Source organism: Bufo gargarizans, chromosome 2 (assembly GCF_014858855.1).
Source record: "Bufo gargarizans isolate SCDJY-AF-19 chromosome 2, ASM1485885v1, whole genome shotgun sequence".
In the NCBI taxonomy this organism is placed as follows: domain Eukaryota; kingdom Metazoa; phylum Chordata; class Amphibia; order Anura; family Bufonidae; genus Bufo; species Bufo gargarizans.
Genome location: NC_058081.1, coordinates 159,491,156 through 159,635,334, shown reverse-complemented (window position 1 = coordinate 159,635,334; position 144,179 = coordinate 159,491,156).

Here is a 144,179-nt window from a genome sequence, read left to right as displayed (position 1 = left end):
AACTGCTATTCAATCTATGACAGTCAAATTTTTATTTTTATTTTTTATGTACACTACTGTTACAACAGATATGAGTGGCACTGGTGTGACACTGTGCCCTGACAGGCCCTGAAACGCACACTTGTGAAGGGCAGGCAACGGACTGCTATTATTTCACAGTCCAATTTCTATATTTTTTTTAATGAACACTACTGTTACACCAGATATGAGTGGCACTGTGCACTGGTAGAAGTTGGCAGAGTAGATGCTGTAGGCCTGACACACACACCTGCAGACAACTAACTGCTATTCAATCTATTACAGTCAAATTTTTATTTTTATTTTTTATGTACACTACTGTTACACCAGATATGAGTGGCACTGGTGTGACACTGTGCCCTGACAGGCCCTGAAACGCACACGTGTGAAGGGCAGGCAACGGACTGCTATTATTTCACAGTCAAATTTCCTTTTTTTTTATGAACACTATTGTTACACCAGATATGAGTGGCACTGGTGTGACACTGTTCCCTGGCAGGCCCTGAAACGCACACGTGTGAAGCGCAGGCAACTGACTGCTATTATTTCACAGTCAAATTTCTAGTTTTTTTAAATGAGCACTACTGTTACACCAGATATGAATGGCACTGGTGTGACACTGTGCCCTGGCAGGCCCTGAAACGCACACGTGTGAAGGGCAGGCAACTGACTGTTATTATTATTTCACAGTTAAATTTCAGTTTTTGTTAAATGAACACTACTGTTACACCAGATATGAGTGGCACTGGTGTGACACTGTGCCCTGGCAGGCCCTGAAACGCACACGTGTGAAGGGCAGCAACTGACTGTAGTCAATAACAGCATGTTGCTTCTGGACTAGCCTATCAACCTAATAGAAGGTGTAATTCCAGCGCGTCGGGCTGTCACAAATCAGATGTCTGCCGGGCAAGCAGTGTCACCGCTGAACATCAGCAAGGCTAGCCTTGGCCTTGTAAGATCTTCTGGCAGGCCAGAGATTTTCCTGGCCTGCCGCAAGACGTCCTAGACCCCGTGGTATTTGGCAACGAAACGATGCAGGACTAAGTTTAGGACGTGTGCCATGCATGGCACATTTGTCATTTTGCCCTGTTTCAGCGTGATCAGCAGACTGGCACCGTTGTCGCACACCACTTTACCAACTGTCAAATTGAGCAAAGCTGAAAGGCTTGTAGGACCGGTGTGGCTCTTGGGATTCCAGGCACAACAGTTGCAGGACAGCATGACAACATCTCACCTAGCACGTCGAATAGGTTCTGGGAAGCTTGGGGGGCGCAGTTGAAGAGGCGGTAGCAGTGGAAAAGGAGGAGTCAGCTGAGGAGGAGACAGAGGATGGAGTAGGAGAAGGAGGAGAAGAAGAGGCAGGACTGCATGCAATCCTTGGCGGTAACACCAAATCCACATGGGTGCCACGGGTTGCATGCTTGATGGCCGTCTGAAGGATTACCCAGTGGGCAGGAAAAGTTATCTACCTTCCCTACCCGTGTTTGCTAGACCACGTGTCTGTGGTCAGATGTAACTTGGCACCGACACTATGTGCCAGAGATACATTCTCTTGCCGCTGAACATGGCCATATAGCTCCGGGATGCCCTTCTGGGAGAAATATTTCCTTCCAGGGACCATCCATTGCGGTGTGCCAATGGGCACAAATTTTCTAAAGGCCTCCGAGTCCACCAGTTTATATGGCAGTAGTTGGCGGGCTAGCAGTTCCGACAAGCCAGCGGTCAGCCGTTGGGCAAGAGGCTTATCTGGCATCATCATCATTTTTCACTCAAACATTTGGGCCACAGAAGCCTGCCTTTTGCCAGATGAATGCGACGACGGCACAGTGGAAGGTGGAGTGGAGGACAAATGGGAGGAGAGAGGAGAAGGAGAATGAAAAGAGGCAGGACGTGGAGCACCAGGACTTTGGCTATGTTGGTTCTGATGGTGTTGCTCCCACTGGGCTCTGTGATGGGAGGCCAGGTGCCTTTTTAAGGAGGTTGTCCCTAGGTTAGTGTGGGGCTTACTGCGACTTATGTGTTGACAGCACAGGCTGCAGATGGCAACACTATTGACAAGTTAAAAAAAGGCCACACTGCTTAGTCATGTGCCGGTGTCCTGGGAGCGCCAGATGTGACCGTGCATGGTGGATGGCTCGTTCGAGATACATCAGCAATCTGTTTTTTGCCTCCTGTGCACTGTAAGTTCTGCCTGCTTTTCCTCCTTCTCCTCCCTAACTGCTGCTCCGTCTATTCCTCTGAACTCCACTCCTCTTCCTCTCTTGTGGGCACCCACGTGATGTCCATCGACACGTCATCATCGTCACCTTCACCACCACTGACATTAGAGATCTCATGGTTGGCAGCAACAGCGGGGACCACCCTGCTTGGGCTGATCTGGGTACTGTCGTCAGACCGCTGTGTGGAGACCGTTGACACTTCCTCTTCCTGATCCGATGCCAAGAATGGATGTGCATCGGTAGGGTCTTGTAATGGATGGGAAAATAATTCTTCTGACTTGAGCGGAGGGGATATGCTGGTGGTGTCTTTGGAGGGGCACACAGCAGAGAGTGAAGAGGGTGCAAATAGAGAGGATGAGGAGGGTCCAGAAGCAGAAGGGTGAGTGAGCCACTCAACCAAGTCTGGTGCGTCCTTTGACGTAATCGCACGCACCTTCTGCAACTTCCCACTTAAGCTCCGGCCTGATGCACCTGCCTGACCCCTACCACCCTTGTGGAATGGCCTGCCTTTCCTCTGCCTGTCATTTTCCAAATGACCCTGTGACAAAAGTCCCTATAGAAGAGCAGTATTTGTGGAAGAAGGTATATCACACCCATGCTTCAATCAGTTTTTTTGGGGGGCAACTGGTATATCACAACAGTAGAAATTATTTGTTCCAATAGCGTTTGGCACTCTGTGTAGCTGCGGTAATGCAGCAAAACCGCAAACAAATGCTGCACTACCCAAATGCCCTTTATAGAAAGTATAATAATGGTATATCACACCCCTGCTTCAATAAGTTTTTTGGAGGGGCAACTGGTATATCACAGCAGTAGAAATTATTTGTTCCAATGGCGTTTGTCACTATCTTTAGCTGAGGTAACGCAGCAAAACCGCAAACAAATGCTGCACTACCCAAATGCACTATATAGAAAGTATAATAATGGTATATCACACCCCTGCTTCAATCAGTTTTTTTGGGGGGCAACTGGTATATCACAGCAGTAGAAATTATTTGTTCCAATAGCATTTGGCACTCTGTGTAGCTGTGGTAACGCAGCAAAACCGCAAACAAATGCTGCACTATCCAAATGCACTATAAAATAAGTATATCATTGGTATATAACACCCCTGCTTCAATGTGTTTTTTTGGGGGGCAACTAGTATATCACACCAGTAGAAATTATTTGTTCCAATAGCGTTTGTCACTCTGTGTAGTTGCGGTAACGCAGCAAAACAGCAAACAAATGCTGCACTACCCAAATGCACTATATATAAAGTATAATAATGGTATATCACACCCCTGCTTCAATCAGTTTTTTGGAGGGGCAACTGGTATATCACAGCAGTAGAAATTATTTGTTCCAATGGCGTTTGTCACTATCTGTAGCTGAGGTAACGCAGCAAAACCGCAAACAAATGCTGCACTACCAAATTGCACTATATAAAAAGTTATTTTTGGTATATAACACCACTGCTTCAATCAGTTTTTTGGGGGGGCAACTGGTATATCACACCAGTCGAAATTATTTGTTCCAATAGCGTTTGGCACTCTGTGTAGCTGTGGTAACACTGCAAAACAGCAAACAAATGCTGCACTAGCCAAATGCACTATATAGAAAGTTTATTATTGGTATATAACACCCATGCTACTCTGTTGCCTTCTCATGCTGCCGCCACCTCCACAATCTCTTGTCATTGTGCTACTCTGTGGCCTCCTCATGCTGCTGCCGCCTCCACAATCTCTCGTCGTCGTGCTACTCTGTGGCCTCCTTATGCTGCTGACACCTCCACAATCTCTCGTCGCTATGCTACTCTGTGCCTCCTCATACTGCTGCCACCTCCACAATCTTTTGTCGTGAGGAGGCCACAGAGTGGCATGTCAATGAGAGATGGCATGTCAATGTGGAGGTGGCAGCAGCATGAGGAGCCAACAGAGTAGCCGATGAGAAATTGTGGCGGTGGCAGCAGCATGAGGAGGCCACAGAGTAGCACGATGACGAGTGATTGTGGAGTTGGCAGCAGCATGAGGAGGCTACAGAGTACACAACGATGAAAGATTGTGGAGGTGGCAGCAGCATGAGGAGGCCAGAGAGGCACGATGACGAGAGATTGTGGAGGTGTTAGCAGCATGAGGAGGCCACAGAGTAGCATGACAACAAGAGATTGTGGAGGTGGCAGCAGCATGAAGAGACCACAGAGTAGCAGGACAACAAGAGATTGTGGAGTTGGCAGGAGCATGCGGAGGCCACATAATAACACAACGATAAGAGATTGTGGAGGTGTCAGCAGCAGGAGGAGGCCACAGAGTGGCAAGACAATGAGAGATTGTGGAGGTAACAGCAGCATGCGGAGGCCACAGAGTAGCAAAACGATGAGAAATTGTGGAGGTGGCAACAGCATTTGGAGGACACCTCCGCAATCTCTCGTCATCGTGTTACTCTGTTGCCTCCCCATGCTGCTGCCACCTCCACAATCTCTCATCGTCATGCTACTCTGTGGACTCCTCATGCTGCTGCCACCTCCACAATCTCTCGTCGTCATGCTACTCTGTTGCCTCCTCATGCTGCTGCCACCTCCACAATCTATCATTGCCGTGCCACTTTGTGGCCTATTCATGATGCTGCCACCCCCACAATCTTTCATCATTTTGCTACTTTGTTTCCTCCTCATGCTGCTGCCACCTCCACAATCTCTTGTCATTGTGCTACTCTGTAGCCTCCTCATGATGCTATGACACCCACAATCTCTCATCGTCTGCGTCCTTGTGGCCTCCTCATGCTGCTGACACCTCCACAATCTCTCATCGCTGCTACTCTTGGTCCTAGCGGCATCCCATGTGCTGCCCCCTCACATCCACGTTGTTACATGCCACTCTTTGTGGCCTCCTCATGCTGCTTTTACCTCAAACTTCACTTTTATCAGGCCCACTTTTCATGCTGTGCCACCCACAACTTCATCATGTACTATTTGGCTCTCATGCTGCATCAACTATTTCATGGCCCTTTTTTGTTCCCACTTCCAACTATTTTGGCTTTCGGCCAGGCTGACATCATCGTTATTTCACCTTCTTTCTGTAAAAAGAGCGACGCACAACGGTATCCTGTTGTGTAGCAGCTAGTAAGGACCTCTATGGCCCTATTGCCGAACTCGGCTTATGATTTGGTAGCCAGAAGTGGGTACAAAACACAGAAAACATGCAAAAATTCCATTCACCTGTCATCTTTTTTTTTGGCCATTATCAATACTGATTGATTATTGAGCAAATGCTGACTGAGTGAAGGCATATGCTCCACAAACAGGATCCGTTTTTGGTGAGTTATTGTTCTGATGGATCAGAGAAAAGGGCAAATTAACCAGTGACATCAACACAAACTTACTGCTGACACCCTCTCCACTCTGTCAGGGGGGCTCTACTTGTACAAGAGTTTAATAGAACAGGTTCTGTATACATCTATGTGAAATCAGCTGACAACGGTGTAAAAGAATTGCGCTTCTTCTTGCCGCTAACAGCGACCTGTAAGGCTGAGTTCATACGCAAGTTATTTGGTCAGTTTTGGCCCCATGACTGCCCAATTAAGTGAAGCGTGCAGTGATTCTAAGAGCGACGCCTGTCATCTGCATGTCATACAGACTTACACTATTATTTCACTACCAAAGCAGACTCCCTATGCATGTGGCTGCAAGGCACAGTGTTCTACACCACTATAAAGGCTCTCTACAGCCAGGAAATAACAGTTTTTTAACTTATTACGCTACAAATTTATTCGGATCGAACACAATTTTTCCCCAAAAATGTGGCAAACCGGCGAATCAAATTTTTGAAAAATTGCTCATCTCTAATCATGAGGCATATGCAACTTTGCCATTAGACATGGCAATGCAATGCGAGGCTGTGACTTTCCTGTATTGTTACACAGTAAGATACTGACTCATTTACTTTATATACCATATGACTTTACATTGCTGTATATACTGTAACCCTTTTACAATATTATGTGTCTAAAAACTTTAAAAACAATCTTCAAACTGAATTTTTAGCTTTCGCCGAAGCTTTGTCACACTGACCTTTTCATAAAACACTATGATATTAGGCGTCTTGTTAGCAAACAGCCAGATCTAGTTCAGCTACAATCGGATGTACAATTAAAAGATGTCAAGAAATCAAAAATGTTGTAGGAATGCCTTTTCTAATATCACTAATCATATCCATTTTAACAACTTGATTAATTTACAGGCTTTTTACCTATTTCAATTACATCCTATAGATATGTCTCACCAAATTAACAGCAGGGAGTATTGTTTCACAAGCTGACATGGCAAATTAGATATAATTCTCCCATTAAAGCTAATGATAGAAACACGATTGATTTTTCATACATTGCGTTCTGACTGCTTCTCAGACTCACACCCTATTTTAGGAAAACTGTTAATTTTAAATGTGTGCCATTTGTATGCTGCTAATTTTTAAGGTCACGCTTAAAGTTCCATGTTGTCTAAGCAACTCTTTTCAGAAGAAAGCAAATCAAAATAATGAAGTTAGAATGTGTTGTAGAATTGTTTTTTGATCTACAATTGAAGCCAATTTAAATGCAGTTTGTTTTACCTTTTGAAAGTATTGGCTTCCCTAGAAAATAATCAAAATGTAATGATGTCGCTGGAACAGCAAGCTTTAAAGGACAAAAGTGATAAAAATACCTTGATAATAAAGTATTTATCATCCTATTTTCTCCTACATGTATTGTTTTCTATCCATGTGCAATGTTGAAAAAAAGAAGTAAATAAATATACATATATATATATATATATATATATATATATATATATATATATTATATATATATAAACTAGTTCGGCCCAAACTTTGTTATTTTTCGGACAGCAGCCGACCCCACCATCCACAAACCTCATGTCCCTGTCCCCCCAATGGCAGCACTCATTTGCAGGGCAGTTTTCAGCAGAAACAACTTACTGCAGGGAGGGACTCCTCGGTGCTGTGGAGCCAAGTCCGCACTGTGAGTGAAGGAGTGAAGGACAACGGGGACGGGAACGTCAGGAAGGGACCGACTAGTGTGTACATGCGGGGTGGGGTGGAGCGGTAGTGCCGCCGCCAGTACACATTATATATGGAGGATATGTTTTACAAGCATGTTTACTCAGACAGAGATACTACAGCTGCTTACTGTATAAGCACAGCTATAAGCTGTGAATGGATTTCGATCACACACAGCACAGCTATACTGATACAGTAAGCACTTTGGACTGGAGGAGAGCAGACTCAGAGTGGGTGGCAAGTCAGTAACTAGCCTGCAGAGTACATATCACTACTGGAGGCACAGAGCAGAGGAGGAGGCACTCATGCATGTGCGCACCACATACATGGATGCACTCATATACACGCTCACCAAGAAATAAGGTATCGTATTGTACATGGCAGTAGTAACACCTTAATATGCTCAAACAAGGTGTCAGATTCCATTTAAGTAAAAATTGACAAATTGTGGCAACAGTGTCAATATTTTGTGTGCCCACCATTATTTCGAGCACTGCCTTAACTCTCTTGAAGATGGAGTTCACTAGCGCTTCACAGATTGCCACTGGAATCCTCTTGTACTCCTCCATAACAACATTTATAGAGCTAGTGGATGTTGGAGACCTTGTGCTCCTCCACCATCTGTTTGAGGATGCTCCACAGATGCTCAATAGGGAGACATGCTTGGCCAGTCAAGCACCTTTACCCTCAGTTTCTTTAGCAAGGCTGTGATTGTCTTGGAGGTGTGTTTGAGGATGCTATCATGTTGTAATACTGCCCTACGGCCCAGTTTCCAAAGGGAGGAGATCATGCTCTTCTTCAGTATGTCACACTACATGTTGGCATTCATGGTTCCCTTAATGAACTGTAGCTCCCCACAGCTGGCAGCACTCATGCAACCCAAAATCATGACAATCCCACCACCATGCTTGACTGGGGGCAAGGCACACTCATCTTGTACAGGCTGCTGCCACACACGCTTGACACAGTCTGAACCAAAGAAGTTTATCTTGGTCTCATTAGACCACAGGACATGGTTCCAGTAATCCATGTCCTTAGTCTGCTTGTCTTTAGCAAACTGTTTGTAGGCTATCTTGTGCATTATCTTTAGAAAAGGCTTCCTTCTAGGATAACAGACATGCAGATCAAATTGATGCAGTGTGTGGTGTACGGTCTGAGCATTGCCAGGATTACCCCCCCCCCCCTTCCCCCACACCCATTTAACCTCTGCAGCAATGCTGGCAGCATTCATACATCAATTTTGAAAAAACAACCTCTGCATATGACGCTGAACACATGCACTCAACTTATTTGGTCGACCATGGCAAGGTTGACCATAATGTGAAACCTGTCATAGTCTTGGACACTGTGCTGCAGTTCAGTTTCAGGGTGTTATGATTCTTCTTATAGCCTAGGCCGTCTTTATGTAGAGAAACAATAATTTTTTTCAGTTCCCCAGAGAGTTCTTTGCCATGAGGTGCAATGTTAAACATCCAGTGACCAGTATGAGATAGTATGAAAGCGATATCACCAAATTTAACACACCTGGTGCCCTTTCACATCTGAGACCTTGTAACACTAAAGAGTCACATAACACTAAAGAGTCACATCGGGGAGGGAAAATGGCTAATTGGGCACAATATGGGCATTTTCACTTAGGGGTGTACTTACTTTGTTGCCAAACGTTTACACATTAATGGCTGTGTGTTGAGTTCTTTTGAGGGCAAACCAAATTTACACTGTTATACAAGCTGTACACTGACTACTTTACATTGTATCAAAGTGTCAGATCTTCAGTGTTGTCCCATAAAAAGATATAATAATATATTTACAAAAATGTGAGTGGTGTACTCACTTTTGTGTGATACTGTACATGGACGCACTTATACATGCATTCACTAAATATATAAATATACAGGTCCTTCTCAAAAAATTAGCATATTGTGATAAAATTAATTATTTTCTGTAATGTACTGATAAACATTAGACTTTCATATATTTTAGATTCATTACACACCAACTGAAGTAGTTCAAGCCTTTTATTGTTTTAATATTGATGATTTTGGCATACAGCTCATGAAAACCCAAATTTCCCATTTCAAAAAATTAGCATATCACGAAAAGGTTCTCTAAACGAGCTATAAACCTAATCATCTGAATCAACTAATTAACTCTAAACACCTGCAAAAGATTCCTGAGGCTTTTAAAAACTCCCAGCCTGGTTCATTACTCAAAACTGCAATCATGGGTAAGACTGCCGACCTGACTGCTGTCCAGAAGGCCATCATTGACACCCTCAAGCAAGAGGGTAAGACACAGAAAGAAATTTCTGAACGAATAGGCTGTTCCCAGAGTGCTGTATCAAGGCACCTCAGTGGGAAGTCTGTGGGAAGGAAAAAGTGTAGCAGAAAACGCTGCACAACGAGAAGAGGTGACCGGACCCTGAGGAAGATTGTGGAGAAGGACCGATTCCAGACCTTGGGGGACCTGCGGAAGCAGTGGACTGAGTCTGGAGTAGAAACATCCAGAGCCACCGTGTACAGGCGTGTGCAGGAAATGGGCTACAGGTGCCGCATTCCCCAGAAACAGCGGCAGAAGCGCCTGACCTGGGCTACAGAGAAGCAGCACTGGACTGTTGCATGTCATTCGGAAATCAAGGTGCCAGAGTCTGGAGGAAGACTGGGCAGAGGGAAATGCCAAAATGCCTGAAGTCCAGTGTCAAGTACCCACAGTCAGTGATGGTCTGGGTGCCATGTCAGCTGCTGGTGTTGGTCCACTGTGTTTTATCAAGGGCAGGGTCAATGCAGCTAGCTATCAGGAGATTTTGGAGCACTTCATGCTTCCATCTGCTGAAAAGCTTTATGGAGATGAAGATGTCATTTTTCAGCACGACCTGGCACCTGCTCACAGTGCCAAAACCACTGGTAAATGGTTTACTGACCATGGTATTACTGTGCTCAATTGGCCTGCCAACTCTCCTGACCTGAACCCCATAGAGAATCTGTGGGATATTGGGAAGAGAAAGTTGAGAGACGCAAGACCCAACACTCTGGATGAGCTTAAGGCCGCTATCGAAGCATCCTGGGCCTCCATAACACCTCAGCAGTGCCACAGGCTGATTGCCTCCATGCCACGCCGCATTGAAGCCTCCTGGGCCTCCATAACACCTCAGCAGTGCCACAGGCTGATTGCCTCCATGCCACGCCGCATTGAAGCAGTCATTTCTGCAAAAGGATTCCCGACCAAGTATTGAGTGCATAACTGAACATAATTATTTGAAGGTTGACTTTTTTTGTATTAAAAACACTTTTCTTTTATTGGTCGGATGAAATATGCTAATTTTTTGAGATAGGAAATTTGGGTTTTCATGAGCTGTATGCCAAAATCATCAATATTAAAACAATAAAAGGCTTGAACTACTTCAGTTGGTGTGTAATGAATCTAAAATATATGAAAGTCTAATGTTTATCAGTACATTACAGAAAATAATGAACTTTATCACAATATGCTAATTTTTTTAGAAGGACCTGTATGTGTGTGTGTGCATATATATATATATATATATATATATATATATATATACAGTACAGACCAAAAGTTTGGACACACCTTCTTATTCAAAGAGTTTTCTTTATTTGCATGACTATGAAAATTGTAGATTCACACTAAAGGTATCAAAACTATGAATTAACACCTGTGATATTATATACATAACAAAAAAGTGTGAAGTAACTGAAAATATGTCATATTCTAGGTTCTTCAAAGTAGCCACCTTTTGCTTTGATTACTGCTTTGCACACTCTTGGCATTATCTTGATGAGCTTCTAGAGGTAGTCACCTGAAATGGTCTTGCAACAGTCTTGAAGGAGTTCCCAGAGATGCTTAGCACTTGTTGGCCCTTTTGCCTTCACTCTGCGGTCCAGCTCACCCCAAACCATCTCGGTTGGGTTCAGGTCCGGTGACTGTGGAGGCCAGGTCATCTGGCGCAGCACCCCATCACTTTCCTTCATGGTCAAATAGCCCTTACACAGCCTGGAGGTGTGTTTGGGGTCATTGTCCTGTTGAAAGATAAATGATGGTCCAACTAAACGTAAACCGGATGGAATAGCATTCCACTGCAAGATTCTGTGGTAGCCATGCTAGTTCAGTATGCCTTAAATTTTGACTAAATCCCCAACAGTGTCACCAGCAAAGCACCCCCACACCATCACACCTCCTCCTCCATGCTTCATGGTGGGAACCAGGCATGTAGAGTCCATCCGTTCACCTTTTCTGCGTCGCACAAAGACAAGGTGGTTGGAACCAAAGATCTCAAATTTGGACTCATCAGACCAAAGCACAGATTTCCACTGGTCTAATGTCCATTCCTTGTGTTCTTTAGCCCAAACAAGTCTCTTCTGCTTGTTGCCTGTCCTTAGCAGTGGTTTCCTAGCAGATATTCTACCATGAAGACCTGATTCACACAGTCTCCTCTTAACAGTTGTTCTAGAGATGTGTCTGCTGCTAGAACTCTGTGTGGCATTAACCTGGTCTCTAATCTGAGCTGCTGTTAACCTGCGATTTCTGAGGCTGGTGACTCGGATGAACTTATCCTCCGCAGCAGAAGTGACTCTTGGTCTTCCTTTTCTGGGGCGGTCTGCATGTGAGCCAGTTTCTTTATAGCGCTTGATGGTTTTCGTGACTGCACTTGGGGACACTTTCAAAGTTTTCCCAATTTTTCGGATTGACTGACCTTCGTTTCTTAAAGTAATGATGGCCACTCGTTTTTCTTTACTTAGCTGCTTTTTTCTTGCCATAATACAAATTCTAACAGTCTATTCAGTAGGACTATCAGCTGTGTATCCACCTGACTTCTCCACAACGCAACTGATGGTCCCAACCCCATTTATAAGGTAAGAAATCCCACTTATTAAACCTGACAGGGCACACCTGTGAAGTGAAAACCATTTCAGGTGACTACGTCTTGAAGCTCATCAAGAGAATGCCAAGAGTGTGCAAAGCAGTAATCAAAGCAAAAGGTGGCTACTTTAAAGAACCTAGAATATGACATATTTTCAGTTGTTTTACACTTTTTTGTTATGTATATAATTCCACATGTGTTAATTCATAGTTTTGATGCCTTCAGTGTGAATCTACAATTTTCATAGTCATGAAAATAAAGAAAACTCTTCGAATGAGAAGGTGTGTCCAAACTTTTGGTCTCTACTGTATATATATATATATATTCACGCATTCGACACAAACTAATATACAGGGTGGGCCATTTATATGGATACACCTTAATACAATGGGAATGGTTGGTGATATTAACTTCCTGTTTGTGGCACATTAGTATATGTGAGGGGGGAAACTTTTCAAGATGGGTGGTGACCATGGCGGACATTTTGAAGTCGTCCATTTTGAATCCAACTTTAGTTTTTTCAATAGGAAGAGGGTCATGTGACACATCAAACGTATTGGGAATTTCACAAGAAAAACAATGGTGTGCTTGGTTTTAACGTAACTTTATTCTTTCATGAGTGATTTTCAAGTTCCTGACCACTTATAAAATGTGTTCAATGTGCTGCCCATTGTGTTGGATTGTTAATGCAACCCTCTTCTCCCTCTTCTCCCACTCTTCACACACTGATAGCAACACCACAGGAGAAATGCTAGCACAGGCTTCCAGTATCCGTAGTTTCAGGTGCTGCACATCTTGTATCTTCACAGCATATGCATTGACAATCCAACACAATGGGCAGCACATTGAACACATTTTATAAGTGGTCAGAAACTTGTAAATAACTCATGAAAGAATAAAGTTATGTTAAAACCAAGCACACCATTGTTTTTCTTGTGAAATTCCCAATAAGTTTGATGTTCACATGACACTCCTCCTATTGAAAAAACAAAAGTTGGATTCAAAATGGCTGACTTCAAAATGGCCACCATGGTCACCACCCATCTTGAAAAGTTCCCCCCCTCACATACACTATTGTGCCACAAACAGGAAGTTAATATCACCAACCATTCCCATTTTATTAAGATGTATCTATATAAATGGCCCACCCTGTATAAGGAGTTATACTCTACAGAGTCTACAGAGTACATATAATCATTTTTTTAACAGTAATAAGTAGGGATGAGCGAACCCGAACTGTATAGTTCGGGTTCGTACCAAATTTTGGGGTGTCAGTGACACGGACCCGAACATTTTCGTAAAAGTCATGGTTCGGGTTCGGTGTTCGTCGCTTTCTTGGCACTTTTTGAAAGGCTGCAAAGCAGCCATTCAACAAGCGTCATACTACTTGCCCCAAGAGGCCATCACAGCCATGCCTACTATTGGCATGGCTGTGATTGGCCAGTGCAGCATGTGACCCAGCCTCTATTTAAGCTGGAGTCACGTAGCGCCGCACGTCACTCTGCTCTGATCAGTGTAGGGAGAGGTTGCAGCTGCGACTGTTAGGGCGAGATTAGGCAGTGATTAACTCCTCAAAAACACTTAATTCAGTGATCGATCTACAGCTGTGGATCATTGAACTGCTGCTATTCAATTGCTCACTGTTTTTAGGCTGCCCAGAGCGTTTTTCAGTCACTTTTTTCTGATGGTTAAGTCCATTTAACCATCAATAGTGTGGTTATTTTTTGGCTATATCCTAAATCAGGGGCAAGCTGCCACCAAGTCCATTTAACCATCAATAGTGTGGCTATTTTTTTTTTGCTATATCCTACATCAGGGGCTTGGCTGTGCTTGCTATTTTATTGAGGGGTTAAATACAATTGCCAAAATAGCAGTACCCTAAATCTGGTGTTTCAGCTGTGGCCAGCCAATTGTAATACTGTCTGCTGTCTGGCAAAGGATATATTTTTGTTCTGGGTTGAAATAAAATTCCAACTTAGCAATTCCCTAAATCAGTGGTTTCTGCTGTATCAGGCCAACTTTAAATCTATCTATAAAAGGGTATATTAGATTGAAGGTGCGGATAGTGTCATCCTCAATAACGTCACACGCTACCGTGCATTTCCAAGTTTAATTCTGTTCCTAAACGTATACCTGTCACCCAGCAACTAAATAATAGTCCTAAAATTTATATTCAGCTAAATCTGTGTTTATTGCTGAGGCTGGTCAATTCATTTAGTGTCCGCCAAAGCACAGTTTTTGTTCTGGGCTGAAATACAATTCCCAACTTAGCAATTCCCTAAATCAGTTGTTTCTGCTGTATCAGGCCTACTTTAAATCTATCCATAAAACGGGTATACTAGATTGAAGGTGCAGATAGGGTCATTCTCAATAACTTCACACACAAGCTACCGTGCATTTCCAAGTCTAATTCTGTCTGTAAACGTATACCTGTCACCCAGCGCCTAAATAATAGGCCTCAAATTTATATTCAGCTAAATATGTGCTTATTGCTGAGGCTGGTCAATTCATTTAGTGTCTGCCAAAGCACAGTTTTTGTTCTGGGTTGAAATACAATTCCCAACTTAGCAATTCCCTTAATCAGTTGTTTCTGCTGTATCAGGCCTACTTTAAATCTATCCATAAAAGGGTATATTAGATTGAAGGTGCAGATAGGGTCATTCTCAATAACTTCACACACACGCTACCGTGCATTTCCGAGTCCAATTCTGTCCGTAAACGTATACCTGTCACCCAGCGCCTAAATAATAGGCCTTAAATTTATAGTCAGCTAAATCTGTCGTTACTGCTGTGCATGTATTAGTGTAATACGGTACCTAAATAGATAGCCAGATAGTGTAAGGTGTCTGTAAAATAAGGCCTGAATTTGAATTCAATACATTGGGCCAAATAATATTTTTCTTATTGTGGTGAACGGTAACAATGAGGAAAACATCTAGTAAAGGACGCGGACATGGTCGTGGTGGTGTTAGTGGACCCTCTGGTGCTGGGAGAGGACGTGGCCAATCTGCCACATCCACACGTCCTAGTGTACCAACTACCTCAGGTCCCAGTAGCCGCCAGAATGTACAGCGATATTTGGTGGGGCCCAATGCCGTTCTAAGGATAGTAAGGCCTGAGCAGGTACAGGCATTAGTCAATTGGGTGGCTGACAGTGGATCCAGCACGTTCACATTATCTCCCACCCAGTCTTCTGCAGAAAGCGCACAGATGGCGCCTGAAAACTAAGCCCATTAGTCTGTCACATCACCCTCATGCATATCAGGGAAACTGTCTGAGCCTCAAGTTATGCAGCAGTCTCTTATGCTGTTTGAAGACTCTGCTGGCAGTGTTTCCCAAGGGCATCCACCTAGCCCTTCCCCAGCGGTGGAAGACATAGAATGCACTGACGCACAACCACTTATGTTTTCTGATGATGAGGACATGGGAATACCACCTCAGCACGTCTCTGATGATGAGGAAACACAGGTGCCAACTGCTGCGTCTTTCTGCAGTGTGCAGACTGAACAGGAGGTCAGGGATGAAGACGATGCAGGGGACGATGAGGTCCTAGACCCCACATGGAATGAAGGTCGTGCCACTGACTTTCACAGTTCGGAGGAAGAGGCAGTGGTGAGACCGAGCCAACAGCGTAGCAAAAGAGGGAGCAGTGGGCAAAAGCAGAACACCCGCCGCCAAGAGACTCCGCCTGCTACTGACCGCCGCCATCTGGGACCGAGCACCCCAAAGTCAGCTTCAAGGAGTTCCCTGGCATGGCACTTCTTCAAACAATGTGCTGACGACAAGATCCGAGTGGTTTGCACGCTGTGCCATCAGAGCCTGAAGCGAGGCATTAACGTTCTGAACCTTAGCACAACCTGCATGACCAGGCACCTGCATGCAAAGCATGAACTGCAGTGGTGTAAACACCTTAAAAACAAGGAAGTCACTCAGGCTCCCCCTGCTACCTCTTCTGCTGCTGCCGCCTCGGCCTCTTCCTCCGCCTCTGGAGGAACGTTGGCACCTGCCGCCCAGCAAACAGGGGATGTACCACCAACACCACCACCTCTGTCACCAAGCATCTCAACCATGTCACACGGCAGCGTTCAGCTCTCCATCTCACAAACATTTGAGAGAAAGTGTAAATTCCCACCTAGCCACCCTCGATCCCTGGCCCTGAATGCCAGCATTTCTAAACTACTGGCCTATGAAATGCTGTAATTTAGGCTGGTGGACACAGACAGCTTCAAAAAGCTCATGTCGCTTGCTGTCCCACAGCCGCCACTACTTCTCCAAGAGAGCCGTGCCTTCCCTGCACAACCAAGTATCCGATAAAATCAAGTGTGCACTGCGCAACGCCATCTGTAGCAAGGTCCACCTAACCACAGATACGTGGACCAGTAAGCACGGCCAGGGACTCTATATCTCCCTAACTGCACACTGGGTAAATGTAGTGGCGGCTGGGCCCCAGGCGGAGAGCTGTTTGGCGCACGTCCTTCCGCCGCCAATGATCGCAGGGCAACATTCTTTGCCTCCTGTTGCCTCCTCCTCCTACTCGGCTTCCTCCTCCTCTTCTTCCACCTGCTCATCCAGTCAGCCACACACCTTCACCACCAACTTCAGCACAGCCCGGGGTAAACGTCAGCAGGCCATTCTGAAACTCATATGTTTGGGGGACAGGCCCCACACCGCACAGGAGTTGTGGCGGGGTATAGAACAACAGACCGATGAGTGGTTACTGCCGGTGAGCCTCAAGCCCGGCATGGTGGTGTGTGATAATGGGTGAAATCTCGTTGTAGCTCTGGGACTAGCCGGTTTGACGCACATCCCTTGCCTGGCGCATGTGCTGAATTTGGTGGTGCAGAAGTTCATTCACAACTACCCTGACATGTCAGAGCTGCTACATAAAGTGCGGGCTGTCTGTTCGCGCTTCCGGCGTTCACATCCTGCCGCTGCTCGCCTGTCTGCGCTACAGAGTAACTTCGGACTTCCCGCTCACCGCCTCATATGCGACGTACCCACCAGGTGGAACTCCACCTTGCACATGCTAGACAGACTGTGTGAGCAGCAGCAGGTCATAGTGGAGTTTCAGCTGCAGCACGCACGGGTCAGTCGCACTGCGGAACAGCACCACTTCACCACCAATGACTGGGCCTCCATGCGAGACCTGTGTGCCCTGTTGCGCTGTTTCAGGTACTCCACCAACATGGCCAGTGGCGATGACGCCGTTATCAGCGTTACAATACCACTTCTATGTCTCCTTGAGAAAACACTTAGGGCGATGATGGAAGAGGAGGTGGCCCAGGAGGAGGAGGAAGAGGGGTCATTTTTAGCACTTTCAGGCCAGTCTCTACGAAGTGACTCAGAGGGAGGTTTTTTGCAACAGCAGAGGCCAGGTACAAATGTGGCCAGCCAGGGCCCACTACTGGAGGACGAGGATGAGGAGGAGGTGGAGGAGGATGAGGATGAAGCATGGTCACAGCGGGGTGGCACCCAACGCAGCTCGGGCCCATCACTGGTGCGTGGCTGGGGGAAACGCAGGACGATGACGATACGCCTCCCACAGAAGACAGCTTGTCCTTACCTCTGGGCAGCCTGGCACACATGAGCGACTACATACTGCAGTGCCTGCGCAACGACAGCAGAGTTGCCCACATTTTAACGTGTGCAGACTACTGGGTTGCCACCCTGCTGGATCCACGGTACAAAGACAATGTGCCCACCTTACTTCCTGCACTGGAGCGTGATAGGAAGATGCGCGAGTACAAGCGCACGTTGGTAGACGCGCTACTGAGAGCATTCCCAAATGTCACAGGGGAACAAGTGGAAGCCCAAGGCCAAGGTAAAGGAGGAGCAAGAGGTCGCCAAGGCAGCTGTGTCACGGCCAGCTCCTCTGAGGGAAGGGTTAGCATGGCAGAGATGTGGAAAAGTTTTGTCAACACGCCACAGCTAGCTGCACCACCACCTGATACGCAACGTGTTAGCAGGAGGCAACTTTTCACTAACATGGTGGAACAGTTCGTGTGCACACCCCTCCACGTACTGACTGATGGTTCGCCCCCATTCAACTTCTGGGTCTCTAAATTGTCCACGTGGCCAGAGCTAGGCTTTTATGCCTTGGAGGTGCTGGCCTGCCCGGTGGCCAGCGTTTTGTCTGAACGTGTATTCAGCACGGCAGGGGGATTCATTACAGACAAACGCAGCTGCCTGTCTACAGCCAATGTGGACAAGCTGACGTTCATAAAAATGAACCAGGCATGGATCCCACAGGACCTGTCCATCCCTTGTGCAGATTAGACATTAACTACCTCCCCTTAACCATATATTATTGTACTCCAGGGCACTTCCTCATTCAATCAATATTTTTATTTTCATTTTACCATTATATTGCGGGGCAACCCAAAGTTGAATGAACCTCTCCTCTGTCTGGGTGCCGGGGCCTAAATACATGACAATGGACTGTTCCAATGTTGGGTGACGTGAAGCATGATTCTCTGCTATGACATGAAAACTGATTCTCTGCTGACATGAAGCCATATTCTCTGTTACGGGACCTCTCTCCTCTGCCTGGATGCCGGGGCCTAAATATCTGACAATGGACTGTTCCAGTGTTGGGTGACGTAAAGCATGATTCTCTGTTATGACATGAAGACTGATTCTCTGCTGACATGAAGCCAGATACTCTGTTACGGGACCTCTCTCCTCTGCCTGGGTGCCGGGGCCTAAATATCTGACAATGGACTGTTCCACTGTTGGGTGACGTGAAGCATGATTCTCTGCTATGACATGAAGACTGATTCTCTGCTGACATGAAGCCAGATTCTCTGTTACGGGACCTCTCTCCTCTGCCTGGGTGCCTGGGCCTAAATATCTGACAATGGACTGTTCCAGTGTTGGGTGACGTGAAGCCTGATCCTCTGCTATGACATGAAGACTGATTCTCTGCTGACATGAAGCCAGATTCTCTGTTACGGGACCTCTCTTCTCTGCCTAGGTGCCTGGGCCTAAATATCTGACAGTGGACTGTTCCAGTGTTGGGTGACGTGAAGCATGAGTCTCTGCTATGACATGAAGACTGATTCTCTGCTGATATGAAGCCAGATTCTCTGTTATGGGACCTCTCTCCTCTGCCTGGGTGCCGGGGCCTAAATATATGACAATGGACTGTTACAGTGGTGGGTGACGTGAAGCCAGATTCTCTGCTATGGGACCTCTCTCCAATTGATATTGGTTAATTTTTATTTATTTTATTTTTATTCATTTCCCTATCCACATTTGTTTGCATTGGATTTACCTACATGTTGCTGCCTTTTGCAGCCCTCTAGCCCTTTCCTGGGCTGTTTTACAGCCTTTTTAGTGCCGAAAAGTTCGGGTCCCTATTGACTTCAATGGGGTTCGGGTTCGGGACAAAGTTCGGGTCGGGTTCGGATCCCGAACCCGAACATTTCCAGGGAGTTCGGCCGAACTTCTCGAACCCGAACATCCAGGTGTTCGCTCAACTCTAGTCAGGGGGTCATACTCCTCATACTGGACGAATGGAGTCACACCTAGGAGGAACTGCTTTGTGTCATCATCCAAGAAATTGAATCCTGTCTGTCTCCTTGCCAATTGAAGATTGGAACTATGATCACCCATAATGCGAATAAAATTGTGTCAGTGCTGCGTCGAGGAGGGCTGACTCATGGGCCGTGCATGGCAAACATCTTTCATCTGGTTGTGAACCAGTTCCTGAAGTCTTCCACTCAACTGAAAATGGCCAGGAAACTGTGCATGCACTTCAGACACTGTTCCCCTGCAAAACACACCCTCCTTGAGCTGCAAAGGCAGAATGCCTTCATATGCGACATTTCCACACATTGGAACTCCACCGTACACATGTTGGACCACCTATACGAGCAGAAGAAGGGCATAAACGATTTCTTGATTATGCAGGCGGCCAGGGTAACTGCATAACTTCGGCCAGTGGCAGCTTATGCGTGACACCTGCTGTTTGTTCAGGCCCTTTGAGAAGACTACTTTATTTGTCAGTTACCAGGACTACAGAATGAATGATGTCATTCCACTCCTTCACGTCCTTGAGCAGATGCTAATAAATCTGGCTGGCCAGGGGACAGGAGACATGGCGCCTACATTCCACAGCCACCTAGGCCCTGTAGAGGCTGAACTGGCAGAGAAGGAGGAGGAGGACATTAACACCCAGGAATTGTATGCAGAAATAGGTTTATCTCCCCAATAGTGTTGAGCGCAAATATTCTAATTGCAAATTTTATCGTAAATATCAACACTTTGAGAATTCGCAAAGATCTAGAATATAATGCTATATCTTTGTAATAGCGAATATTCTAGATTTTTTCCAGCACTAAATAAACCTATAATATTTTCTCACTTATTATATATAGTTTCTCTTAATCCTACTTATGCTATCTATCATCCATACCTTCTTATTCTTTATAGTTATTATTTTACCTATCAGTATTAAACTTTGTAGAGGAAGCCAAGGTTGGGTCCTCAGTGACAGATATACTGTATATCGCCACTATTTGGCATTGCCAGGGATCTAGTACCCACAGGGTTAACTCACACTCCTGAAAAGAGGAAAACAAAGTGAGTGAGACGATGTGTGGAGTGGTGGACACACTGCTGTGTGTAGCTGTGAGCAGAGCTGGAATCTGAGGACACGTGGAAAGTTTGGCAGGAAAGCTGGAAAGCTGACTAAAAAACCCTGGTTAAAAATACCTTTATTTTGAATGGGCTGTTCTACTGTTTATGTTATGCTGAACTAAGCAGACTTTAGGTTGTTGTTTTTTTTACCTTGGCTGCTGGAAGCTGTAACTATTTTTGTTTTTTGGAAAATAAACACCTGCTTTCTTTAACCCTGGGCTGGCTTATGCACCGGGTTTATTGGAGCGATCTTCCCCCCTATATTACAATTGGTGGAGGATGCGCGCATGGAGCATGAAAGCCGCAAAAGCTGTTTAAATCATAAAAAGGGACATTTAAAGAGACAATACCCTGTTTGGCATGTCTTGGGTGAAATCTCTGCAAGCTGCAAGAAAAGACATGGAGGAGGTTATGAAACCACTGCTGCAAGCCACTGCAACTCAGCAGTAAGCTTCGGTGGCCCAGCAGCAGGCTACAGTAGAGGCAACCTGCCGCCATGAGGAAGCAATGGCGGCGCAGAAAGAGACAAACCGTGTGCTGATTGCTCATCTTACGGCACATCAGGAAGCTACACAAGCCCAGGTAACTGCGTTAAAAAAGGCTGTACAACAGTTGGCTCAAGGACAAGTGCAAGCGAACACCGCCCCTGGGCCTCAAGTTGCTGTAAGAGCAAGCCACCTATTACAAAATGACATCCGGTGATGATGTTGAGGCCTTCCTATTGACTTTCGAGAGAGTAGCAGAGAGAGAGGGGTGGCCTCAGGACCAATGGGCCAGCATAATTGCACCCTTCCTTACGGGTGACCTTCAACAGGCCTATTTCGACCTGCTAGTCGACCTCGTTAAAACCTATGAGCAGCTAAAAGAGGAGATCCTGGCTCGACTAGGGGTAACTACGGCCGTTTGGGCCCAAAGAGTGCACCGCTGGGGTTATCAGGCTGATCATCCACCAAAAGCCCAAATGCATGACCTGGTGCAACTAGTAAAAAAGTGTCTGCAGCCTGAGAAATTGACCGGCCCGCAAATTGTGGAACGGGTGGCCATGGACCGGTACCTGTGATCGCTGACGCATGACCTGCAGCAATGGTTAATCTATGGGAACCCTGCGATGGCGAATCAGTGGGTGTAACTAGTAGAGCGGTAATAGAATTGCTTATGTATGAAACAAGGTGGACACCCCCAATAACATTTATATTACACAGATAATTCACCCCAATTTGAGAATCAAGGCATAATATAATTCCTTATCTATTAAACAAGGTGGGCACACCAATAAATGTTAAAATACACTGCTTATTCACCTCCATTTGAGAATCAAGGCCTGATGGAATTGCTTAGTTATTAAACAAGGTGGACACTGTTCAGTTAGATATCTCTATACAGGAATTGATGCAAAGTGGGCAGTCTCCTATGGATCCCTTCAGCTTCAGATCACAGAGCCTGCACTGTCCCTGCAGTCTCCCTATAGTGTGTAAAAACTCTCGCTATGATCTCCCTACACTGTCCCTGCATTATTCCTGCCCAATTTTCCACAATCAAAGGCTTCTTGAACCATGTGTCTAGCTCTTGTCACGCCCCTACCTATGCTCGGATCACAGTGAAATGGCAGAGACCGCGCGGGCTGTGGCATCTGTCATGGTCTTACCTTCTTACTGTTCTCCTTCGTTTGACATGTGCTGGCGGCCATCTTGGTTTCTGGGTTTCTTGTAGCCTCCCACCCTGCGGCTTCTCCTTCCCACTGGGAGGAGCTGGATGCCTAGCTCATATATATAGGAGGTCTGTGGCTTCAGTTCCTTGCTTGGTCCTCCTGTGTTCACATGCTTCTAAGACTGCTGCTGCTTCTGGTTCCTGATCCTGGCCTCGTCTGACTACCCCGTTGGTTCCTGATCCTGGCTTCGTCTGACTACCCTGCTGGTTCCTGATCCAGGCTTCGTCTGACTACCCTTCTGGTTCCTGACCTCTGTCTACGCAAGACCCTGCTTCGGTTTAGCCATCCGTTTGGACTTTTGCTTACAGCTTGATTTTCAATAAAGCCTTCTTATTTCCACTATCTCTTGTTGTACGTCTGGTTCATGGTTCCATGACATTAGGACCAAGCCATGAATTTTGACGGTACAGGGCCATCCTCGCTACCTACGCTGGTTGCCAGACTTGATCAGCAGGATCACCTGTTGGGTCGGTTCGCTGTGGCGTTGCAAACCCTGCTTGAACTGCACGGCTCATTTCGCTTCCGTTGCCGATGGGTCGGTTGTCGCTCCTGGGCCCGCTCCTACTGCCGCTCCGGTTGTTGCGCCAGAGTCTACCCCGACACCTGTTGCTGCGCCTGCGGTGTTTCGGGGTATGACCGGTTCTGCCCCCCTTCCACAGCGCTTTGGGGGAGAGCCAACTCAGTGCCGAGGTTTCCTTAACCAGGTGGGCATTTATTTCGAGTTGCTGCCACATGCCTTTCCTACTGAGAGATCAAAGGTGGGCTTCTTGATCTCGCTGCTCTCGGACAAGGCCTTGGCCTGGGCCAGCCCTTTATGGGAGAACAACAATCCGGTGGTTGCCGAGTTTTCCGGTTTTGTTGCTTCTCTTCGGAAGGTATTCGATGTGCCGGCTCGTGCTGCCTCTGCTGCGAAGCTCCTTATGTCCATCAGACAGGGTTCACGATCCGTAGCTGAATACGCCATTGAGTTTCGTACCCTGGCAGCAGAGGTGGGCTGGAATAATGAGGCTCTGGTCGCTGCTTTCTCTCATGGTCTCTCGGATGCCTTGAAGGATGAGGTTGCAGCTAAGGACCTACCAGTGGAGCTCGAGTCTCTTATTTCTTTCCTGATTTTGATTGACACCAGACTCAGGGAGAGACCTTCCTTTAAGGAGAGCCTGCGGAGGTCTTCTAACAGATTGGCGCCTACGTTTGCTGTCCCACCCGTGCCTCCCTCTCCTCCCACGCCTCCTGGGGATGACTTGTCTGGGGGTAAACCCATGCAGCTGGGGTTTGCTCGCCTGTCCGAGGGGGAGAGGGTACTCCGGAGACGCGAGGGCTGATGCATGTACTGTGGTCTCGGTGGGCATTTTCGGTTGGCATGTCCGAACCGTCCGGGAAACGCTCGCACCTGAGATCCTGTCGGGGGCAGATCTTGGGTGGAGTCTCCTCGTCCCCGGTTTCCCGTGTTGACAAACCACTTATCACTGTTGTCCTCTCCTAGGTCGGGGGCTCGGTGACGACTCAGGCGTTGGTGGACTCTGGTGCTGGTGGTTTGTTCATTGATAGTGTGTTCGCTGCCGCCAATTCCATTCCTCTGCAGCCTCGAGGTTCCCCACTGGCTCTTGAGGCGATAGACGGCAGACCCCTTCTGCCGCCACACGTGACTCATGAGACCCTTCCAGTGGGGATAGCCATTGGTGCCGTTCACAGAGAGTCGGTCTGTCTCCAGGTGATTTCGTCTCCACACTACTCGGTGGTCTTGGGGTACCCCTGGCTCCAGAAGCATAATCCGACTTTCGATTGGAGATCGGCCGAGATCCTCTCGTGGTCACCGCAGTGTGGGGATAGTTGCATCCATGGGCCTGTCAAGTTGCTGTGTACTTCCTCGGACTCTCTGTTGCCTCCTGAATACGAAGAGTACCGGGATGTATTCGATAAGGTGCGCGCGGTTGCCCTACCTCCGCACCGCCCATACGATTGTGCCATAGAGTTACAATCTGGTGCCGTTCCTCCTTGTGGCAAAGTCTATCCACTGTCGGTAGCGGAGAATGAGGCCATGGAGGAGTACGTGAGGGAGGCGCTTTCACGCGGACACATTCGCAAATCCTCGTCCCCGGCAGGGGCTGGATTTTTCTTTGTGAAAAAGAAGGGCGGTGAGTTGAGGCCTTGCATCGATTACAGGGGTCTCAATCGCATCACGATCAAGAACGCTTACCCGATACCCTTGATTTCCGAGCTGTTCGATCGCCTCAAAGGGGCCACGGTCTTTACCAAACTCGACCTGAGGGCGGCATATAACCTGGTAAGGATCAAGGCGGGCGATGAGTGGAAGACCGCGTTTAACACCAGGACAGGTCATTATGAATCCTTGGTTATGCCCTTTGGGTTGTGCAATGCGCCCGCAGTCTTCCAGGAATTCATCAACGATGTTTTCCGTGACCTGTTGCAGCAGTGTGTGGTGGTCTATTTGGATGACATCTTGGTATATTCTGAATCCATGGAGGCCCACATTATGGATGTCAGACGAGTGTTGCAACGGTTACGAGAGAACAGGCTGTTCGGTAAGCTTGAGAAATGCGAATTTCACCGATCCCAGGTAACCTTCTTAGGTTACATCATTTCCGCTGAGGGGTTCTCCATGGATCCTGAGAAGGTTTCGGCTGTCTTACAGTGGCCCCAGCCCAGTGGTCTCCGTGCCCTGCAGCGCTTTTTGGGCTTCGCCAATTATTATCGGAAGTTCATCAGGGACTTTTCTATGCTAGCCAAGCCTCTCACGGATCTGACCAGGAAGGGCAGTAATTTCCAGGTCTGGCCGCTCGAGGCCATCCGAGCTTTTGAGGCTCTAAAGTCCGCCTTTGTGTCGGCTCCGATTCTGTCGCATCCCAACCCTGGGTTGCCCTTTGTCCTCGAGGTGGACGCGTCTGAGACGGGAGTAGGCGCCCTTCTGTCTCAGCGTAGAACACCAGAGGGTCCTCTGCTTCCTTGTGGGTTTTACTCCCGGAAACTGTCTTCCGCGGAGTGCAACTATCAGATTGGTGACAGGGAGTTATTGGCCATCGTGCAGGCCCTTAAAGAATGGAGGCACTTGCTCGAGGGTTCGGTGGTTCCGGTTCTCATCCTGACGGACCACAAGAATCTGACCTACCTTTCTGAGGCCAAGAGATTGACACCACGTCAGGCCAGATGGGCTCTGTTCTTGTCACATTTTAATTACGTGGTCTCCTACCTACCCGGTTCCAAGAACATCAGAGCGGATGCCTTATCACGGCAGTACTCCGAGCTGTCCGGGGAGGAGTCGATTCCGACTTCGGTCATACCTCCGAATCAGATCCTGGCCGCCATTCGCACCAGCCTGACCTCTCCCCTGGGTGAGCAGATTTTGGCGGCTCAATCTGGTGCTCCCTCTGGGAGACCCAACGGCAGGTGTTTTGTGCCTGAGGAGTTGCGCACTCGGTTGTTGCGAACCTACCATAACTCCAAGGCCGCGGGGCATCCTGGAAAGAATCAGCTGTCCTGGGCTGTTTCACGTCTGTTCTGGTGGCCTTCTCTACGTTCCGACATCGCCGCATATGTAGCGGCATGCTCCGTTTGTGCCCAGAGTAAGTCCCCTCGGCACCTTCCGTTGGGCCTTTTGCAACCCATAGCCACCGGGGAGCGCCCATGGTCACACCTGGGGATGGATTTCATTGTGGACCTCCCTGCATCCCGAGGCCATACGGTCATTCTCATGATTGTGGATCGGTTTTCCAAAATGTGCCACTGTGTTCCTCTCAAGAAGTTACCCTCTGCACAAGAGTTGGCCACGATTTTCGCCAGGGAGGTCTTCCGGTTGCACGGTTTGCCCAAGGAGATTGTGTCGGATCGGGGGAGTCAGTTTGTGTCCAGGTTCTGGCGCGCCTTTTGCTCCCAGTTGGGGATTCATCTCTCTTTCTCCTCGGCCTACCACCCTCAGTCCAATGGGGCCACAGAACGATCCAATCAGGCCTTGGAGCAATTCCTTCGTTGCTATGTCTCCGATCACCAAGACAATTGGATTGACCTCCTGCCTTGGGCTGAGTTTGCCAGGAACACGGCGGTGAACTCTTCCTCTGGGACGTCTCCCTTCATGGCCAATTATGGGTTCCAACCTGCCGTGTTACCGGAGGTATTCTCTCCCCAGGATATTCCGGCTGTGGAGGATCACCTTTCCTACGTACTTCTTGGGTACAGATCCAGAGGTCCCTTGAGGTCTCTGCGCAGCGCCAGAGACTCCAGGCTGATCGCAGACGAGCGCCCGCTCCTTCCTACCAGGTCGGAGACCGTGTATGGTTGTCCACCCGCAACCTCAACCTTCGAGTGCCCACTCCCAAGCTGGCGCCTCGCTTTGTTGGTCCCTTCCGAGTTCTTCGCAGGGTAAACCCGGTAGCCTATGCCCTTGCGCTTCCTCCTGGCATGCGGATCTCCAACGTGTTTCATGTCTCCCTGTTGAAGCCATTGGTGTGTAATCGTTTCACTTCCTCGGTTCCTCGGCCCCGTCCGGTCCAAGTGAGGAATATGAGGTGAGCAATATCCTGGACTCACGCCTGGTCCGCGGTCGGTTGCAGTTTTTGGTCCATTGGCGTGGTTATGGTCCAGAGGAGCGTTCCTGGGATCCCTCCGCAGATGTCCATGCTCCTGCTTTGCTCCGAGCCTTCCACGCACGCTTCCCTCAGAAACCGTTCCTTACTCCGCGGAGGAGGGGCCCTTGAGGGGGAGGTACTGTCATGGTCTTACCTTCTTACTGTTCTCCTTCGTTTGACATGTGCTGGCGGCCATCTTGGTTTCTGGGTTTCTTGTAGCCTCCCACCCTGCGGCTTCTCCTTCCCACTGGGAGGAGCTGGATGCCTAGCTCATATATATAGGAGGTCTGTGGCTTCAGTTCCTTGCTTGGTCCTCCTGTGTTCACATGCTTCTAAGACTGCTGCTGCTTCTGGTTCCTGATCCTGGCCTCGTCTGACTACCCCGTTGGTTCCTGATCCTGGCTTCGTCTGACTACCCTGCTGGTTCCTGATCCAGGCTTCGTCTGACTACCCTTCTGGTTCCTGACCTCTGTCTACGCAAGACCCTGCTTCGGTTTAGCCATCCGTTTGGACTTTTGCTTACAGCTTGATTTTCAATAAAGCCTTCTTATTTCCACTATCTCTTGTTGTACGTCTGGTTCATGGTTCCATGACAGCATCACAGGGGATGGGCATCTGCTGATTGGCTGCATAGCATTATAGGTCATATAGCCATTCATATTACATTAAGAAAAAAGGATTTGTTACCAAGAAGCCCCGGAAATTTGGATTTGTTGTAAGTCGAATTTTTCCTAAACTTCGGATCAAATTCAACTTTGAAAGCTTCGATTCGCTCAACACTAATGGCTTTCATTAAATAACATAATTCAAAAGGAGGTAAAATCAGTAATGTGCTATTCAAGATTGGTCTCACAGGTCTAAAATGCTATATTTATGCTAATTAGAAGAATTCCTCGGAAATTCTTAGAGAGTGTTATAATCATTAGACAAGCAAAGTATAAATTACAGGTGACATTTATGCCATTATAGCCCCCCTGTTCTGCTTTATTTTTCATAAGAGGTATCTGCATTTTTTCATTTATCATACAAGGAAGAAAAAACATCATAGTGATAGTGTCATAATTCCTTGGAGTCCACTAGTTAATTAAAAGTAATAGTAAAGTTTTGAAGCATCAACACGGATCAGCCAAAGGAAATGAACAAGGATATAAATTTTATGCAAACTGAATCATTAACATTTTTGCCTGTATCTTGGAAACATCACAAATTATCTGTATCCTCTAATATCATGTCAAAACCTCATTGCTAATTAGGATTAATTGTAAACCATCATGATGCATCCAATGTAATGTAAAACACCTTAGTTACTGTTGTGACATCTTGATCATAATGTAATAGAAGTGAAGAAAATATGCCTCATGCAGCTATCAACTCTGTTGGTAACTTTTGGCTACCTGTTTTATTTATTTTTTTCAGTATGTTTTTTGTGAAAAATATATAACTGATACTGTTTATTTCTTACTTTAAGGCCTCATGCACACGACCGTTGTGTGCATCCGTGTCCGTTGTTCCATTTTCCGTGATTTTCTGCAGACCCATTGACTTTCAATGGGTCCGTTGAAAACTCGGAAAGTGCACCGTTTGTCATCTGTGCCTGTGATCCGTGTTTCCTGGTTGTCAAAAAAATACGACCTGTCCTATTTTTTTGACGGACAACAGTTCATGGACCCATTCAAGTCAATGGGTCCATGAAAAAACACAGAGGCACACAAGATTGCCATCCGCATCCGTGATCCATGTCCGTAGGCTACTTTAGCACAGACGGATCGGCCCCCTGCTTCCTGGCAGCATCCTATCTCTTACAGGGGGCTGTGAGCCGCACAATTAACCCCTCAGGTGCCGCACCTGAGGGGTTAATTGTGCGTATCATAGCCCCCTGTAAGAGATCAGGTGCTGCCAGGCAGCAGGGGCAGACCCCTCTCCCTCCCGAGTTTTTAATTCATTGGTGGCCAGTGCGAAACCCCCCTCCCTCCTCTGTATTAAATTCATTGGCAGCCAGTGTGCCCCCCCTCCCCTGTATTAAATTCATTGGTGCCCAGTGCGGCCCCCCGGCCCCCCCTCCCCTGTATTAAATTAATTGGGGGCCAGTGCGGACCCCACCCGGCCCCCCCCCTCCCCTGTATTAAATTTATTGGTGGCCAGTGTGCCCCCCCTCCCCTGTATTAAATTCATTGGTGGCCAGTGCGGCCTCCCCCGGCCCCCCCCGGCCCCCCCCTCCTCTGTATTAAATTAATTGGTGGCCAGTGCGGCCTCCCCTCCCCCCCCCATCATTGGTGGCAGCGGAGATTTCCAATCGGAGTCCCAGTTTAATCACTGGGGCTACGATCGGTAACCATGGCAACCAGGACGCTACTGCAGTTCTGGCTGCCATGGCTACTTAGCAATTTTAGAAGCATTATACTTACCTGCGATGTCTGTGACCGGCCGGGCGCTCCTCCTACTGGTAAGTGAAAGGTCCATGCGGCGCATTGCTTATAGCATAGACCTTTCACTTACCAGTAGGAGGAGCACCCGGCCGGTCACAGACAGCGCAGGTAAGTATAATGCTTCTAAAATTGCTAAGTAACCATGGCAGCCAGAACTTCAGTAGTGTCCTGGTTGCCATGGTTACCGATCGGAGCCCAAGCGATTAAACTGGGACTCCGATCAGAACTCTCTGCTGCCACCAATGATGGGGGGAGAGGGGGGCCGCACTGGCCACCAATGAATTTAATACAGGGAAGGGAGGGAGGGGGGGCCGCACTGGCCACCAATGAATTTAAAACTGGGGAGGGAGGGGGGTCTGCCCCTGCTGCCTGGCAGCACCTGATATCTTACAGGGGGCTATGATATGCACAATTAACCCCTCAGGTGCGGCACCTGAGGGGTTTATTGTGCGGATCACAGCCTCCTGTAAGTGATAGGATGCTGCCAGGCAGCAGGGACAGTCATGTCCACAGTTTTTAGTATATTTTAACTTGAAGCGTCCCCATCACCATAGGAACGCCTCTGTGTTAGAATATACTGTCGGATCTGAGTTTTCACAATGTAACTCAAATCCGATGGTATATTCTAACATAGAGGCATTCCCAAGGTGATGGGGATGCTTCAAGTTAAAATATACCATCAGATTGGAGAAAACTCTTATAGGGACTCCTGACTTTACATTGAAAGTCAATGGGGACGAATCCGTTTGCAATTGCACCATATTGTGTCAACGTCAAACGGATCCGTCCCCATTGACTTGCATTGTAAGTCAGGAACGGATCCGTTTTTGGTGATCCTCCAAAAATCACGGAAGACACACGGAAGAAAAAACAGACACGGATCATGGAACAATGGAACCCTGTTTTGCAGACCGTGAAAAAATACTGTTGTGTGCATGAGACCTAATACTTATTCTGATGCCAAAGTGAATGATTTTGAAGCAAATTTCATTACTTCCATTATGGCCAGATTTCTCAATTTGTTTTCAATATCCCAGATGGTAGTAGATGTTAAGTGGTCAATGTAGCTTGTCCTGGTTTCCAGGCTTGCGTAATTAGTGACATCAGTTACAGAAATGCTATTTTCCCTGCCTATGCCCCATCTGTCTTATTAAGTATGCCCTAAATAAAGCTTTTAGGGTTCATGCACACTGGCTTGAAGCCTGTACAGTCCTTTTAAGAAAGGTTGTTAGAGTTAAATAAAAACTTGAGCAGCCTCTACAAATGGTTGCCTCAAGTAAATCTTAGGATAAAGACAGCAGAGTGAAGTGCTATATTCAGCTTCTACAAACCCTGCTGTGAAGTGAGGGAATACGACTCAAGACACCCTAATCACCAAACAATCACTAGCCCAGTATCACCTAAGTGCTGAATTGGTACCAACATGCCTCAATATCCTTGATGGCATGGGAGCACCCAGAAGTTTTGCTTAGGGGTGTTCCGAGGAGAAGAAAGGCAGCACACGTAAAATTTGAACAGATCCGGTTGTATTATGTCTTCTATAGCTATGACAGATCTGTCTTAAACACCATTGAAAGTCAATGGGGGACTGGATCAGTTTTCTATTGTGTCAGAGAAAACGGATCCATTGACTTACATTGTGTGTCAGGATGGATCCGTCTTGCTTCGCACCACTTTGCGGACAGAAAAACAATGCTTGCAGCATTTTTCTGTCCATGATGGGGACGCAACCAAATGGAACTGAATGCATTTTGGTGCATTCCGTTTCATTCAGTTAAGTTTTGTCCCCATTGACAATGAATGCGGACAAAACTAAAGTGTTTTCTTCCGCTATTGAGATCCTATGACTGGCTGGCTGGCTTCTGATTGGCTGCATGCATTGCATTGTGGGTGATTCCTCATTCCCAGAGTTCTTTGCACCATGTCCTAACATGTGCAGCAGCCATATTAGGAAAAAATGTGATTCATTTCCACGAAGCGTGAGGAAATTTGGATTCGGTGCAAATCGAATTTTTCCAGAAATTTGGATCGAATTCCACTTTGTCAACTTCGATTCGCTCATCACTAATGTTAACGACTCAAATTTCTCTGACAAGGCATAGAAAAACATACTCATCTTATACGTTGTGGCATGCAGAGTCCCCGCGGTCATCTTGATTGAAAATCCCATGCAAAATCTTGTGAGTTGTGATGTATGATGTCACCAGACCGGCCAGCATAATGACATCATCACGCGCATCGCTCGAATGGATAAGGCGAGTATTTTTTTTACACCAATTAACCCCTGAATGCCCTAATGTTTTTATCTTGGATGCCGTGATCAGTGATGAATGCGGCATTTGAGGGGTTTAATGATGGGGGCAGCGAAATCACAATTCCGTGTAATTGCGCCCGCTACTCACAAATAAATGCGATTTGTGAAAAAGTAATTTGAAGCAGCCGATTTGAAGTTTTCTAAACTTTGCTCATCTCTAGCATCTAGGCTTGGCAGGAATCTTCACAATAAGGAAGAAGTTGAATATCTGTGGAAAGATCAACACAACATGTGAAAGGCTGCCCTACTATTCAACTAGAAAAGGAGGAAAAAAAAAGAATTGCAAAAGCATACCTAATATGTCTAAGGGACAGATATCCCTTGGGGGAGACAGTTGCAGCCTCAACAGTGGCCATCAAGGATTGGTACCATTTAATATCTGTGGAAAGATATACAGCTCAACACAATATATGAAAGGCTGCCCTACTACCCAACTAGAAAAGGAGGAAAAAAAAAAAAAAAAAACATGACAGAGAACCTCCAAAGCGTACCTGATATATCAAAGTGATCGAGGGCGCTGTCTGTGATCTAACTTGATCACGGCATCTAAAGGCTTTAATGACAGCGATTGGCATTATTGAAACAGCGGACACCCACCAGCCATGTAGTTGAAAAATTGTTTGTGAATGAGACTCCTGATGGTCCTTTGTGAAGGACAACACATCAAAGTAGCACAAACCCATGACACACTTTCCCTTCACACAGCTGATCAGATACACAGCTGATCAGCCGATCTGATATTGATGACCTATCCAAGGATAAGTCATCAATATTAAAAGCCCGGAGAACCCCTTTAAATAAAGTTGAGGCTTCCAAGAAATGTGTTGCTGCAGCTGAAGACATTTATGTCCTGGGTTTGTGGTACTTTGATGTGCTGTGTGGGTATTTTTCCCTAAGTCACTAGGAGACCTTAGTGTGACGGTATTCAGGATGTGTGGGCAGAAGATGAAGTGCAGTCAGGGTGCTATTGTTGGCATGACATCCCTGCATCAACACATGGAACGTCAATATAACATGGCATGAAAAAACTGTGCCACTTGTTTAGTGTTATAGCCTGATGCAGCAACTGCTGCATCACCCCTCGGCCCGCACCTCATCTAAAGCAGTCAGGGCTCGACGTCAGCAAAATGAAGGTGTTGTTCCTTCACATTAAATGTTTTCTATTGCTCCCGATGCTCCTACTACTTTTAGTCACTTGTTTGATGACCAAGATGATTGCAAAAAGACAACAGTATGTGTGCATTCATCCAACTGAATGTGCACCTGGCCAAGTTGCTGGTATCACAGTCCCTCCCTTTCCATGCAGTTGACTCTGCACATTTCAGAGAACTGATGGCTTGTTTCCACCCATGATGGAGAGTCCCAAGCTGACTTTACTTTTCCAAAAAAGCTGTACCAGACACCCTGCACACGTATGTTGAGAAGAAGGTGGGCCAGGCCTTGGGCCTTTCGGTATCTGGTAGAGTTCTCGCCAGCACTGACGTATGGAGTTGTAACTATGGTCAAGGACAATATATGTCATTCACAACGCACAAGGTAAATGTGGTTCTGGAACAGGCACACCAGCATCTTAGCCAGGAGAATGCAATGCTGCCTCCACATTACAATGCTGGTATTTCTGCACCAATGTTCTTCTCTGCCTCCTCATCCTTCACCTTATCTTTACCCTCCCCTCTAGGCACAGTTCATAGTGGTCATCCAAATGAACATAAGAAAAGGAGACTGCACTCACTGAATTCTTTGTGAAACTTAACTTCTTTATTGCAACAACTCAACCAAACAGGCAAGAAAGCGGCAAAGGCCGTTTCGAGCTTCCGCGCTTCCTCAGGCCACTACGTCAGGCCACAGTGGTCCTCCAGCAATTCACTTATGCAAAGCTAGGCATTGTCATGCAGTTCTGCACCTCTTCAGCCTTGGTGAACAGAGCCACAACGGGGAGGAACTGTTCCACGTGATCAACCAAGAAATCAAATCCTATCTGTCTCCTCACCAACTGAAGATAGGAAGCATGGTTACTGATAATGGGAAAACATTATGTCTGTGCTGCATCAGGGAGGGCTGACTCATGAACCCTGCATGGCACATGTCTTAAATCTAGTTGTCTTCTGGTTCCTCTAGTCTTCCTCAGAACTGCAAGAGCTGTTAAAAAGGTCCAGGAAACTGTGCATGCACTTCAGCCACTCTTACCCTGCAAAACATAACCACATTGAGCTGCAAAGGCAAAATGCTCTTCCTCAACCTCGCCTGATATACGATATTTCCACCCATTGGAACACATGCTCCATATGTTAAACAGCCTGTATGAGCAGAGGAATGCCCAGGAATTTTATACACAACGAGTTGGTTTATCTGCCCAAGTGACAGAAGAGGAGCGGGAGGAGCAGGAGGGCGATGACGAAGATGACACAAATAACCCTGACAGACCATGGCAGTATACATTGGAGATGGAGACATAGAGGCCCTTCAGGTCTCTTACGCAAATGGCCAGATGCATGCTGTTATGTTTGTGTAGTGACAGACGAATTGTCAGATGGCTGACTACTGGCTATCCACATTATTAGACCCTTGCTACCGGTCAAAAATGGGGGCATTTTTAGATCTTCTGAGAGGGATGCAAAAATGGACCACTATAGAGACATGCTGTGTAGGCATTTTGTCACTGCAAATGAGCGCCATCGCCTGTCCTCAGGAAAGTCTGACCGGGGGAACACTCTGTGTTCACTCTCCACTGCTATCACTAGTGCGGGGGAGGGCAGGAGCAGCAACTTCAGTCCAGAGTCTATGACTAGTATCAACTAGCGTGGGCTGGGCTAAGCTCCATTCAAGTGAACAGAGATTAGCCCCGCCCACGCTAGTTGATACTAGTCGTGACATCACTGGGCCAGCGGTAAACAGCGAGAAGGCTGCGCCGCTGCTTGAGCGCCGCTGCCTTCTCAAACAGCTGATCGGCAGGGGTCCCGGCGTGTCGGACCCCGCCGATCAGATGTTGATGATCTATCCAGAGGATAGATCATCAGTTAAAGCAAAGTGCAGAACCCCTTTAATCAAAAAGCATAGATGTGATAGGCAATAACAAGTGCTCGGCGGCACTAAATCAGGTGCTCGGCGGCACCAAATCAAAACCATATGTCCTACCACAATCCGGGGGGTTCCAGTGCACATCTATGAATCACGGAGGGAAAGCAAAAAACATCTATCCCTGGGCTAGATGATGATGTGGTATTGAAGCTGGGGGTTGGCAAAGAACTGTCCCTGATATTGCCCTACAGGGGGGCTATTCTGGCCCTGATAGACTAACCACAGACCACCCGCCCTGATAAGAGCGACCCCGCCCGGAACCTTACCCTATATAAAAATGGCCCTAGTAAGCCCCTAGGCCCCTGACTTCCAGGTGATCACTATATAGATCTATGTGTTTTTGACTCATTATAAAAGTATATTATAAGTGTATCACACATATAGATAGCACACCTATACTAGTCCTTAAAATGACTTTTGTGGCCCTATTAGCTAGCTAGTTTGGTGTCCCTAACAGCCTGTCCCTGCTCCACACAGCAACCTCTCCCTACACTGGCAAAGCACTGAACGTATAATGGCTGCCAGATCAGATTTATTTATAAGGTAGGGGGTATGTCCATCTGCTGAAATGTCTCAATTGGCTGTCCTGTACCACCTAATGGATGTGTCATGGGTCAAAATTCTTCATAATGTAAAAGAATATGGCGGGCGCAAATTTCTTCATCTGTTCGCATGTTCGTCGAATCACGAACACGCAAAGTTCGCCGCGAAACGACTGCCGGGCGAACCGCAAGGCCATCTCTATTGATCAGTACTTGGAAGCCAAAAGTAGGAGTGGGTGCAATTAATTAAACAAAATATAATTTATTATAAATACAAGCAGTAAAAATGGCATACAAATGAATACAAAGATGATATCAAAATTGACCATAAGATGGTGCTCCACCGTTTACAGGCTCACTTAATTTACTACGCCAAGTACAATACAATACTACTTTTTCCTTTTATCAAATTATTACCGATTAATATACTGGTTATCAAAATATTATAATGCAACAACAAAAAAAAAACAATAGAAATGAATCTGTGGAAAATCCCTTATGCTCAATCAGAGAATATGGCAGTAAGAGACACCTTATAAATACGCCCGTTGACCTAACTACGGATAATAAAATCCGATCAGAGATTCCACTCTGATAGCAATATTACAGGAATTCTAATGATGTGCACGTTCAATCAAAATTTCCCATAAAATTATTGTTTTAACACTATTGACCCACTAATAATGGGGTCTCAACTATATGCCAATTGGAGCGATTTATAATTACTGCAAATAAAATAGATTATACATTACTCCTTGCTTTGGGATAAAGAGCTTTTAGAAGGGACCCAGCTTTCCAAGATTTAGATCTATCCCGTCCTGTGGTATGTTCCTGATGTGTGAAGTGATGCTGAATCTGAAGAACTCCCAAGTGCCTTGAATCTCTCTGAAGAAGTCCCAAGTGATGTTTGTCTCAAGTGATCCTTCTTTCCCCCAAAACTGGATCATATATTTTAATCCTTATCTATGCCCATCCCCTCTTGCATTAGGGTTTTCCAATTAGATAAGGTGGGTGTGACGTATGGTAATCATGGGGATGATGTCATTTTATTGGCATTCCTGAGAAACTTCCGCCCATCTACCACTTGATGGCACTGTTGTATCATATAGCAATTTTAAGAATTAACATATATATATGGCTTTATTATACCTCTTAAACTTTGACCTTGTCCACCCTAAATCAATTAGGAGGGACTCTTTCTGACACTTTGCTCAGACTGACTGGCGGTATTAGACGTTTCCCTAATCCTTGAATTTATGGGGTAGATAAGAGTATAATGGTTTTTAGAAAGTTTTCTCCTGGCTTGTGTATCTTAGCCATCCAAACGACTGATTAATTGTCATCTAAGATAACGAAGTTCTTCTCTAAAACAAAATCCTCTTAGTAGAAAATCAGCTTATATGCTTCTATAGAATATATTTTCATTGATACATATACATTAATAATACTTGGTTATGATACATCAATATTGCATAGTATATATGAATCATTAAGTTCAAACGCTAAATAGATGCACACAGGAATATATATATATATATATATATATATATATATATATATATATGAATATATGAATAGATATCTATTCCACACCAGATGTGTTTTATGGACGTCTCTTATCAGATCATGGTTTAGCCATGAAACACCCATTGTTCCTCAGACAGACATGTTTAGAGAAACCAGTGTTTTAAGGAATAACCTCTTTTGACCCCGGTAGTTGAGACAGTTTATGTGAGACCCATTACATTCTCTAAGATACCACATCTGTTGGCAATAACTTTTAAAACTTCTCTGGCTTATTCCAACAGAGAGTTTGGCCTCTTAAAGGTAATGTGAATCTCCATTTTGGTTCTAATATTGTCAGACCTTAATGTACAGATAGAAATATGCCCGTCAAAGTGAGGGACATGAACATGTGGAGTCACTGTGGGTAGAGATACATGGAGCTAAAAACAATAATAAATTACTAATAGGAGTTTACTATAAACCACCTAATATACCAGAGTCCACAGAAAATCTACTACTAAACGAGATAGACGAGGCGGCAAATCATAATGAGGTGCTTATTATGGGGGACTTCAACTACCCAGATATAGACTGGGAAACTGAAACTTGTATATCTCATAAAGGAAACAGGTTCTTGGCAATAACCAAAGACAATTACCTCTCCCAACTGGTTCAGGACCCGACTAGAGGGACGGCCATACTGGACTTAGTATTAACCAATAGGCCTGACAGAACAACAGACGTGCAGGTTGGGGGACACCTGGGAAATAGTGACCACAAAGTAGTAACCTTCCAATTATCATTCAAAAGAGCGTTTCTACAGGGAGGAACAAAAATACCAAACTTCAAAAAAGCTAAATTTAGCCAACTAAGAGAGGCCATAGGCCTAACTAAATGGGATAAAGTCCTCACAAATAAAAATACAGCCACAAAATGGGATATCTTTAAAAGCATCCTAAAATCTCATTGTGAGAGGTACATACCGTATGGGAATAAAAGGTTAAGGAACAAAAAGAAACCAATGTGGATAAACAGAACTGTAAAGAAAGCAATAAATGACAAAAAGAAAGCATATAAAACACTAAAACAGGAAGGTAGCACGGAAGCACTGAAAAACTATAAGGAAAAAAATAGAACATGTAAAAAACAAATAAAAGCGGCCAAACTAGAGACCGAGAGATTAATTGCCAAAGAGAGTAAAACTAACCCTAAAATGTTCTTCAATTATATAAATGTTAAAAAGTATAAATCTGAAGGTGTCGGCCCGTTAAAGAGTAATGAGGGGGGAGTCGCAGAGAGCGACGAGGAGAAAGCAAAGCTGTTAAATATTTTTTTCTCCAATGTATTCACTGAGGAAAATAAACAGATGACATGCCGAATGTTGAAATAAATTCCCCATTAAAAGTGTCCTGTCTGACCCAGGAAGAAGTGCAACAGCGACTTCAAAAGATTAAAATAGACAAATCGCCAGGACCGGATGGCATACACCCTCATATCCTTAGGGAATTAAGTAATGTCATAGCCAGACCCTAATTTCTGATATTTGCAGATTCTATATTGACAGGGAATGTCCCACAGGATTGGCGCATGGCAAATGTGGTGCCAATATTCAAAAAGGGTCCAAAAACAGAGCCTGGAAACTATAGGCCGGTAAGTTTAACATCTGTTGTGGGTAAACTGTTTGAAGGTTTTCTGAGAGATGCTATGTTAGAGCATCTTAACGGAAATAAGCAAATAACGCCATATCAGCATGGCTTCGTGAGGGATCGATCATGTCAAACAAATTTAATCAGTTTCTATGAGGAGGTAAGTTCTAGACTTGACAGCGGCGAATCAATGGATGTCGTGTATCTGGACTTCTCCAAAGCATTTGACACTGTACCACATAAAAGGCTAGTATATAAAATGAGAATGCTCGGACTGGGAGAAAACGTCTGTAAGTGGGTAAGTAACTGGCTCAATGATAGAAAACAGAGGGTGGTTATTAATGGTAAATACTCAGATTGGGTCACTGTCACTAGTGGGGTACCTCAGGGGTCAGTATTGGGCCCTATTCTCTTCAATATATTTATTAATGATCTTGTAGAAGGCTTGCATAGTAAAATATCAATTTTTGCAGATGACACTAAACTGTGTAAAATAATTAACACTGAAGAGGACAGTATACTACTACAGAGCGATCTAGATAGATTGGAGGCTTGGGCAGATAAGTGGCAGATGAGGTTTAACACTGACAAATGTAAGGTTATGCACATGGGAAGGAATAATGCAAGTCACCCGTACTTATTAAATGGTAAAACACTCGGTAACACTGACATGGAAAAAGATCTAGGAATTTTAATAAACAGCAAACTAAGCTGCAAAAAACAGTGTCAGGCAGCTGCTGCCAAGGCCAATAAGATAATGGGTTGCATCAAAAGGGGCATAGATGCCCGTGATGAGAACATAGTCCTACCACTTTACAAATCATTAGTCAGACCACACATGGAGTACTGTGTACAGTTCTGGGCTCCAGTGAACAAAGCAGACATAGCAGAGCTGGAGAGGGTCCAGAGGAGGGCAACTAAAGTAATAACTGGAATGGGGCAACTACAGTACCCTGAAAGATTATCAAAATTAGGGTTATTCACTTTAGAAAAAAGACGACTGAGAGGAGATCTAATTAATATGTATAAATATATCAGGGGTCAGTACAGAGATCTATCCCATCATCTATTCATTCCCAGGACGGTGACTGTGACGAGGGGACATCTTCTGCGTCTGGAGGAAAGAAGGTTTGTACACAAACATAGAAGAGGATTCTTTACGGTAAGAGCAGTGAGACTATGGAACTCTCTGCCTGAGGAGGTGGTGATGGTGAGTACAATAAAGGAATTCAAGAGGGGCCTGGATGTATTTCTGGAGCGTAATAATATTACAGGCTATAGCTACTAGAGAGAGATGGTTGATCCAGGGATTTATTCTGATTGCCTGATTGGAGTCGGGAAGGAATTTTTATTCCCCTAAAGTGAAGAAAATTGGCTTCTACCTCACAGGGTTTTTTTGCCTTCCCCTGGATCAACTTGCAGGATGACAGGCCGAACTGGATGGACAAATGTCTTTTTTCGGCCTTATGTACTATGTTACTAAGTGTGAAAGTAGCCTGAACGGATCCATCCAGACTTTTACATTGAAAGTCAATGGGGGACGGATCCATTTGAAGATTGAGCCATAGTGTGTCATCTTCAAACGGATCCGTCCCCATTGACTTACATTATAAGTCTGGACGAATCCGCACGCCTCCGCACGGCCAGGCGGACACCCGAACGCTGCAAGCAGCGTTCAGGTGTCCGCCTGCTGAGCGGAGCGGAGGCTGAACGCTGCCAGACTGATGCATTCTGAGCGGATCCACGTCCACTCAGAATGCATTAGTGCTGGACTGATGCGTTTGGGGCCGCTTGTGAGCCCCTTCAAACGGAGCTCACAAGCGGACACCCGAACGCTAGTGTGAAAGTAGCCTTAATCAGGGGCCATTTTTATGCGTCTTAAAGGGAAACTCTCAAAAATGTGCCTTGCTGGAGCCTAGAAAATTTTTATTTTCTATTGGTTTGATGTATACAAATGTGCAGCACTCCACGTTTTTGTATCCTGCAGGTTACATTAAATAAATGCATACGTTAATGTAATTTTTTTTTCTACCATGGAAATGTATGGTGAACGGAAGCCAATGTACGGCATCAGTCTGAGGCATCTGTTAACGCATACATTTTTGGTATGCATCAAATGGATGGCAAAAATAGGATGTGAACCCAGCCCTAGTGTCAGAATAAGCACCAGTACACAGTGGAGCAGAGTGGCGGAGAGGGGAGGCCGCCATGTACTGACAGAGCGCTACCTGGTCCTGGTGGTCAGGGATGAGGACTGTGTTTCCCAAAGATCATTTTCTACTGGGAAATACAGGGCACAGTATAATACACTAGAATCTACATAATATAAAGATATTAGCCCTATCTCCAAATAATATTACAATTAAGTGATCATTTATTACATAGAAATACGTCTATGTTAGGCGTATTTCTGACACAGATTGTGGCGCAAAGGTCATTAGCACCGCAATCTGCATATTTTTCCCGCTCATGCCAGGTCTACAATAGGATGGTGTGGACAGGGAAAGGGATACAGTTATGGCCATTCAGTTATTGGATACCACCGCCATACATTGACCAGATAACACCTCTGTACAGTGACCGGATAACACTGCCATACCGTGACCGGATAAAAGGGTATAAGAGGGCACTATACAGGAAATGAATGGAGGCACTGCACAGGGTGTGGTAAGAGGGCACAATGCAGGGTATAAGGGGGTACAGTCACATGACCCTGTGACATTAGAAGGTCCTTATGGTAAATGCGGTTCATACGCCACCATAATGAGAGGCAGAGGAGTAAGACAGGGGTGTGTTTATGTGGCTAGAGATGAAAAATGTAACTGTCAGCCAGTACAGGCCCCAAAATTAGGCAATAGGCATTCACCTGACAGCAAAGAACTTTGGATTATGTGGCTGGAGGTAAATTAGGCGGTCATAGGATAAAAATTTAATTTTCAGCCAGTATAGGCCCCAAAAATTAGGTAATAGCCATTCACCTGACAGCAAAGAAATTTGGAATATGTTGCTGGGGGTACATTATGCAGTCACAGAAAAAATATGTAACAGTCGGCGAGTATAGGCCCCAAAAATTTGCCAATAGACATTCACCTGACAGCAAAGAACTTTGGATTCTGTGGCTGGAGGTACATTAGGTGGTCACAGGATAAATATGTAACTGTCAGCCAGTACAGGCCCCCAAAATTAGCCAATAGGCATTCACCTGACAGCAAAGGACTTTGGATTCTGTAGGTGGAGGTACATTAGGCGATCACAGGATAAATATGTAAATGTACAGGCCCCAAAAATTAGGCATTCATCTGACATAAAGGGCCTTTTATGCAGCTGTATATACATAAGGCAAGGACCATTCTTTGTTCTGGGTGGTGGCGGATACGTGTGGGTTGGTATGATGAAATTCAATTACACGTGGTCATCACAGGTGTTGAATTCCTCCGAGAGCCATGCCTCATTCATTTTTTTAAATATGAGGTAATCCACACTGTCGTGAGATAGGCGAGTGCACTTATAGGTCACGATCCCCCCTGCTGCGCTGAATGTCCTTTTGGACTGGACACTCGACGAGGGGCAAGCCAAGAGTTCCATGGCAAATTGTTCCAGCTCTGGCCACAGGTCAAGCCTGCACACCCAGTAGTCAAGGGGTTCCTCGCTTCTCAGAGCCTCCACATCGGCCGTTAACCTGATGTAGTTGGACACTTGTTGGTCTAGGTGTTCCCTGAGACTGGATCCGGAGGGCGGCTGTCGATGGGTTGGATGCAAGAATGATCTCATATCCGAAGTGACCAACACATCTTCTCAAACAGGCAATTACACCTAATGTTTTAGAGAGTCAGCTCAGCAGCAGACCCTCACCCCAAATGTTTTAGAGAGTCAGCTCAGCAGCAGACCCTCAACCATAATTTTTTCCATGGTCAGATCAAAAGCAGACCCTTCTCCATAATTTATTTTATGGTCAGATCAAAAGCAGGCCCTTACTCCCAATGTTTTAGAGAGTCAGCTCACCAGCAGACCCATAGGCATAATTTTTGGGATGGTCAGCTCAGCAGCAGGCCCTCACCCCTAATGTTTTAGATGGTCAGCTCAGCAGCAGAGCTTCACCTCTAATTTTTTAGATGGTCAGATCAGCAGCAGGCCCTTGCCCCTAATGTTTTAGAGGGTCACCAGCAGGCCCTTGCTACTAATGTTTTTGAGGGTCACCAGCAGGTCAGCAATTATTATTTTTCAAGGGTGTGTATGATGCCCTCCTTTATGTGTAATAAAGGGTTAATTGGAGTGCCGATTACTTGTAATTTTTGGCAGCCCTTTCACTTAGTGCATAGGCTTTATGAGTGTAGGAGTCCCACTACCTGAACAATTGTAGCACATTGTGAATTAGGCCCTCATTTATGCGATATATAGGTTGTATCGGAGTGCCTCTTTCTTGTAATTTTTGGCAGCACTTGCACTTTACATACAAGTAAATATATAGGAAAGAATGTTTCCTAGCAAATTTTCCTCTAAAATCGATTTTATCTTCGGTTTTGTGCATATTATTGTCAGTCTGTAAAATTAGCGTACTACTCGGACAACATTGTTCCCAGCAGCGACCTGTGAGTCCAAAATGCATCCAGACATCCTCCCCATGCTCTTCCTGAACCATTTCAGTGGTGTTTCCATCAATTTCTGACCTTTTCATGTGAACCAGACACCCTCCCCTCTTCAGAGCAGGGGATGCCTGGTTTAAAGCTCTGGTTCTCCCATTGACTTCCATTGTGCTCCCAAGCACCCAAGCATCCTGAGGTGTTCTACTCGAGCAACTGAGCACCCGAGCACTTTGGTGCTCGATCAACACTAATAATTTGATAATAAAGATGAACTAAAAAGTGTTGCCCATTGTTCAAAGGAAAAGGCACCACTTTTGGTTCATTATGGTGAGGGGTTCTCCAGGTTACAGGTATTGATGACCTATTTTAAATAGTTTTGTGTCTTTTTTCTATTGCACTGTATGTAGTTGTCTCATGGCATATGTTTGGTTAATCTGGATGAGATGATCCTACTCTCACTTATCTAGCTGGAAGTTATAATGCTTTATCTGTGGTTTTAACATGGCAAATCTATGAGGAAGTGCATGCATGAGGAAATGCACCTGATCTCAAACACCTAAGTGTCCTGTACATTGTTCCTATGTCAATGGATATAATGGTTTTAAACTTGATAAATTAGAGCACATGGGTTTATAAGGGTACCTTCACACGAATGTAAGCCGTCTGTTCCCATGCTGCAGACAGCAAATTGTGGTCCATAATGCATGGGCAGTAACTGTGTGAATCTAATATTGTGGCGAGGACCTATTCAAATGAATGGGTCCGTGATCTGCATTATAAGGAAAAAGATAGGACGTGTCCTATCTTTTGTGGTGCGGAGGCATGGACCAAAAAGCCCACAAAAGCGCTACCAAGTGCTTATGATCTGTGCCTCCACTCCATATCTTGAGGATTGCACACCCAATCAAGTTAATGGGTCCACATCCGGGATACGGGATTCACACAGCTGCTGCCCGTATACCGCGGAAGCACCATTTGTAGTCTGCAATACGGGCACAGACGGCCTGCGGGTGTGTGAATGGACCCTAATAAGGATACAAGTGCCAGATATAATGCTCCAGTCTAACATTTTTTTGTGTAACCCTGAGCAGAGCTATCAAGGTAGCATGCATAGTAGCTGCTATTTCCACATAGATTTAAGGTTCAGTGAGTAATGACTATAGAAGATGTGTGGTAAATGAAAGAAATCTCACTTCTGCAGCAGTCGTTTATTTGCATTATCACTGTGATCTGATTGCATTATATTTTTGTGTGCATTATTCCTGAGTTATGACATCATGGTGTACATTATCCCTGTACTGTGACATCACTGTGCACATTAACCAAGGTCCTGTAACTTCACTTTGCACATCTTCCTAATATTGTGACATCACTGCATTATTCCTGTGATATGACTGTGTGCACTACTCCTGTACGGGGACGACACTGTGTACGTTATTCATGTAATCAAAAGCACCTCATGTTTGGAACTTACTGGTAAAGGATCTGCATCGGTATCTCACAGTTTCTTGTTACTCCCTTGTGAGAAATCCTAGTTTCCATTCCACATTCAATAAAAATATGAAACAGTAAAATGACCAAAACTGAGAACAGAACCAGTGGTAGATTTACTGCAGTTTGTATTGTCTTAAAGGGGACCTGTCCAGAAAATGCAATGCAATCTGACTGCACCATGTTTTAGAGCAGGAGAAGCGGAACATATTGGTATATAGTTTTGTGGTTAAAGATTCAGTAAAACTTGTAATTTATACATTTATATCTTTGCTTTTTGTACCTCCTGTGAACAGCTATCGGTACAGGAGGGAGGTGTCATCAGTGATTGATAGTATTGTGTATATAAGTGTGTATACAGAGGCAGCTGTCAGTCACTGATAACACCTCCTGCCTGCACTGAAGGAGGAGGTGTTGAAAAATTGAAAAAAAGCAAAGATATAAATGTATAAATTACAGGTTTTACTGAATCTTTTCCCACATAAATATATATCAATCTGCTCTGCTTCTCCTGCTCTATAACATATTGTTTTCAGATTGCATTGCATTGTGTGGTGACAGGTCCTCTTTAGGTCCCTTTAAACAGCCTCAAAGAAAGCAAAGGGCATTTGTGAGAGATTTCATTATAGAAGGAACATCCTACAAGCTGATTCCCCGTTGTAATGTTTGCTCTTGTAGAAAACAAAGCAATATGCGCATATCAAGCTGTGAATTCTAATGAGTGATATCAGTAATGTGTCCAAGCCCGTTCACTTCTACAGCTATACTTTTAAAAAGAAGTGTCACCAGAGAGTTGGCCATCCTGCAGATTACCTGTGCGTTCAACCTCATTAGCAGAGGTCTTCTTATCTGCTATGCAGTGATTATTCCTAATGAAAAATTTCATGGCAATGCTATTTCATCATAGCCCGTAGACATACCGCTCCAGTTCAATGAAACAAAATTTATAGATAAGTGAAAACTACTTTTGCAGAAGTGATGCGTTATTGAGTTGCAAATAAAACTGAGAGTATAACGTAAACATATTTAACAGCTAGAAAGTCTCAAAAATGTTTTAACTTGTAAAAATTAGATTTTTTAAAGATTTTTTAAAAGTAGCACATTTGGACATTGCTAAAATAGATGGATAGATAGACAGATAGATAGATAGGTAGTAGACAAAGATAGATATGAGATAGATGGATAGATAGACAGAAAGAGATTATAAAGATGGATGGTTAGATAGATAGATAGATAGATAGATAGATAGATAGATAGTAGACAAAGAGAGATATTAGATAGATAGATAGACAGAGAGAGATTATAAAGATGATAGATAGATAGATAGATAGATAGATAGATAGATAGATATGTGGAGTGGACATACATGGGTGCATAAATGAAAAATAGGAAGTAATAAAGAACATATAATTTACACTAATTTTTATGTGCATATGGTGCAAGTAATTTAAATGGAGAACAAAGTAACAAAATTAATAAAAATTGGTTAAATCAGTTTTCAGGCTCATGCCTAAGGGAATCCATGTTTATTATCCAGAAAGCCTCCTGGCAAAGTAGCCCTCATCAATCTCCTCTGTGTTTGGGTTGATCAACCCTTTCGATTGTCCTCACTTGTAATGAAGCAGTATTTCCTTTGTGCATATTCACAAAGTGTCATAAGGTCCTGCTGCTTTCAGTGCAGAGCAAGTGTTCCCAGTTGTGCCAAAGATAAGTTGTTGTTTTTTTAACTCCCTGCCTTCCTGACCGCTCATGCGCCCATTTTTAAAGGCCATTTGGCCAGTGCACTGTGTCTAAATGGCTGTTAGGAATGGGCTCAATGGGGTATGTCTGGTCATCAAAATGGCCAAAAACGTTGACGGTTGCTATTTACTGGCCATAAAATGGCCATGTGATTGTGAATCGCCCCATAGACTGCAATGGTTCTGAAAATAACAAAGTGACGGCTGTTAAAATTACATTTCACTTTTGTGTGAATATTTCCTTATGCTGTCGACTGACAGTTTTTCCTGACAAAGAAATTTGAACATTTTCTTTATTATTGCTGCAACCATGATTCCTTTGAACGTTTTGTGTGTTGGGACATTGTAAATGTTTAAATATGCTTGTGGGACAACGCCTTAAGGACCATACTGAAAGCTTTATAAGAATTGAGATCTGCACCCCCAAAATTAAATTGTAAATTAAATTATATTGTCAAGTTCTTGGCAGACTTTTAACCATTAAGCTTATAATTGAAAACAATAGAAAAATCTATTGATAAACTGGTACTGTGTTACAGGGAAAATGCCAGGTATGTGCAGGTTGGAAATTCATTGCTGTTACTTTGACCAATGACATGTTGAGAGAGGCACATTTAAAACGTTTGCTATGCTACAACAGCAATATCACAAAGAGGCAGGCTTCAAGCTACTGCTTGGGGCATTATCTAAGCAGCTTCCTAGGTGTTCACCCTTTAACCCCTATATAGGTATTTACACTTTCGGTTTAAGTGACTGATGACCCACGTGGTTAAGGAAAAAAACATACTCGGGGAGTGGCAAAGGTCAAAGTAGGCAGAGTAACCACAATCTGAAAAACAGGCTTAGGTCAGGGTGGGCAGGTCAGGGTAAGAACAGAGAAGAAGTGGAGGTCAGGTACAGTCACGGTCAGTGTGGGGGGAAAACTCCACACTGAAAAAAGGAGGGAAGAGGAACAGTAACTGGGCCTGGAAACTAGGGAAGGAACAGGTCACCTCCTAAACAACCCCAATCCGGGCCCTAACTACTTATCAATATGAATAGACCTTAAAGGTAGGAATATTCATATGCAGTATACCTAGGCCCGTATATCCCTATAAGGCCCTGAAATAAGGTTAGGACCAGAGACAACCCATTACTCCCCAGATGGACAAATGGAAGTCTATGTCTCAGGCCCAGATACAAATAACAGGGAAAATAACAAATACAATACAATAATAAAAGACAAGCCTTAGCTTAAAGTAGAAAACTGGCAACTCCAGAAGCACCACAGAGTACAACCGACCAGCCAGTAAGAAGACAGGAAGAAAATCTATAAACCGCACCTCCAAGAGTGAGAAGCGGCTACTTATGGGGAAGGTAATTTACCAACAAGCAACACCTGAAGCAAGGGGTGTGGCATTCACCAAAACACAGACACAATAAGATCCACAAGGAACTTGTCAATTTAACCCATGTGTTGCCAGTCTTTCTGATCTCCTGGTACCTGCCATTGGAACGAGCGTGACAGTACCCCCCCTTCTACGGGTGACCTCCGAGCATTCAGGACCGACCTTATCCGGGTGAGATCTATAAAAGGCATTCACTAAACAAACGGTATTAACGTCGGATGCTGGCACCCACATTCTCTCCTCCGGTCCATGACCTCTCCAGTGGACAAGATATTGAAGGGATCCACGGAGAACTTCAGAGTCAACTATTTTAGCGATCTTGAATTCCAAATTACCGTCCACTATTACCGGAGCGGGTGGCAAGGAAGATGGCTGTAAAGGTTCCACATATTTTTTCAACAAACATCAACAAACATTCTCTTCTGTGGCCTTCCATCTAGCACGCTCGCACCCCTCCAATCTATCCTCAACTCTGCTGCCCGACTAATCCACCTCTCACCCTATTACTCCTCTGCCTCTCCCCTTTGCCAATCCCTTCACTGGCTCCCTATTGCCCAGCAAATTCACTTCAAAGTACTATCAAATACATACAAGGCCGTCCATAACCTGTCCCCTCCCTACATCTCTGAGCTACTTTCCCGATACACCCCCACACGCACTGTCCGATCCTCACAAGACCTCCTTCTCTCCTCTCCTCTTATTGCCTCTTCCCACAATCGACTCCAAGATTTCTCCCGTGCATCCCCCATACTCTGGAACTCGCTACCCCAACATATCAGACTCTCACCTACAGTGGAATCCTTCAAAAGAAACCTGAAAACCCACCTCTTCAGACAGCCTACAACCAGTGACCATGCTTCCTCTATACCGCCATGACCAACTTAACCCGCTCCTACTGTGTCCTTCTCCCATACCATGTAGATTGTAAGCCCTCTCTCTTTCTGTACCAGTTTGTAACTCATCTTGTTTATGATTAGTGCAATTGTCTGTATTATGTATGTGCACCCCTTATTATATGTACAGCGCTATGGAATGAATGGCGCTTTAATAATAAATAATAATAATAACAAAGACCTATGAAAGACATTATGAATTTTCAGGGCCTGAGGAAGCTCAAGATGAAAAGCTACAGGACTATTAATGGCCGTGATCTTATATGGGCTGATAAACCTTGGACCCAACTTCCAGGAAGGTACTTTCAACTTAATAGTCGGTAAGTAGAAAGAATATGCAGCGGCACTCACCGGTAGCGTTCATACAGCTTTATTCAGCCACGATCAGGCAGGGGGTGGACAAGTCAAACACGCAGTGACAGCGGCGGCCGTTTCGCGCTAATAGCGCTTCATCAGGCTGTGCTTCAATGTGCATATGTGTCCGCACTTCCTTTAACCTCTAGTGCAGGCCGACGTCATACACATGGACGAATCAGGCCGCACATAGGTGAAAGGAGTTGCGCTTAACAACTAAAAACATGGACAAGTGCAACAAGTTTGCAACATATCAGCAAAGCACCAGACACAAACATACAAGTAAGTAGGACACATATGGATGTAAAATCAAGAATTTTTGATTACAGGAAAGGGCTGAGGTCGTTTCTATCATTCAATCCAAGCTCTCCCAAAGCTTGTGTGCGCAGGATCCACCGGGCTTCCCTCTGCAGGAGGAGGCGGTGTCTATCTCCTCCCTGCGGAGGAATGGATACTGTTTCTAAACCGGAGAATGAAATGCAACTGGTATCCCCATTATGGGCCTCTTTGACATGTTGGATGAATCTAGGGCACCCCTTTCCTGTTCTTATTGAGTTCAGGTGTTCCCTAAACCTTTCAAACAGGCACCTGATAGTTTTGCCGATATAAAATCGACCGCAGGGGCACAATAGCAGATACACTACGTATGTGCTCCTGCAATTAATAAAGGTGTTCACTTTATGTTGGATACCTGCAAATCCAATGGATTTCTTCAGGGAGTTATAATTGCAAAACGAGCAGTTGCCACACTTGAAATTCCCTCTAGGTAAATTGCTGTTAAGCCAATTCTCGTTCCTATTGGGCTTAAACCTGCTTCTGACTAGTCTGTCTTTTATGGTGTGCGCCCTTCTAAAGGAAATCAGTGGTTTCTGTTCAGTGAGTTCACACAGGCTTGCATCTCTCCTCAATACGTCCCAATTTTTAAAAATAACGGAGCGAATGCGCTCTGCCATGGGACTATATTTAAATGAAAATGCAAACCTCCTGAAATCTGCGTCCCTTTGTTTATTTTCATAGTTGACCCTCCTAAGTAAACTGTCTTGGGAGAAATCCTTCTCAACCTTCCTCATGTCCTCCTCCAATGGTTCTTCAAGATACCCTCTCTCCATGAGGCGTTTTTTAGTTCTTCTGCCTGCCTGCAATAACTGCTATTTTTACTGTTAATGCGCCTTAGTCTGACAAATTGTCCGTAAGGTACAGCTCTCTTCACGCAGGGAGGATGGAAGCTGTCATGGCGGAGCAAGGAATTGGTCGCCGTGGGCTTACGAAAGCCCTCCGTGACCAACTCGTCGCCTTCCACCACGACAGCCACATCCAAGAACTCCAATCTGGAACCTCCGAAATTGAGGGTAAACGTCATACCCATGTCATTTCCATTTAGGAAACCTACGAAATCCCTACACTCGCTTTCAGTACCCTCCCACACTATGAATACATCATCTACGAACCGTAAATAAGTTTTCAGTTTGGATACATACGGGTTCGTGATGGAGTAAATGTACCTATCCTCAAATCTAGCAAGGTACATATTAGCGAATGTACAGGAGACGGGGGTCCCCATGGCCGTACCAACCTTTTGTTTGTACCAATCCGCCCCAAACTGAAACACATTGTTGGTTAATATAAACTCTAATGCCTCACCAATGAAACTGCAATACATCTGACTCTTGCCTAAATTGGCCACGATGTCAAGGATCGCCTCTACACCCGCATCGTGTGGGATGCGGGTGTAGAGGCTCTCCACATCGAGGGATACCAATTGGTACCCACCCTGCCAATGTAGCTCTTTGATAGGCTGTCAAAAACTCATTAGTATCTTTGAGGTATGCAGGAGCACTGGTGAGCACAGGTCTCAGGAGCCAGTCCACGTACTTGGACAAAGGCTCCGTCACTGAGCCAATCCCCGCGACGATAGGACGTCCCGGGGGCTGGCTCAGTGATTTATGGACCTTCGGAAGAAAGTACCAGGATGGTTTAGCTGGGGAGGAAGGAACAAGTTTATCCATCATATTAGCTGGGGAGGAAACCAGCCTCCACATATTTGGAGATGAGGGATTTTAGTAACTGTTGGATATTGGCCACGGGGTCCCCCCGTATCCTCTCATAAACGCCGGTGTCTCCCAGCTGTCTAAGGGCCTCCTTCAAATAATATTCCCTGGACATGAGGACTATATTCCCCCCCTTGTCAGCCGGTTTAACAACGATATCTTCCTTAGAACTAAGCCAGGACAGGGCTTTCTGTTCATCATGGGTAATATTGGGTTGGGCAGTAGAATATATAATAGCCCTAATATCTTTCATCACCTGGTGTTGGAAGGCATCGATGCTACTACCGGCGGACATGGGGGGGTTAAAGGTAGACTGGACTCCACCTCTGAATGGGTCTACAGTGATACTAGGTGGAGACTGATCAGTGACGTCCACACCAGTGAGTATGTTGATGCATTTTATTTCCTCGTCACTGAGTTGTGTAGATATCTGGAATGCTCCCGGGTCTGGGTGGAGTGGGGACTCTCCCTGTGTAGTTGTTAATTTCTTAGGGATATCTTTAAACATTTTATGAAGATATAATTTGCGGGTAGCTTTAAATAAATCTATTTCAAAGGTCACAGGATCGAACTGTTCTGTGAGGACTATAACCAAGTCCTTTACTCAAAAGACTGATACAGCCAGCTGTTAAAGTATAGTCCGTGAGGTTGATCACTGAATTAGCATCAGGTAGTAAGGGAGGAGTTGTCATTTTCTCCAAGACACCTGTTTCCTCTCCCTTTCCGACCTCCTGACACCTGCTTTTCTTTGCTTTCCTCCGTCCCCTTCTGGTCTTTTTCCTAAAGGGTCCTGTGGTTCCCCTAGATTCTCCACTGATGTTAGATTGGGGTCATCCGAAGCACTGGAATCGGAATCCGTAGTCCAGTAATCGTTATTTTGGCGACGCTTAGGCTTCCTTCTTTGTTGTTTTTTTTTTTTAATTTTCGGCCCGTATTCCAGTCAAAAATGTGGCCAGATTCATAATCCTGCTTGTCTCTTACGAACTTGTCCTTTTTTCTGTCTATCACCTCAGCCTGTACAACTGTAAGTTTCCTATTTAATTTTTTGTCAAATGCCTCCAAAAGGTTATCAGGCAGTCTTGATTCCAATTCTGCCTTTGCTCTGGCAAGTTCTTCCTTTACCATATCATACTCCTTTATGTCTCTTTTTAGAACCATATCTAAAATCTGCAAAGAAAAATTTGCATGCATTTGTTGCCATTCCTTCAGGAACACTTCATCATGTTCATACTGTGCCGGATACTTGTACACCCTTAGACCCCTGGGCACTCTACCACTTTCTCCATACGACTTAAGTGATTTTACCGTGAATTAAGTAAGAAACTCACAGTTGTACAGGCTGAGGTGAAAGACAGAAAAAAAGGGTGTGGACACGATGCGGGTGTGGAGGCGATCCTTGACATCGTGGCCAATTTGGGCAAGAGTCAGATGTATTGCAGTTTCATTGGCGAGGCATTAGAGTTTATATTAACCAACAATGTGTTTCAGTTTGGGGCGGATTGGTACAAACAAAAGGTTGGTACGGCCATGGGGACCCCCGTCTCCTGTACATTCGCTAATATGTACCTTGCTAGATTTGAGGATAGGTACATTTACTCCCTAACGAACCCGTATGTATCCAAACTGAAAACTTATCTACGGTTCGTGGATGACGTATTCATAGTGTGGGAGGGTACTGAAAGCGAGTGTAGGGAGTTCGTAGGTTTCCTAAATGGTAATGACATGGGTATGACGTTCACCCTCAATTTTGGAGGTTCCAGATTGGAGTTCTTGGATGTGGCTGTCGTGGTGGAAGGCGACGAGTTGGTCACGGAGGGCTTTCGCAAGCCCACGGCGACCAACTCCTTGCTCCGCCATGACAGCTTCCACCCGCCCAGCGTCAAGAGAGCCGTACCATACGGACAATTTGTCAGATTGAGGCGCATTAACAGTAAAAATAGCAGTTATTGTAGCCAGGCAGAAGATCTAAAAAAGCGTCTAATGGAGAGGGGGTACCCAGAAGGACCATTGGAGGAGGACATGAGGAAGGTTGAAGAGGATTTCTCCCAGGATAGTTTACTTAGGAGGGTAAACTATAGAAATAAACAAGGGAACACAGAATCCATGAGGTTTGCATTCTCATTTAAATACAGCCCCATGGCAGAGCGCATTCGCTCCGTTATTTTTAAGAATTGGGACGTATTGAGGAGAGATGCAAGCCTGCATGAGCTCACTGAACAGAAACCACTGATTTCCTTTAGAAGGGCACACACCGTAAAAGACAGATTAGTCAGAAGTAGGTTTAAGCCCAGTAGGAGTGAAAATTGGCTAAATAGCAATTTACCTAAAGGGAATTTCAAGTGTGGCAACTGCTCGTTTTGCAATTATAACTCCCTGAAGAAATGTATTGGATTTGCAGGTATCCATCATAAAGTGAACACCTTTATTAATTGCAGGAGCACATATGTAGTGTATCTGCTATTGTGCCCCTGCGGACGATTTTATATCGGCAAAACCATCAGGTGCCTGTTTGAAAGGTTCAGGGAACACCTGAATTCAGTAAGAACAGGAAAGGGGTGCCCTAGATTCATTCAACATGTTAAAGAAGCCCATAATGGGGACGCTAGCTGCATTTCATTTTCTGGATTAGAAACAGTACCTACCCCTCTGCAGGGGGGGGGGGGGGGGGGGTAGACATCGCCTCCTCCTGCAGAGGGAAGCTAGGTGGATCCTGCGCACACAAGCATTAGGAGAACTTGGATTGAACGATAGGAATGACCTCAGCCCATTCCTGTAATTAAGCTCCCTTGATTTTGTCTATTTATATGTGTTTCATATATTTGTATGTTTGTGTCTGGTGCTTTGCTGATATGTTGCAAACTTGTTGCACTTGTCCATGTTTTTAGTTGTTAAGCGCAACTCCCTTTCACCTATGTGCGGCCTGATTCGTCCATGTGTATGACGTCGGCCTGCACTAGAGGTTAAAGGAAGTGCGGACACATATGCACATTGAAGCACAGCCTGATGAAGCGCTATTAGCGCGAAACGGCCGCCGCTGTCACTGCGTGTTTGACTTGTCCACCCCCTGCCTGATCGTGGCTGAATAAAGCTGTATGAACGCTACCGGTGAGTGCCGCTGCATATTCTTTCTACTTACCGACTATTATTATATTCTACTCACTGTTTGCAGCAGTGCACCGCCGAGCGCTCCTCTCCTCGCTGGCCTTGGAACGGTTGTGATTGCCTTACACTGCCTGTGTGCTTGTTTGACTGTGCCGCCCCCCGCTCTTCTTCGTGTGGATACTTTCAACTTAATGTTTCTTGTGGACAGCCACAAAGAATCACCCACACTTAGGTCCGGACAATTCATACGTTTCCTGTCAGCCACACGTTTATATTTGTTGCCCATATTTTTCAAGTTTTTTGGAATTTTTCGCCATATCGATGACAATGATGATGAAAAATGCTCTTCCCCAGGGATACCAAAAGTATTAGAACCAGAAAATGTGTCAAACTGCAGGTGAAACCAATAGGCCCCAAAAACGTCGACTCTCCAGTGGACTCCTGACTACAATTGTTTATGGCAAACTCTGCCAAAGACAAAAAGTTAGACCACTCCTCCTGATTCTCAGATACAAAACATCTCAAGTAAGCCTCCAGACTCTGATTAGTGTGCTCTGTCTGTCCATTCGACTGAGGATAAAAAGCCAAAGAACAGGACAGTTGAATTCCCAGACGAGTACAGAACACCTTCCAGAACCTGGAAACAAACTGAGTGCCGTGATCCGAAACCACGTCAGTTTCACAATGTTGTCAACAAATACTGTACCTGTGCAAGGGTTGTAACATTAGGTAGGCCTGGTAATGCAATAAAATGTACCATTTTACTAAAGCGATCAACTACCACCAGAATACCTGTCTTTCCTAAAGAATTAGGTAGATCAGTGATAAAGTACATGGATACATGAGTCCATGGTCTGGACCGAATGGGTAACGGAAGTAAAGATCCAGAAGGTCGAGTATGTGTCACCTTGGCACGTGCACAGGTAGTACAGGCTGACACATAATCCTTCACACACTTACGCCACCCCGGCCACCAGAATATACGAGATATGAGGTTGGCAGTGGACCTACTCCCAGGATGTCCTGTAAGAACTGTACAATGATGTTCCTCCAACACCTTGTGACGCAATTCCGGTGGCACAAATAGTCTCCCAGAGGGACACGAGTCCGGTGCGTCTCCCTGAGCCTCTAACACCTTCACCTCAAGGTCAGGGTAAAGGGTGGATATCACCACCCCTTTAGACAGTATGGGACTCTCAATTTCAAAATCACAACCTCCAGGGAAACAACATAACAAGGTGTCCGCCTTGACATTTTTAATCCCAGGACGATAGGTGACAGTGAAATTGAATCTGGTGAAAAACAGGGCCCATCTGGTTTATCTTGGGTTCAGTCGTTTTGCCGACTCCAGATAAAACCGATTTTTGTGATCGATGAATACCGTGATCGGATGAATTGCCCCTTCCAACCAATGATGCCATTCCTCAAAAGCCAATTTAATGGCCAGCAACTCTCTGTTACCCACATCATAATTTTTCTCAGTGGGGGATAGTTTTTTCGAAAAAAAATTCACGTGGTTGCCATTTACTAGGTGATGGGCCCTGTCACAAAACTGCTCCTAACACATCTGGCCGCACCAACATGGGAGCAAAAGAGAAGCATTCCTTAATCGCAGAAAAGGCTTGCAATGCTGAATCAGACCATACAGAGACATCCGTCCCTTTCTTAGTCATGTCCGTTAAGGGTTTTACTATTGTCGAATAATTCTTAATACATTTTCGGTAATAGATGGTGAATCCTAAAAAACGCATAAGAACCTTTAGATTTTTGGGTCGATCCCAGTTTAATACAGCATGGACTTTCTCAGGATCCATTCGAAAACCCGAAGATGATACCAGGTAGCTAAAAAACTGCACCTCGTGCACCGCAAAAACACACTTCTCTAATTTTGCAAACAATTTATTATCCCTTAGAATCTGTAACACCTGTCTCACATGATTCTGATGTGTTTCCATGTCTGGAGAATAAATAATAATGTCATCCAAATACACAACCACAAACCTCCCCATCATGTGATGAAAGATGTCATTCACAAAATGTTGGGAACGAGAAGAAAGGACGCTTGACTGTTTCGGTCAAACGTATGGACAATAGGAGGCACATTTTTTTCCATCTAAAGTCATAATTCCTCCCTGCTTCTTGCTTGTGGGCCAATGAATAATTGGCCCACAAGCAGCTTAAGCAGGGAGGAATTATGACTTCAGGTGGAAAAAAATGACGAATATTCTAAAAAACAAATATATAGCACTAAATTGAATATAGTGTTATATATTAGTTTTTTTTAGAATATTCGTAATTTTTCCCATCTGAAGTGACCACTGAACACTGTTCACTTCAGATGGGAAAAAAAGATGAATTTTCTAAAAAAACTAATATATAGCACTATATTGAATATAGTGACATGTATTGAAGGCTGCTTGCAGCCTGTATTTGTGGGAGGGGCGCGCTTACCTCATTTAAACCCCCTCCCACAAGCAGTAAGGGCGCCCGGCTTCTTGCCCTCCCTCCCTTCCCTTTCTTAAATACCTTCCTCTTGGGTGGCCCACTTATTCAGGCCTTACCTCGTCACTGGCATCGGGCACACTCCAGCCAGTCGGGTAGGGACGGGGACGGTCCATAGGCATGCCTATCCTGGCCCAGGCAGCCCCTCCCACAAATGTTAGTTTTTTTTAGAATATTCGTAATTTTTTTCCATCTGAAGTCATGATTCCTCCCTGCTTAAATTGCTTTTGGTCCAATCATGTGTTCAGATGGAAAAAATTTTGAATATTCTAAAAACGAATATATAGCACTATATTCTATAGTGCTATATATTCGTTTTTGACCCACGCATATTACGCGACCATTATCTTGCCGATTTTCAAGTAAAAAAAAGAATGTAGAATATAATGAATATTCTAATTCACAAATATTCAACAAAAATTCTACAAAATATTCACAAAATATCGCAAATTTGAATATTGCCCCTGCCGCTCATCACTACACTGGGGGGCTGATGGGGTGACAGAGGGAGCATTTGTAGGACACAGCTGTTTCTAGTATATTCCCTAGTGCTGACATAGTGTGATGGTCCTTTGAATTAATCCGGAAATGTTTACCTTTTGCTTGGATTCTCCTGAACATCTACTGTATTAATAGAAAGAACGGTGACTGGAGAGTGCAATATGATTTTACTGCACGTGAATCTGGATTGGGAACTCCTCACATATGACCAAGTGTTGTTTTCGTCTATGCACCACGAATCATCACACTGCCATACAAGTGATTACAGTACTGATCCCACAAACTTAAAGGAATAACAATAAACATTTTAAATTCTGTGGCTTGCTCTTCTTCTATTTCAGCTCCATCCGGCCCAGACTACCATGATGTCTTCTAGCTTTGACTTCACCTTTTTGCTATTGCAGCACATCTTTGCATACTGTCCCCAAATAAAGTAGCTATGTAATTCATACCTTCTGCATGACCACACAGTGTCCCTTAAATAGAATAATGGGCACTCTATGACTGAATACAATGTCTACACTGTGCCCACTATATCAGAAAGGTCTTTATTAGGGATGAGCGAACTCGAACTGTATAGTTCGGGTTCGTACCGAATTTTGGGGTGTCCGTGACACGGACCCGAACCCGGACATTTTCGTAAAAGTCCGGGTTCGGGTTCGGTGTTCGTCGCTTTCTTGGCGCTTTTGTGACGCTTTCTTGGCGCTTTTTGAAAGGCTGCAAAGCAGCCAATCAACAAGCGTCATACTACTTGCCCCAAGAGGCCATCACAGCCATGCCTACTATTGGCATGGCTGTGATTGGCCAGAGCACCATGTGACCCAGCCTCTATTTAAGCTGGAGTCACATAGCGCCGCCCGTCACTCTGCTCTGATTAGCGTAGGGAGAGGTTGCGGCTGCGACAGTAGGGCGAGATTAGGCAGATTAACTCCTCCAAAGGACTTGATTAACTGATCGATCTGCAGCTGTGGATCATTGAGCTGCTGATCCTCAATTGCTCACTGTTTTTAGGCTGCACAGACCGTTTGTCAGTCTCATTTTTCTGGGGTGATCGGCGGCCATTTTGTGTCTTGTGGTGCGCCAGCACAAGCTGCGACCAAGTGCATTTAACCCTCAATGGTGTGGTTGTTTTTTGGCTAAAGCCTACATCAGGGTGAAGCTGTCACACCAAGTGCATTTAACCAGCAATAGTCTGTTCATTTTTTGGCCATATACAAAATCAGGGGCAAGCTGCGCCTGTCACCAAGTGCATTTAACCCTCAATGGTGTGGTTGTTTTTTGGCTAAAGCCTACATCAGGGTGAAGCTGTGACACCAAGTGCATTTAACCAGCAATAGTCTGTTCATTTTTTGGCCATATACAAAATCAGGGGCAAGCTGCGCCTGTCACCAAGTGCATTTAACCCTCAATGGTGTGGTTGTTTTTTGGCTAAAGCCTACATCAGGGTGAAGCTGTCACACCAAGTGCATTTAACCAGCAATAGTCTGTTCATTTTTTGGCCATATACAAAATCAGGGGCAAGCTGCGCCTGTCACCAAGTGCATTTAACCCTCAATGGTGTGGTTGTTTTTTGGCTAAAGCCTACATCAGGGTGAAGCTGTCACACCAAGTGCATTTAACCAGCAATAGTCTGTTTATTTTTTGGCCATATCCCAGTCTAATTCTGTCACTAAATCCATACCGGTCACCCAGCGCCTAAATACTAGGCCTCAAATTTATATCCAGCTAAATCTGTCCCTAGTGCTGTAGCTGGGCGAGTTATTTAGTGTCCGTTCAAGCACATTTCTTGTTCTGGGTTGAAATACAATTCCCAATTTAGCAATTTCATAATTTAGTGGTTCCTGCTATATCAGAGCTATTTGAAATCTATCCCAAAAAGGGTATATAATATTGAAGGTGCACATTGGGTCATTCAGAATAACTTCACACACACCCGCTACTGTGTATTTCCAAGTCTAATTCTGTCACTAAACCCATACCTGTCACCCAGCGCCTAAATACTAGGCCTCAAATTTAAATCCCTCTAAATCTCTCGTTACCGCTGTACTGTTGTTGCTGGGCAAGATATTTAGTGTCCGTCAAAGCACATTTTTTGTTCTGGGTTGAAGTACAATTCCCAATTTAGCAATTTCATAATTTAGTGGTTCCTGCTATATCAGAGCTATTTGGAATCTATCCCTAAAAGGGTATATAATATTGAAGGTGCACATTGGGTCATTCAGAATAACTTCACACACACCCGCTACTGTGTATTTCCAAGTCTAATTCTGTCACTAAACCCATACCTGTCACCCAGCGCCTAAATACTAGGCCTCAAATTTAAATCCCTCTAAATCTCTCGTTACCGCTGTACTGTTGTTGCTGGGCAAGATATTTAGTGTCCGTCAAAGCACATTTTTTGTTCTGGGTTGAAGTACAATTCCCAATTTAGCAATTTCATAATTTAGTGGTTTCTGCTATATCAGAGCTATTTGAAATCTATCCCTAAAAGGGTATATAATATTGAAGGTGCACATAGGGTCATTCAGAATAACTTCACACACACGCTTCTGTGCATTTCCAAGTCTAATTCTGTCACTAAATCCATACCGGTGACCCAGCGCCTAAATACTAGGCCTCAAATTTAAATCCCTCTAAATCTCTCGTTACCCACCGCTGTACTGTTGTTGCTGGGCAAGATATTTAGTGTCCGTCAAAGCACATTTTTTGTTCTGGGTTGAAGTACAATTCCCAATTTAGCAATTTCATAATTTAGTGGTTTCTGCTATATCAGAGCTATTTGAAATCTATCCCTAAAAGGGTATATAATATTGAAGGTGCACATAGGGTCATTCAGAATAACTTCACACACACGCTTCTGTGCATTTCCAAGTCTAATTCTGTCACTAAATCCATACCGGTGACCCAGCGCCTAAATACTAGGCCTCAAATTTAAATCCCTCTAAATCTCTCGTTACCCACCGCTGTACTGTTGTTGCTGGGCAAGATATTTAGTGTCCGTCAAAGCACATTTTTTGTTCTGGGTTGAAGTACAATTCCCAATTTAGCAATTTCATAATTTAGTGGTTTCTGCTATATCAGAGCTATTTGAAATCTATCCCTAAAAGGGTATATAATATTGAAGGTGCACATAGGGTCATTCAGAATAACTTCACACACACGCTTCTGTGCATTTCCAAGTCTAATTCTGTCACTAAATCCATACCGGTGACCCAGCGCCTAAATACTAGGCCTCAAATTTATATCCCGCTAAATCTCTCGTTACCGCTGTACTGTTGTTGCTGGGCAAGATATTTAGTGTCCGTCAAAGCACATTTTTTGTTCTGGGTTGAAGTACAATTCCCAATTTAGCAATTTCATAATTTAGTGGTTCCTGCTATATCAGAGCTATTTGAAATCTATCCCAAAAAGGGTATATAATATTGAAGGTGCACATTGGGTCATTCAGAATAACTTCACACACACCCGCTACTGTGTATTTCCAAGTCTAATTCTGTCACTAAACCCATACCTGTCACCCAGCGCCTAAATACTAGGCCTCAAATTTAAATCCCTCTAAATCTCTCGTTACCGCTGTCCTGTTGTAGCTGGGAAAGTTATTTAGTGCCCGTCAAAGCACATTTTTTGTTCTGGGTTGAAGTACAATTCCCAATTTAGCAATTTCATAATTTAGTGGTTCCTGCTATATCAGAGCTATTTGAAATCTATCCCAAAAAGGGTATATAATATTCAAGGTGCACATTGGGTCATTCAGAATAACTTCACACACACGCTTCTGTGCATTTCCAAGTCTAATTCTGTCACTAAATCCATACCGGTCACCCAGCGCCTAAATACTAGGCCTCAAATTTATATCCCGCTGAATTTGAATACAATACATTGGGCCAAATAATATATTTGTTGTTGTGGTGAACCATAACAATGAGAAAAACATCTAGTAAGGGACGCGGACGTGGACATGGTCGTGGTGGTGTTAGTGGACCCTCTGGTGCTGGGAGAGGACGTGGCCGTTCTGCCACATCCACACGTCCTAGTGTACCAACTACCTCAGGTCCCAGTAGCCGCCAGAATTTACAGCGATATATGGTGGGGCCCAATGCCGTTCTAAGGATGGTAAGGCCTGAGCAGGTACAGGCATTAGTCAATTGGGTGGCCGACAGTGGATCCAGCACGTTCACATTATCTCCCACCCAGTCTTCTGCAGAAAGCGCACAGATGGCGCCTGAAAACCAACCCCATCAGTCTGTCACATCACCCCCATGCATACCAGGGAAACTGTCTCAGCCTCAAGTTATGCAGCAGTCTCTTATGCTGTTTGAAGACTCCGCTGGCAGGGTTTCCCAAGGGCATCCACCTAGCCCTTCCCCAGCGGTGAAAGACATAGAATGCACTGACGCACAACCACTTATGTTTCCTGATGATGAGGACATGGGAATACCACCTCAGCATGTCTCTGATGATGACGAAACACAGGTGCCAACTGCTGCGTCTTTCTGCAGTGTGCAGACTGAACAGGAGGTCAGGGATCAAGACTGGGTGGAAGACGATGCAGGGGACGATGAGGTCCTAGACCCCACATGGAATGAAGGTCGTGCCACTGACTTTCACAGTTCGGAGGAAGAGGCAGTGGTGAGACCGAGCCAACAGCGTAGCAAAAGAGGGAGCAGTGGGCAAAAGCAGAACACCCGCCGCCAAGAGACTCCGCCTGCTACTGACCGCCGCCATCTGGGACCGAGCACCCCAAAGGCAGCTTCAAGGAGTTCCCTGGCATGGCACTTCTTCAAACAATGTGCTGACGACAAGACCCGAGTGGTTTGCACGCTGTGCCATCAGAGCCTGAAGCGAGGCATTAACGTTCTGAACCTGAGCACAACCTGCATGACCAGGCACCTGCATGCAAAGCATGAACTGCAGTGGAGTAAACACCTTAAAACCAAGGAAGTCACTCAGGCTCCCCCTGCTACCTCTTCTGCTGCTGCCGCCTCGGCCTATTCTGCTGCTGCCGCCTCGGCCTCTTCCTCCGCCTCTGGAGGAACGTTGGCACCTGCCGCCCAGCAAACAGGGGATGTACCACCAACACCACCACCACCACCTCCGTCACCAAGCGTCTCAACCATGTCACACGCCAGCGTTCAGCTCTCCATCTCACAAACATTTGATAGAAAGCGTAAATTCCCACCTAGCCACCCTCGATCCCTGGCCCTGAATGCCAGCATTTCTAAACTACTGGCCTATGAAATGCTGTCATTTAGGCTGGTGGACACAGACAGCTTCAAACAGCTCATGTCGCTTGCTGTCCCACAGTATGTTGTTCCCAGCCGGCACTACTTCTCCAAGAGAGCCGTGCCTTCCCTGCACAACCAAGTATCCGATAAAATCAAGTGTGCACTGCGCAACGCCATCTGTAGCAAGGTCCACCTAACCACAGATACGTGGACCAGTAAGCACGGCCAGGGACGCTATATCTCCCTAACTGCACACTGGGTAAATGTAGTGGCAGCTGGGCCCCAGGCGGAGAGCTGTTTGGCGCACGTCCTGCCGCCGCCAAGGATCGCAGGGCAACATTCTTTGCCTCCTGTTGCCACCTCCTCCTTCTCGGCTTCCTCCTCCTCTTCTTCCACCTGCTCATCCAGTCAGCCACACACCTTCACCACCAACTTCAGCACAGCCCGGGGTAAACGTCAGCAGGCCATTCTGAAACTCATATGTTTGGGGGACAGGCCCCACACCGCACAGGAGTTGTGGCGGGGTATTGAACAACAGACCGACGAGTGGTTGCTGCCGGTGAGCCTCAAGCCCGGCCTGGTGGTGTGTGATAATGGGCGAAATCTCGTTGCAGCTCTGGGACTAGCCAATTTGACGCACATCCCTTGCTTGGCGCATGTGCTGAATTTGGTGGTGCAGAAGTTCATTCACAACTACCCCGACATGTCAGAGCTGCTGCATAAAGTGCGGGCCGTCTGTTCGCGCTTCCGGCGTTCACATCCTGCCGCTGCTCGCCTGTCTGCGCTACAGCGTAACTTCGGCCTTCCCGCTCACCGCCTCATATGCGACGTGCCCACCAGGTGGAACTCCACCTTGCACATGCTGGACAGACTGTGCGAGCAGCAGCAGGCCATAGTGGAGTTTCAGCTGCAGCACGCACGGGTCAGTCGCACTACAGAACAGCACCACTTCACCACCAATGACTGGGCCTCCATGCGAGACCTGTGTGCCCTGTTGCGCTGTTTCGAGTACTCCACCAACATGGCCAGTGGCGATGACACCGTTATCAGCGTTACAATACCACTTCTATGTCTCCTTGAGAAAACACTTAGGGCGATGATGGAACAGGAGGTGGCCCAGGAGGAGGAGGAGGAGGATGAGGAAGAGGGGTCATTTTTAGCACTTTCAGGCCAGTCTCTTCGAAGTGACTCAGAGGGAGGTTTTTTGCAACAGCAGAGGCCAGGTACAAATGTGGCCAGCCAGGGCCCACTACTGGAGGACGAGGAGGACGAGGATGAGGAGGAGGTGGAGGAGGATGAGGATGAAGCATGGTCACAGCGGGGTGGCACCCAACGCAGCTCGGGTCCATCACTGGTGCGTGGCTGGGGGGAAAGGCAGGACGATGACGATACGCCTCCCACAGAGGACAGCTTGTCCTTACCCCTGGGCAGCCTGGCACACATGAGCGACTACATGCTGCAGTGCCTGTGCAACGACAGCAGAGTTGCCCACATTTTAACCTGTGCGGACTACTGGGTTGCCACCCTGCTGGATCCACGCTACAAAGACAATGTGCCCACCTTACTTCCTGCACTGGAGCGTGATAGGAAGATGCGCGAGTACAAGCGCACGTTGGTAGACGCGCTACTGAGAGCATTCCCAAATGTCACAGGGGAACAAGTGGAAGCCCAAGGCCAAGGCAGAGGAGGAGCAAGAGGTCGCCAAGGCAGCTGTGTCACGGCCAGCTCCTCTGAGGGCAGGGTTAGCATGGCAGAGATGTGGAAAACTTTTGTCAACACGCCACAGCTAACTGCACCACCACCTGATACGCAACGTGTTAGCAGGAGGCAACATTTCACTAACATGGTGGAACAGTACGTGTGCACACCCCTCCACGTACTGACTGATGGTTCGGCCCCATTCAACTTCTGGGTCTCTAAATTGTCCACGTGGCCAGAGCTAGCCTTTTATGCCTTGGAGGTGCTGGCCTGCCCGGCAGCCAGCGTTTTGTCTGAACGTGTATTCAGCACGGCAGGGGGCGTCATTACAGACAAACGCAGCCGCCTGTCTACAGCCAATGTGGACAAGCTGACGTTCATAAAAATGAACCAGGCATGGATCCCACAGGACCTGTCCGTCCCTTGTCCAGATTAGACATTAACTACCTCCCCATAACCATATATTATTGGACTCCAGGGCACTTCCTCATTCAATCCTATTTTTATTTTCATTTTACCATTATATTGCGATGCTACCCAAAGTTGAATGAACCTCTCCTCTGCCTGTGTGCTAGGCCTAAATATATGCCAATGGACTGTTGCAGTGGTGGCTGACATGAAGCCTGATTCTCTGCTATGACATGCAGACTAATTCTCTGCTGACATGAAGCCAGATTGTCTGTTACGGGACCTCTCTCCTCTGCCTGGGTGCTGGGCCTAAATTTATGACAATGGACTGTTGCAGTGGTGGCTGACGTGAAGCCTGATTCTCTGCTATGACATGCAGACTGATTCTCTGCTGACATGAAGCCAGATCCTCTGTTACGGGACCTCTCTCCTCTGCCTGGGTGCTGGGCCTAAATTTATGACAATGGACTGTTGCAGTGGTGGCTGACGTGAAGCCTGATTCTCTGCTATGACATGCAGACTGATTCTCTGCTGACATGAAGCCAGATCCTCTTTTACGGGACCTCTCTCCTCTGCCTGGGTGCTGGGCCTAAATTTATGACAATGGACTGTTGCAGTGGTGGCTGACGTGAAGCCTGATTCTCTGCTATGACATGCAGACTGATTCTCTGCTGACATGAAGCCAGATCCTCTTTTACGGGACCTCTCTCCTCTGCCTGGGTGCTGGGCCTAAATTTATGACAATGGACTGTTGCAGTGGTGGCTGACGTGAAGCCTCATTCTCTGCTATGACATGCAGACTGATTCTCTGCTGACATGAAGCCAGATCCTCTGTTACGGGACCTCTCTCCTCTGCCTGGGTGCTGGGCCTGAATATATGCCAATGGACTGTTGCAGTGGTGGGTGACGTGAAGCCTCATTCTCTGCTATGACATGCAGACTAATTCTCTGCTGACATGAAGCCAGATTGTCTGTTACGGGACCTCTCTCCTCTGCCTGTGTGTGTGCTGGGCCTAAATATATGCCAATGGACTGTTGCAGTGGTGGCTGACGTGAAGCCTCATTCTCTGCTATGACATGCAGACTGATTCTCTGCTGACATGAAGCCAGATCCTCTGTTACGGGACCTCTCTCCTCTGCCTGGGTGCTGGGCCTAAATTTATGACAATGGACTGTTGCAGTGGTGGCTGACGTGAAGCCTGATTCTCTGCTATGACATGCAGACTGATTCTCTGCTGTCATGAAGCCAGATTGTCTGTTACGGGACCTTTCTCCTCTACCTGGGTTCTGGGCCTAAATTTATGAAAATTGACTCTTACAGTGGTGGGTGACGTGAAGCCTGATTCTCTGCTATGATATGAAGACTGATTCTCTGCTGACATGAAGCCAGATTGTCTGTTACGGGACCTTTCTCCTCTGCCTGGGTTCTGGGCCTAAATTTATGAAAATTGACTCTTACAGTGGTGGGTGACGTGAAGCCTGATTCTCTGCTATGATATGAAGACTGATTCTCTGCTGACATGAAGCCAGATTGTCTGTTACGGGACCTTTCTCCTCTGCCTGGGTTCTGGGCCTAAATTTATGAAAATTGACTCTTACAGTGGTGGGTGACGTGAAGCCTGATTCTCTGCTATGATATGAAGACTGATTCTCTGCTGACATGAAGCCAGATTGTCTGTTACGGGACCTTTCTCCTCTGCCTGGGTTCTGGGCCTAAATTTATGAAAATTGACTCTTACAGTGGTGGGTGACGTGAAGCCTGATTCTCTGCTATGATATGAAGACTGATTCTCTGCTGACATGAAGCCAGATTGTCTGTTACGGGACCTTTCTCCTCTGCCTGGGTTCTGGGCCTAAATTTATGAAAATTGACTCTTACAGTGGTGGGTGACGTGAAGCCTGATTCTCTGCTATGATATGAAGACTGATTCTCTGCTGACATGAAGCCAGATTGTCTGTTACGGGACCTTTCTCCTCTGCCTGGGTTCTGGGCCTAAATTTATGAAAATTGACTCTTACAGTGGTGGGTGACGTGAAGCCTGATTCTCTGCTATGATATGAAGACTGATTCTCTGCTGACATGAAGCCAGATTGTCTGTTACGGGACCTTTCTCCTCTGCCTGGGTTCTGGGCCTAAATTTATGAAAATTGACTCTTACAGTGGTGGGTGACGTGAAGCCTGATTCTCTGCTATGATATGAAGACTGATTCTCTGCTGACATGAAGCCAGATTCTCTGTTACGGGACCTCTCTCCTCTGCCTGGGTGCTGGGCCTAAATTTATGACAATGGACTGTTGCAGTGGTGGCTGACGTGAAGCCTGATTCTCTGCTATGACATGCAGACTGATTCTCTGCTGACATGAAGCCAGATTCTCTGTTACGGGACCTCTCTCCTCTGCCTGTGTGTGTGCTGGGCCTAAATATATGCCAATGGACTGTTGCAGTGGTGGCTGACGTGAAGCCTCATTCTCTGCTATGACATGCAGACTAATTCTCTGCTGACATGAAGACAGATTCTCTGTTACGGGACCTCTCTCCTCTGCCTGGGTGCCGGGGCCTAAATATCTGAGAATGGACTGTTCCAGTGGTGGGTGACGGGAAGCCAGATTCTCTGCTATGGAACCTCTCTCCAATTGATTTTGGTTAATTTTTATTTATTTAATTTTTATTTTAATTCATTTCCCTATCCACATTTGTTTGCAGGGGATTTACCTACATGTTGCTGCCTTTTGCAGCCCTCTAGCTCTTTCCTGGGCTGTTTTACAGCCTTTTTAGTGCCGAAAAGTTCGGGTCCCCATTGACTTCAATGGGGTTCGGGTTCGGGACGAAGTTCGGATCGGGTTCGGATCCCGAACCCGAACATTTCCGGGATGTTCGGCCGAACTTCTCGAACCCGAACATCCAGGTGTTCGCTCAACTCTAGTCTTTATCATCACCGTGAATAATTCTCATCTCCAGATGTTTCTGTGCTCTAATGTTGCCATCTCAAGGCTTCTGCTGATTGAGGCAGGTGACATAATAATGTCATTGAGGTGCCTGTATCACAAAGAACTCAGTGACTGTGCAAGGAGCCCAGTAGGGCTTCCTTATACTCTGTAGTGCTACAACCTTTAAGACACAGGAACATCTTTAAGACAGGAACAATTGAATGTAGGGAATAGGGACCAGGTCCGCATCCTGCTTCTTCCGGATTCTGAAAACCGGTTGTTACTTTATCAACTTGTTCAGTAATACTGGAGAAACCCAACTGCATTTTTTGATCTGTAATTGGGGATGCAAAATTAAACTGAAGTACACACTACATTGCGTCCACTTAGTTTAGGGTGATGTTTCAATCAGAGAATTGTTTAGAGACACTGAATTCAGGGGGGAACTCAATCTGGCATATGCATGCTATAAAGTGTGCAGCATTTTTTAAAATTCAGACTCTACATGCATTTTCCAATGAATTTTGCTATAGAAGTATGTATGGCCACATGAAAATGTAGTAACACATACATATGGATCCATTTTATACAGATTTCAAATATGCTCAAGTATATTGGAGTTTAGGACCATACTTTCTTTTAAGCATACATTTTTTCTTGCAGTATTTTGTAGCAACTACAGAGAGAGGACAACATATGAATCAGGCAAAAATGCTTTGCTATGACTTTTGAGTAGATATTTTAGTGTCTTTGTATTCATGATTTTGGTTAATGCATTAATAGTCATGTAAAATAAGCATCATAAAAAGTGTCTATTATACGTCTAGAATGAGTTTTCTTGATTATATCAAGAAAAAAATGAGCCCAAAATTATAAAAAAAAAACTAATAAATAATTAAATTTTAATAGGCCAGGATTGTCTTTTAATGTTACTGACATTGAGTGATACTATCTAAGGATACCTTCCAGGAAAATACAATAATTAGCAATTAAAGTGCTTGACTAGTGCTTATCATGTGGTATACTTAATTACTTGGTAAGTGAGCATCCAATCTGTTCTCTGTAAATAGATGTTAAGAGTTTACAATGGGGAATGAGTTTTTTAGATTGCTAACTCCTTTATGACTACCCACATCTTTTTCTACTTCAGGTAACAAGGGACCTTAATCCTATTATGGTCAATGAAGATTGGAGCCTTCAGTGAGAGATCAGTAGTATGGTTTGTAACCTCTTCTAATCTCCCCATCACAATAACATTCTGTGAACGTGGTGCAGATACAGTATCTACAGTACAAGCTATATTCTCATACTTTGAAGAATACAATGTATGAAAAAAATGAATAGTAGTAAAGAAAATGTTAAAAACTTTGGGCAACATGTGTAAAATAAAAGGGGTCATTTACTAATCTAAAATACGCCTAAATGGCACCTCAGCACTGTTATCCTGCTGCTATCCCCAATACTGTGCTAGTACCATACAGATACCCCCCATAATAATATTCTCGAAAACTACCCTAAAGGGTAATAGTAATCATAGAAACATAGAAACATAGAATGTGACGGCAGATAAGAACAATTTGGCCCATCTAGTCCCTACAGTACTTCTAATAGCAACCCCATTAGTAGTAATTAGTAGTAATGCCCTTCATATTGTACTCCATAATAATGCCCCCACAGCATCTCCAATGTTATTAATGCCCCCATAATGCCACTAGTAGAAATAGTGCCTCCTACAGTTCCCCCAGCAGTAACAAGGCCCCTCTATAAGGTACCCCTATACAGCCCACAGTAGTAATAAAGTCCCCTATAGTCTTTGCAGTAGTTATAATGCCACCTATAATGGTCCAACTATTTAGAAAGACCCCTGTAGTAGCCCCAATATTTGTAAAGACCTTCTGAAGTGTCCCATGTATATTTAATGACCCTCTGTAGTGTACCCTGTATTATTATAAGCTTGTAGTGCCACTAGATAAAAGACACATGGCCTGTGACACAGTGGCCTGGGGCCTATGGGGAGGGCTATAGGTCCCGGTGGCCCTCATTAAACCGCCTGCTGCCTGGCACCTTCTGCAATTTAGTGCCCAGGGAGATCGCTCCCCTGCCTTCCCCCCACACTATGCTACTGGCTATAGCTATACTACACTGAAGTGCACCTGTTAACATGTTAATATTCTTCGGTATGTTAAAGGGGTTTTCCGAGATATTTTAACTGATGATCTATCTGATCGGTGGGGAAGGTGGGGCGACACCCGAGACCCGCACCAATCATCTGTCTGAGAAGGCACCGGTGCTCACAATAGTGTTGTGGCTTTCACTCAGCTCACCAAGCACAGGGCTGTACATTGTATAGCGGCTATGCTTGGTATCAAAGATCAATGACATTCACTTCTAAGGGTCTGAGCCACGCCTAGGCCATATAACCGATGATAGGAATGAGCGAACCTGGTGAAGTTTTGGCCAAACTTCAGGTCAAAGTTCGGGTTCAGGACCCGAACTTGACATGAACTCGAACCCGAACCCAGACCCCATAAAAGTCAATAGGGACCTGAACTTCAACATGGTTATAATGGAAAATAATAGCATTCTTAAGACAGAATGGTAAATAAAATGGACATTGAGGGGTTAAAAATAATTTAATAAAAAATCACCTCATCCACTTGATCGTGCAGCCTTGATCGCGGACATCTTCTTTCTTCAAGACCTGCAAAAGGAGCTGCGGTGAAGTCACCGCAGGTCCTGCTGAATGAAGATAGCATGAAGATTCTATCTTAATTGAAAAAGTCCGGGTTTGGCAATAACAATTAATTAGTTTTGATAAAGTCATATTTGATAACTGAAGAAATTGAAATGTTACAGTAGTCTACCCAGCATGTGGCATTGGCGTGAAGAACCTTGGTTATTGGGAGGTTAAAGGCAGTCTATCACCAGTAACTTCACATACCAGGCACAATGCTTTGTAGAGCTGACTCAGCTGAATGTAATGATTTGCACTCCAAAATTAAGCAACAGATCACTACTATAAGTGAAATATATCATTCAGTTTGGCTGAACTAGCCATGGTGTCTGGTTTACTAGTACATTTCCGAATGACAGACTCTCTTTAAGACACTACAAGTAATTTATTGCTATCTATTATGACAATAGATGCACACAGTATGGAAAAGTTACTGCTTGGTATTGCAGAAATCACCATCATCTCTAGAGTATCATTTTGTTCTATCTAGGGAAACTGCAACATGATTTACCCTAAATAATTATTATTCAGTGCCGCATTTACGTAATATAACATTTTAGCTATACAACTCTAGTGGCCGTTTGCAACTGGATAGCATCAGGTTTGGTGGACTTTGCTTTAGGCAGTGCTTAAATTATGTGACCTAAGGCAAAAATGAACATCCTCTGGGACATGTCATGAAAGGAGTTATCTAGTGGTAAAGAAAATGGTTTACTGTTTTTCATGTCTCTCCCTGGTATAATGGAGTGAGTGAATGGAGCAGAACTTCAGTATCAGATGGCACATGGACAGAAGTAACTCAGTTATGGCGGGTTCGCATCAGTTTTAGTAATTCCATTATAGTATTCCGTTATAACAGGGTTATAACAGAATATAACGGAATTCTAGGCTGGAATGCAAAATGGAACCCTTTAAGAGGCATTCCATTTTGCTCCATCCTAATACATGCTAAAATGTGAGGACAGTCTCCCGGACTTGCCAACACCTTGCACAAGATAGTGTACTTCTTTAAAAAGTGGTGCATGACTAGGTTAATGACGTGCACCATGCAAGGAGCACATGTTATTTTCCCCAGGTTCAGGGCGGTTACATTGTTGCTGCCATTGTCACTGACCACCTTGCCCAGTTAGAGTTGGTGGCGTGACAGCCAGCGGGATGTTTTCTGCTTGATGTATCTTAGCAACTGCTCACCTATGTGGCTATTCTTGCCCAGGCCGATCAGCTCCAAAACTGCATGGCAACACTTGACTTGACACATGTGATAGGAAGAATGGGGATTGGGAGTGACGCTGTGCCCTTCTGCTGTTGGGTGTGGGAGTGGTCCATGGAGGAGGTGGTGGAGGAGGAAGATAAATGCCTGGTATGGGAACCAGGTCAACACAATAGGGGACAGGGGCGGAAAAAAAAAAAAAATTGACATCCTTGCCAGGATGCTGCCTTGCTGCTACTGCCCAAAAACAAACAAACATTCACACAGTGGACAGTGAAAGACATGTATTGTCTGACTGTAACAGCTGCTACAGGTGTCCACAGTGTCGTGTACCTTGCCACACAGGGAGCATCGGAAGGATATGACCACATTCGTGAGAGTGCAAGGCAGGCATGGCTTTTTAGGAGAAATAATGGTGACTAGGTATCTTTTAGCAAGGCTGAGCACATACCATCAGCATCCTAAAAGCAGCAGAATGCTACAGCAGCGACTGCACTGCAGATATGGGCATGGCTGTTCTTTGGAAGGTATGTTGGCTTTGCTCATTATTGCTGTTGCTGCTCCTCCTTCTCTGATATTTCCTCCTCTTCAGCACCACAATCCAGATCCCAGGTACTGTCCAACACCCCTGCCATTTTTATCAGACTGCGTGCGTAAAGCAGCATAACCTCATCCAGTGGGCAAACATATGTGTCAGCCACCTACCGCCACAAGAGTTCCCTCCTTCTTCCGGATCCCCTTGCAGCAGCCAGGCTGCATCCAAGGTCAGCATGTGGCTTTCACATCGTCATCATCCTTTTCCGTTTCTCCCACTCAGACTCCTCCTTCTTCCCCACTCCGTTATCTGCATTCTATAATGGAATCTGTGGCCAAGAGACAACTCTACACACCCAGGAATATGATGGTGCGCAAGATTAATTCTCACCTAGCCAAGTTGCTGGCAGGGCAGTTGCTGCCATACCATTTAATCAAGTCTGCTGCCTTTAGGGAGCTAATGGCGTGTGCTCAGCCTCCCTGGAATATACCTAGCCGGCATTATTTCTCCCAAAAAGCAATCCCTTGCCTTCTACTCTCACATTGAATACAACGTGGGCTTCTCTCTGAGATTCTCTCTTTACAGCAAGGTTCATGCCACAGTGGACAGCTGGAACAGCTCTTCCAGGCAGGGACAGTACATGACTTTCACAGCCCACTGTGTCGATGTTTTTTTCAGCAGCGGCGAGTCAGCACCCTAGCAACAAGACCAGGTCCTTTTAACCCCCCCTTCCCCCGCAATTGTGTTGGCCTAACTCCTACACTAGTTACTTCTTCGCCTCATCCTCCATAGATGTTTATCTGCTCACAACAGCAGCAGGGCACTGCGTCACTCACACTACCCTCCTTCCTATCATAGTGTCTAGTCAAGCATTCCCACACTGTGTTGATGCTGAACAGCCTGGATGAGAGTAACCACACCAGTAAACAGGCTGCTGCAGGGAATAAAATGCTCCTCTGATCCCCATTAGGGGGAGCCATTCTGGCCTCAGGAGCGCGCTCCCAGGTTTTTAGCTTTCAGATGATGGGTCACATTTTACTATGGCACCTGAGGGGTTAAATGTCTGCGATCCATGTTACTGCCAGTCGCAGACATTAGCCCAGGGTGTCTGCTATGTGAAATCTACACAGCAGACTACAGTACAAGGGGTTAAAGATGTGACAAATTTATGAACATCATGTGCCACAAATAATGGCAACTTTACCCTAAGGAAAAGACTGTGTCCACACGTAACTGAAAATACAGTGGAGAAGTCTGCTGCGCTTTTTCACCACTGTTTCGCAGCATTGCAAAGTGTGAAATCTGTAGTACGGATCCAAAGCATAAATTGCCATGCAGATTGTAAATCAGCATCATAGGTCATTTTATGCAGCGTCTTTTTACGCAGTGTGTGGTTGCTATTCATAACTCCTTCACTTTGCTAGTACATTGTGGACATGTCCAAACAATACTGTATATCTGGGGTACTCAACTGCTTTTTGTAAAGGTCCACATACCTGATTCTGCTATAGGACAAAGGTCCGAGCTGCAAAATAATAAATGTAAGCAGGGACAATACCAGTGGCATGTAGCACTGCATATTTTTTTTTCTTTACAGTAATCCACACCTTTAAGTCCACCTAATTTCCTTTCTGCCGACCAAACAGTAAGAATGTCATTTCAGAGCCCCCTAACAATAATGATGCCTCTTAGTGCCCCTTAGGCAGAAAGATATCCCTTTAGTGCCCCACAAAGTATGATACCCCTAAGTGTCCCTTCACAGCAGGGAGATCTGTTAGATGCCCCTCGCACAGAATGAGGCCCTCTAAAAAGCCACACACACACACTATGATTTACTCTTAAAGCTCCCCTAAGAAAGTGATGCCCATTATATGCCCCCCACACAGTATGATGCCCCTTAAGTAGACTCCACACAATATAATGCCCTGTTAAGTGTCCCCCGACAAAGTGCTGCTCCCTCAAGATCTCTCCACGCAGTATGATGCCCCCTTAAAGAGGACCTTTCACCCAAAAAAAAATATATTAAACTAAAGACATAGCATTACTTACATGCCCCCGGTATTGCTTCATCATGAATTAATTTTTCTTTCTGTGCCCCCGTTTGTCCGCGCTGCCCCCCGGAATATTTCCTGCCTTGTATGCTAATGAGCTCGGCTCAAATGGGCTGGCGTTAAAAGTTCTCCCGGGCGTGCCATCATTCTTCTCCCTGGCACGGAGCGCATCCAATCAGCGAGATTCTCGAGAACTGGAGCGATTTCATCTATCCGGAGCCGGAGAATCTCGCGAGAACTGGAACGTCTTCTCCCTGGCTAAGAGCGGAGCGCGCTGATTGGATGCGCTCCGTGCCAGGGAGAAGATTGACACGCCCGCCAGTTGAGCCGAATGGCTCATTAGCATACAAGGCGGGAAATATTCCAGGGGGCAGCGCGGACAAACGGGGGCACAGAAAGAAAAATGAATTCACGATTAAGCAATACCGGGGGCATGTAAGTAATGCTATGTCTTTAGTTAAAAAAAATTTTGGGGTGAAAGGTCCTCTTTAAGTAGTCCCACACAGTGATGTCCCCCTCATAGATTATGCTCCCCCTAATAATTGTACACCCTTTAGTGTCCCTCCCCAGCCAGTTATGCTCCCTTTAGATGCCCTCCCACAAAGTTATGTCTCCATAGTGCTGCCCCTTCAAGTGCCTCCAAACCTAGTGATGCCCCTTTAGGTGGATCCTCAAACACAGTGATGCCCCTCATAGATTATGTTCTTCTTGATGCCACCCCAGCCCCCCCCCCCCACAATTATGCGCCCTTTAGTGCCCTCTCACAGGTATGTCACCTTGGGTCGTCCCGCACCCAGTTATGCCAACTTAGATGTTCACACACAGTTATTCCCCTTTTGTGCCCCCGCAAACACAGTTATTGCTGCTTTTAGTGGACCCCAACACAATGTATTCCCCTTTAGTGGCCCCTCACACAGTTATGCCTCTTTAGTGGCACCCACATCGTTATGCCACCTTAGATTCCCCCCTCAAAGGATCATGCCCCCTTTGATGACCCCCCGCACACAGTTATGTCCCCTTTACTGGCCCATACAGGGCATACAGGGTTATGCGGTGCCTCCGATGTAAAAATTCACCTATCTCACGTTCCCCCGACAAACAGAGCCGCTCTGCTCTGTGCTCTACTGTCTGAGTGCAGCAGGCGTGATGATGTCAGTACATTGCGCCAGCATGCGCTGGACTGTTGGCAGCACAGAATGGTGAATCCAGGAGCTGACTGCACCCTGCTTCACCATTCTATTCAAGTGGATCTGTGCCCTAACGACGCAGATTGAGTTGAATGCATGACATGGCGGGTCCACACAGCTGGCAACCAGGGTCCGCCAGTTGAGTACCCTTGCTGTATATTATAAATTCCTCGTATAGTGTTTTTTCCTCGTTCTGGATAACCATTTAAGGCCAAATTCACACCAAGTCAATGGGGCTCTGTCTCCTAATGCATATGACAGCTTGCTGTGGCCAAACATATGTCAAAGGCAATCTATCAATGTATCGGTATCATGTACTTAACAATGGTTGCGAGAAGCCAAAGTGCTTAACATTTGAGTGTTGACACGCAGCAGATAACATCAGTTTCTTATAAGCCTTGCATTAATCATATGTTATTTCGGAAAAGAAATGCAGATTTTGTTCTCTGTGGAAAATCTTAAACTGCAAAACAGTTGACATGATTGATTCATGATTAACGGCATGAGCCCACTGCGTTATGAATGATCAATGAACATTATCATCAGAACAATGTCATGCTGTTACAATTATGGAGCATCATAAATGCAAACATAATTGCATTGTATTTAATGATCTCATTAGAGGTTTCTTCGGGAGAGAGAAAAAATTGAAGGGCGCCATAAAACTCAGTAGTCTTTGGAATTATTTTTGCATATTAGCCAGAAGGAAGCACAGTCAGTATCCATACAGCGGATTTACAAGGGCGGCATTAACAAGATGCACATTTTGTGCACATATTAGGGTATGTCTGCCTCCACAGACCCATGAAGAGCACATGAACATTTTGCTCATAACAGGGTGCAGATGTTTGCTTAAAAATAGCATTAGCTTGATGTATGTTGGAGATTATTGAAAAGCCTGTCTCATTTTAAATTGCTGCTCTTCAATTAGCAAAATTTGTACAGTGACCATGCTGCAATAATTGATGTACAGTCATTTAAAACAGGTTTCTTCCTAGGACACATTCTGCGCCAGGAAAAGTTTTTTTTTTTGGTTTTCATTAGGATAAATTGGATGCATAAACCAATTTCAAAACAACAAGTTCCATTTTAAAGATTCAGCATGCATATACCATATGTATGATTACAATAGTCGCCTGAGTTTTAGATTTATTCTCTGCAGATTACCTGACATGTACTGCTAGCGTTACTAATGACTTTCGTTTGACAGATCAGTGCAAAATGATCTGTGGGTGGCTGAATTTTTTCTAAACATTCTTGCAAAAAATAGTAGGCAAAAGTAAAGCAATTTAATAATATTAAAGCCTATTGTGAAAAAAAAATTAAAAAAATGATTGCAGTGTTAAATGTACCCCGTATGGCATCCTGTATCTATTCTCAGCTATACAACACGCGTGATCATAGGCAAAGTAGTATCCTGCAATGAACAATGGCATGGAAAGCAGCCTCTTTGAAGCTGGATAGCATACCAAAAAGGTTATAAAGCCATTGAAAACCTGAATAAACAAAATTAAAGGGTTTCTGTCATCAGAAAAATCGTTATGCAGCTGGCTGACATTAGCGATGTGCTAATGTCAGCAGAACATAACTGTATGACTTATATCTCCTTGTCTGCCGCCGTTCGCGCAAAATAATGACTTTTATAATATGCAAATGAGCCCCTAGGTGCTTGTGGGGTGTTGCTGCAGTAAGTGAAGGACGATCGTCTGTTGCCGTCCTTCACTCATTGTGCCTGCGCCTAATACTAAAATGGACGGCGCAGGCGCGGGATTTTCAGGGCATGGAGGGGACTGAGGATGTCAATCAACTTTACAAGGGGCGTGCCATACGGTGATAGAAAGTAGCCTCTAGGTGCTACAGCAACGCCCCACTAGCACCTGGAGGCTCATTTGTATATTATAAAAGTCATTATTTAGCGCGAACGGCGGCAGGCAGGGAGATATAAGTCATACAGTTATGTTCTGCTGACATTAGAACTTTGCTAATGTCAGCTAGCTACATAACGATTTTTCTGATGACAGAAACCCTTTAAATGCACTTAACGCTGAAACCTGTCATCTCTGTGTGGTTTGCTGACTAATCTCTTTATATATCTTTCTAGTGTTCGGGGATAGTAGGTGTGATAGAGAGGTCTAAAGTGCCTAAATAGCAGGGTCGAATGGCGATACACCCTACAGGGAAACCTCACTGTGGGCCGACGGACCAGGGAGTTGTCTGAGCTCTTCTCACGACTGTCAACCATGGTAAGTAAAGACCAGATGCTTTTTCCTGACTCCTGAATTTAACTGTATTGCTTTATTAAGGCAACTGGAGTAGGAGGACAGAATGTGGCAGTTGGTGCTGGCAACCACCAAGGGGCAGTTTTTGAGGCAGTATTGTGTCAAGCTGAGAACTCAAATGGCCCTGGAAAAAACTACAAGTGGCTCTATTTTGTAGTGGGTCCAAATTGACAGAAGGCAGGGGCAACACCAGTAGGTGGGGTCAGTAAAAACATAATGTGGCACCGTATACCACCCCAGCCAAATACCACAGTACATCACAAAATACTGCCCCAGCAGGACAAAATGCCTTCCTAAAAACTGCACCTCAGAGCTAACCAGAGCTTCCTTCAACGTTTTGTCCACCTACTCCTGTTTCCTTAAGAAAGTGATACAATTAAATTCAGTAGTCGGGGGGGAGTCAGATCATTACTTAACATGGCTATTGTCAGAAAGAGAGCTCAGACGGCCCCCTGGGTATTGTCCCATTAGGAACTTTTCCTGTAGGGTCTATAGCCAGTCCGTCCCTGGTTTTTAGTGGCCATGGGATCATTTATTGAAAATGAAACCATGTCTCCAGTGATCTACTTAAATGAATACTCCAGTCTAAAGGGTTTATCACCTACCTACCAGATTGTCACAAACCAGTTAATGTAAACCCACTGTGCCACGTGTCCTACCTCCAATAAGGGAGTTGTCTAAGTGAACCCTTCAACCTTCATAGTACCCCTGATGGTGGGGATAGACTTTCTGAAGAGGAACACCAGGTCGCTACCTGCTGAGGAGGATTTGCACACAAGGCAGGTTGTCTATGCGGACTAGGAGGTACCTGAGCAAGGTACCAGAGGTACAGTCATTGTCAGCAGGCAACCAGGGGCAACAGTGCAGGACTGAAGGATGAGGCAGAGGCGAAGTCTAACAGGCAATAGGTCAGGGCAGGTGGCACAGGTACAGGTCAGGCAATTCGGGTCGGCAACAGGAGAGTCAAGGCAAGCAGGCAGTGATCAAACAGGTAGCAGAGTCCAGGAATACAAGTATAAGAAAGGAGTACAAGAACATAAGCAGATATCAGGACCCTTAGCAGGACACAAGGACTTGACACTGAGGCATCTGGGAAGGAGGCTGAGCCACTTATATATGTGCAGGAGGGCTAATATTGGTCAGCGACGTCACATGATCCAACCCATAAAGCACAGGAAGTGATGTGCGTCAGCCCTTAAGGAAATGCTGCAGGAAACAAGCAGCAAGCATGCTGTGGCCAGGGCTGAAAGGAAACACTGGCAGCAGATCACCGCTGAACACGGCGCCTGGGACCGGGGCTTTAAGCGCGGGAAACGGAGGGTCACAGCAGCTGCTTTTACATAGATGATAAAGAATTTTGACCAGAGCGGTAGCGGCAGACTGCATATTCCATTCATTTCAATGTTGGAGGAAACTTGACTTATGGTAGCACTTTAATTCGTGCATGTTTGGGGGAAAACTGTCTATCTAGTGCCACCTATAGGTAGTTACCTGTAAACCAATGAACAACCCATGATTGTGAATACATAATGAAGGATATTAGCCAAACCAGAAACACCTATCTGCAGCCAGTACTGTTTTGGTAGCAGAGTAGGATCTTGGTTGGCTGGGTGACATGCCTTTAAGGGGGTTGTTCGGGAATTAATAAAACAAATGACTGAAAAAAAACTAAATATTACTTTCTTTTAAACACATTCCCAAATAGATTTCATTATTTATAATGGCTTCTTTTCTCTATGAGGCAAGCATCAGGGGAAATAAAATGGCTGCTGCCCTTTTAGCACACACAAAATACGTCCTAATAATCCTAGCAACACAACTGGACGGGTAACCTCAAAGCAGTTAGCTAAAGAGTCGTCTTAGCTCTCCTTACTTCTCTTGCTGCTATGAATTACAATCTGACATACAACTGATAAGATATCAGCTGTGTGTAGAAATGGAGCAAAGTGAAAGTAAAGAAAGTATGGAAGGAGCAGCAGCACTTGTATGCACGGTGCGACATTACTACATCCACACAGCCATCTGTCTTGTCCTTCCTCTCTTTGCTCCATTCCTAATCACAGTGGTTCCTAAACACAGCAACAGACCACCAAAGTAATACCCCTGACATAAGTCTTGTGGTCAGCTTCCTCAAGGAGTACTAAAAGCAGCTTGATGTTGTAGGTAAGGCCAACATGAATAGGTGGGGCCGGCACTACAACATAATATCACCCCAGCAGAACCAATACCACAGCGTAGCACTGTCGCAGTGATGGCCCCAACTACAGCATCAATTTACTTTTAGTTTTTTCCAGGTTCTCAGTCCACCCCTGCTAGCAACCTTCATCTTTACCTCTATTTACTGAACACTGGGAAAAATGTGCTTTGTATACATTCCAATTATTTTCCCCAGTACAGTAGTAGGCAATAAAATAAACAGAAACCCAAAGGGACATCTGCCATTTAGTATGCTAATGCTTCATAAAGTAAAATGATACATTATTCAATCCTCATAAAGGGACATTTCACAAGTCTGAATACTTGCAACATTAAAGAGCTGACTAAGTATATAAGGCAATGTGGGAGCATTTCATATTTTTGCAACTGTAACTTCCTTATAAACATGATATTGTTTTTGCTAATTATATGCAGGCCATAAAATTGGTGCTTTCTGTTGGTTTTCTGTGCCTGCACTCCTGAGAGAATACCGTCTAAGCAGCTGCAGATAGAATCAATGAATGGAGTCTTAATAGGACTGATGAATAGATCCTTATTCATATTTTACTTTACTTGCATCACCCTAGGGAACTTACTCTATACTCTAGAAGGCACGTGCTATTTAGAAAATGTTAGATTTTTTTCTAAACACCCTGTTGCATGGTAAGAGCGAGCTATGATTCACAGCAATATGACTGTGCAAAAAGTATACTGTAAAATAATGAGATATTATACTTAAAAGGGAAATCCGTGCAAAAAGATTCCATTGAAGAACCAGCCTCATAAATACGTTAGCTGGTCAGCCAACCCAGGCACACATCACCTTCCATCGTTATTTTATTACTTTCTACTCTACAATCCCCACAAAATGAAATTTGTACGGTTATGCTGGTAGCTGAAACAAATAAAAGCATGGCATCACTACACTCTCCATTAGAGATGAGCGAAGTATTGAAAAATTTGATTTGGCTGCTTCGTCAAATATTACAAAAAAAATTTGCTTTGTGAAGAATGACTTAATCATGAAGCACATTTCTTTGTAACTAGTGGGTGCAATGACAGGGAGCGTCCGCTCTCCGTGACTGTACCCCTCAGATGCCATGTTCATAGCTGATTGCACCATCTGATAGTAATAACACAGTGTAAAATAAAACTGAAAAATATAAATCATACTTACCTCATCCACTTGATTGTGAAGAGCCAGCGGCCGCCATCTTGACTAAACATCTAGCCGCCCATGAAGACGTTACACTCAAACAGAGGAGGGAAGTATGATTTAAAAAAAAAAAAATTACCAGCATTTAGGGAAAATCGATTCCCTACCATGAAGCATGTGGAAATCCGGCTTTGTGGCAAATAGAATTTTCCCTGAAATTCGGATTGAACACTACTTTTCACCACACGGCTGGATCTCATCATTGCACAGACTGTATGAGATGTATTGCATTTGCATCTTTATTTTGGCCTATACAAATGCATACTTCCATCTAACAAAAATACAGAATTAAAGAGGACTTGTCACTTCTGCTGACATGTCTGTGTTAGAAACTGCTTGCATTCCCTCTTGTAATAACAATTCTAGAGCATGTGACTTTCATGTATTATTCCTGCTAGAAATTTATGAACTAATTGCTAGAAGTCCATCTGGGTGTTACCACAGTCTGACACTGGCAGCACTGATTGGATTGTTTCAGATTGTACAGGGACACCCCCCAACTGGTAACAGCCACTTGGACTTTTATTGACAATTCATTCATGAAGCGTCTTTTAAGGGTAGCAAAGTAATGGTTTCCTAAAAGCTCCTGTAATACAATAACAATATATAAAACTACTCTCTCTAAAGCCATTTTTACAATAGAAGGCAATAGCAGACAGGCCAGAAAAACAAAAGGATTACCCACTGTTGTCCGAAACACGCTTTCTCAGCACACAAGTAATATCCCCTGGTTCCCTGTACAGTTATGGTATTTGTATTGACTACACATTTAGTTATATACTATATGTTAAAAGGATCACATCTAAAACATTTTTTTTCCCAAGCTGAACAATCCCAATTTTCTAGCTTCTCATTGTGAGACTTTGCATCCAGTTTTTCCTTATATTTTTTACAATGTGGAGCCCAAAACTAAATCCTACTTTGATATGTAGTCTTACAAGGGATTTACAGAGGGGCAATATAAGATTTCGATCACAGGTTTGGGTAGCTTTTTTTTATACACCCTAGCATCTTCTTTGCTTTTGGAAAATCTCTTTAACACTGAGTACTTCTGCTTAACTGACTTGTAACATTTACGCCCGAGAACTTCTCACATCAGGTTAAATGTCATGGAGAGTTTAACTCTATTACAGGAACCGTGGCTGAAGAACATAAAGGTCAGCATTTATTAATCCGTTTTTGGCATAAATTGTGCCTTCCAGGGAATCTGTCACCTAATTTGACTCTGTGTACACCTTGGCAATGCTATGTAGTGCTGCTTAACCTAATCAAAAACATACCTTCGTTAGTAATAGAGATTATCAAATTGATTCTACAGAATTGATTTGTTCAATCAGCAGGGCTTATGCAAATGAAGAAGCCTCTGATCATTCAGGAGAAACGGGGCTGTCACACGAAATTAACGGCTCCTTCAATCCGCAAGCAGGAGCCGTTCCAGGCCCAGAAGAATAGCACTTCTGAGTTTTCAGATGCCCTGGTCACTTTTGACCATGCCATTTGAAGGGTTAAACATCTGAGATTGGCATCATCATCGATTGCAGCTCCAGGCCTCTGCTGTTTAAAGCCGCAATGGTGCCCTCTGCATTTGTGAGTGGGTCCATATTTAAATAGATGACTTCCGTTTTTTTATGTAAGGTGGTGGTCATCTAAAGGTTAAGTACAATGGTAACTATATAAATTCATATGCATGAGTTCCTTCTAATAGTGGATACAGAAAGCCAGCATCAAGAAACTAAATAGCCATGATTCAGTGCATGGCTATTTTTGGAGGGTTGCTAGGCCTACTAGCCAAGCCCTAGCTGTCCAGTCTATCTGTGAAACTGGACATCAAGCCAATCGGGTTTCTGTCTTAGAGTCCAATCCCAGAGCTAGGTGGGGTATTTAAGCCTTGTGCTCATTACTCTCCTTGCCTATGATTTTGTATCGTGCTTCCTGTGCATTGTGCTACTGATTATTACTGCATTTGAACTTCTGGTAATCTGACTGTGGCTTGTTTTCTATGTGGGCATTTGCATTTGTAGCCCCTCTGGTATTTGTTTGTTTTCAGGATTAACCTCTAATCTGCTGATTTGGCTTTAACACATTCCCCTCCAGTATCCTGACTGTGGCATGTCTTCACCTTTCGTCTGCTGAATCGACTTCTGATTTTCCTGGTATTCTGACTGTGGCCAGTTTTTGGATTAACCTCTTGTCCACTATTTTATGTTTTGACTCTTTGCACTATTTCTCCCTGGTTATTCTGGTAGGTCTACTTCTGGCAAGTTCCCACCAGTTTTCTGCTACTTTATTCTGCTGATATAACTGGGGTCCTTAGCATCTAAGTCTATCAGGCCTTGTGTCAGGCTCTGGTGAAGGACCTAAGGATAACTTTATCATCCTACCAACCAGAGTGTTTAAGGTAGACTATCATTAGTATGGTGCCTGTGGGTCAAGATGCTGACTATAGATTTCCAAAAGTCCGTTTTTTATTGTTCAAGTGAATTGTCGGATTTAGATCTGTATGGGAGAGATGTATTAACGTATTTATACTAGTTGTCTGGTGTAAATTCATTAAGCAATATAGTGTTTAGAAAGGGCACAGTATTTAAGAGAACTGTAATTTATTCTGCTCCTGGTCACTGATTGTATAGTCAATATGTGTAACATATGTGCTATTGTTTATCTACTTATTTTATGTTTCGCATAAAACACCTAAATTACAAACCGGATTCCCAAAAAGTTGGGACACTGTACAAATCGTGAATAAAAACTGAATGCAATGATGTGGAGGTGCCAACTTCTAATATTTTATTCAAAATAGAACATAAATCACGGAACAAAAGTTTAAACTGAGAAAATGTACCATTTTAAGGGAAAAATATGTTAAATTAGAATTTCATGGTGTCAACAAATCCCCAAAAAGTTGGAACAAGGTCATTTTCACCACTGTGTGGCATCTCCCCTTCTTCTTACAACACTCAACAGACGTCTGGGGACCGAGGAGACCAGTTTCTCAAGTTTAGAAATAGGAATGCTCTCCCATTCTTGTCTAATACAGGCCTCTAACTGTTCAATCGTCTTGGGCCTTCTTTGTTGCTCCTTCCTCTTTATGATGCGCCAAATGCTCTCTATAGGTGATCTGGACTGCAGACTGGCCATTTCAGTACCCGGATCCTTCTCCTACGCAGCCATGATGTTGTGATGATGCAGAATGTGGTCTGGCATTATCTTGTTGAAAAATGCAGGTTCTTCCCTGAAAGAGATGACGTCTGGATGGGAGCATATGTTGTTCTAGAACCTGAATATATTTTTCTGCATTGATGGTGCCTTTCCAGACATGCAAGCTGCCCATGCCACATGCACTCATTCAACCCCATACCATCAGAGATGCAGGCTTCTGAACTGAGCGTTGATAACAACTTGAGTTGTCCTTGTTCTCTATGGTCCGGATGACATGACGTCCCAGATTTCCAAAAAGAACTTTGAATCGTGACTCGTCTGACCACAGAACAGTCTTCCATTTTGCCACACTCCATTTTAAATGATCCCTGGCCCAGTGAAAACACCTAAGCTTGTGGATCTTGCTTAGAAATGGCTTCTTCTTTGCACTGTAGAGTTTCAGCTGGCAACGGCAGATGGCACGGTGGATTGTGTTCACTGACAATGGTTTCTGGAAGTATTCCTGAGCCCATTCTGTGATTTCCTTTACAGTAGCATTCCTGTTTGTGGTGCAGTGTCGTTTAAGGGCCACTGGCATCCAGTATGGTTTTACGGCCTTGACCCTTACGCACAGAGATTGTTCCAGATTCTCTGAATCTTCGGATGATGTTTTGCACAGTTGATGATGATAGATGCAAAGTCTTTGCAATTTTTCGCTGGGTAACACCTTTCTGATATTGCTCCACTATCTTTCTGCGCGACATTGTGGGAATTGGTGATCCTCTACCCATCTTGGCTTCTGAGAGACACTGCCACTCTGAGAAGCTCTTTTTATAACCAATCATGTTGCCAATTGACCTAATTAGTGTTAATTGGTCTTCCAGCTCTTCGTTATGCTCAAATTTACTTTTTCCAGCCTCTTATTGCTACTTGTCCCAACTTTTTGGGGATTTGTTGACACCGTGAAAATTTGAATCAACATATTTTTCCTTTAAAATGATACATTTACTCGGATTAAATGTTTGATCTGTCATCTACGTTCTATTACAAATAAAATATTGACATTTGCCATCTCCACATCATTGCATTCAGTTTTTATTCACAATTTGTTTAGTGTCCCAACTTTTTGGGAATCCGGTTTGTACATATTTTGAACATGCCATCAGTTATATCAGTCCCTGTTCTCAGTTCCATCCAAGTGTTTCTATACAAATATAATACACTGAACAAAAATTTAAACGCAACACATTTCAGGGACATCCTAAAACATTTAATGTAAAAATGGCTTACTGTAGCTTAATGTACCATAATGTGCCTAAACCTCAATCAATTGCCTTGAAACTTTGCACAACCTAAGTTTCCAGCTTCCCAAACCTATCATGGAAGGTAAATGAGTGACATTACGCTTGTTTTTGGTGAGCTTAATGTGGCTTAATGTACAAAAAACAACTCAGATGCTAACCAATTTCCCTTCCAAACGTCCCATCCCACTATACTCTCTCTATGCCAACATATTCTGAAGATTTGGGGTAATTTGATAAAACATACCAAAAGTTATTCACATTAAACTATTTTATTCCTTTTTTTAAACATTTAGCTTAATGTAAAAATAGCTTAATCTCTTTCTCTCAAGGGAACTAATGTCCTCAGTAAACAGTTCACAGTATTTGCTAAGGAGCATTCAAATTAAGAAAGGGGGGGGGGGGCAAAAGAGTCATAATCCAGCAGTCCGACTGCCCCCTGGAACAATGCCACAAGATGCCAGTAGCACAGAGATGGCAAGAAAGGGGGAGGGGTGGCCCTGTATGTGAAAGATAGCATAAAATCAAATTTAATACAAGTTAGCAAGACCAATTGAGAGTCAGTTTGGGTTGCCTTGCAGCTTGTTAATCATAAGGCAACTCGTGTAGGTGTGATATATAGACCACCTAGCCAAGTCAAAGAATTAGATGATCTACTAGTTGAGGAAATAGCTAAAATGACATTTAAAGGGAAGTTTTCATTATGGGAGACTTTAATCTTCCTGATGTAAACTGGAAAACCAAAATAGCTAGCTTTGCCAAGAGTACAGATATTCTAAATTCCCTACTGGGATTATCTCTACAGCAAGTAGTGGAGGAGCCAACTCGGAAGGAGGCCATTTTAGATTTAGTATTCACAAATGGGAATTTGGTATCTGATATTACTGTAGGGGAAAGTTTGGGATCTAGTGATCACCAGTCAGTGTGGGTTACTATAAGTCACACCACGCAAAAACAAAAGTTTTAAATTTTAGAAAAACTGACATTTCTAAAATTAGATTAGAGGTATATGAGTCCCTATCAGATTGAAACAGTTTCAATGGAGTCCAAGAGAAATGGGACTACTTAAAAGTGGTACTATTGAAGGCAACAGATAATTGCATTAGGCTTGTCAGTAAAAGCAAAAAAAGGAAGAGACCACTGTGGTACTCAGCAGAAGTGGCCAAAATCATTAAAAACAAAAATATAGCATTTAGTAATTATTAAAAAAAACAAAAAAACTTGGATGACAGGCAAATTTATATGATTAGGCAAAGAGAGGCCAAGCAAGTTATGAGAGCTTCTAAAACACAGCCAGAAGAGAAATTAGCTCAGTCAGTTAAAAAATGCGATAAGACATTCTTCAGATACATAAATGAAAAAAGGAAACTAAAACCAAGGAATTACCAAATTAAAAACAAAAGAAGGAAGGTATATGGAAGAAGATAAAGAACTAGCTGACTACCTCAATGAATACTTCTGTTCAGTTTTTACAAAGGAAAATGAAGAAAAAGGACCTCAGTTAGGAAGGAAGACTAATGAATCTTTTGATGCATGTGTCTTTACAGAGGAAGAGGTTCTAAGTCAGCTGTCTAAAATTAATACAAATAAGTCACAGGGGCCTGATGGGATACACCCAAAGCTATTAAAAGAGCTTTGAACTAGCAAAACCATTAACAGATTTATTTCACCAATCACTGGTAACAGGAGTCGTCCCAAAAGACTTAAAATTAGCAAATGTTGTGCCCATTCACAAGAAAGGTAGTAGGGAGGAATCGGGCAACTATAGGCTAGTAAGCGTGACATCAATAGTGGGGAAATCAATAGAAACCATACTTAAGGAGAGGATTGTGGAACATCTAAAATCCCATGGATTGAAAGATGAAAAACAGCATGGGTTTCCTTCAGGGAGATCACGTCAAACTAATTTTATTGATTTTTTTTTATTAGGTGACTAAAAAAATAGATAGCAGAGGTGCAGTAGACATCGCTTATCTAGACTTTAGTAAGGCTTTTGATACTGTCCCACATAGAAGGCTTATCAATAAATGATAGTCTTTGTGCTTGGACTCCCATATTGTTCAATAGATTAGGCAGTGGCTGAAGGACAGACAACAGAGGGTTGTAGTCAATGGAGTCTTGTTACCAGTGGGGTACCTCAGGGATATGTTCTGGGACCCATATTGTTTAATATCTTTATGAGTGAAATTGCAGAATGCCTCAGGGTAAAGTGTGTCTTTTTGCTGATGACACAAATATTTGTACCAGGGTTGATGTTCCTGGAGGGATACACCAAATGGAAAAGGATTTAGGAAAACGAGAGGAATAGTCAAAAATCTGGCAACAGAAATGTAATATTGATAAGTGCAAGATAATACACCTGGGGCGTAAAAACCCAAAAGCAGAATATAAAATCAGTGATACAGTCCTAACCTCAGTATCTGAGGAAAGGGATTTAGGGGTCATTATTTCAGAAGACTTAAAGGTAGGCAGACAATGTCATAGAGCAGCAGGAAATGCTAGCAGAATGATTGGGTGTATAGGGAGACAAATCTGTCTAAATCTGTGTTAGTGAGCACTTCTCCTTTTCTGAGATAATCCATCCCACCTCACAGGTGTGGCATATCAAGGTGCTGATTAGACAGCATGAATATTGCACAGGTGTGCCTTAGTCTTTCCACAATAAAAGAGCACTCTGAAATGTGCAGTTTGATCACACAGCACAATACCACAGATGTTGCAACATTTGAGGGAGCATGCAATTGGCATGCTGACTGCAGGAATGTCTACCAGAGCTGTTGCCCGTACAATGAATGTTCATTTCTCTACCATAAGCCATCTCCAAAGGCATTTCAGAGAATTTGGCAGTACATCCAACCGGCCTCACAACCGCAGACCACGTGTAACCACACCAGCCCAGGACCTCCACGTCCAGCATGTTCACCTCCATGATGACCATCCACTTGGACAGCTGCAGCAACAATCGGTTTGCATAACCAAGGAATTTCTGCACAAACTGGCAGAAACCGTCTCAGGGATGCTCATCTGCATGCTTGTCATCCTCATCGGGGACTGGACTGCAGTTCGTCGTCGTAACCGACTTGAGTTGGCAAATGCTCACATTTGATGGCGTCTGGCACGATGGAGAGGCGTTCTGTTCACAGATGAGTCCCGTTTTTCACTGTTCAGTGCAGATGGCAGACAGTGTGTGTGGCGTCGTAAGGGTGAGCGGTTTGTTGACGTCAATGTTGTGGATCGAGTTGCCGTTGGTGGCGGTAGGGGTTATGGTATGGTCAGGCGTATGTTATGGACAACAAACACAGGTGCATTTTATTGATGGCATTTTGAATGCACAGAGATACTGTGACGAGATTCTGAGGCCCATTGTTGTGCCATTCATTCACGATCATTACTCATGTTGCAGCACGATAATGAACGCCCCATATTGCAGGGATCTCAACATATTTCCTGGAAGCTGAAAACATCCAAGTTCTAACATGGACAGCATACTTACCTATTGAGCATGTTTGGGATGCTCTGGATCAGCATATACGACAGTGTGTTCCAGTTCCTGCCAATATTCTGCAACTTCGCACATCTATTGAAGAGGACTGGACCAACATTCTACAGGCCACAATCAACAACCTGATCAACTCTATGCAACGGAGATGTGTTGCACTGTGTGGGGCAAATGGTGGCCACACCAGATACTGACTGGTTTTCTACCCCCCCCCCTTCCCTATTAAAGCAAAACTGTGCACATTTCAGAGTGGACTTTTATTGTGGGCGGTCTAAGGCAGACCTGTGCAATATTCATGCTGTCTAATCAGCACCTTGATATGCCACACCTGTGAGAGTATGAGAGAAAGGAGAAGTTCTCACTTACACAGATTTAGACAGATTTGTGAACAATATTTGAGAGTAATAGGTCTTTTGTGTATGTAGAAAATGTTTCAGATCTTTGAGTTCAGCTCATGCAAAATGGGAGCAAAGCCGAAAGTGTTGCTTTTTTTATGTTCAGTTTAAATGAAAAGATCTATGTGACGTTGAGTGAACCAATAAAGCCCATTCACACGTCGATGTATGTGTGCTGTACATGTTCTCCTTGAACAGCACACGTACCTACTCATTTTAACCACTTCAGCCCCGCTAGCTGAAACCCCCTTCATGACCAGAGCACTTTTTACACTTCGGCACTACACTACTTTCACCGTTTATCGCTCGGTCATGCAACTTACCACCCAAATGAATTTTACCTCCTTTTCTTCTCACTAATAGAGCTTTCATTTGGTGGTATTTTATTGCTGCTGACATTTTTACTTTTTTTGTTATTATTCGAAATGTAAAAAAAATTTTGCAAAAAAATGACATTTTTCACTTTCAGCTGTAAAATTTTGCAAAAAAAACGACATCCATATATAAATTTTTCGCTAAATTTATAGTTCTACATGTCTTTGATAAAAAAAAAATGTTTGGGCAAAAAAAAAATGGTTTGGGTAAAAGTTATAGCGTTTACAAACTATGGTACAAAAATATGAATTTCCGCTTTTTGAAGCAGCTCTGACTTTCTGAGCACCTGTCATGATTCCTGAGGTTCTACAATGCCCAGACAGTAGAAAAACCCCACAAATGACCCCATTTCGGAAAGTAGACACCCTAAGGTATTCGCTGATGGGCATAGTGAGTTCATAGAACTTTTTATTTTTTGTCACAAGTTAGCGGAAAATGATGATGATTTTTTATTTTTATTTTTTTCTTACAAAGTCACATATTCCACTAACTTGCGACAAAAAATAAAAAATTCTAGGAACTCGCCATGCCCCTCACGGAATACCTTGGGGTGTCTTCTTTCCAAAATGGGGTCACTTGTGGCGTAGTTATACTGCCCTGGCAATTTAGGGGCCCAAATGTGTAAGAAGTACATTGCAATCAAAATCTGTAAAAAATGGCCTGCGAAATCCGAAAGGTGCACTTTGGAATATGTGCCCCTTTGCCCACCTTGGCTGCAAAAAAGTGTCACACATCTGGTATCGCCGTACTCAGGAGAAGTTGGGCAATGTGTTTTGGGGTGTCATTTTACATATACCCATGCTGGGTGAGAAAAATATCTTGGTCAAATGCCAACTTTGTATAAAAAAATTGGAAAAGTTGTCTTTTGCCAAGATATTTCTCTCACCCAGCATGGGTATATGTAAAATGACACCCCAAAACACATTCCCCAACTTCTCCTGAGTACGGCGATAAGAGATGTGTCACACTTTTTTGCAGCCAAGGTGGGCAAAGGGGCACATATTCCAAAGTGCACCTTTCGGATTTTGCAGGCCATTTTTTACACATTTTGATTGCAAGGTACTTCTTACACATTTGGGCCCCTAAATTGCCAGGGCAGTATAACTACGCCACAAGTGACCCCATTTTGGAAAGAAGACACCCCAAGGTATTCCGTGAGGGGCACGGCAAGTTCCTAGAATTTTTTATTTTTTGTCGCAAGTTAGTGGAATATGAGACTTTGTAAGGAAAAAAGAAAAAAAAAGAAAAATCATCATTTTCCGCTAACTTGTGACAAAAAATAAAAAATTCTAGGAACTCGCCGTGCCCCTCACGGAATACCTTGGGGTGTCTTCTTTCCAAAATGGGGTCACTTGTGGCGTAGTTATACTGCCCTGGCAATTTAGGGGCCCAAATGTGTAAGAAGTACATTGCAATCAAAATCTGTAAAAAATGGCCTGCGAAATCCGAAAGGTGCACTTTGGAATATGTGCCCCTTTGCCCACCTTGGCTGCAAAAAAGTGTCACACATCTGGTATCGCCGTACTCAGGAGAAGTTGGGGAATGTGTTTTGGGGTGTCATTTTACATATAACCATGCTGGGTGAGAGAAATATCTTGGCAAAAGATAACTTTTCCCATTTTTTTATACAAAGTTGGCATTTGACCAAGATATTTTTCTCACCCAGCATGGGTATATGTAAAATGACACCCCAAAACACATTGCCCAACTTCTCCTGAGTACGGCGATACCAGATGTGTGACACTTTTTTGTAGCCTAGATGGGCAAAGGGGCCCAAATTCCTTTTAGGAGGGCATTTTTAGACATTTGGATCCCAGACTTCTTCTCACACTTTCGGGCCCCTAAAAAGCCAGGGCAGTATAAATACCCCACATGTGACCCCACTTTGGAAAGAAGACACCCCAAGGTATTAAATGAGGGGCCTGGCGAGTTCCTAGAAATTTTTTTTTTTTTGCATAAGTTAGCGGATATTGATATTTTTTGTTTTTTTCTCAAAAAGTCTCACTTTCCGCTAACTTAGGACAAAAATTTCAATCTTTCATGGACTCGCCATGCCCCTCACGGAATACCTTGGGGTGTCTTCTTTCCGAAATGGGGTCACATGTGGGGTATTTATACTGCCCTGGCTTTTTAGGGGCCCTAAAGCGTGAGAAGAAGTCTGGAATATAAATGTCTAAAAATGTTTACGCATTTGGATTCCGTGAGGGGTATGGCGAGTTCATGTGAGATTTTATTTTTTGACACAAGTTAGTGGAATATGAGACTTAGTAAGAAAAAACAAAAACAAAAACAAACAAAAAATTTCCGCTAACTTGTGGCAAAAAAATGTCTGAATGGAGCCTTACAGGGGGGGGGTGATCAATGACAGCGGGGTGATCAATAACAGGGGGGTAATCAATGACAGGGGGGTGATCACCCATATAGACTCCCGGATCACCCCCCTGTCATTGATCACCCCCCTGGTAAGGCTCCATTCAGACATCCGTATAATTTTTACGGATCCATGGATCCGCAAAACACATGCGGACGTCTGACTGGAACCTTACAGGGGGGTGATCAATGACAGGGGGGGTGATCAATGACAGGGGGGTGATCACCCATATAGACTCCCTGATCACCCCCCTGTCATTGATCACCACCCTGTAAGGCTCCATTCAGACGTCCGTATGATTTTTACGGATACATGGATCGGATCCGCAAAACACATGCGGACATCTGAATGGAGCCTTACAGGGGGGTTATCAATGACAGGGGGTGATCAGGGTGATCACCCCCCTGTCACTGATCACCCCCCCTGTAAGGCTCCATTCAGACGGCCGTATGATTTTTACGGATCCATGGATACATGGATCGGATCCGCAAAACACATGCGGACGTCTGAATGGAGCCTTACAGGGGGGTTATCAATGACAGGGGGTGATCAGGGTGATCACCCCCCTGTCACTGATCACCCCCCCGTAAGGCTCCATTCAGACGTCCGTATGATTTTTACGGATCCATGGATACATGGATCGGATCCGCAAAACACATGCGGACGTCTGAATGGAGCTTTACAGGGGGGTTATCAATGACAGGGGGTGATCAGGGTGATCACCCCCCTGTCACTGATCACCCCCCCTGTAAGGCTCCATTCAGACGTCCGTATGATTTTTACGGATGCATGGATACATGGATCGGATCCGCAAAACACATGCGGACGTCTGAATGGAGCCTTACAGGGGGGTTATCAATGACAGGGGGTGATCAGGGTGATCACCCCCCTGTCACTGATCACCCCCCCTGTAAGGCTCCATTCAGACGTCCGTATGATTTTTACGGATGCATGGATACATGGATCGGATCCGCAAAACACATGCGGACGTCTGAATGGAGCCTTACAGGGGGGTTATCAATGACAGGGGGTGATCAGGGTGATCACCCCCTTGTCACTGGTCACCCCCCTTGTAAGGCTCCATTCAGACGTCCGTATGATTTTTACGGATCCATGGATACATGGATCGGATCCGCAAAACACATGTGGACGTCTGAATGGAGCCTTACAGGGGGGTGATCAATGACAGGAGGGTGATCAGGGAGTGTATATGGGTGATCACCCGCCTGTCATTGATCACCCCCCTGTAAGGCTCCATTCAGACGTCCGCATGTGTTTTGCGGATCCGATCCATATATCCATGGATCCGTAAAAATCATGCGGACGTCTGAATGGAGCCTTACAGGGGGGTGATCAATGACAGGGGGGTGATCAATGACAGGGGGTGATCAGGGAGTGTATATGGGTGATCACCCGCCTGTCATTGATCACCCCCCTGTAAGGCTCCATTCAGACGTCCGCATGTGTTTTGCGGATCCGATCCATGTATCCATGGATCCGTAAAAATCATGCGGACGTCTGAATGGAGCCTTACAGGGGGGTGATCAATGACAGGGGGGGTGATCAATGACAGGGGGGTGATCAGGGAGTGTATATGGGTGATCACCCGCCTGTCATTGATCACCCCCCTGTAAGGCTCCATTCAGACGTCCGCATGTGTTTTGCGGTTCCGATCCATGTGTCCATGGATCCGTAAAAATCATGCGGACGTCTGAATGGAGCCTTACAGGGGGGTGATCAATGACAGGGGGGTGATCAATGACAGGGGGTGATCAGGGAGTGTATATGGGTGATCACCCGCCTGTCATTGATCACCCCCCTGTAAGGCTCCATTCAGACGTCCGCATGTGTTTTGCGGATCCGATCCATGTATCCGTGGATCCGTAAAAATCATACTGACGTCTGAACGGAGCCTGACATGGGGGTGATCAATGACAGGGGGGTGATCAGGGAGTTTATATGGGGTGATCATGGGTGATCAGGGGTTCATAAAGGGTTAATAAGTGACGGGGGGGGTGTAGTGTAGTGTAGTGTTTGGTGCGACTTTACTGACCTACCTGTGTCCTCTGGTTGTCGATCCTAACAAAAGGGACCACCAGAGGACCAGATAGGAGGTATATTAGACGCTGTTATCAAAACAGCGTCTAATATACCTGTTAGGGGTTAAAAAATTCGGATCTCCAGCCTGCCAGCGAGCGATCGCCGCTGGCAGACTGGAGATCCACTCGCTTACCTTCCGTTCCTGTGAGCGCGCGCACCTGTGTGCGCGCGTTCACAGGAAATCCCGGCCCTCGCGAGATGACGCATATATGCGTGACTCTGCGCAGGGCTGCCACCTCCGGACCGCACATCTGCGTTAGGCGGTCCGGAGGTGGTTAATGTATGTATTTGCACATCTGTTTTTTACCACGGTCCGTGAGTCTGTAATTTTAGAACGGAAGCATGCTCTATTTTGTCAGTGTTCACGGATCCATCATGTCCATTATAGTCTATGTGTCTGTGAAATCCACGGATGCAACAAGGATGCCATCTGTGTTTCACAGATGATTAGCAAGAAATGCTTTGAAAATAATTTTTCAGTTCAATGGTAACACAGTAACATAGTACATAAGGCCAAAAAAATACATTTGTCCATCCAGTTCGGCCTGTCATCCTGCAAGTTGATCTAGAGGAAGGCAAAAAAAAAAAACTGTAAGGTAGAAGCCAATTTTCCCCACTTTAGGGGAATAAAAAATTCCTTCCCGACTCCAATCAGGCAATCAGAATAACTCCCTGGATCAACGACCCCTCTCTAGTAGCTATAGCCTGTAATATTATTACACTCCAGAAATACATCTAGGCCCCTCTTGAATTCCTTTATTGTACTCACCATCACCACCTCCTCAGGCAGAGAGTTTCCCTTTACATAAAGAACATCAACATCATGTATAAATATGCAAATGTTTATTCAAGTAATTAGACAAATAACAAATAGGTGAAACAACTAGAGCGAGAAGAAACATAGCTCCATAGTATTGTTGTGGACAAGGAATCACACTTGAGACCCCAAATGTGTAGACCTGCACCTGTCTATAAATAGAGAATGTATGTGAGAAAGTATACATCTACATTAATAAAACAGTATAATACTGAATCAATAATCTGAGGGAACAGGTAAAAAATCCACCCCCAGAATATAACCAGATGCCATAAGAAAAATATAGATCATTCACTATGTTTAGCAGCCAAGTGCTATAAAAAATCTAAAGCCTTGCACTGTTACCATTACCAAGACTACACAGTTAGCCCCAAAAACAACAGAACAGCAAATGTACAATACAAAAGATAACAAATTTTATTAGACTAGTAGTTTAAGATAATGATTAAATATACATATACATGTAATACATATACAACATTACATTCACAAGAAAAAGTACCCACACGACCACTATCCATAATACAAACAAGCAAAATTCTCCTATAATTGAGGGGATAAAATAAATCCTAACAGCAAATAAATAAAGTGCTACAGTACAAATCAATACATACAGGAGACAATTGTATAAATTGTACAGACTAAAGTAATCCTGAATCCCAACATGTGTTTCCCGATTGCTTTCTCAAGGGACATGTGTGGTGTATGCTCACTGCCTATATATACCTTATTAATTAAGTTGATTAGATACACATGGGGAAACACCTGATACGATCAGAGCGAGAAAAGAGGAAGAGGAAGTGGTGTGCGTTCCAAGCTGGACCGCACAGCATCACTTCCGGTTACTCAAGTGCCCGGACACATATTTTTGGGATATCCATCATCAAACACCAAAGAAGGTTGAGCAAGTAAAACATAATTCCCATAAAGGGAAGGGATATATACAAACTGGGCCAAATAGAAATAATAGGCCAAACAATGAGACAGATCCGAATACTTCACGGAGGACCGCAGAACACAGACAGGAAATCCAGTCTGTGGTTCACCACGGAGCGCATTATCGTGATCCTCCCTTCCTAGTGTGCAGGAGTGAGTATGATCCCGCAAGATCACAGGAGCGCATGGAAAAAAACATAGTCATGGCATATCGCGAGATCACGGACCAGTGCCAAGAAATTTATCAGACTGCGTTCCACAATGGAGCGCAAACATTAGCTGTGCCCTATACTCCCAATCCTTATCTGGTGACAGAGCGCCATTAAAGGGGGACAGTGAACCAAAACCTATAAGCAAGATATACAAAGTATCTAGAGAATACATAACATATATACAAAGGTGAAAATCAATACACATATAATAAGATCATAAAAACACAATGAAGAAAAAGGAGGGCAAAGAAAAAAAATGGGGGTATATAATGAAATATTTATGAAATGTATATAATGTGAGACATATGAAAAAAGCATGATCAAACAAGTATGACATTCTGAGTGGAAGTGCAAGTGTGATACACACATGAAGTTCTCCGTGACAACTGAAAAACACGTTATTTTAATAGAACACATCCAGATAGAGACCCAGTTGATGTATCCATAGATGGAATACTCTCATTTTACACCACCATTCAGGAATATAAAATGTACAGAAAAACTTGAAACACATTTTGTTAAAACAACTCTGATATTTTCCATGATCATATACTGGACACTCTTACAGAATATTTTCATGATCATGTACCGGACATTTTATTAGTCCACATAAAATATGTGCCAATGTGAATCCAATATGCAACCTAATGAAACAAAAGCATGAAAAATATTAAAAAAACAACATAAAAACAATATAAAAAGGTCAAAATAGATGAGAACACCACTAAGACCAACAGGTCAGAACGGGAAATGACAGAACTTATCCAAGAAAAGGATAAAAACAAGGGCCTCATTCAGGCCAAATGGTATTACTGTATTCAACTGAAAAATCCACTTGACCTCTTTCTGTGCTAGGAGTTTTTTTCAATCTCCACCCCTCCCCCCAATCAGAACTCTATCAATCCCCCTTACCTTGAGGAGTGAACTATTACAATTTTGGTATGTTTTAAAATGTCGGGGCATTGTTTTCAAATTAGAGAGATCTTCATATTTCGCACCAATAATCCTGAGGACGTGCTCTCTAGTGCGTCTTTTCAGTTGTCTTGTGGTCATGCCTACGTAAAGAAGATTGCAGGAACAGCTGTGTGTGATCTGATAAGATCTCTGACCCATGTTGTCTGTGAATGTGGTCGTTTTCAGAATGTTGGGGCAGGCTACACAATCGCCGCATAGGCGGCATCCCCATTTTTGGCCTTTGGAGCCAAATAATTTGTTAGGGTTCTTACCTTCATAATGGCTATGATCCAAAATGTCTTTGAGATTTTTTTTGGGTCTATATGTTAAAGATGGATTGGCAGGAAGATAATGTCCCAAAGTATGGTCCATACGGAGAATGTTCCAGTGTTTCCTAAGAATGGAAACAACCTCTCTGTGACCAGAATTATATGAGGTGATATATCTCACTATTTTATCATCTTTATTATGTTTAATCTGATTCTGTAGCAATTTGTCTCTTTTAGACTGTTTGGGAAGCAAATAAGCATGCTCCCGATAGGTCGCTATAAACACAATCCCTGAATCTCTTGTTCAAATCATTGGCCCGTCTTTCGAAATCATCATCTCTGGAACAAATTCTTCTAAGTCTTAAAAATTGCCCAATGGGAATTACATCAAGTAATATTTTTCGGGTTGAAAGAATCGGCACGGAGGAGACTGTTCACTGCGGTAGGTTTCCGGAAGAGGTCTGTGTGGACAAAGCCGTCATTATCTACATGAAGGGAAACATCCAGGAAATCCATTTTGTCTCTTTCCATCTTATATGTGAGATGAATGTTCATGTCGTTCTCATTAAGGGATGCCATGAACAACCTCAAATCCTCCGCGCTGCCCTGCCATATCATGATAACGTCATCTATGTAACGGCACCATTGATTAACTCTCTCAATCTGATGGACAGGGTCAGTTAGAAAGATTCTTCTCTCCCACAGCCCCAGGAAAAGATTTGCGTATGAGGGCACACTAGATGCCTCATCACAGTTTCCTGGAGCTGTAGGTAATATGACCCTCTAAAAATAAAGGAGTTATGCCGTAGTGCGAAATCAATCAGTTCAAGGGTGAATGAACCATACTCACTATGTACATTAGAGGTCATCTTAAAGTGTGTTGCGGCTAAGATGATGACGGATTGATGTATAGAGTGATTCGACGTCACATGTAACGATGAACATGTCTTCATCCAGCTGGAGACCATTTAATTTCCGTAATACGTCGCCCGTTTCTTTTAGATATGATGGGAGGCTTTCAACCAATGGTCTAAATCTATGATCAATCAGTTTACTGATGGCTTCACACATACAGTATTGTTGTTACCTGAAACTATTGGGCGGCCTGGTGGAGTTTTTGCATTTTTATGTATCTTCGGCAGCATATAAAATGTCACCACAGTTGGATGGTTAATGAATAGACATTTTTGTTCTTTTGTGTTAATCACTTCACCATCCAGCTTTTTGTAAAATCGTTCCAAGGGCATTCTGAAAAAAGTGGTTAAATGTAAGATTTTGATAACATTTAGAATCCCTTAGCTGTCTAAAGGCCTCCCGCCTGTTCCACCAAATCTTTAGACGTCTATGTAAAAGATTCTTAAATTTCACCTTGATTTCCCATGAATTCTTCTGTTCCAAATCCTGTGAACTGCTTCTGCCTCCATTGAAAATGGCTTCCGCCTGGGACTTCCACGAGGCCTCCTGGACTGAAAAATCCATAATTATGGAATATACACCTCTGCAAAAGGAAAAAATTATGCAGGTAAACGTACACCATATGATCAGAACAAAGATATATGGCTGTCTGGAAGAACATATCAATTAACCCCAAAAACAACTGAACAGCAAATGTATAATACAAAAGATAAAACATTTTATTTAAGGGGGACAGTGAACCAAAACATCTAAGCAAGGTATACAAAGTATATAGAGAATGCATAACTTAGTGATATACAAAGGTTAAAATCGATACACACATATTAATAAGATAAAAAAACCGAGGGGTATATAATGAAAAAATGATGAAATGTATATAATGTGAGACATATGAAAAAAGCATAATCAAACAAGTATGACATTCTAAGTGGAATTCAAGTGTGATACACACGTGCTCCGTGACAAGCATAAATTGGCACAAATAAAATATGTGCCAATGCGAATCCAATATGCAACCTAATGAAACAAAAGCATGGCACCACAATTGTCTCTGAAACTAGAAGTAGATGTGTATTAAAATCATGTACAAAAATGATGCCAAAAGCACCAAACACTAGTATTACTGTGGCATCCAGGGATAGCGGGGAAACACCTTCCCACATGTGTCTAATAGTAAGGCATATGGATGCGATGTAACAAACATGCAGGATACAATCAATATATGTAGATTAGAGATAAGTGGATTTTTCTAAAATTTGATTCGCCGATTCACCAAATTCTTTTGGAAAAATTTGGTTTCATCCAAATTTATTAGCAATGAATTATGTTAAAACACGGCTATTTCATGGCTGCGGAGAGCCTTTATAGTGGTGTAGAACACTTTTCCTTGCAGTAACACGCATAGGGAGTCTGCTTTGGTAGTGAAATAATATTGTGAGTCCGTATGACATGCAGATGACAGGCATCACTTTTAGAATCGCTGCCCACTTCACTTATTTGGGCAGTCACGGGGCCAAAACTGACCAAATAACTCAAGTATGAACTCAGCCTTACAGGTCAATGTTAGCACCAAGAAAATGAGCACTCCTTTTACACCGACTGCAGCTGATTCCATATAGATGTCTACAGAACCTGTTCTATTAAATGCTTATACAAGTAGAGCCCCCCTGACAGAGTGGAGAGGGTGTCAGCAGTAAGTTTGTGTTGACATGACTGATTAATTTGCCCTTCCTCTGATCCATCAGAAAAAAAACCCACAAAAAACGTAGCCTGTCTGTGGAGCATACGCCTTCACTCGGTTACCAAAAAAAAAAAAAAAAAAAAACTTACTTTTTTCTAAGTATTCCTATATAGCAGAAGTCTGATTTTTTATATTTTTTTTTTAACTGGCCATGCAGCTCTATAGTATAGTGGTTAAGATTTTTGTAATGTAGAAGGTTGTTAGTTCGAATCCCGCCAGAAACTTTTCAGAAACAGTCCCCAAGCACTGACTCCGAATATGGACATAGCTATACCTTCAGAGCAGGGGATGCCTAGTTAAGTTCTCGGTTCTCCCATTGACTTCTATTGAGCACCCGAGCATCGGGAAGTGTTCTACTCAAGCACCAGAGCACACAAGCACTTTGGTGGTCGACCAACACTAGTGGAGATGGCAGCATCAGGATGCCACAGAGTGGCAAGGCAACATAGTGTGGACATGGCAGCAGCAGCATCATCAGGGTACCACAGAGTGGCAAGGTGACATAGTGTGGATAAGCATCAAGATACCACAGAGTGGCAAGTTGACATAGTGTGGATATGGCAGCAGCAGCATCAGGATACCACATAGTGGCAAGGTGACATAGTGTGGACATGGCAGCAGCATCAGGATACCACAGAGTGACAAGGTGACACAGTGTGAAGATGGCACCAGCAGCATCAGGAGACCACAGAGTGTGAAGGTAACATAGTGAGGAAAGGCAGCAGCATCAGGAGACCTCAAAGTGACCCGGTGACATAGTGGGGCGGTGGATGGCAATGCCAGTACCCGCTGACGAAGGTGGGTGAAAGAAGGAGCACTTGGCATCAGATGAATGGCATCAGGCAGGTGGCAGCATCAGAGTAGTAGCTGAGGCAGGTAGCCAGAAGAAACCGGTCTCTTTTTCAAGTTTTGGGTGAGGCGGCATGGATGATCTAATCATATGCATCAGGCATTGGTGGGTGGAAATCCTGGCTGATCCACACCTGATTCATTTTGACAAAGGTCAGTCTCTCCACATTTTGGGTGTTCTCATTGGGGTAACTATGGCCCCCGCTGCACTAAACACCTGCTCTGATGCCACACTACTGGCCGTGCAGGACAGCTTTTCCGGGGCAAACTCTGCTAGCTGTGGCCACAAATCAAGTTTGGCTGCTTAGTCGTCCAGTGGATCTTCAATGTGGTTTGGCTGGGTGCTGTCTAAGTATGCCACCACCTGCTGCTTCAGGTCCTGCTCCAGGTCTACCTTCTGCTGCTGGTAAGTAGTTTCTTCACTATGCAGGTGAAGAAAGCTACTCATCAGTGACTTTAGGATGTCTCTGTAGTAGTTCAGTTTGTCCTCCTTCTCAAGCACCCAAGCACAATGGAAGTCAATGGGAGAACCCGAGCATTAAACCAGGCACCCCCTGCTCTGAAGAGGGGAGGGTGTCTGGTTCATAGTAAAAGGTCAGAAATTGATGGAAACACCATCAACATGGTTCTGGAACAGCATGGGGAGGATGTCTGGATGAATCTTGTAATCCCAGGTCACTGCTGGGAACAATGTTGGCCAAGTAGTACGCCACTTTTACAGACTGACAATAATATGCATAAAACCGAAGATAAAATCGATTTTAGAGGCAAAATTGTTAGGAAACCTTCTTTACTGTATATTTACTTGTATAAAAAGCAATCCCTAAAATACATGTCCTCATGGGGGCACCCGGTTCTATCTCATATCTATATATGCATTTGAATGCTTTTTTATTAACCCATTATTGGCTCTGGGACGGATGCCGCCTTAAGTTGTAGTAGCTGTTGTTTTCTGGCATTTTAGGGATTGCAGAATGTATACCATAAACTCTCATATATTCCAATACCTATTCTATAAGCTCCAATATTTATCCTGAATGTTTATCTAACAGATATGGAGTCTCACCTGATTGTTGTGATAATTTGTTTATGATAACGAAGCTGATATTGAGCAGGAGCTATATTTTTGTACCTATACTTGAATAAGGCTACTTTCACACTAGCGTTGTTTAAATCCAGCGTTCAATTCCGACACCGGAACTGCCCGCCGTATCCGGAAAAACGTGTGAAAACTGATTACATTTTAATCCTGATCAGGCTTTTGATCACAATAAAAAAGTGCATTGGAAAAAACGGTCTGACATTTATGGACTTTAACTTTTTTTTCACATTTTTCGGGTTTAACATGCAAAAGCCGGATCCGGTTTGACTGAGCACACGGCGCCGGATCCGGCGTTAATGCAAGTCAATGGGAAAAAGGCCGGATCCGGCGTTTAGTCAAAGTGTTCAGGATTTTTGGCCGGAGGTAAAAATACAACATGCTACGGTTTTCTGAAAAGCCTGATCAATCAAAAAGACTGAACTGAAGACATCCTGATGCATCCTGAACGGATTACTCTCCATTCAGAATGCATTAGGATAAAACTGATCAGTTCTTTTCCGGATTTGAGCCCCTAGGACGGAACTCAGCGCCGGAAAAGAAAGTGCTAGTGTGAAAGTACCCTAATACTTTATACTATGTATGTAAGGTTCCTCAAGAATCTGACTATACTAGGTGTTATGTACATATAACTTTTGATGTTGTCATGTATATCTGTACTCATGGAGTATTTCTCTATTGTCACACAGTGTTTGATAAAGGTCTTACGACCGAAACATCACAATTTGGTGAAGTTGCCTTGCAAAAATAAATAATCAAAACAGAAGTTCTCTACAGAGTGCTGTTGTTTATTTCGTGCTTGTATGATTCTGGCTGAGAAGCCAGCACAACAAGCACCACCAATACGATAGACAAAAGTCTCACATCTTGTCTATAATTAATATCTTTCTGGACCAGGATTATAAATGCCTCAATTGGATGGTATGATTTGAGTGGAGTAAGATTACTTTTAAGCTTTAGGTTGAACTGTTTTGATGTCAGTTTGTCTGTGGCACTAACATCATCTAAGTGTGGCATTTCAGGATTAGAAAAATGGGCTTTCAACTGTATATTATGAAAGAAGCGCTGTAGATTCATATCAACATCAAAGGTATCAATAGGTATCAATATTCTTAGTGGGACTAAATGACAAACCCTTCTGAAGGACCCCATACTGGGTACTACTAAGGGAATTAGGTATTTTATAATGGTGTCCCTCTCGCCATATTATCATGACAACCAGTAAACAGTGTAAAAAAGCATAAGGAGTCAGAGGGAAAACAGCAGACATGGCAATGTAGTAACCATAGGCAAAGTCTACACGTTTACTGGTTGTCATGGTAACACGATGACATAACTGGGCAGAGTGTATGTGTTTAAATCCTGTCCTGCTCACTAATATAGTATTGCAGTTTTAAAAAGGCTCAGGCTTGAGCTGAAACTAGCCACTGATGATGCTATTATGCTTTGAATTAAAGTCTCTTCATATCATCAAGAAAGTGATTGCCGGTGCTTCTTCGTTATATAATAGTGGTCGTCACTTATATCACTCTCACCTCTATTTTTGCACTAACCTCTAGCAACATGTGCTCCCACCTGACAGTTATCATCGGTAGTTGCATCCTTGCTGAAAAGAGGAGCAGAGCTGGTGGCATACATTACTTGGCTAGCAGAAGGAGCAGTGAAAGCAAGAGGCAGGTTCAGGACAGGTGAGGGCACAGAGACAGTTCCTGTGCCATGCCAACTAAACATGGTGTCAGGGAAACCCATGGATTCCTGGCTGTGTGTATCTGTTGCCACTGGAGATGATCCTAAAGAGCAAGTCAACCATTCCAGTATAGCTGGATTGTTGGTCAAAACACAACCACTGGATGACAGTGGCAGCTCCGGCCTGTTGCTGTGGCTGTTACCACCACCCCTTCTTTTGCTGCTATTTGTGAAGGCTGGAGCAACATCTTTGCCACTGCCCATTCCATTGGAAGGCCCAGGCAACTGTCTGTTGGCCATAGTGTCAGTATCAATATCAGTAATGTAACAGATTAACTATGAATGTCACAGCACAGCAATATACTAGACCGCCTTCTAATACTGAGGCACAGTAAGTTTATCTGTAAAATAACGGATTAGTTATGAATGTGGCAGCAGTTGAAGAAGATGCCCGTGGCAATATATTAGACTGTCCTTTATTACTGCAGCACAGTAAGTCTTTCTGTAAAATAACAGATTAACTATGAATGTCGCAGTAGTAGAATAAGATGGATGTGGCAATTACACTCAACCTGCAGTCTCTCTGCTTTCTACCTATGCTCTCCCTAAAGTCTTAAAAAAAATCTCCCTATGATCTCCCTGCACTTGTCCCTGCACTGTCCCTGCACTCTCCCTATCCAATATTCGTTTTCAACCTACCGAGACAGAGAGGAATGAGGTTTTTATAGGGCTGTGACATCATAGAGGGATGGCTAACAGTGGATTGGCTGGATGAACAGCATTATAGGTGATCTAGCATTCCTGGGCTTCTTACTTTTATTGAGTAACACACGTAGCTGCTATTTTATAAAAAAAAAAATTAAAAAAAATAAACATTTACTACCAAGAATTGCATGGAAATTCGGATTCTTGACAAATGAAATTTTTCCTAAACTTCCGATTGAATTCTACTTCAGATGCTTCGATTCGCTCAACACTAGTAGTCACCTTTGCTTGGTCCTTTGTCTCCCTGTACACAGGTACCCCAGGACAGTAAAGCTGAATTGGATAGCAACAAGATAGTCACAAGAGTAATATTATGAAACACATTTCAGCACTGCTGAAACTGCTGCCATAATCCTCATTAATCTGTTAGTTTAAATATAGAATTACTGTGCCTCAGTATTAAAGGTCAGTCTAATATATCACTGCCTGCATCTTTTTCAACTGATGCCTCAATCATTGTTAATCTGTTATTTCATACATATAATTACTGTGCCTCAGTATTATCGTTTTATATTGTCACGTGCACCTTGTTCAACTGCTTCGCCATTCATAGTAAATCTGTTACATAACTGATACAGTTACTGTACACTTTGGCCAATAGACAGTTGCCTTGACCCTCCATGGGAACGGGCAGTGGCAAAAATGTTGCTGTAGCAGGCACAAGTAGCAGCAAAAGAAGCGATGGTGGTAGCAGCCACAGCAACAGGTGAGAGCTGCCACTGTCATCCAGCAGTTGTGTTTTGACCAACAATCCAGCTATACTGGAATAGTTGACTCGCTCTTCAACATCATCTCAAATGACAACAGATACACACAGCCAGGAATCAGTGGGTTCCTCTGACACCATGCTTAGTTGACATAGCCCAGGAACTCCCTCTGTGCCATCACCTGTCCTCAACCTGCCTCTTGCTTTTGCTGCTCCTTCTGCTTGCCAAGTAATGTATGCCGCTGGCCCTGCTCCTCTTTTCAGTGAGAATGAGCTTTGTGAGGACAGTCAGCCGTTACAAGCCAGCACAGACTTGAAGGACAGGTCCACTATGGACTCCTCTAGCCATGCAACTACTGATAATGATAGTCGAATGGGAGCATATGTTGTGGTCAGGGACTTGCGCAAGAGACAGGTGAGGGTGACACATGTGACTACCAAACAGATGTAGATAACAATATAGCCAATCACACATGGAGTTGGGTGAATAAAGGGCATTGTCATCATCAGGGGACAAGGGTGGAAATGTGCCTGTGAGACAGCAGGGTATGCTGTATGCCGTATGGCAGCGTGATATCTGCAGCCAAACATGGGAGGTGTAAACTGTCTACAACTCGGGAAACTATCTATGAGGAACACACTAGTATTGCCTGAGTTCAGAAAAGCAGCTGCAGGCAGGCATCACACAGTGGTGGAGGAAACATGCCATTCTCAGCAGTGTTGCTGAAAGATGTCAGGTCACGAAAGGTCAAAGCCAGATAACTAGTAATCCAGAGAGTAGTAGCAGCTAGTGATACAGCAGCTAGTGATACAGTAGTATCTAGTGATACAGTTGCTTGTTTATGTCTCCCTCTGGAAGGAAGCTTGAATTGCCAGAGCTGCGCCTGATTGACCTTACGCCTGTTATGACAAACTGGTGAGAACCCGCAGCCCTACGTGACCAACTCCCTCTGAGGGCAATGTCTAAGCACACCTCTCATTCTTCACACAATATCTCTGATGGTGAGGAGAGACTTTCCCGAGGGCACTGCCAAATGCTACTTCAGAGAGGAATTGAAACACAAGGGAATCGGGACCAGAGTGTGGACCCACTGGACTCACCTCAAGGTGACAAAATATACCCAGTGGATGCTGGGAGGCCAGAGGCTGATCAGATGGAAATGTAGTCAGGGTACGAAGGCAGGAGTCAGGGCAGGTCAGACAAAGTCTGTAAACGTAGATCAGGGTCAGAGCAGGAAGCAATCAGGCAAACACCTTCACTCAACACAAACAGGAAACTAGACAAGCTAGGAACCTAAGATTGCTCAGGCGCCTTCCTGCAACCCAGCCATAGGCTGGAGAGATAGAGAGCATGTACGTGCTGCCTCACAAAGGAGAAGAGACACACCTGTGCATGCCCTAGCAAAAGTACAAGACTAAAGCAGGAAGTAAACTCTGGCGCAGAGCACAGATACAACAGTTAAGCTATCTGCTGCCCATGTTTGTCAGCATGGTGCACTGCAGCATAAGGGAATGAGGGACCCTGTGTGTGGTGCCCTGGAGCAAGGGGTACTTTGAAGTCTGGAAATTTGTGAACATTTTCCTTCGTTTCCCCTATGCAAAGTTAATACTTCTTACTTTATTTTTCTTGAAAAGGTTAACTTATACTGTTTATTACTGTGTTACTGCATTTTATATGTATGTTGTGATATATATCTTGTTCATTTGCACTGTATTTGTGAGGCTCTGTTAAAAGGGTTAATAAATACTGAAAGACTTTTGGGACTTTGAATAAGAAACTGGTAATTTTCCACATTGCCATAGGGTTTAAAAAGAGCATATTTTGGAGGGAAAAAGCCAGACTTTACCAGCAAAACTAGACAGACTTACCTTTTGAATGTCTTGTTTAGCTATGTTGTTATGTCTAGAAACTTGTTTTTGTCTGGAAAAATTGATGTGTCATTGCAACTGAGTATCACTGAAGCTCTAATGTAAGTCAATGAGAGACGGAAAGTGTAATATTGTATCTGTTTGTGCTGAGTTTCTCCACTCCACCCCTCTCACTAGAATGTTCAGCTAGAAACTGTATTTTAAAGAGAGCAGTCAGAGGCCCCTAGTGTTCTGAAGTTAGGGAACAGTGCTTGGAGGGGAATACTCATGCCAGTCTGCATGAGTGACCAGAAGAAGAAGGTAAGATAGGGACGCTGAGCCACAGACCATGAGTAATCAACCCCATGACCAAGGAGCCACCAGGACTACTGATCTACACACAGTGGGCCTTTGACCAGGGAACCAGCCTTCAGAAAAGAGAGAGAGGGACAGCTAGCTCAGGCCTTTCCTCAGCAGCAACCCCTTCTGCTGCAAGGGAGGAAACTATAGAAACCAGCCCTATGCCTCGCCTGTATTGTTTTGCACCTGAATTTCTCCAGTAAAGAAGCACACTGATTTACTGCAGATCCTGACTCTCTGGGCTTATTTCAGATTGGGGTGCACCACGCCTTACCATCCCTTCCGGAAAGAAGCAACACTTGGTGACACCTCAACGGTGTCCGGGGGACCCAGTGTAGCGTTAGCAAACCCGGCCACTGCATCTGTTCCCAGATAGGCTGAGCAGCACCTTTGTCAGCAAGGCTTGCTACAATATAGCACTGACAAGTGTTGCAATCAAGGGGCGGGGCCTGCCATAGGTGCAACACCAGATGAATCCATGACAGACAAATCATTGTGTTGCTGTAAGTCAAAGAAGGTGTTTTTTGCCACATAATGGCTGAAATGCAAGAGCAGTCTCTTGGACATTGCCAGCACCTTCTGCAAGCAAGTGTACTTTTCGAAAAAATTGTTACACAATTAGGACTAGATTTATCCCATGTGCCATAAAGGAAGCATGTGTTATTTCCCCCCACTACCATCATGAGCGGCTGATCCAGGCAGTCCAGTAGCCTCTAAGCCAATCAGGGCAAGCCCTACCCCACTTCCAGTGTCATGTGACCATCCTTCTTATTTCTTCCTAATGGTTTTGCCTACCAACATAAACCTATTTTATGCGATTCATCTAAAGCAAATCAGAAAAGCTTCAAATGATTTTTTGTGAAATTTGTAATGGATCCGATTCATTTAGAATTGACTCGCTCATCCTTAGGTTAGTGCTTTGATTATAGTTCTGGCAGTGGTGGTACAGTAGTCTCCATTCAATATTTATATATGTGTAATGCAGCTTTATATTTCAAAGGGTCACTGTGCTTTCAGAAAACTTTTGATACATTTTAAAGGATAAAGGAAGGAAGTGGTCGCTTAGAACATTCTCTCTTTATTGCAAGATAGAAAAACGAGACAGACTCAATAGAAAGTATATGGGCCTTTTTAGCTCCCATCTCATGCAGTTAGGAGAGAGGGCGTGTTAAGTGAGCGCTTTTCTTCCAATGTTCTAGAGATTGGTGGGGGTCTCAATGATCAGACCACAACCAATTAAAGGTTTTCTGAAAGCATAGTGACTAGAGTTGAGCGAACACCTGGATGTTCGGGTTCGAGAAGTTCGGCCGAACATCCCGGAAATGTTCGGGTTCGGGATCCGAACCCGATCCGAACTTCGTCCCGAACCCGAACCCCATTGAAGTCAATGGGGACCCGAACTTTTCGGCACTAAAAAGGCTGTAAAACAGCCCAGGAAAGAGCTAGAGGGCTGCAAAAGGCAGCAACATGTAGGTAAATCCCCTGCAAACAAATGTGGATAGGGAAATGAATTAAAATAAAAATTAAATAAATAAAAATTAACCAAAATCAATTGGAGAGAGGTTCCATAGCAGAGAATCTGGCTTCCCGTCACCCACCACTGGAACAGTCCATTCTCAGATATTTAGGCCCCGGCACCCAGGCAGAGGAGAGAGGTCCCGTAACAGAGAATCTGTCTTCATGTCAGCAGAGAATTAGTCTGCATGTCATAGCAGAGAATGAGGCTTCACGTCAGCCACCACTGCAACAGTCCATTGGCATATATTTAGGCCCAGCACCCAGGCAGAGGAGGGAGGTCCCGTAACAGAGAATCTGTCTTCATGTCAGCAGAGAATTAGTCTGCATGTCATAGCAGAGAATGAGGCTTCACGTCAGCCACCACTGCAACAGTCCATTGGCATATATTTAGGCCCAGCACACACACAGGCAGAGGAGAGAGGTCCCGTAACAGACAATCTGGCTTCATGTCAGCAGAGAATTAGTCTGCATGTCATAGCAGAGAATGAGGCTTCACGTCAGCCACCACTGCAACAGTCCATTGGCATATATTTAGGCCCAGCACACACACAGGCAGAGGAGAGAGGTCCCGTAACAGAGAATCTGTCTTCATGTCAGCAGAGAATTAGTCTGCATGTCATAGCAGAGAATGAGGCTTCACGTCAGCCACCACTGCAACAGTCCATTGGCATATATTTAGGCCCAGCACACACACAGGCAGAGGAGAGAGGTCCCGTAACAGAGAATCTGTCTTCATGTCAGCAGAGAATCAGTCTTCATATCATAGCAGAGAATCAGGCTTCACGTCACCCACCACTGTAAGAGTCAATTTTCATAAATTTAGGCCCAGAACCCAGGCAGAGGAGAAAGGTCCCGTAACAGACAATCTGGCTTCATGTCAGCAGAGAATCAGTCTTCATATCATAGCAGAGAATCAGGCTTCACGTCACCCACCACTGTAAGAGTCAATTTTCATAAATTTAGGCCCAGAACCCAGGCAGAGGAGAAAGGTCCCGTAACAGACAATCTGGCTTCATGTCAGCAGAGAATCAGTCTTCATATCATAGCAGAGAATCAGGCTTCACGTCACCCACCACTGTAAGAGTCAATTTTCATAAATTTAGGCCCAGAACCCAGGCAGAGGAGAAAGGTCCCGTAACAGACAATCTGGCTTCATGTCAGCAGAGAATCAGTCTTCATATCATAGCAGAGAATCAGGCTTCACGTCACCCACCACTGTAAGAGTCAATTTTCATAAATTTAGGCCCAGAACCCAGGCAGAGGAGAAAGGTCCCGTAACAGACAATCTGGCTTCATGTCAGCAGAGAATCAGTCTTCATATCATAGCAGAGAATCAGGCTTCACGTCACCCACCACTGTAAGAGTCAATTTTCATAAATTTAGGCCCAGAACCCAGGCAGAGGAGAAAGGTCCCGTAACAGACAATCTGGCTTCATGTCAGCAGAGAATCAGTCTTCATATCATAGCAGAGAATCAGGCTTCACGTCACCCACCACTGTAAGAGTCAATTTTCATAAATTTAGGCCCAGAACCCAGGCAGAGGAGAAAGGTCCCGTAACAGACAATCTGGCTTCATGTCAGCAGAGAATTAGTCTGCATGTCATAGCAGAGAATGAGGCTTCACGTCACCCACCACTGCAACAGTCCATTGGCATATATTCAGGCCCAGCACCCAGGCAGAGGAGAGAGGTCCCGTAACAGAGGATCTGGCTTCATGTCAGCAGAGAATCAGTCTGCATGTCATAGCAGAGAATCAGGCTTCACGTCAGCCACCACTGCAACAGTCCATTGTCATAAATTTAGGCCCAGCACCCAGGCAGAGGAGAGAGGTCCCGTAACAGAGGATCTGGCTTCATGTCAGCAGAGAATCAGTCTGCATGTCATAGCAGAGAATCAGGCTTCACGTCAGCCACCACTGCAACAGTCCATTGTCATAAATTTAGGCCCAGCACCCAGGCAGAGGAGAGAGGTCCCGTAACAGACAATCTGGCTTCATGTCAGCAGAGAATTAGTCTGCATGTCATAGCAGAGAATCAGGCTTCATGTCAGCCACCACTGCAACAGTCCATTGGCATATATTTAGGCCTAGCACACAGGCAGAGGAGAGGTTCATTCAACTTTGGGTAGCATCGCAATATAATGGTAAAATGAAAATAAAAATAGGATTGAATGAGGAAGTGCCCTGGAGTCCAATAATATATGGTTATGGGGAGGTAGTTAATGTCTAATCTGGACAAGGGACGGACAGGTCCTGTGGGATCCATGCCTGGTTCATTTTTATGAACGTCAGCTTGTCCACATTGGCTGTAGACAGGCGGCTGCGTTTGTCTGTAATGACGCCCCCTGCCGTGCTGAATACACGTTCAGACAAAACGCTGGCTGCCGGGCAGGCCAGCACCTCCAAGGCATAAAAGGCTAGCTCTGGCCACGTGGACAATTTAGAGACCCAGAAGTTGAATGGGGCCGAACCATCAGTCAGTACGTGGAGGGGTGTGCACACGTACTGTTCCACCATGTTAGTGAAATGTTGCCTCCTGCTAACACGTTGCGTATCAGGTGGTGGTGCAGTTAGCTGTGGCGTGTTGACAAAAGTTTTCCACATCTCTGCCATGCTAACCCTGCCCTCAGAGGAGCTGGCCGTGACACAGCTGCCTTGGCGACCTCTTGCTCCTCCTCTGCCTTGGCCTTGGGCTTCCACTTGTTCCCCTGTGACATTTGGGAATGCTCTCAGTAGCGCGTCTACCAACGTGCGCTTGTACTCGCGCATCTTCCTATCACGCTCCAGTGCAGGAAGTAAGGTGGGCACATTGTCTTTGTAGCGTGGATCCAGCAGGGTGGCAACCCAGTAGTCCGCACAGGTTAAAATGTGGGCAACTCTGCTGTCGTTGCGCAGGCACTGCAGCATGTAGTCGCTCATGTGTGCCAGGCTGCCCAGGGGTAAGGACAAGCTGTCCTCTGTGGGAGGCGTATCGTCATCGTCCTGCCTTTCCCCCCAGCCATGCACCAGTGATGGACCCGAGCTGCGTTGGGTGCCACCCCGCTGTGACCATGCTTCATCCTCATCCTCCTCCACCTCCTCCTCATCCTCGTCCTCCTCGTCCTCCAGTAGTGGGCCCTGGCTGGCCACATTTGTACCTGGCCTCTGCTGTTGCAAAAAACCTCCCTCTGAGTCACTTCGAAGAGACTGGCCTGAAAGTGCTAAAAATGACCCCTCTTCCTCATCCTCCTCCTCCTCCTCCTGGGCCACCTCCTGTTCCATCATCGCCCTAAGTGTTTTCTCAAGGAGACATAGAAGTGGTATTGTAACGCTGATAACGGTGTCATCGCCACTGGCCATGTTGGTGGAGTACTCGAAACAGCGCAACAGGGCACACAGGTCTCGCATGGAGGCCCAGTCATTGGTGGTGAAGTGGTGCTGTTCTGTAGTGCGACTGACCCGTGCGTGCTGCAGCTGAAACTCCACTATGGCCTGCTGCTGCTCGCACAGTCTGTCCAGCATGTGCAAGGTGGAGTTCCACCTGGTGGGCACGTCGCATATGAGGCGGTGAGCGGGAAGGCCGAAGTTACGCTGTAGCGCAGACAGGCGAGCAGCGGCAGGATGTGAACGCCGGAAGCGCGAACAGACGGCCCGCACTTTATGCAGCAGCTCTGACATGTCGGGGTAGTTGTGAATGAACTTCTGCACCACCAAATTCAGCACATGCGCCAAGCAAGGGATGTGCGTCAAATTGGCTAGTCCCAGAGCTGCAACGAGATTTCGCCCATTATCACACACCACCAGGCCGGGCTTGAGGCTCACCGGCAGCAACCACTCGTCGGTCTGTTGTTCTATACCCCGCCACAACTCCTGTGCGGTGTGGGGCCTGTCCCCCAAACATATGAGTTTCAGAATGGCCTGCTGACGTTTACCCCGGGCTGTGCTGAAGTTGGTGGTGAAGGTGTGTGGCTGACTGGATGAGCAGGTGGAAGAAGAGGAGGAGGAAGCCGAGAAGGAGGAGGTGGCAACAGGAGGCAAAGAATGTTGCCCTGCGATCCTTGGCGGCGGAAGGACGTGCGCCAAACAGCTCTCCGCCTGGGGCCCAGCTGCCACTACATTTACCCAGTGTGCAGTTAGGGAGATATAGCGTCCCTGGCCGTGCTTACTGGTCCACGTATCTGTGGTTAGGTGGACCTTGCCACAGATGGCGTTGCGCAGTGCACACTTGATTTTATCGGATACTTGGTTGTGCAGGGAAGGCACGGCTCTCTTGGAGAAGTAGTGCCGGCTGGGAACAACATACTGTGGGACAGCAAGCGACATGAGCTGTTTGAAGCTGTCTGTGTCCACCAGCCTAAATGACAGCATTTCATAGGCCAGTAGTTTAGAAATGCTGGCATTCAGGGCCAGGGATCGAGGGTGGCTAGGTGGGAATTTACGCTTTCTATCAAATGTTTGTGAGATGGAGAGCTGAACGCTGGCGTGTGACATGGTTGAGACGCTTGGTGACGGAGGTGGTGGTGGTGGTGTTGGTGGTACATCCCCTGTTTGCTGGGCGGCAGGTGCCAACGTTCCTCCAGAGGCGGAGGAAGAGGCCGAGGCGGCAGCAGCAGAATAGGCCGAGGCGGCAGCAGCAGAAGAGGTAGCAGGGGGAGCCTGAGTGACTTCCTTGGTTTTAAGGTGTTTACTCCACTGCAGTTCATGCTTTGCATGCAGGTGCCTGGTCATGCAGGTTGTGCTCAGGTTCAGAACGTTAATGCCTCGCTTCAGGCTCTGATGGCACAGCGTGCAAACCACTCGGGTCTTGTCGTCAGCACATTGTTTGAAGAAGTGCCATGCCAGGGAACTCCTTGAAGCTGCCTTTGGGGTGCTCGGTCCCAGATGGCGGCGGTCAGTAGCAGGCGGAGTCTCTTGGCGGCGGGTGTTCTGCTTTTGCCCACTGCTCCCTCTTTTGCTACGCTGTTGGCTCGGTCTCACCACTGCCTCTTCCTCCGAACTGTGAAAGTCAGTGGCACGACCTTCATTCCATGTGGGGTCTAGGACCTCATCATCCCCTGCATCGTCTTCCACCCAGTCTTGATCCCTGACCTCCTGTTCAGTCTGCACACTGCAGAAAGACGCAGCAGTTGGCACCTGTGTTTCGTCATCATCAGAGACATGCTGAGGTGGTATTCCCATGTCCTCATCATCAGGAAACATAAGTGGTTGTGCGTCAGTGCATTCTATGTCTTTCACCGCTGGGGAAGGGCTAGGTGGATGCCCTTGGGAAACCCTGCCAGCGGAGTCTTCAAACAGCATAAGAGACTGCTGCATAACTTGAGGCTGAGACAGTTTCCCTGGTATGCATGGGGTGATGTGACAGACTGATGGGGTTGGTTTTCAGGCGCCATCTGTGCGCTTTCTGCAGAAGACTGGGTGGGAGATAATGTGAACGTGCTGGATCCACTGTCGGCCACCCAATTGACTAATGCCTGTACCTGCTCAGGCCTTACCATCCTTAGAACGGCATTGGGCCCCACCATATATCGCTGTAAATTCTGGCGGCTACTGGGACCTGAGGTAGTTGGTACACTAGGACGTGTGGATGTGGCAGAACGGCCACGTCCTCTCCCAGCACCAGAGGGTCCACTAACACCACCACGACCATGTCCACGTCCGCGTCCCTTACTAGATGTTTTTCTCATTGTTATGGTTCACCACAACAACAAATATATTATTTGGCCCAATGTATTGTATTCAAATTCAGCGGGATATAAATTTGAGGCCTAGTATTTAGGCGCTGGGTGACCGGTATGGATTTAGTGACAGAATTAGACTTGGAAATGCACAGAAGCGTGTGTGTGAAGTTATTCTGAATGACCCTATGTGCACCTTCAATATTATATACCCTTTTAGGGATAGATTTCAAATAGCTCTGATATAGCAGAAACCACTAAATTATGAAATTGCTAAATTGGGAATTGTACTTCAACCCAGAACAAAAAATGTGCTTTGACGGACACTAAATATCTTGCCCAGCAACAACAGTACAGCGGTGGGTAACGAGAGATTTAGAGGGATTTAAATTTGAGGCCTAGTATTTAGGCGCTGGGTGACAGGTATGGGTTTAGTGACAGAATTAGACTTGGAAATACACAGTAGCGGGTGTGTGTGAAGTTATTCTGAATGACCCAATGTGCACCTTCAATATTATATACCCTTTTAGGGATAGATTTCAAATAGCTCTGATATAGCAGAAACCACTAAATTATGAAATTGCTAAATTGGGAATTGTACTTCAACCCAGAACAAAAAATGTGCTTTGACGGACACTAAATATCTTGCCCAGCAACAACAGTACAGCGGTGGGTAACGAGAGATTTAGAGGGATTTAAATTTGAGGCCTAGTATTTAGGCGCTGGGTCACCGGTATGGATTTAGTGACAGAATTAGACTTGGAAATGCACAGAAGCGTGTGTGTGAAGTTATTCTGAATGACCCTATGTGCACCTTCAATATTATATACCCTTTTAGGGATAGATTTCAAATAGCTCTGATATAGCAGAAACCACTAAATTATGAAATTGCTAAATTGGGAATTGTACTTCAACCCAGAACAAAAAATGTGCTTTGACGGACACTAAATATCTTGCCCAGCAACAACAGTACAGCGGTGGGTAACGAGAGATTTAGAGGGATTTAAATTTGAGGCCTAGTATTTAGGCGCTGGGTCACCGGTATGGATTTAGTGACAGAATTAGACTTGGAAATGCACAGAAGCGTGTGTGTGAAGTTATTCTGAATGACCCTATGTGCACCTTCAATATTATATACCCTTTTAGGGATAGATTTCAAATAGCTCTGATATAGCAGAAACCACTAAATTATGAAATTGCTAAATTGGGAATTGTACTTCAACCCAGAACAAAAAATGTGCTTTGACGGACACTAAATATCTTGCCCAGCAACAACAGTACAGCGGTGGGTAACGAGAGATTTAGAGGGATTTAAATTTGAGGCCTAGTATTTAGGCGCTGGGTGACAGGTATGGGTTTAGTGACAGAATTAGACTTGGAAATACACAGTAGCGGGTGTGTGTGAAGTTATTCTGAATGACCCAATGTGCACCTTCAATATTATATACCCTTTTAGGGATAGATTTCAAATAGCTCTGATATAGCAGAAACCACTAAATTATGAAATTGCTAAATTGGGAATTGTACTTCAACCCAGAACAAAAAATGTGCTTTGACGGACACTAAATATCTTGCCCAGCAACAACAGTACAGCGGTGGGTAACGAGAGATTTAGAGGGATTTAAATTTGAGGCCTAGTATTTAGGCGCTGGGTCACCGGTATGGATTTAGTGACAGAATTAGACTTGGAAATGCACAGAAGCGTGTGTGTGAAGTTATTCTGAATGACCCTATGTGCACCTTCAATATTATATACCCTTTTAGGGATAGATTTCAAATAGCTCTGATATAGCAGAAACCACTAAATTATGAAATTGCTAAATTGGGAATTGTACTTCAACCCAGAACAAAAAATGTGCTTTGACGGACACTAAATATCTTGCCCAGCAACAACAGTACAGCGGTGGGTAACGAGAGATTTAGAGGGATTTAAATTTGAGGCCTAGTATTTAGGCGCTGGGTCACCGGTATGGATTTAGTGACAGAATTAGACTTGGAAATGCACAGAAGCGTGTGTGTGAAGTTATTCTGAATGACCCTATGTGCACCTTCAATATTATATACCCTTTTAGGGATAGATTTCAAATAGCTCTGATATAGCAGAAACCACTAAATTATGAAATTGCTAAATTGGGAATTGTACTTCAACCCAGAACAAAAAATGTGCTTTGACGGACACTAAATATCTTGCCCAGCAACAACAGTACAGCGGTGGGTAACGAGAGATTTAGAGGGATTTAAATTTGAGGCCTAGTATTTAGGCGCTGGGTCACCGGTATGGATTTAGTGACAGAATTAGACTTGGAAATGCACAGAAGCGTGTGTGTGAAGTTATTCTGAATGACCCTATGTGCACCTTCAATATTATATACCCTTTTAGGGATAGATTTCAAATAGCTCTGATATAGCAGAAACCACTAAATTATGAAATTGCTAAATTGGGAATTGTACTTCAACCCAGAACAAAAAATGTGCTTTGACGGACACTAAATATCTTGCCCAGCAACAACAGTACAGCGGTGGGTAACGAGAGATTTAGAGGGATTTAAATTTGAGGCCTAGTATTTAGGCGCTGGGTCACCGGTATGGATTTAGTGACAGAATTAGACTTGGAAATGCACAGAAGCGTGTGTGTGAAGTTATTCTGAATGACCCTATGTGCACCTTCAATATTATATACCCTTTTAGGGATAGATTTCAAATAGCTCTGATATAGCAGAAACCACTAAATTATGAAATTGCTAAATTGGGAATTGTACTTCAACCCAGAACAAAAAATGTGCTTTGACGGACACTAAATATCTTGCCCAGCAACAACAGTACAGCGGTGGGTAACGAGAGATTTAGAGGGATTTAAATTTGAGGCCTAGTATTTAGGCGCTGGGTCACCGGTATGGATTTAGTGACAGAATTAGACTTGGAAATGCACAGAAGCGTGTGTGTGAAGTTATTCTGAATGACCCTATGTGCACCTTCAATATTATATACCCTTTTAGGGATAGATTTCAAATAGCTCTGATATAGCAGAAACCACTAAATTATGAAATTGCTAAATTGGGAATTGTACTTCAACCCAGAACAAAAAATGTGCTTTGACGGACACTAAATATCTTGCCCAGCAACAACAGTACAGCGGTGGGTAACGAGAGATTTAGAGGGATTTAAATTTGAGGCCTAGTATTTAGGCGCTGGGTGACAGGTATGGGTTTAGTGACAGAATTAGACTTGGAAATACACAGTAGCGGGTGTGTGTGAAGTTATTCTGAATGACCCAATGTGCACCTTCAATATTATATACCCTTTTTGGGATAGATTTCAAATAGCTCTGATATAGCAGGAACCACTAAATTATGAAATTGCTAAATTGGGAATTGTATTTCAACCCAGAACAAGAAATGTGCTTGAACGGACACTAAATAACTCGCCCAGCTACAGCACTAGGGACAGATTTAGCTGGATATAAATTTGAGGCCTAGTATTTAGGCGCTGGGTGACCGGTATGGATTTAGTGACAGAATTAGACTGGGATATGGCCAAAAAATAAACAGACTATTGCTGGTTAAATGCACTTGGTGTGACAGCTTCACCCTGATGTAGGCTTTAGCCAAAAAACAACCACACCATTGAGGGTTAAATGCACTTGGTGACAGGCGCAGCTTGCCCCTGATTTTGTATATGGCCAAAAAATGAACAGACTATTGCTGGTTAAATGCACTTGGTGTCACAGCTTGACCAACCACACTACTGAGGGTTAAATGCACTTGGTGACGGGCGCAGCTTGCCCCTGATGTAGTATATGGCCAAAAAATAAACAGACTATTGCTGGTTAAATGCACTTGGTGTGACAGCTTCACCCTGATGTAGGCTTTAGCCAAAAAACAACCACACCATTGAGGGTTAAATGCACTTGGTGACAGGCGCAGCTTGCCCCTGATTTTGTATATGGCCAAAAAATGAACAGACTATTGCTGGATAAATGCACTTGGTGTGACAGCTTCACCCTGATGTAGGCTTTAGCCAAAAAACAACCACACCATTGAGGGTTAAATGCACTTGGTCGCAGCTTGTGCTGGCGCACCACAAGACACAAAATGGCCGCCGATCACCCCAGAAAAATGAGACTGACAAACGGTCTGTGCAGCCTAAAAACAGTGAGCAATTGAGGATCAGCAGCTCAATGATCCACAGCTGCAGATCGATCAGTTAATCAAGTCCTTTGGAGGAGTTAATCTGCCTAATCTCGCCCTACTGTCGCAGCCGCAACCTCTCCCTACGCTAATCAGAGCAAAGTGACGGGCGGCGCTATGTGACTCCAGCTTAAATAGAGGCTGGGTCACATGGTGCTCTGGCCAATCACAGCCATGCCAATAGTAGGCATGGCTGTGATGGCCTCTTGGGGCAAGTAGTATGACGCTTGTTGATTGGCTGCTTTGCAGCCTTTCAAAAAGCGCCAAGAAAGCGTCACAAAAGCGCGAAGAAAGCGACGAACACCGAACCCGAACCCGGACTTTTACGAAAATGTCCGGGTTCGGGTCCGTGTCACGGACACCCCAAAATTCGGTACGAACCCGAACTATACAGTTCGAGTTCGCTCATCCCTAATAGTGACCCTTTAAGAACTAAGAGAATACTTATTTATATTGCACTCTTATACAAATACTGTCTTTTTGTGGTTTTATTTTTTTCACGCTAATTTTGCAAGTCAATTTGTGTGGCCTAAGGTGGTAGGTACTTTATACTTTATGATATCCAAATCCACTACCGCAGATTATTCAAATAAATGAATTTACCATAGCTTAATATAAGGCACAGAAAATGATAACTCGGTTGCCACATATGTTCAAAACAGGACTGATTCCATATTAGAAAACAACACATTAAGAAAACATGCACATACCCAGGGTGAGAAAACAAACTACTTAGATGTCAACATGTTTTATAACTGCGTTGCTTTTTAGTATGGCATCACCACATATAGGTAACATCCAACTGGATGGGATTTTATTATAAGACTTTCCTTTCAAAATGTACTCTTTTTCATAAAACAGGTTTGAGACTTCTAAAATGCATCATGTAGCCTTCTAGTGCCCTTCACTGTCATTACCTAATGCATTTATAATTGTCCATTCAGATTCTTCACTGAACAAACCATGTTTTTCTAATTAACCACATTGGATGAGAAACACTGTTCTCTTTCATTTTAATGAAAAAGCTTTCGGGTTTTTACATTTTTACTGTTTTGGAGAGTTTTTAAATAAATGGAGTTTGCTATATTTTAGCATGTGTTAAATCATATATTTGTACTTGCAGGATATTATTTAAGATTACAGTACCTCTCTCTGGGGAGTCCAGCTCATGCATATCTTGTACTTATAATGTCAAAAACAAGGAGCAGTGACTGATTAAACCATATCTTTTAATTTAAGCTACTAAAAATTATATTATCAAAATCATACTGCTGCTCCAAAGTAGTCTAGGAGGCATGCCGAGAGCCAGCTCAAAGATGCTGATGCCATTAGTGCTGGTGACATACTGTAGGGGTCTAATACTTGTCCTAATCTATTTCTGGATGGGTGTCTGCTTGATAGTAGCTATGCTCTAACACCAGCATTAGTGAGAACCCTTACTAGAAATCATTTCTAAACTCACCATACTCAATTCTGACAGTCAATAATGAGTTGTTCCTATGTGTTTCATTAGATGTAGGAGCCTGGCTCATCGGGGAGTTTAATGTCTCTTGGTCTAAGTTAGGGAAACAAGGAATCAGTTGCAAGTTGCCTATGCTCTGTATTGCTTTTTATGCAGAAAGCTCCAACCTTCTGGGGTCTCAGTTGTTTCCTAGGCCAATCAGCAGAGAGTACAAGCTCTCTCTTTCCATGATGTGACAGCATTTACTGTATGCTGCCCAGGCCTGCCTCCCTGAGGGAGTGATAATGTGTTCTTAGGGAAAACTATGACGCACGTCTCCCAGCTATTGCTCCTGTATGGCAGCACGTCTTGTAACGGTCACGTACACTGCACACAGGGGGGAGGATAGTGACCACTGCGCTCCACCCTCACCCCTGGCCCTGCCTATTTGCCTCACAAGTCTTGATGACAGGGGATAACTGGATGGCAGTCCCTAACTTAATATACGTGCAGGGAGGACAGACAAGACAAATAACGGATCATGAACTGACCGGGTCAATACCAAGAGAGCAACACAGTACAAAGGCATAAAGCAGAGAATAGTCAGGAAAGGCCGGTGTCAAATACCAGGAGAGTAATGAAGTACAACAGGGAGTCCGCAAAGAATAGTCAGGTGGAAGCCGGGGTCAGAATATCAGGAGAAATGCGCAGTAAAGGAGGAGCAGGCAGAGGATCGTCAGGGAACACAGGATCAGGTAAGTATACAGGAAACCAAAAATCGCCAATATCCTAATTAACAGGCAACCCGTGGCCAGCAGGCTGCCTGTTAAATACTGGCTAGCTGGGGTCATGTGACTTGTCGAGCGCCACATGACCCGCACTAGGGAGTAAAGCTGAGCATAGAGTGCCCAGCTCGGTGCTCAGACCTCCCTTGTTTGCTGGAGGAAATGAGAATGCTGGCCGTGTGGAGGAGACGTGCGCGGCCGGTCCGTCCCGTCCCCTATCATCAAGGAGACAAGGACGCTGTGTGCGTCCTCGCTCCTGCACAGAAACTCTGCGTCTCGTGACACTTGTCCAGTGATCTAAAGTTAATAGAAAGTTGTCAATCCTTGGTTAAAAGGAGATTGGGTCCTGACTAATTGTTTTACACTGTATGTATGGATGCAGGCATGTAGTAATACAAGACATGTGTCCAGAGTACATTAAAAGCTACCTGAAGCATGATCACTATAAAGCAATTAAAGTGTAGGCATTTATTAAAGAGTGAACTAAGTATCATGATCTGTACAGCGGCGCCCAGGGATCTCACTGCACTTACTATTATCCCTGGGTGCGGCTCCGTTCTCCCGTTATGTCCTCCGGTATCTTCGGTCACTTGGTTATAGTAGGGGGAGACCCTTGTTCTCCTGGGCGTCTCCTTCTCCTAGGCTGTAGTGCTGGCCAATCACAGCGCAGAGCTCACAGCCTGGGAGAAAAAAAAACTCCAGGAGAACAAGGGCAGTCTCCTCCTACTATAACCAAGTCCCCTAAGTCTCCGCTTACTATAACCTTAGCAGTGCTAATTTGTCTTCTGTTTACATAAAACAGTAAGTGTTGAGCAAGTCTCCACTGTTATGTAAGCAGATGACAGAAGAACATTGCTAAGGCTCAAAATGGGCCACTTTATAGCTATTTTTCTAATAGAAATGTACGATTTCAGTAATTAAAGTGTATTACAAAAAATGGCCAGTATCACTGCCCCCATGCATTACAAAAAAAAAAGAATGACAGTTACACTTTTATCTTATCTTCAAATCATTTAAATTTCAATACCTGACATTTTAATAATAATCAATGAATACAAACTGTCGACCCAGTGAAAACTGGGCGACTTAATCTAACATTAAAGGGTTTCTGTCACCAGAATTAACCCTATTAAACTGGCTGACATTAGAGATGTGCTAATGTCAGCAATCCCTAACTCTCCTATTCTTATGCTTAGGATGATATGCAAATTAGCCTCTAGGAGCAGGGGGAGCATTGCTCCTGCTCCTAGAGGTTCTGTTATCCCACCTCAAGTCACGCCCTGCCGTCCTTGATTGACAGGGCCAGTGTTCGTCTTCTCCTGCCAGCCCTGTGCACTGGATACATCTTGCGCCTGAGCAGTGCCGTTTACCCACTACACAGGGCTGGCAGGAGGAGATAAACGCTGCTTGACCCTGTCAATTAAGGATGGCATTGCATGACTTGAGGTGGGAGAACGGAGCCTCTAGGAGCAGAAGCAACGCCGCCCTGCTCCTAGAGGCTTATTTGCATATTATCAAAGTTAAAATTGTGCAGTAAGGGGCACATCCATAAGCTTAAGAAAAGGAAAGTTAGGGTCTGCTGACATTAGCACATCGATAATGTCAGACAGTTTAATAGGGTTAATTCTGGTGACAGAAACGCTTCAAATATATCATAACCCAAATCAAACAGATGAATCAAATCATAAAAAAATAAAATCCCAGTAGAAAACCCTCTAAATCACTATGCCTATAAGAAAACTTACCTTTTGACTGCAATAATTTCTCCATATGCCTATTAATCCTTTTCCAGATTTTTTCCATAAAGGAAAACTCGTGGGTATGCCTAACTAGTCTGGGAGGAATATCTGAAAAAACGATAATAGACTTTGGACATATTTTATCTAACAGATAAAATTGTTCTTCTACTTTCTTCAAAATTATCCTATGTGCAAAATTAGCTAATTGGATTGTGGCCAACAACTATTAACTATTATAATTCTCAACTAAATGACTTATTCTTAAATTCTTAATACCATGCCAAAAGAACCTACATATATTAATATCAAATCTAAATTTGTTGGAGACGTCGGTACTAAAGCTCTCCTTCTGGCCTAAAAAAATTGAGAATTTACTAAAAACCAAACAACTGAGGTTTTACCTTAAGTGATAAATATATGCAACTATTAAATCACTAAATTGGGTCTCACATTAATTTTATACCTGTTTCGAGGTCCATCTTCCTAACCTTTTGATCATATTTTTGCCAAAATCCAATTGTGCTGCCAATGCGGAATGAATGAGCTGAAATATTGGTATCATAAAATTCACACAATTTTAAGCACTTTGCACTATAGGATTGAATTGAAATCTGATAAGAGGAGATGCATCCTTGTGCAAAAATTACTTTTTTAACTCTAGGTCGCAAAAGTAACCCGTCAGAAATGTATTTAACCAGAAACATTCATTTATTTAAATTAATCCAATTGCCGTTTCCTTTCTGATCTGTTTTTAATCTTTTTATTAATAAATAATTATCTTTTAGCACATTATCATTAATTTATAGACGTGAACTAGATGGAACAAAAAATGGGTTGTACTCCAATTTTAAGGTAAAAGGAAATACAAGTTAACTTTTAGATACTGACACAATAGATAATTGTTTACTCAATAACAAGCATTGTTATTTAAGATATCTCAGTAGTTTCACTACTAATTCATGATTTGGAGTTTAGACAATTAATTCCAAATACAACACCATTATTATCGGTATATATTAAAATTCTTTTATTCCCCAAAAAAATCCCTCCATATTGATAAGGCAACCAATACAGGAAATGCAGTACTTTGATTAATGTTATATTTCTTATCAAACCATGTGATATCCAGTACTAATGCCAGATTTCCGCTGACCATTGAAAAAAGCGTAGAGATTCTGTTGAATCTGTAAATACATTTAAATATTCCAAATCAATAAAATTATGTCATAATAAAATTTATCATCAGATTGAAAACCCAAAGAATTGTATCCTTTAGGACTAATCAAAAGTAATCTAAATACAGACTTGATTTCTGCTTTGGCCATAGCTTTGTGACAGTATTTCCGCAAAAGGACTAATGTATCACTGAATGAATAGTATTTCACTGATGCAACAGATTTATCAGTCATATCATTTAAATAATTATTTTTTCATAGGAAAGGTTGTGAATGAATCTATACGAATTTTTCTCTTATTTGGGTACACTACCAAGAGATGATATCCTGAAATTAGTCAAACGAGGGGAGAAAAAAATGGCACAACAAATCTGCCAGCATCCAAATCATTTTGAATCTATTCCTTAACTACTGTATATTTTTATTATAGATTTGAGATTCTCAGTGCACACACCGCAGGCCTTGAAATTCAGATATGTAAAACCCTTTATTAACCCCTTCAGGACCCTGCCATTTTCCACCTTAAGGACCAGGCCATTTATTTGGAAATCTGACTTTATGTCACTTTATGTGGTGATAACTTTAAAACGCTTTTACTTATACAAGCTATTCTGAGATTTTTTTCTTGTCACATATTGTACTTCATTACAGTGGTAAATTTGAGTCAAAATATTTCATTTTTATTTATAAAAAAATACCAAATTTACCAAATTTTCAAGATTTCTATTTCTCTGCTTTTAAATCACATAGTGATACCTCCTAAAATAGTTTTTAATTTACATTTCCCATATGTCTACTTCATGTTTGGATCATTTTGTAAATTACATTTTCTTTTTTTTGGGAAGTTAGAAGGCTTAGAAGTTTGTAAGTAAATCTTAAAAATTTAAAGAAAATTTTCCAAACCTAATTTTTAATGACCAGTTCAGGTCTGAAGTCTCTTTTTTGGGGCTTAAATAATAGAATCTACCCATTTTAGAAACTACACCCCAAGGTATTCAAAACTAATTTTACAAACTTTGTTAACCCTTTAGGTGTTTCACAAGAATTAAAGGAAAATGTAGATGACATTTCTGGCAGATTTTCAATTTTGATCAATTTTTTTCTTCTAACAAAGCAAGGGTTAACAGCCAAACAAAGCTCAATATTTATTACTCTGATTCTGTAGTTTACAAAAACATCCCATATGTGGTCATAAACTGCTGTACGGGCACACGGCAGGGCGCAGAATGAAAGGAACACCATATGGTTTTTGGAAGGCAGATTTCACTGGGATCATTTTAAGTTGCCATGTCACATTTGAAGACCCCCTGATGCACCCCTAGAGTAAAAACTCCAAAAAAGTGACCCCATTTTGGAAACTACAGGATAAGGTGGCAGTTTTGTTGATACAATTTTAGGATACATATGACTTTTTGTTGCTCTATATTGCAATTTTTGTGAGACAAGATAACAAAAAATTGCTGTTTTGACACTGCTTTTATTTTTTTAGAATGTTCATCTGATAGGTTAGATCATGTGCTATTTTTACAGAGCAGGTTGTTACGGATGCTACAATACCAAATATGACAACTTTTTTGGTTGTTTGTAAAGATGAAGTGGAATTTAGTCCGAATTTCAGGATAAATTCGATTCACCTCGAAGCCGAATTTCCTCATGCTTCATGTAAGCAAATTGATTTAACCTGAAATAGTATTAAAAAAAAAAAAATTCTTACCTCTACACTGACAGGGAGTGTTCCACAGGATTGTTGCATAGCAACTGTGGTGCCAATATTCAAAAAGGGTCCAAAAGCAGAGCCCGGAAACTATAACATCTGTTGTGGGTAAACTGTTTGGAGGTTTTCTAAGAGATGCTATCTTGGAGTGCCTCAATGAAAATAAGCAAATAACGCCATAGCAGCATGTCTTCATGAGGGATTGGTCATGTCAAACTAATTTAATCAGTTTCTATGAGGAGGTAAGTTCTAGACTTGACAGCGGCAAATCAATGGATGTCGTATGTCTGGAATTTTCAGGGTCGTCTTTAACACGGGGCAAAAGGGGCAGCTTCTCCGGGCCCAGTTGCTTCTGGGAGGCCCAAGGCATTAGTGATGTCCGGTTGATGAACAAATCGTTCTTTTGAATCGATTCAGTTAACTGAACAGGAGGAGTTGATTCACCTGACTGAGCAGATCCGTGTGAAGCCGCTCAGTCTGAGTCAGTGAGTCACATAGCACACGATGTTCACCCTGTCGGATCCGTCCTGCCGTTATTTCACCGGACCGCCGCTCCGTCCCCATTGACTATAATGGGGACAGGGGTGGAACTCCGGCGCAGCACGGCAGTGCATGGTGAAAGGCCGCCGGACTAAAAGTACTGCATGTCCAACCTTTTAGTCCAGCGGCCTCTCACCGCGAACTGCCGGGCTGCACCGGACCGCCACCCCCGTCCCCATTATAGTCAATGGGGACGGAGCGGCGGCAGGATGGATCCGACAGGGTGACAATCTCTCTTCAGGTTTATTAGAAAATCGTGCACAAATTGCACACTAGTTATTTTACTGAGTGATGTCTTTGCGGACTGTGGGGACTATTTTATTATCAGCCAGTGTTACTGTTATCAACTTCGCACATACAGTTTGCCCTGTGCATTCACTTCACTTGGTTGTACTACTGTCAGACTGCTGTCACTGTGGGTAACATTGCATGCACAGCAGACAAAAATGCACACCTGAGTCCTCCTGTCCGCTTCCCTTCACTTCCTGACTCACTCAGACAATGTACCAAGAGCCGACTCAGCGAATCAGCAAGTGAATCGAAGCATCCGTGTATGCGCACCACCTAAGCTCTTCAGTTCACTTGCGTCTCAGCTCAGCAGTCAGTAGACTCAGCAAGTGAACCGAAGATCCGATTCATGAATCGGTTCATTTGAATGAGCTGATTCAAATGAACCGATTCATCTGAAAGATCCGAACTACCCATCTCTACAAGGCATCTGCCTCTTGAGCCCTGCTAGCCACTGCCCCGGGTGTCAGGCTGTCAGCTACACAGGGGGTGCTGCCATGCCATGCCTGCCAGCACTTCAGGCAGCGTACTGTGAGAGCTGTGATTTTCTAGGACCTTAGATGACATCATCACCATGTGACCAGTAACCTAGCAATATTACTAGTCACATGGCTATGAGGTCATCAAGGTCCTTTCTACCAGGAGTGTTGCTATAGGAGAAGTTTGCCTTAACTGTATAGCTTTTTTGGTGAAGATTACATCAGAAAAGGTGACAGGGGCTGTTATGCTAATATACTGTAAACTACTGTATAGTGGGGTGCTGTATACTGTGGGGGCCTGTCTACTGTGGGGGCCTGTATACTGTGAGGGCCTGTATACTGTGGGGTACTGTATACTGTGGGGGACTGTATACTGTGGGGGACTGTATACTGTGGGGGGCTGTATACTGTGGGGGGCTGTATATTGTGTAATGCTATACTGCTGTACTGTATAGTGTGGGGTGCTATATTGTGTATAGTTTGGGGTGCTGTATATGGTGAGTTGCTATACTGCTCTACTGTATACTGTGAGGTGTTGTATACTGTGGGGTGCTGTATACTGTGGGGTGATGTAGACTGTATAGTGTGGGATGCTATACTGCATACTGTGTGGTGCTGTATACGATAGGGTGCTATACTGCATACTGTGGGTTGCTGTATACTATAGGGTGCTATATTGCATTCTGTGGGGTGCTGGGGTGCACTGTAGCGCTAGGGTGAGCCTAGCCCTGGTCTCCTTCCTGCAGAGCGGTGCCCACTTCCAGCCTGAGCCGAGCTGCCCAGAGCACTGATCCCAAGCCGCTGGAGTCTTCAGAACTGGAAGTATTTACAGTCATTCACTGTACTCTACCAGATGTGTGGATTTTTTGTGTGCATGTTGTGGTGGATGGCGTGATTGCCTGCTAAGGTGTGGGAAGGTGGGATCCAGGGGACCCAAGTAAATTTTTGCCCAGGGTCCAATCAATATTAAAGACGGCCCTGGGACTTTTCCAAAGCATTTGACACTGTACCGCTTTAAAGGTTAGTATATAAAATGAGAATGCTTGGACTGGGAGAAAATGTCTTTATGTGAGTAAGTAACTGGCTCAGTGATAGAAAACAGAGGGTAGTTATTAATGGGCCCTATTCTCTTCAATATATTTATTAAGGATCTTGTAGAACACTTGCACAAAATATCATTTTTTTTAGATGACACTAAACTGTGTAAAGTAATTAACACGAAAGAGGACAGTATACTGCTACAGATGCATCAAAAGGGGCATAGATGCCCATGATGAGAACATAGTCCTACCACTTTACAAATCACTAGTCCGACCACACATGGAGTACTGTGAACAGTTTTGGGATCCTGTGAACAAGGCAGACATAGCAGGGCTGGAGAAGATTCAGAGGAGGGCAACTAAAATAATAACTGGAAAGGGAGGACTACAATACCCTGAAAGATTATCAATATTAGGGTTATTCACTTTAGAAAAAAGACGACTGAGGGAGATCTAATAACTATGTATAAATATATCAGGGGTCAGTACAGAAATCTCTCCCATCATCTATTTATCCCCAGGACTGTGACTGTGACAGGGGGACATCCTCTGCATCTGGAGGAAGGAAGGTTTGTACACAAACATAGAAGAGGATTCTTTATGGTAAGAGCAGTGAGACTATGGAACTCTCTGCCTGAGGAGGTGGTGATGGTGAGTTCATTAAAATAGTTCAAGAGGGGCCTGGATGTATTTCCAGAGTGTAATAATATTATAGGCTATAGCTACTAGAGAGGGGTCGTTGAACCATGGAGTTATTCTGATTGCCTGATTGGAGTCCAGAAGGAATTTTTTTTCCCTTAGGTAGGGAAAATTGGCTTCTACCTCACTTTTTTTTTTTGCCTTCCTCTGGATCAACTTGCAGGATAACAGGCCAAATGGGACAGACAGATATATTTTTTCGGCCTTATAAACTATGTTACCTCCTCCATTTGCTCGCGATCAGTCGCCATCATGATTGAAGATCTCGGCCGAAATCCCTTGCGTGGTGACGTATGACGTCACCATGTCTGCCGGTGTAATGAAGTAATCTCATGCCGCACGAGATTTCGCACCAGATCTTCATGTATGAACGTGGCATGTGAGGGGAACCATGATGGAAGGCGGCGCTATCGCAGCTCCCTGTCACTGCACACACTACTTAGAAAAAAAAATTCTTTGTGACGAAGTAATTTATCACAAAGCAAATTTTTTTGTAAAATTCAGCGAATCAGCCGAATCGAACTTTTGAAAAATACGCTCATCTCTAGTTGTTTGTTTCAGTTTTACATAATAAAGCTTTCTTGAAAAAAAATATTTTGCAGTGTCTCCATATGTCTTATGTAGGTGCTAATTTTTTACGGTATGGGATGACGGTTTGATCGGTACTATTTTATGGTGCATTTGACTTTTTCATCATTTGGCATTACACTTTTTGTGATATAAGGTGACAAAAAATGCTTTTTTTTACACTTTTTTACACATTAACAGCTTTTTTGAAACAAGAAAAATCATGTTTTAGTGTCTCCATATAGTGATAGACATTATCTTTTTTTTGGGGGGGGGGAGGGGCAATTGTCTTAGGTAGGCTCTAATTTTTTGCGGGATGAGATAACGATTTGATTTATATAATTTTTGGGTGAGTTTGATATTTTTATCGCATGGTATTACACTTTTTGTAATGTAAGGTGACAAAAAATGGCTTTTGTTTACACCATTCTTATTTTTTTTTATTTTTTTACGGTGTTCACCTGAGGGGTTAGTTCATGTGATATTTTTATACAGCTGGTTGTTATGAATGCGGCAATACCTAATATGTATGCTTTTTTTTATTTAAATAAATAAAAAAAAGCATACATATTAGGTATTGCCGCATTTTATTAAATAAGTTTTACAAAATAAAAGCATTTTGGAAACAAAAACTAAAATCATGTTTTAGTGTCTCCATATTCTGAGAGCCATATTTTTATTTATTTTTTGGGCTATTGTGGTAGGTAGGGTCTCATTTTTGCGGGATGAGATGATGGTTTGATTGGTTTGATTTTGGGGTGCATATGACTTTTTGATTGTTTGATATTACACTTTCTGTGATGTAAGGTGACAATTTTTTGGGGTTTTAGCAGAGGTTTTATTTTATTTTTTCTACAATGTTCAGGTGAGGGGGTGGATCATGTGATATTTTTGTAGAGCCAGTGATTACGGATGCGGCAATACCCAATAGGTCTGGTTTTTAATTTTTTCTTCTTATTTTAACAATATCATTTTTTATTTTGGGTCTGATCCCCTCTGCAATGCACAACCTGTATTGCAATGCATTGGCTGTCAGCTTTTACGATGACAGCCTGCCTATGAGACCCAGTCTAAGACAGCCTGCCTGTGAGACCCAGCCTAAGGACTGGATCTCACAGGTTTCCGCAGAAGGTAAACTACGATTCCTATGTAAGGCTGCAGCGTGGGGACCCGATGGGGAAGCGGAGGGCAATCGTACCCTCTGCAAACCCTCAGCATGCCGCTGTCAACTTTTACAGCGGCATACATGGGGTTAGTACGCCAGCATAGGTATTTTCACTGATGCCTGCATATGCAGCAGGGGCCCAGCTGTCAATGACTGCCGGTCCATGCTGCTGATCAGGCGGGCACAGCTCATATATATACAGTTGCAAGAAAAAGTATGTGAACCCTTTGGAATGATATGGAGTTCTGCACAAATTGGTCATAAAATGTGATCTGATCTTCATCTAAGTCACAACAATAGACAATCACAGTCTGCTTAAACTAATAACACACAAATAATTAAATGTTACCATGTTTTTATTGAACTCAACATGTAAACATTCACAGTGCAGGTGGAAAAAGTATGTGAACCCTTGGATTTAATAACTGGTTGAACCTCCTTTGGCAGCAATAACTTCCACCAAACGTTTCCTGTAGTTGCAGATCAGACGTGCACAACGGTCAGGAGTAATTCTTGACCATTCCTCTTTACAGAACTGTTTCAGTTCAGCAATATTCTTGGGATGTCTGGTGTGAATCGCTTTCTTGAGGTCATGCCACAGCATCTCAATCGGGTTGAGGTCAGGACTCTGACTGGGCCACTCCAGAAGGCGTATTTTCTTCTGTTTAAGCCATTCTGTTGTTGATTTACTTCTATACTTTGGGTCGTTGTCCTGTTGCAACACCCATCTTCTGTTGAGCTTCAGCTGGTGGACAGATGGCCTTAAGTTCTCCTGCAAAATGTCTTGATAAACTTGGGAATTCATTTTTCCTTCGATGATAGCAATCTGTCCAGGCCCTGACACAGCAAAGCAGCCCCAAACCATGATGCCCCCACCACTATACTTCACAGTTGGGATGAGGTTTTGATGTTGGTGTGCTGTGCCTCTTTTTCTCCACACATAGTATTGTGTGTTTCTTCCAAACAACTCAACTTTGGTTTCATCTGTCCACAGAATATTTTGCCAGTACTGCTGTGGAACATCCAGGTGCTCTTGTGCAAACTGTAAACGTGCAGCAATGTTTTTTTGGACAGCAGTGGCTTCCTCTGTGGTATCCTCCCATGAAATCCATTCTTGTTTAGTGTTTTACGTATCGTAGATTCGCTAACAGGGATGTAAGCATATGCCAGAGACTTTTATAAGTCTTTAGCTGACACTCTAGGATTCTTCTTCACCTCATTGAGCAGTCTGCGCTGTGCTCTTGCAGTCATCTTTACAGGACGACCACTCCTAGGGAGAGTAGCAGCAGTGCTGAACTTTCTCCATTTATAGACAATTTGTCTTACCATGGACTGATGAACAGCAAGGCTTTTGGAGATACTTTTATAACCCTTTCCAGCTTTATGCAAGTCAACAATTCTTAATCGTAGGTCTTCTGTGAGCTCTTTTGTGCTAGGCATCATTCACATCGGGCAATGCTTCTGGTAAAAAAGCAAACCAAGAACTGGTGTGTGTTTTTTATAGGGCAGGGCAGCTGTAACCAACACCTCCAATCTCATCTCATTGATTAGACTCCAGTTGGCTGACATGTCACTCCAATTAGCTCTTCGAGATGTCATTAGTCTAGGGGTTCACATACTTTTTCCACCTGCACTGTTAAAGTTTACATGGTGTGTACAATAAAAACATGGTAACATTTAATTCTTTGCATGTTATTAGTTTGGGCAGACTGTGATTGTCTATTGTTGTGACTTAGATGAAGATCAGATCACATTTTATGACCAATTTGTGCAGAAATCCATATCATTCCAAAGGGTTCACATACTTTTTCTTGCAACTGTATACAGTGGGATGCAAAAGTTTGGGCAACCTTGTTAATCGTCATGATTTTTTTGTATAAATCGTTGGTTGTTGCAATAAACAATGTCAGTTAAATATATCATATAGGAGACACACACAGTGATATTTGAGAAGTGAAAGGAAGGTTATTGGATTTACATAAAGTGTGCTATAATTGTTTAAACAAAATTAGGCAGGTGCATAAATTTGGGCACCACAAAAAATAAATTAATTCAATATTTAGTAGATCCTCCTTTTGCAGAAACTACAGCCTCTAAACGCATCCTGTAGGTTCCAATGAGAGTCTGGATTCTGGTTTAAGGTATTTTGGACCATTCCTCTTTACAAAACATCTTTAGTTCATTCAGGTTTGATGGCTTCTGAGTATGGACAGCTCTCTTAAAGTCACACCACAGATTTTCAATTATATTCAGGTCTAGGGACTGAGATAGCCATTCCAGAACGTTGTACTTATTCCTCTGCATAAATGCCTTAGTGGATTTTGAGCAGTGTTTAGGGTCGTTGTCTTGTTGAAAGATCCAGCCCGGCTCAGCTTCAGCTTTCTCACTGATTCCTGAACATTGGTCTCCAGAATCTGCTGATACTGAGTGGAATCCATGCATCCCTCAACTTTGACAAGATTCCCAGTCCCTGCACTGACCACACAGCCCCACAGCATGATGGAACCACCACCATATTATACTGTAGGTAGCAGGTGTTTTTCTTGGAATGCTATGTTATTTTTCCTCCATGCATAACGCCCCATGTTATGGCCAAATAACTCAATTTTAGTTTCATCAGTCCACAGCACCTTATTCCAAAATGAAGCTATGAAGCTGGCTTGTCCAAATCTGCTTTAGCCCACCTCAAGCAGCACTTTTTGTGCTGTGGGCGGAGAAAAGGCTTCCTCTGCATCACTCTCGCATACAGCATCTCCTTGTGTAAAGTGCGCCGAATGGTTGAACGATGCACAATGACTCCATCTGCAGCAAGATGATGTTGTAGGTCTTTGGTGCTGGTCTGTGGGTTGACTCTGACTGTTCTCACCATTCGTCGCTTCTGTCTATCCGAGATTTTTCTTGGTCTGCCACTTCGAGCCTTAACTTGAACTGAACCTGTGGTCTTCCATTTCCTCAATATGTTCCTAACTGTGGAAACTGACAGCTGAAATCTCTAAGACAGCTTTCTGTATCCTTCCCCTAAACCATGATGGTGAACAATCTTTGTCTTCAAGACATTTGAGAGTTGTTTTGAGACCCCTATGTTGCTACTCTTCAGAGAAAATTAAAAGAGGAGGGAAACTTACAATTGACCCCCTTAAAAACTCTTTCTCATAATTGGATTCACCTGTGTATGTAGGTCAGGGGTCACTGAGCTTACCAAGCCAATTTGAGTTCCAATAATTAGTTCTAATGGTTTTGGAATCAATAAAATGACAACAGTGCCCAAATTTATGCACCTGCCTAATTTTGTTTAAACAATTATAGCACACTTTCTGTAAATCCAATAAACTTCATTTCACTTCTCAAATATCACTGTGTGTGTCTCCTATATGATATATTTAACTGACATTTTTTATTGTAACAACCAACGATTTATACAGGAAAATCATGACGATTAATAAGGTTGCCCAAACTTTCGCATCCCACTATATATATATATATATATATATATATACATACAGTACAGACCAAAAGTTTGGACACACCTTCTCATTCAAAGAGTTTTCTTTATTTTCATGACTATAAAAATTGTAGATTCACACTGAAGGCATCAAAACTATGAATTAACACATGTGGAATTATATACATAACAAAAAATGTTAAACAACTGAAAATATGTCATAATCTAGTTTTTTCAAAATAGCCACCTTTTGCTTTGATTACTGCTTTGCACACTCTTGGCATTCTCTTGATGAGCTTCAAGAGGTAGTCACCTGAAATGGTTTTCACTTCACAGATGTGCAACCCAATTTTTAGGGACCAGTTCAGGTCTGAAGTCACTTTGCAAGGCTTACATAATAGAAACCACCCACAAATGTTCTATAAACTACACCCCTCAAGGTATTCAAAACTGATTTTTCAAAAGTTGTTAACCCTTTAGGTGTTCCACAAGAATTAATGGAAAATAGAGATACAATTTCAAAATTTCACTTTTTTGGCAGATTTTCTATTTTAATATTTTTTTTCCAGTTACAAAGCAACCCCATATGTTGTTGTAAACCGCTGCACAGGTGCACGGCAGGGCGCAGAAGGAAATGAATGCCATACAGTTTTTTTTTACACCATGTCCCATTTGAAGCCCCCCTGATGCACCCCCTAGAGTAGAAACTTCAAAAAAGTGACCCCATTTTAGAAACTACGGGATAGGGTGGCAGTATTGTTGGTACTAGTTTAACCACCTCCCGACCGCTGTACGCAGATATGCGTCCGGGAGGTGGTTGCTTTACTCCTCCTGGACGCATATACGCGTCTTCTCGCGAGACGCGAGATTTCCTGTGAACGCGCGCGCACAGGCGCGCGCGCTCACAGGAACGGAAGGTAAGCGAGTGGATCTCCAGCCTGCCAGCGGCGATCGCTCGCTGGCAGGCTGGAGATCCGAATTTTTTAACCCCTAACAGGTATATTAGACGCTGTTTTCATAACAGCGTCTAATATACCTCCTACCTGGTCCTCTGGTGGTCCCTTTTGTTAGGATCGACCACCAGAGGACTCAGGTAGGTCAGTACAGTCCCACCAAACACCACACTACACTACACTACAGCCCCCCCCCCGTCACTTATTAACCCCTTATAAACCCATGATCACCCCATATAAACTCCCTGATCATCCCCCTGTCATTGATCACCGCCCTGTCATTGATCACCCCCCTGTCAGGCTCCGTTCAGACGTCCGTATGATTTTTACGGATCCACAGATATATGGATCGGATCCGCAAAAAGCATACGGACGTCTGAATGGAGCCTTACAGGGGGGTGATCAATGACAGGCGGGTGATCACCCATATACACTCCCTGATCACCCCCTGTCATTGATCACCCCCCTGTCATTGATCACCCCCCTGTAAGGCTCCATTTAGACGTCCGCATGATTTTTACGGATCCGATCCATGTATCCATGGATCCGTAAAAATCATGCGGACGTCTGAATGGAGCCTTACAGGGGGGTGATTAGTGACAGGGGGGTGATCACCCTGATTACCCTGATCACCCCCTGTCATTGATAACCCCCCTGTAAGGCTCCATTCAGACGTCCGCATGCGTTCTGTGGATCCGATCCATGTATCCATGGATCCGTAAAAATCATGCGGACGTCTGAATGGAGCCTTACAGGGGGGGGTGATCAGTGACGGGGGTGATCACCCTGATTACCCTGATCACCCCCTGTCATTGATAACCCCCCTGTAAGGCTCCATTCTGACGTCCGCATGCGTTCTGTGGATCCGATCCATGTATCCATGGATCCGTAAAAAATCATGCGGATGTCTGAATGGAGCCTTACAGGGGGGGGTGATCAGTGACAGGGGGGTGATCACCCTGATTACCCTGATCACCCCCTGTCATTGATAACCCCCCTGTAAGGCTCCATTCAGACGTCCGCATGCGTTTTGTGGATCCGATCCATGTATCCATGGATCTGTAAAAAATCATGCGGATGTCTGAATGGAGCCTTACAGGGGGGGTGATCAGTGACAGGGGGGTGATCACCCTGATTACCCTGATCACCCCCTGTCATTGATAACCCCCCTGTAAGGCTCCATTCAGACGTCCGCATGCGTTCTGTGGATCCGATCCATGGATCCGTAAAAAATCATGCGGATGTCTGAATGGAGCCTTACAGGGGGGGTGATCAGTGACAGGGGGGTGATCAGGGAGTCTATATGGGTGATCACCCCCCTGTCATTGAGCACCCCCCTGTCATTGATCACTCCCCCCCTGGTAAGGCTCCATTCAGACATTTTTTTTGGCACAAGTTAGCGGAAATTTTTTGTTTGTTTTTGTTTTTTCTTACAAAGTCTCATATTCCACTAACTTGTGTCAAAAAATAAAATCTCACATGGACGCACCGTACCCCTCACGGAATCCAAATGCGTAAACATTTTTAGACATTTATATTCCAGACTTCTTCTCACGCTTTAGGGCCCCTAAAAAGCCAGGGCAGTATAAATACCCCACATGTGACCCCATTTCGGAAAGAAGACACCCCAAGGTATTCCGTGAGGGGCATATTGAGTCCATGAAAGATTGAAATTTTTGTCCTAAGTTAGCGGAAAGTGAGACTTTGTGAGAAAAAAACAAAAAAAAAATCAATATCCGCTAACTTATGTAAAAAAAAAAAATTTCTAGGAACTCGCCAGGCCCCTCATTGAATACCTTGGGGTGTCTTCTTTCCAAAGTGGGGTCACATGTGGGGTATTTATACTGCCCTGGCTTTTTAGGGGCCCGAAAGTGTGAGAAGAAGTCTGGGATCCAAATGTCTAAAAATGCCCTCCTAAAAGGAATTTGGGCCCCTTTGCGCATCTAGGCTTCAAAAAAGTGTCACACATGTGGTATCGCCGTACTCAGGAGAAGTTGGGCAATGTGTTTTGGGGTGTCATTTTACATATACCCATGCTGGGTGAGAAAAATATCTTGGTCAAATGCCAACTTTGTATAAAAAAATGGGAAAAGTTGTCTTTTGCCAAGATATTTCTCTCACCCAGCATGGGTATATGTAAAATGACACCCCAAATCACATTCCCCAACTTCTCCTGAGTACGGCGATACCAGATGTGTGACACTTTTTTGATGCCAAGGTGGGCAAAGGGGCACATATTCCAAAGTGCACCTTTCGGATTTCACCGGTCATTTTTTACAGATTTTGATTGCAAAGTACTTCTCACACATTTGGGCCCCTAAATTGCCAGGGCAGTATAACTACGCCACAAGTGACCCCATTTTGGAAAGAAGACACCCCAAGGTATTCCGTGAGGGGCATGGCGAGTTCCTAGAATTTTTTATTTTTTGTCGCAAGTTAGTGGAATATGAGACTTTGTAAGGAAAAAAGAGGAAAAAAAAAAAATCATCATTTTCCGCTAACTTGTGACAAAAAATAAAAAATTCTAGGAACTCGCCATGCCCCTCACGGAATACCTTGGGGTGTCTTCTTTCCAAAATGGGGTCACTTGTGGCGTAGTTATACTGCCCTGGCAATTTAGGGGCCCAAATGTGTGAGAAGTACCTTGCAATCAAAATGTGTAAAAAATGGCCTGCAAAATCCGAAAGGTGCACTTTGGAATGTGTGCCCCTTTGCCCACCTTGGCTGCAAAAAAGTGTGACACATCTGGTATCGCCGTACTCAGGAGAAGTTGGGGAATGTGTTTTGGGGTGTCATTTTACATATACCCATGCTGGATGAGAGAAATATCTTGGCAAAAGACAACTTTTCCCATTTTTTTATACAAAGTTGGCATTTGACCAAGATATTTTTCTCACCCAGCATGGGTATATGTAAAATGACACCCCAAAACACATTCCCCAACTTCTCCTGAGTACGGCGATACCAGATGTGTCACACTTTTTTGCTGCCAAGGTGGGCAAAGGGGCGCATATTCCAAAGTGCACCTTTTGGATTTCACCGGTCATTTTTTACACATTTTGATTGCAAAGTTCTTCTCACACATTTGGGCCCCTAAATTGCCAGGGCAGTATAACTACCCCACAAGTGACCCCATTTTGGAAAGAAGACACCCCAAGGTATTCTGTGAGGGGCATGGTGAGTTCCTAGAATCTTTTATTTTTTGTCGCAAGTTAGTGGAATATGAGACTTTGTAAGAAAAAAAAAAAAAAAAAAAATCATCATCATTTTCCGCTAACTTGTGACAAAAAATAAAAAGTTCTATGAACTCACTATGCCCATCAGCGAATACCTTAGGGTGTCTACTTTCCGAAATGGGGTCATTTGTGGGGTTTTTCTACTGTTTGGGCATTGTAGAACCTCAGGAAACATGACAGGTGCTCAGAAAGTCAGAGCTGTTTCAAAAAGCGGAAATTCACATTTTTGTACCATAGTTTGTAAATGCTATAACTTTTACCCAAACCATTTTTTTTTTTGCCCAAACATTTTTTTTTTATCAAAGACATGTAGAACAATAAATTTGGCGAAAAATTTATATATGGATGTCGTTTTTTTTGCAAAATTTTACAGCTGAAAGTGAAAAATGTCATTTTTTTGCAAAAAAATCGTTACATTTTGATTAATAACAAAAAAAGTAAAAATGTCAGCAGCAATGAAATACCACCAAATGAAAGCTCCATTAGTGAGAAGAAAAGGAGGTAAAATTCATTTGGGTGGTAAGTTGCATGACCGAGCGATAAACGGTGAAAGTAGTGTAGTGCCGTAGTGTAAAAAGTGCTCTGGTCATGAAGGGGGTTTCACCTAGCGGGGCTGAAGTGGTTAAGGTACATATGATTTTTGGTTGCTCTATATTACACTTTTTGTGGGGCAAGTAACAAGAAATAGCTTTTTTGGCACCGTATAAATTTTTTGTAATTTACAACATTCGTCTGACAGGTTAGATCATGTGATATTTTTATAGACCAGGTTGTCACAAACTTTTTTTATTTATGCAAATTTTACACAATTATTTCATTTTTGAAGCCAAAAAAAAATCATGTTTTAGTGCTTCCATAGTCTGAGAGCCATAATTTTTTCAGTTTTTGGCGATTGCCTTGGGTAGGGTATGGTTTTTGCGGGATGAGATGGCGGTTTAAATGGCACTATTTTGGGGTGCGTGTGACTTTTTGATCGCTTGCTATTACACTAAATGTGATGTAAGGTGACAAAAAATAGCTTTTTTTACACCTTTTTTATTTTTATCTTTTTACGGTATTCACCTGAGGGGTTAGGTCATGTGATATTTTTATAGAGCAAGTTATTACGTACGCTGCAATACCTAATATGTATACTTTCTTTTTATTTATGTAAGTTTTACACAATGATTTCATTTTTGAAGCAAAAAAAAATCATATTTTAGGCTGGTTTCACACGGGCGTTGCGGGAAAAGGTGCGGGTGCATTGCAGGAACATGCGCGATTTTTCCACGCAAGTGCAAAACATTGTAATGCATTTTGCACGAGCGTGAGAAAAATCGCGCATGTTTGGTATCCAAACCCAAACTTCGGGCTTGGGATCGGTGTTCTGTAGATTGTATTATTTTGTTGAACCAACTAAATACCTAATGGGTAGTTGTATTTTAAGAATAATAGCACTGGGGCCAACTACCTAAAATATAACTTTTATTGCAAATTATTAAAAATTACACATAAAGGTCCCTCACGTGGGGACTGATGGACATATGACAATTACAGACAGACACTCAGAGCCAATTTGAAGGAACAGACAGGGTGGCTAAACGTGGTGGTGCATCCGAGAGACAACCATATGGGTCCCTATTGTGTCCCTATGGTGTCCCTGACCTTATCTCAGCCCAGAGATGCACCCTGGTGGTGGGAGCACTCCGTCCCCGTACCTAGCCTGTCTGTCCTTAAAAAGCCCTTATAGCACATGGACCCATATGGATGTCTGGGTCATACAACAACAATCAATAAACAAAATATTACACCTTGATGGAAAAACCGAACAGATCTCTCGGTCTATCCGCAACAAGCCACAGTTAGTGAAGATGATTACAATACTGTGAATCGGATCTAACTATGTTAGTAAGTGAAATATAACGTCTTCAGAAAACGATCCAGCAAAATATCTGAATCCCACAGTATAACAAGGATGATTATGATACTGTGAATAAGGTCTCAGTCTTCAATGAAAAAACGAAATATTACACTTTGATGGAAAAACCGAACAGATCTCTCGGTCTATCCACAACACACCACAGTTAGTAAAGATAATTATAATACTGTAAATCGGGTCTAACCATGTTGATTAGTGAAATATAACGTCTTCAAAAAAAGATCCAGCAAAATATCTGAATCCCACAGTTTAGCAAGAATAGTTATAATACTGTAAATAGTCTCAGTCTCACAGTTTAACAAGAATAGTAATAATACTGTAAATAAAGTCTCAGTCTTGACGCGTTTCCCCTTAATGATGTGGTTCATCAGGAGACCATAAAAGAGTATAGACACATATGTTGCTGCTATGATCAAGTGGCTACATAGCAACGGTTCAAGAAAAAAGGACTCATAGTTAAGGTCCAAAGATGAAAAAAACGAGATTACTGGAGCACCCCGAGGCGGTATTCCACTGTCAGAGACCATTCAAATAATACAGGAACAAACAAAGTGCTAACTATAATTATGATGTACTTATCCGGTCCTGTGAATCTCTCCATGCAGTGGTCCGCAGTCGGGGGTGCTCCAGGGGGCAAAGAAGATGAGGCTCCAACTTGCAAGCCGACATTGTGACTACTTATACCCAAAAAGAGGGGGCAGTCCCCCATTATCCGGCACCAATCACCTTACCCCAATAAATCATGTGACCCCACGTTCATATAAACTTTGTGAGGCCTAAAAATAACCATGGTGTTCTGGTTAATACATATAATTACATGATATTTTCATACCAGGGCTCTCCTCTCCCATTGCACAGTTGCTAGCTGTGCTGGATCGTGGTTGGAACGCACGCCGAGGTTTCCAAGATGGCCGTGCGTTCCACCATAAGCAGCCAATCACCGTCCGCCTGCGTCATCAATGCGATGCAGGCCTGGGCGCTTGCATTCCATAGCGGCACAGAGGGGGTGTGGTTATGCGTTCCACCATTGAAACGACGCTGTCCCGGTCCCGATTTGCCGACAGAGTGTACTTATTCATGGCAGGTTGATCGGGTGAGAGTGCTGGTCCATCCTATTCAAATATAGATTAATGAATGGGCCTAATTATTATATGGAATGTGTCAAACTCATATGAAAATAGGCCAAAGCATAGTGGACAGGGGTCCTAATGTTGAGCGGCCATATATAGGCAATATATATACTTGCAAAAATACTCATGGCCACTACAAAGTGATGTAGAAATTGGGGACAAGTCATATGCCGGATTGCAAATGACGAAACGTTTTTTTGTAATCTGATACACAAAGATGGATGATGTGCGGACCATCCTGATATAGACAAGTCCTAGATTCTATATATTAACACTTCACGTGTCGATAGGCTTTTAATTATTTGTCATAGGAGGATGAAGTAATGGGTAGGACAGAGACGAAAGTACCGGGGGCCAGATGCATTATAAAAAGCAAGAGAAAGTAAGCTGTTCATTAAACCCTGCTGGAGATTGCGACTGGAACCGGAAGATCCACTCCGATTCCTTCTGGAGGATCCTGCGGTCCCAGTCACCCCTCCTAGGTGAGGGTCTGACCAATTCCAATGCGGAGAACCTAAGGAGTCTCGGTTCTCCGTGATGGACTTCCCACATATGATTCGCAAGTGGGGTGTCTTTTTTGTTCTTAATGTCATTAAGGTGTTCGAGTATGCGCTTCCGAAATTCTCTGAAGGTTTTGCCCACATAATCCTTAGGGCATGCGCATTGAGCCAAATAGACCACCCCCTCGCTGCTACAATTGATAAAATCACGGATATCAAATGTTTTCCCCTGTCTTTCTTTGCTGATTGCAGTCAAAGGACCTGTGGTAACGTCACTCCGGTCATCACATGGTCCGTCACATGATCCTTTACTATGGTGATGGATCTTGTGATGGATCATGTGATGACCGGAGTGATGTCACCACATGTCCTTTGACTTCAATCAGCAAAGAAAGAGACAGAAGAGATGCCGGCTATGCGAGCAAGTGGATTAAGGTGAGTTAAATTATATATATTTTTTTAACCCCTCCAGCGCTATTGTACTATGAATTCGGTATTCAGAATGCTATTATTTTCCCTTATAACCATGTTATAAGGGAAAATAATAAAATGATCCGGTCTCCATCCCGATCGCCTCCTAGCAACCGTGCGTGAAAATTGCACCACATCCGCACTTGCTTGTGGATGCTTGCGATTTTCACGCAGCCCCATTCACTTCTATGGGGCCTGCGTTGCGTGGAAAACGCACAATATAGAACATACTGCGATTTTCACGCAACACACAAGTGATGCGTAAAAATCACCGCTCATGTACAAAGCACCATAGAAATTAATTGGTCAGGATTCAGGATTCAGTGTGGGTGCAATGCGTTCACGTCACGCTCGTGTGATAGGGACCTTACTGTTTCCATAATCTGAGAGCCATTTTTTCAGTTTTTGGGCGATTATCTTAGTTAGGGTTGAGATGACGGTTTGATTGGCACTATTTTGGGGTGCATATGACTTTTTGATCGCTTGCTATTACACTTTTTGTGATGTAAGGTGACAAAAAATGGTTTATTTAGCACAGTTTTTTATTTTTATTGTTTTACGGTGTTCATCTCAGGGGTTAGGTCATGTGATATTTTTATAGAGCTGGTCAATATGGACGCGGCGATACCTAATATGTATATATATTTTTTTATTTATGTAAGTTTTACACAATAACAGCTTTTTTAAAACAAAAAAAAATGATGTTTTATTGTCTCCATATTCTGAGGTATTTTTTTTGGGGGGGGGCGATTGTCTCAGATAGGGGCTAATTTTTTGTGGGATGAGGTGACAGTTAGATTGGTACTATTTTGGTGGACAAATGCCTTTTTGATTGCTTGCTGTTGTACTTTTTGTGATGTAAGGTGACAATAAAATTGTTTATTTAGCACAGTTTTTATTTTTTATTTTTTACGGTGTTCATCTGAGGGCTTAGGTCACGTGATGTGTTTATAGAGCCAGTCGATACGGACAAGGCGATACCTAATATGTATACTTTGGGGGGGAAACTTTTTATTTTTTTCACTTTTTTTTTTGTCCCACTTTGGGACTTGAACTTTTGGGGTCTAATCCCCTTTACAATGCATTCCAATACTTCTGTATTGGAATGAATTGGTTGTATAAATAATACTGTGTGTATTACTCATACAGCTTCCGGTCTGTGAGATCCAGGGGGCTGGAACTCACAGGCTCGTCACTGGAAGGCAGCCGCATGGGGACCCGATGGCACCGCCGCCCACTGCTGCCGCACCAGATAAAAGCCGCAAACCGCAGGTCTGAATTGACCTGCGGTTTGCAGCGATCGCTGACACGGCGGGGTCACAGGACCTCCCCCCGGCATCGTGACAGGATGCCCGCTGAATGATTTCAGCGGACATCCTGTTCCGATGAACCCCTCCGTGCCGCAATCGCATTTTAAAGTTAGGACGTACCGGTACCTGGGTTCTTAAGGACTTGGGAAACAGGGCATACCGGTACGCCCTAAGTCCCTAACGGGTTAAATCGCTGAACACCGGGGTCCAAAAATCCTAAATTTTCGTACGAACCCGAACTTTACAATTCGGATTCGCTCAACCCTAGTGATAACTCATCAAGTGTGACTGTTACCTCTGCTGCATTCACATAGAGGTACAGATGCAGTAGAGTAAATGGTCACAGTCATAATGCACTAATAGTTAAGGCTGCATGCAGCCTGTTGTTGTGGGAGGGGCCAGGTCCCCTTACTTAAACCCCCCCGCACAGCTCACCTTCACCGCGTCCGCCAACCGCACTTCATGTGAACGTCACTTCCGGTAAGCACGCCACTTCCGGCAAGCACGCGCCCCGGGTAAGTATCGCCACGCGCTCCCATGGTGGGCTCCGGTCTCCCGCCTGCCGGGCCGTGTCCGACCGCCGGCTCACTCCTTCGGCCGCCGCAGGCTCCCCTCTCTCCCCTCTCCGCCGTCCGGGGCCGCCCGTCCTCTCGCGAGAGGCAGGACGCATGCGCGGCACCACGGCACTCGCTCACGGCCGCGCGCGGGCCGCACGCGGGCCGCCGGGGGGGGGACGACACCGCCGGCCACAAAGAGGTGTCATTTCGCGTACAATCTGACTGGACACTGCAGCCTCGCGTTGGAAAAGCTTCCAAAGGAGTCGGGTGGATTGTGGAGCTGTCTGGGGGGGAGGCTGGCTGTTGCCCATGGCGACCAGTCACGGCCCGGCTGTCATTCCAAATTCTGCTCATGGAGATTGGAGGCTGTGGTGTGATTGGTTGCCGTGGGCGGAGGCATTTTTCCCTTTAGACAGCGTCACAATTGTGTCCCTCAGTCTTTTCTCATGTGCAAAAAAAAAAAAAAATACACGCCCCGGT